The sequence below is a fragment of the Lissotriton helveticus genome, chromosome 10, assembly GCF_964261635.1.
Source record: "Lissotriton helveticus chromosome 10, aLisHel1.1, whole genome shotgun sequence".
Classification (NCBI taxonomy): Eukaryota; Metazoa; Chordata; class Amphibia; order Caudata; family Salamandridae; genus Lissotriton; species Lissotriton helveticus.
In genome coordinates, this window is record NC_136071.1 from 457,165,433 (window position 1) to 457,309,611 (window position 144,179).

Consider the following 144,179-nt stretch of genomic DNA (forward strand, 5'->3'; position numbering starts at 1 on the left):
ACTGAGATTCTGATCTTGGATTGTCGTGATGTGCCGTTTTGGCTGATTTGACCACAGAACTTGGCAGTTGGACTTTGGACGTTTGAAAATATTTGGTAAGCTTTTGAGCGGTGAGGTAGTCTACTGACACTTACTGTGGCTTTTTGAAACTTTGAATTTGAATTTGAAATTTGTTAGCTGACGTTTTGAATCTTTGAATTTGAATTTGAATATGTGAAGTGCACCTCACATAGGCAGGCATGTAGGGATATTTCTCTGATTTATTTGATTTGAACGGTACACCGCGTTAGGTGACATTTTTGTAGTATCACATTTTTTCGTGGTACTTTTTGAAACATGCCTGTTTTTAGCACACTCCGTAGGATGTGCTGTTCTGAAAATGGTACCAATTATCGATTAAGTGAAAAGCAGCCGGCTCCCCCAGAGGGGACTCCAAATCGTGAAATGTATGTCAAATTCGGTATTCCACCTATAATGTATAGTACATTATGGCATAAGTATACTAAGACTGATCGTGAATTACAGTGGCCGCTATATGGGTCGTTTGACCTTCGAAAGGTACAGTATGTAGAGCAGTGTTTGTTTCAGCGAAGGTCTAGACAAGATATGTTTGATTGTGTGCGTATGTGGGAGAAAGAGGTGCGTGAACGAGCGAAGCGTGAGGAAGCCTTGGCGGAGAAAGTGCAGCGGAAGGCTGCACATGACAAAGCTTTACAGCTACAGGAGAAGGAATTACAGGAAAAGAAAGTGAGGGAGAGACGAGAACGCAATTTACAGGTTAATGGTCAATTCCCTATCAGGCGTCCTCTTTATCCAGTCCTTACTAATGAAACAGATGATTTTTCATTACTAGATCGTTGTCCGCCTCCGTACGTCGTACCTACGGCTCCGAACGAGGACTCGGACGAGGATAGTGATCGAACACAGCGTACCAGGTTACATGCGGAACGAGCTGCGGAATTACGTTCATTTGCACGAAAACTAAATATTAATACTGTTACTGTTTCTGACGTTACTGAACAAATGGAACAGTGGCCTGATAAGGAACGACTGTATTTTTTAGATCATTTTGGAGATGAAGTTGTTGAGCGGTATAGAAAATATTCTCTCGAGTTAGAACCAAAGGAGATATCCAAGGGTCGTGAGAATTTTCGTAAAGGTCTTTTTGTTCTTTCAGATGCGGACGACTTCTTCAAGCGTTTGATTGAACTGCGTAATGAGGCGACACGACTACGGGAGTTGGAAAAGTCGAAGAATTCGTCTACGTCCGGAGCGACGGGGATATCCAAAGAATGCCCTATCTTTGAAACAGATAAGATCGCTGCGATTAATGTTAGACCTATGCGAGAAGCTGCGCCTTTATATGTCCCGCATAAAGGGGATGGCACAGATGATGATAAAAGATCCAAAGACGCGAAAGGGTATTTTGTATATAATTGGGTTTATACGCCTTGGAATAGAGCAGATGTCATGGCGCTTAAGAATGCTTTATCTGATCCCCGTAAAAACCCTGCGGCTTTTTATGAAAATGTTGAAAGTGCAATTTCTTCATGTATCATGACGTTAGTTGATATTGATCTATTTTTCGGGTTGATATTGCCCCCTGATATGTGGAGAGCGATTCGTAGGTTTGATGACCTCACGACTCTCGGGGCCACTTGGAAAGATCTTGTTCAGGCTGATTTAGATAGAGAACCAGCATGTAAGCCGTGTCAATTAATATTAGACCTTCCAGGGGCCATACTAACAAAACTAAAGACTCTTGCTCCCGCTAAAAAGATTGATTGGACTATATTAGCCTCTTGTAAGCAGAAAGCGGATGAATCAGTTTCCGATTTTTTCTCTCGCTTCGAGGAAGCGTTCCATGATTACAGTGGTCAATTATTGACAGAAGATACTGGCAGGCATTTATTCGTTGATAAGTATGTGGCTAATCTCCTACCGGAGATTGCGAAACGATTGAAAGCGAGTGAAAGTTCATGGACCACAGCAACCCCTGCTTCTTTATTGACTATGGCTCAATATTATGAAAGACAGGAATTAGAGGCAAAAGAAAGTAGTGAAAAGAAAGCAAAGGATTTGAAGACGAAGGTAATGTTAGCCCAGGTTCAGGCTACGAGAGGAAATAACAGAGGAGGGCGAGGATCATACAGTAATGCTCCTCCCCCTCGTTCTGACATTTCTGTGAATCAATGTGCATACTGCAAACAGTTTGGGCATTGGATTGCAGACTGTCCGGTGTTTCGAGAGCAGCGTAATTTGAGGGGACGAGGAAGTGGAAGGTCTAGGAATTATTATGGAGGGTCAAGAGGAGGTTATGGCACGAATGATCGAGGAGGCTATGGTACGAATGATCGTGGAGGATATGGAGCAAGGGGTCGTGGTCAGTCTGATTATAATACGTTTGATAACCGCAATCAATATCAGATAAATGAGGGTGGTCCTGCTGAACCACGGGATGAGCATTATGCATAGGATTGCGTAGGATGGGGTGTGGAATCGGTTGAGGTACCAGTTGATCAAAGGGGTCCATACATAGAAGCACATGTTCTGGGTTCCACTGATCAATTTCTGGTCGATACAGGAGCTACTCGTAGCGCTTTGTCCAAATACTTGGTTCCAAGGGCTCCCCTGTCTGGCGAGGTAATTACAGCAATAGGGTTCGATGGAACACCTACTTCTAGCCCATTGTCTCAACCAGTTGCATTTCATGTTGATAAATTTGCTGCCCCATGTCCCTTTTTGTTGTCTCCAAATACACCAGATAATATTATTGGACTCGATATGTTAAAACACTTTCGAGCTACTATTCGCTGTGCCCCAGAAGGAGTGCGAGTTGTGTTGAATGAGAATTACCCAGACTTTGAGCGAGTGTGTTTTCTCCATGAATCTGAAGTATTGGCCTCCTTACCAAACACGTTGTGGGCCACTTCTGACACAGATGTGGGGCAGATGTTAATCCCTCCAGTACGTATTACTGTAAAGGAGGGAGTATCTCTACCACGTGTCCCACAATATAAGATTTCCAGAGAAGGAGAACTTGCTTTGATGCACATTGTGAACGATTTGATTTTGGCAGGAGTAGTTGAGGAAGTCCCCTACAATGTTTGCAATAGCCCAATTTTACCGATCCTTAAAAGAGATACAGATGCTAAGGTTTACCGTTTCATTATTGATTTGAGGGAAATAAACAAGATAGTAGTGCCTCAGTACCCGGTGGTGTCTGACATCACCACGTTGCTTACGTTGGTTCCATCGACGGCAACTACTTTTACAGTCATCGATTTGAAGAATGCCTTCTTTTCGATCCCTGTACATCCTGACAGTCGATATCTATTCGGCTTTACATTAAATAATAAATCGTACAGATTCTGTCGAATTCCTCAAGGCTATACTGAAAGTCCTAGCATTTATAGTCAGGCATTAAAAAGACAGCTTGATTCCTTTGACTTACAAGAGGGAGTGGTTCTCATTCAATATGTAGACGATATCTTACTTGCTGCAGACACGCCAGAACTATGTGAGAAGAGTACCTTTTCTTTGCTTTCCTTCCTGGCCAAACATAATCATAAAGTTTCGAAGAAAAAGCTACAATATTGTAGACCAAAGGTGACCTACCTCGGTCATCTTTTGTCTAAGGAGGGCCGTGCATTGACACCAGATCGAATTCAAGCAATCCTAGATACTCCAGTCCCTCGCACTCAGAAGGATGTTCGCGCCTTTATAGGTTTGACGTCTTTTTGTAGGCAATGGATATTGGGTTTTTCACATATCGTTAAACCATTGTTGGCATTGTTGTCTAAAGATACACCGATTCCCATTGAATGGACGGATGAATGTCAGAATGCTTTTTAGCAATTGAGACAAGCTCTTTGTTCTGCACCAGTGTTGGGTACACCTGATTACACGAAGATCTTTACATTATATGTACACGAGAAGGATGGGTGCGCATTGTCAATGTTAGTGCAGACACACGGAGACAAACAGAGGCCTTGTGCATACTTCTCGGCGGTACTCGACCCTGTGGCTCGAGGATTGCCTGGATGTTTTCGAGCAGTTGCAGCAACAGCAGTTGCGATACGACAAAGTGAGGGAATAGTTTTGTCACACAAATTGTTGGTGCTAGTTCCCCATGCGGTAGATGCGTTACTGAATCAAACAAAAACGCAGCATCTAACCAGTGCCCGTTTGACAGGATATGAGCTAACATTGTTGGCGCCGCACATCACACTAAAGCGATGTGCGACACTAAATCCTGCTACTTTACTGCCGGATCCTGTTGCTGAGACCCAGAAGGAAGAACAACATGATTGTGTTTTTCTGACTGAGGAACAGACAAAGGGTCGTATCGATTTACAGGATACGCCATTTCCAGATGTAGATGGGGAACTGTGGGTTGATGGATCGTGTGTGAGGTTACCAGATGGTACGACTTCCGCAGCTTATGCGATCACGACACTTAAGACCGTGGTAGAAGCAGCACGAATACCCCAGAAATCGGCTCAAACAGCTGAATTGATAGCCTTAACGAAAGCATGTGAGTTAAGTGCTGAGCTATGTGTGAACATTTACACGGATAGTCGTTACGCTTTTGGAGTAGTGCATGATTTTGGCCTACTTTGGAAGGAACGAGGATTCCTGACTTCACACGGAGTACACATCATGCATGGAGAGTTGGTACGCGATCTCCTGAATGCACTGTTATGCCCAAAGAAAGTTGCAATAGTCAAGTGCAGTGCACATAAAAAGGTGACGGACAAAATAGGGCAAGGCAATGCTTTTGCAGACCGCATTGCGAGAGAGACCGCTATGCTGCAAAATAATTTCCCCATGTATGTGGTGAAGTCACAAGCTGAGCGGTGGCATGATGCTAGAGAAGAAATACTAGATATACAGAAGTCAGCATCTGAGGCAGAACTTATGAAATGGGCCACTGAAGGAGTATTGGATGATGAGGGTTGCTGGCGTAGTAAAGATATGGAGAGATGGAAACTACCCATGGCCTATTTACAAACAATGGTGCAAATGACACACGGGCTGGCACACATTGGAGCTCTCGCAATTACTAAATTGCTTACACGAGTTTGGGAAAATGCTGACATTGCTAGCACGGCTAAGAGAGTAGTGCAGACCTGTCTGATATGTTTGCAGCACAATCCTGGACAAGGGACTCATACTCCTAAAGGAGGGTTTGTTCCACCTACTGCACCATTCGAAGTACTACAAATGGATTACATCCAGCTGGAACGCTGTAATAATCTCAAGTATGTCCTAGTAGTGGTGTGTGCCTTCAGCAAATGGATTGAGGCTTACCCTACGAAAGACAATACAGCATTGACAACAGCTAAGGTGTTACTCAAGGAGTACTTCCCGCGCTACGGTGTTTGTAAACTTATGTGGAGTGATAATGGCCCTCATTTCATTGGAAAAGTAGTGGAATACGTCCTGAAAGGATTGGGAATCAAGCAACGATTCCATGCTGTCTTTCATCCGCAATCAGCAGGTTTAGTAGAACGATACAATGCAACTCTGAAGCTGAAGCTAGCAAAGATAGTGGCATCTACATCTCTGAAATGGCCGGACGCTTTGCCTCTGGCATTGCTGTCCATTCGATCAGTGCCACATTCTCGATCTGGCCTCACACCCTACGAAGTGGTGTTTGGAAGGCCTATGAATATTTGGGGAGTTCCAAAACCTCGTTTGATACATGATATGCCTTGTATAATGATGAACGATTATCTGGCACGATTAACAAATGATTTGCTTTCTATCCATCAACAGGTTCGAGAGGCGCTCCCTGATAACTCCACTGGTGAGGCTCACGATCTCCGCCCTGGGGACCACGTGATGGTCAAAGTATTTGAACGATCCAGCAGTTTGGAACCGAGATGGCATGGCCCTGAGCAAGTGCTGCTGGCTACGCGAACTGCTGTGAGAGTCACTAACAAGAAGCGGTGGATACATTCAACGCACTGCCGACGTGTCTCTCCGGATCTGGTGAGCCCTGTGGTGCTATCCGACTACAGAAAGATTTTGGATACAGAAAAGAGCCCAGCTGTCACGCCTGATGAATTGGAGGGAGCCTTCCCGGACCACGTTGTTTCTGATAAAGTGAAGTACAATCTACGCCCCAGGAAATAAGATTCCTTTTGTGTTTTTGAAACTGGTTGGTAACCGCTCTGAGGTTTGTGAAACGGAAGCCGGGAATATCAAGGGGGGGGGATCAGTTCTGCCCAGTGTAGCGACACCCGTCTTGAATCCCGGAGAACAAATCAACGGCAGCCTCGGTTCAGAACCATCGTTTTTTTCTTCTCGTTTAGTGTTGCTTGTGAAGAGTATTGTTTTGTGAACTATGGCATCTCCTTCGACACGAAAAGGGAGAATTCTTGGTGTTGTTTTGTTTGTCTTGACCGTAGTGGTGATCGCAGTATTAGCTTGGACTATAGAACTGTTGTTTCCTGTACGAGAACATTTGCTGCCCACCACTCCAAGTCCATCTGAACATTTTCATTTCACTCTGCCTTTTCACGAAGAAAGACATAGGCAGACTTATTTGAATAACAGCTTTATTAAGATTTTGCATCATACTCATAACATGACCAACACGTCCAATTGTTGGGTATGTGGAATGTTGCCCGGACATCAGAAGAAGGGAGGAACACCACTCATTCCTCTCCCGTTTTCTCATAATGGTTCTTGTCATGCTTGGTACACTCTTCTTTTTACTCTGCGATGGCCAACGAAAGGTGGACTACTTTTTCGGTTGAATAAAATATGTTATAACGACAAAGACGGCTATCCACACGCTGAAGGAACTAAGTTTGAATGGGAAGAGTACCGTCCGGACAATGTTTCTACACCTCGTGTATATACGAATCAAAGACTTATAAATGTGACGAGCTCGCATATGATAACAGTCATTGATACAAAAGCAGATTTGTGTATTAGAAATAAAGGTACAATCCCTGTAGGCCGCAGTGAATGTAATATTACACTTACCTTTGATACACCAATTGGAATTGCATTTGTAGCTTCACATAACACATATTTCATTTGTGGAAATAAGGGATACCATCGTCTACCATTGGGATGGTTGGGAACGTGTTATATAGCTTTTGTATTACCACCTGTATTTATTGCTCCTCCCATGTACCACAATGATTACGTTCTGTACCATGATTTCATACTAAACAGGGTCAAACGAACAGTAGATCTTGATGAAATAGACCAGACTGATACCACTTTACAACAATATGTAGATTTCAATTTGGGGTTATTCTCATTCGTAGGAGCTGCACTGATTAGCAGGAAGATAAGGCGGCTTACGCGTGTGGTGGAAGCAGTCGCTAACGAAACTGCCTCCGCTTTAGGGAATATTACTGAGGAATTGCAAATTACCAGAATTGTGGCGCTCCAGAATCGAATGGTTCTAGATGTGATACTAGCTGATAGAGGTGGAGCATGCCGCGTCATCGGAAGTAGTTGTTGCGTGTACGTACCAGATAACTCACCTTCTGTATATGATTCGATTACAAAATTACATAAGATAGCTGCTGAGATCCACCCAGAAAATGGAACATGGACCTTTTCTGGTTGGTTCTGGACCCTGCTTAGTACTTGGGGTTGGAAATTATTAACGATTCTCTGTGTTTTTATTGGAGTACTATTTTTCCTTTGTCTATGTATTCAATGTGGCCCTACATTATGTTCTGTATGTATCACAGCCTGTATTCCGTCCAAACGAGCTATTGTTAAGCAAGAGAAACTGATCAATGATGAAGTATTGAAAATAATGGCTATTAACATTGAGGATGAACATTCTGACTACTTCCACTATGAGGTAGCTTTTGCTAAACGCTAAAAGGGCCGTCTGTCGTGTTTTGGCAGCTCCTGAGTTAGTGTTTAGCACAGCTACACGGTCTTTTCTGTTAACTTGACCAAAACGAACGGGGGCCATTTTGAATCCCTCTGACTTCCGTTTCCTATGAACACGCTGCCTCTTGGTCAGTGTGCCCTTTCGTCCTTTCTCGATACCCATGGTCACTATTCTGCTCGGCAACAGGCTATTTTTAGTACTGGTCAAGCGCACATGCGCACTATGCATCAACTGGTCACTCTTTAGGAATGTTCACACTAACTGACCAGTGCCGTTGAACTCCTCCCACGTGCTGGCTGTGTTCCAAAAATGACCTTATATGTACCTAAAATGTGTAACTTGTAACCGCCTATCTTTTTATTGCTATTAAACTATATAAAAGAGGTCGCGCACCGATGTTCGGTGTGCTACTTCTTACATTGCCGAAGGGTGCTGTAGGAATGTATCACCACCCCATGGGGTCTTAATAAACTTGTCTTTTACCTTTTCCAGTGTCCGTGCCAACTTCTATACTAAGGCGTTCGAGAGTTTAGCAAGTATGTAGGCCTGATTTGAACCCAACACCACACACCTGGAACCCAGATCGGGCCAACAGTATGGCACATTCAGGCACCTCACAGTCTCCACAATATTCAGGTATCACTGACAACAGTGATGATAAGGCTGCCAATGCAGGAGGGACTTCCAGAGTGGGGGGACGCTGGGCAGCAGACCTCGCCCCCTCAAGCAGTGAGGCCCTGTCCCATCCCCGATCTAACAAAGCCAGCGATGAGTCCTCCATCCACAAGCTGCGGCCCTAGTGCAGCCCTGCCCACCTGAGTGCCTGATGTTCAGGGCTCCAAACCCAGCAGGCAAAGCAACAGGCCACCGCCGGCCCAGCAAGTCGGTAGTCAGGCCGCGAGTTTAAACGGTCATCGCCGGCAGATTCCTCTCCAGATTCTGTGGTCCCACCCAAGTATGGCCTCAGGCAGATGGAAGCTGAGAGCAGCAGCAGAGCGAAGGAGGGCACAACAGGGCTCGGTAGCCCAAACCTCAGGGATTGAACTTGAACTTTCGATGAATTGTAATAATGTGAAATAGAGTTGCACCACAATACATTTTTATCATATGAGCAAAAATTCCATTCAAATTACAAACTGTATTCTAGTCTACTTTTTATTTTCTTGTTCATTTTTAAACAATTCACATATTTACATTGAAGACAGACTTATTTCATCCATAAAAATTAACTTCTTCAGGCATGCATAAAATCAGTGCAAACAGTATATAAATACATATACAATGACATCATCCATAACATGAGAAACAAACAGCACATGAAGATAAGTGTAAGAGAAATGTGTGTGATACCTAATTGCACCTAGCAAACAATACCTGTGATGTAATTTCCCAAGGACAGAGACATTCCTACCAATAAGTGACACATGGCAATAAAAACCATAAGACATAAAAAATCAACATACTTTGCTAAAAATATAGCATACAAAAATTACAACTGTATAAAAAACAATCACATGTGGAAATTATCTACTTAAACATGGAGAGATTATTTACATAAGAATGAACATTACTTTCAAAACAAAAGACAAAAAATAGTAGATCAACACTCAGTGAACACAATAGTAATGTTTATTCAAATTATCTTTACATCATGATGGCCATAAATTAGGAAATGGATTTCATATTTCATTACATAATGTTTCAGCATCTCTTAACAAGATGTTTAATGAGAACTAATTTATCTAAAAGGAAACAGGCTGACCCATTCTTAATCCTTATATCAAGATCCACATTGGTATTGCGTTTTAGACAGTGGGTGGACTGCCGATACTACTAAGATATGTGATATAATGAGGAATTTATGTGTTGTTGGCCCCAAAGGGGAGCATATATTAGTCAACACAATCAATACAAGTACATTTTATAGTATACTCCAGAAAGCAATGAGTACATTTTATAGTGTACTACAAAAGACAGTGAGTCATTCGAAATATCTATACATACCAAAATCTCCTTAAAAATCCAATTCTACTGTCTAAATACATAAAAGAACCTCCACTTGTGGTTCCAGTGTAATTGTCAAATGAATGGAAAAGAAGGCAGTCATACAAAGAAAATATTTTTACATTCCAAATTCCATTAAACTGTAGAATCTTCCCCTAAAATCTATCAATCAGTATCCGCTAGCCTCAACGTTGAAATTATGTTTATATGGACTGTATGGACCAATCTGTTCCACAATGGCACCTGTGGATAAAGAGAAGGGATACCCCCCCCTTCAGCACCTTCAGCGCCTTGATACCCTCACAGATGAGAAGCACACTCACAATTCCCTGATTGATTGATTAATTGACATGTAAACCAACACAATGTATAAGTTCACATTATTTATCACATTTCCACTCATGGAGTGCACACTTTGAACAATTCCTCAAAGGAGCTAAATTGTAATAGCAAGAGTTCGAGAAGTAGAGCCTTAAGATAATGTGTTTTACATAGCAATGCATCGATATCCAGTTGTCCTCAAATGGTAATTTGCTAATATTGAAATACGTGAATGGTAGACCCACGGTTGACAGAGCGTGTCAATGTAGAAACGTTGTGGTGTTCGTGGTAATGGTTGGGCCCTGACCGTGATGGGATATGAAGATCCAATGAGCCCTTTTTCCTTATCACTGTGATATTAAACAGGGGGAGAATGCTAACCCAAGGCCCTGTTGTAAATAAAAGAAAAGTGGAACATCATCATACCATGAAAAAATAGAGAAAAGAGTGAGCCATTCATCTGGGACTGGCTAACACATCCATTTTGCCCTTCACCATTCAGTGATTATACAACAGGGGTAACAATTACAAATGGAGTTCAGAAATGTGTACACCAGCAACCCAAATAAATTTACAATGATATCACCAGTTAGCCACATACAGCCACAATGGACAACTTGACCAGGACATGTATTGTGAAATTAGAAAACTATATTTAACACAATTTAACCCCTTCCATGCTGGTGACGAACCCCAGCCGTCACGCTCCACGGTGCTCGTGTGCTGATGATGGCTGGGGTTCGTCACGGCCCCGCCCTGTTCGGGTGGCGGCAGCACACGGGGGAATCGCGGCTGCATGGAAGGGGTTAACTCTGAACCCTTGTGCTATTAGTGCACTTGTACTTACTACAATTAGCTCCATTAGCTGCATAGGTCCGCCCCTTCACATCTGGTGAAGTGGAGATTGTAGAAACTTGAGCATTTATCCACATAACTTTATTAAAAGACTCCCCTCATCACCCCAGAAATATCCCACCTGTTCACCAACAGGTCACCCAGTGTCAGTCAATCAATGACAAAATTGATCAAATACACTACATTGACCAAGTTTGAAATGGTTTAAAATACATGGTAAAGGTGTTGTAATTTGGCAGCGATTGGGTTAGCATTAGCAGAAGCCATCCTGTATTTAGAGGCTATCTTGACCATTTTGTGGAATTCATCTTGTATTTCTGGCAGCCATTTTGTTTGCCATGTACTACCACGTGTATGCCATGTGCTCTGTCCTACCTTGCTGTTGTCTGCTCTTGAAATCTGCCTAGAGACAGTTGATATTTAGCCTCTTTCACTTTGCACATGCTCAGTTGAGCTTGCAGCTGTCCATGCAGCTGCTGTTAGTCTGTAAATGTCAGGATGTGTTCACCAGAATTAGCAACTGTTAGCACCTCCCACTTGTTGACTGTGCATTTTCTGTATGACCTTATATGTGCCTAAAACTTACCGCCTTCTTTTGAGCCCCTGTGTGGGTATAAAAGGACCAAGCTCCTTCCATTCAGTGTCCTACTTCATACATTTCCGAAGGGTGTCGTGTGAATGTAGTTCCACCTCATGAGGTTCATAAACTTTGTATTTTCTATTCCAGTTTCTGTGCCAACTTCTATCCTATTGGTCTGAGGACTTGTGCAGAGAAGGGCGAACCCCTTGCACTTGTAGGCCTTGCTGAGGCTCACGACCACAAAGGTGCCAGGACATACAAATCATTCTTCCCTGATTATCAACTCTCCAATGTATTAAGCAGTGAGTGGCGAGACAAAATGGCCGCTCCTTAGACCTGCCCTGCGAAACCGAGGAATGGCCGCTCCTTAAGGGACCTTTTCTCTGCGGCGGTGCGGTGGCTTGATCATGAGCAAGCATTTAGCAAGTACCTTGGAACGCAGAGGCAAGTTTTTAGACCTGGAAACGGTATATATTGGTGCTGCTTACTTTTATCCCTCTGCCCCCGGGGTGTCCCGCATTACGCCCGCCATTTTGCAAGCTTGGCTCTTGCAATTTCTTTAGCATCAGCACGTCTGAAGTGCTCTTTTGGTCAATTGTTCTTGGCCGTTAGAGCTATTTTCACCACAAAAATATCTATGTTCCTCAAAATTTACAATTTGTAATGGAAAAATTCTTCTTTTTTGCTAAATGCAGTTAACTTCTATTCAAGTGTGATGGATACCATTCATGCAGGAAAATATAGTTATTATCCTCACTTCGAATGAACAGAGCAACTTCTAGTTCTATATCAGTGTTTGTGGATCGTGTCCACTGGAATCTGAGAGGCAAGTTCTTTGCACCTAAATATATCTATTTACCTGCTGGGTACACCATCCTCTTTGCTCTTTCTTCATTTTGAATGCCATTTTGTGAACCTTGCATTTCTTCTTGTCTCAGGAAACAGCGCATATTTTTGTCATTTTGTGTAATACGCCTCACTTCTGTTACACTGAAGTCATTATTTTTATGCCCTTTGGGAAAGACGTATTTACTCCTGTGTACACACTGCTTCTCTTCTGCGTCATCTCTTCATCATAATATTCCTTCTCTGGAATAATAATTCAAAGAATCATCAGTCTGCTATAAACATAGATTCCACACATTCAAACAAGCCTCAAGGGTCTTCAGGCTCTCATACTAATGGTCACAAAGACTCGCCCTCCCCAGCTAAATCACCTCTACCGCTGACCTTAGAGGACATTATGGATGAACTGGGAAATATTCGACGTTTCATGACTGATACCACCGGAATGCTTCAAAGAATCAAAGAGAATTGGTCCGGTCTGGATTCAAGACTTACTTAGAACAAAAAATCAGTGATGCACAAGATGTAGTTGTTAAAGTGAACACTTTATCTAGAGAGGTTGCTCAACTGAAGGAAACAACAGAAGATTTGAAAAATAGGAACAGACGCAACAACCTAGGAGTTTATGTAATTCCAAAAGTTTCCGAAGGTTCTGACATGATCTCTTTCTTGAAGATACAAATTCCACAGATAGTTGGTTAGCCGCAATCTAAAGATCTAAATATTCAAAGGAATTCCAGGATAGGCCCCCTCAATGCAGCAGCCTCAAACAGACCTCGTTGAATTATTGCCTACTTTCTTTTATACTCTGATGTAATGGCAATTTTAATGCTGCTAAACAGTTCAGTTCAGTTCATAAAGCTTTATTCGGAGCATAAAAACATGTCCATAGAAGCACATACAATTTCAAATGCAAACATTTCATTAATTAAAAAGAACGAGAAAACATAATACATTTGTTATCCAGTGCGGGATGGAATAAATAATTAAAATAATTAGAAATACATACTTTTCCTGACACCAATAGCCTTGAGTAGGAAAGTAGCCGTGAAAAAGCAAATGTCCGGATGGTGCAGATTAAAAAGCAGTTTCATAGAGTCAGTAATTGTTCTTACTCCAAATCTTTTCAAGATGGGCTTTAAGAAGATTTTCCGTAATTCGCTATACAATTGGCAAGATAAAAGAAAGTGCATAGTGCTCTGTTCCGTATTGTTATCACAAGCACAGGGTCCAGTAGGGCGTATTTTTACATTAGGGCACGCAACCAGATAATGTACTGTTCCCATCCTCATTCTGGTTAGTACAAACTGGTGTGAAACTCTGGTCACCTGTGTCAGATAAGGATGGAATCCAATAAACTCATTCATGCTATTGTACAGCTTACAGGTAGATAGTTTTGATTCTTCCAAAGCACGCCTCTCTATGCAAAAGTTCAAAAACGTAATTTTCAGATTTGACTTGGAGATATCGGAGGCACAATACCGATCATTGATCACATTAAATCCAAAGACCTTTTGAAAATTATCGATATTATATTTGATCCAGGGGATCTTTAGATGCTGGTCCAAGGAAAGGCAATCCTCAATAATAGCTCTATTCAATGAGGTGCCTTCATTCAGCCAGACAGAGCGCCACAATAATAAGGGTCTTAACATGATTAGATCATTCAAAAAATGAGTCCCTGTTTCCTTATGAACCAAGATGTTGGAGATAGATTTGGGTAAGCACAGGAGCCTTTTCAAAAAATTATTCTCCTCCACCTGTAGGCTCCCGGCAGATGTCACACCCCAAACTCCTGCCCCATAAAGGGCCGCAGAGAGACATCTTGATTGGAAATTTTTTAACATGTCCATAATGCGTCTATTCCCCAGCTTCTTGGCAAATACAAAAACCCCATTAGCACTCCTAATCATCTTAGTTTTTACTGCTTTATGTTCAATATCCCAGCTACCATTTTTAGAAAAATTGATCCCCAGATAGCAGAAGTTGTCAACTTTTACAACCTGTTCGCCTTCTATAAAATAATGAGAATTAACTTTCGTTTTAGCTCGACCTGGCCCACACTCCATCACATAGGTTTTCAACCTATTAATCACTAGTTTCCTATTTTTGATGAACTGCACAAACCTGTCCATCAAGCGTTGGAGACCCAGGGGGGTCCTGGACAGCAGCACAGCGTCGTCCGCATAGAGTAACACAGGGATGTTAATGTTGTTAACTCTAGGTACGTCTGCCGTAACTGTCTGCAGGACAGAATCCACCTCATTTATGAAGAGTGTAAAAAGTAGGGGTGCTAAAACACACCCCTGCCTGATTCCCCTCCCGATCCTAAACTTGCTCGTACATTCCCCATTAGGCCCATACCGAACACTAGTACTAAGTTTTTCATACAGGCGGGCCAAAAAGTAGACTATACCGTCAGGAGCTCCCATTTCGATCAGTTTAGCCCACAATATGGCGTGGTCTACCATATCAAAAGCACTGCTTAGGTCAGCAAAGCATAAATATAGTGACCCTTTTTTAGCCTGGGTATATTTTCCGACCAAAAGTTCTAAATTCAGGCACTGCTCAATAGTGCCACGTCCTTTTCTGAACCCAAACTGACTATTAGTTAAAATCTCATTCGTCTCTGCCCATTCCTCTAATCTGGCTAAAAGGACCCGGCTCATAACTTTAACAGATGAGTCCAGTAGGGATATTGGTCGATAATGTTTTGCATCGCTCCGGTCTCCTTTCTTATAAATAGGGATAATTATTGATTCTGCCCAAGTAGATGGTATTTTAGAGCTAACAGCTGCATTAAAGATCTTGACTAACAATGGGCCCCAGATCTCCGGAGCGGTCTTATAAACATCTATGGGTACCCCATCTGGTCCTTGGGCTTTCCCTCCCTTACTGGCTCTTAAGCTAACCATAACCTCATCTATGGTGATGTTTAAGGCAGCGATAGGCCAGCCTTTTCCATAGGAGGCTGGTCTATTACCAGAGTCAAATATGATGGAAAAGTGTTGAATCCATGACTCCGTGCTCACATTTGATGTGAGCACTGGCACCTTCTCGTCCTTGAGGAATGGGCTATTCACCATGGACCAGAACAAAGTACAATTCCTTAGTTCTGCTGCTTGACTTAGATTGTCCCACGCTTCCTGCTGTAGTTCAGCCTTTCTGCGTTTAAGGACCAGTTTAAAATCCTGCCTAAGTTGGATCACTAGACTCTTATCTCTTGGTTTGGCTGCTAAGGCTTCTTTAAGATCACTCCGGGCATTAGAACAAGCATGGTCAAACCACCCCCTATTTTGTCTATTCTTGTGCCCTACCTCTTTGGTAAATTTCTTACTGATGGTTGAATTAATTCTATCAAAGTGATCAATACTGGCAACCATAGTTTCATCCTGTTCGAGGATTGCCGAAATTTCCATCAAACAGCTATTGATGATAGAATCAGATGTTACATCGGCTTTTTCTCCTTTCCACCTCAACCTGACACCATTTGTTCTGTGGGGTTCGATATTAACGATAGTACCCGTATCGGGTGTGGTGGCAGGTTTCCAGATCTTAGCTGCAGTAATTAAACAGTTATGGTCGCTAAGCATTACGTCAACCACCTTGGGCTCAGAGCACCTGGGGATTAGATTGGAAGACATGCATATAAAATCAATTACAGTATTAGCCCCCCTCCCTTTGAAAGTCGGTATGCTTTCTCCCAGATCGTTTTCTACATTTTCCATGATTTCCATGTCATAATCTATCACAAAGTTATTCAGGGTTTCACCATACAAATGATGAGGAAAATGAACATCGGCATCCCCTGAATGATTATAGACACCACATAACTTCTGAGATGATAAGGGGCAAACTGAGACATTAAAATCCCCCACAAAAAGAAATTCATGAACGCCGTTAAAATTTTTCACAAGATTACACACTGCTTTATCTAAATCATTAATAGCTATGTGCCTATTGCCTTCAAATATATTATTGTAGAAATTAATCAAAAGTATATTTCTACCTGCTACTTGTGCTAGCCATAGGATTTGGGAATGAACCCCCACTTTTACATACTTTTTCACTAAAATAGGTAACTTGACTGAAATCAAAACTAGCAGCCCTCCTTTTGATCTGCCATGAGGGGAAGCCAAGGCAGGAAGCTCATAGGATACAAAGCCATCACTGCCCTTAAAGTTTTTACACCATGTTTCCTGTAGGCAAATGATGTCAAATAAACCAATAAAATCTTTCCATCCCAGCATATCCTCCTTGGCCATCAGGCCTGCAATATTCCAGCTAGCAATATAGCAAGTTACCCTATCCCTATCATGGCTGACAATAGGCGTTCCGTCAATAGATACGGACATGTTATCAACTAAGTTAAAAAGCTCTATGTTATACATTAAATTCTCCTCTTCTCCCCCAACAGACATACAATCCACATTCGCATTATTAACCAGTTCTATTACGGGCATGGTTGACTCTCCAGTATCATCTCTCACCTGAACTGAATTAATCTCATGTCAGTCATTTTGATCCAGGAAACTTAGCGACTGGTACCTATTCTGGGTTGGGACTTGATAAAACATCCCATTAACAGGTGACAAAATACTATCACATGCTGATGGGAAATTGGGGGCTAGTGTTATAAATCTATTCCCACCATGGGCCGAATTCAGCATATGCATCGGCGGGATAGGTGTGCCATCCTGGGGACCAAAACATAAGGTAGATAACCCAGGTCTGTTTACAATAGATTGGTGGTTGTTGTTGTTCTTTGGCCCCTCCCAACTATTTACAGAGGGCAACCTATTAAGATGGTTGTAGAAGTATCCCAATGGCCTTGCAATGACATCTGTCTCGGACTGCGTGAGTGAGGCCGCTCTAAGTAGGACCGTTGCAACGTGTTGCGGGTGTTTAAAGTTGATAATCACGCAGTCGCCCTCACAGGTCTTCCTAGTGTTACCAATCCAATTGACTCTTCTGCTAGAAATGATTTGATCAGAGTAGCCAACTGGATAACCACAGTGTCGATTTAGCCAAGAGATTGCTTTATTTTTTAGGGAGTCCGCCAACTCTTGGATATATGGGGCCTGAGTTAGAGTCGGGACATTAGTTAGGACTACAACATAGGGTAAAAATTCAGGTGGAAGGTCTACGGGGCGCTTACTTATCTTTACAGGTACCCTATTAGTCCCCCCTGTGGCAGCTGGTATAGCTGGCACAGCTGGCACCGGAGCAGTCTTCTCCCTATTTGAAAATGATGATGATGATCTTACATCCTGATTAGGGATAGCCGGCACTACACTGGTTGACCCCGCTCTCTGCAGCTGAAGAGGTCGACCCATGTCCTGAGCTAATGGGCATACAAGTAGCTCTTTGGGCAGTTGTTTCCCAGTAGTTGCAATAGCAGGGGCGCTATTTGTATTTCGTGGTTGAGCCCTTTCCTGTGTTGGTGCTAAAATTGGGCGCGTTGTATCTTTAATAATTGATATGGTTTTATCCAGAGTAACTGAATGCTGGCCCACCACATCCCTTAATCTCAAAACTTCCATGCACAGACCCTCAATTTTAGCTAACAAGGGCTCTACAATCATTTTAAATTTATTATCAATAGTGCTCACTAGCAAGTCTATTTGATCGGACTTGATAGAAACACAACTGTCTTTAAATAGTGCCCCTATGTCCTCAGTGTTCTCCTTGTGAGTAATATCCTTTTTGTTTTTTCTGCCAGAATGATGATTTCCCCGTTTGGGAGCTGTTTTCCTGCATGCTCTCATAAGTCTTGTGGCCCTGATGGACTGTTGAGGAGTACCTACGTCGGTCTCACCCGGATCATCTTCCATTACAGTCACATTATCGGGAGCCTCAGTAGATTCTACATTGATACTAGTATTATCAGTCTCAACTGCTGTAACAATGTCATTGGTCGTATTTATAACAACAGTATTGGAATCCAGTGGCATAACCAAAGGGGAATCTTGCAAGGTACTTTTCCCTAGCGATTTCCTTCTGTCAGTATTAATTCTGTTCACTACTTTCAGTAAATAGTTATCTGGTAAAGTGGATTGGATAGACATGTTGGGCGGTAGTTCAGAAGACACAAACAGCAAATTAAAAAAGAGGAATAAGGCTAAATCCTCAGTTTACCACTTGCCCGTACTCACAGGTGGTGCCTAGGGGGGTGGCCCGTCCCGTCCCTGGTCGTCCCCGGACGGCCACAGACGGCCCGCCCTCTGCCTGGGCTCAGCCCGGCGACGCCCGCGCGCGTCCGCGATGCGGAGAGAGCCTCCGCCTTTTACAGCGCCTCCAGACGCGTGGTGACAGGAAGCGGCTGGGCTGGACTCGCGAAGCCTGCTGGGAGCTGCAGTTCCACCTCGCAGCGTCAGGGACCCAGCGGCTTCAATGGCGGCAGCAGCGGTAGCAGCGGTGACCCCCGTCGTCAGGTAGGTGTTCCAGAAAATGCTGCTACACAACATACACAGATGCTCTGGTCTGGTCAAAAAATGTTCTTCAGTCAAGAAATCTCTAAGCCCATTGCCAACCGCCGAAAAGTATTTCTAGACCTCAGTCCCATGCTGCGTTCCATAAATGCCCGATATAGTCTCATTCATCCTTGCTTTTCCAAAGTAACATACACAGACATAACTTTTATTTTTGAGGATCCTGCAGAGCTCAAGACATGTATTCACATCATCACATGCACAAAGGAGAAGATATGGAACTTAGTAAAACCTAATTGTTCTCTCACATGTTCTCTCTTTTTTATCTAATTTCTTATTCTCTCAAATTCTCTGGTCTATTTTCGTTTCTGTATTTGTCGGTATGCTTTTCTCTCTTGTAAAAGACTTGTATTACTATCCATCATTCTGGTCTTTGCTTATCAATTATTCTACTTTTTTAAAGTTTCATGCATATGTTTGCATAACTTTTAATATGTTTCTTTGATGAGTGGTCTAGGTATTATCTCATGGAATGTCAAGGGTATTCGCAACCCTGTTAAAAAAAAGTATATTATCCCACCTTGCTAAATTGAAATGCCAAGTAGCGTTATTGCAAGAAACGCACCTTAAGGAGCAAGATTCACTCTCCTTACAGAAACTATGGGTTGGAAAAGTTTTTTGTTTTCCAGCAGTTAATATCAAGAATGGTGTAGTAATCTTGTTTCACAAATCGTTCATTGTTCTTTTGCTAAATGAGGTTAAGGATAACAATGGTAGATGGCTGTTATTGAATATTAAAGTAAACAAGACTCAATTTTCTATATGTAATGTCTATGGTCCTAATTGTATGGATTTAGTATTTTGGAATATTTTTTCTACTCCCCTTACTTCTCACGCCTCAGAGAATCTGATAGTGGCAGGTGACTTCAAACAACTTTTGGACCCCTTCTAAGATCAGAAATCCCAAACCAAATTCATCCCAAATAAAATGCAAAAGACTTTCCACAAAGCTATTACTTCTAGAGGGCTGTTAGATGCTTCAAGAATTTATCATCCTGATGTCCTGGAGTTCTGCTTCTTCTCCCCTGTTCATAGGTCTCATTCCCGAATAGACTACATATTTCTCCTTCAATCATCTCTTCAATTCATGACACATTCGGAGATTAGCTCTATTCTTATTTCTGGTCAAGCCCGTCATTTTAGATTTGGATTATCCCAATTCCACACCTAATTCATGCAGATGGCGATTTAACAATGCCCTTTTGTTGAACACTCAATTTACTGAACAATTTCAGGAATAATCTAACCTCAGACTCACAATTTAATTTTATTTGGGATGCTTTTAAAGCCCCCGCCAGGGAATTTATATTAGATTTTGTTTCCTGAAAAAAAGAAGGCACTTAAAGATGCAACACTAATTTTAAAACAAATCAAGGCTTTAGAACATGAATATTTTACCTCAAAATGTTCCGACACTTTGTCTGTCATTAAAGCCAAATTGCAATGTAATAAACAATCCTGGGATAATGCTTGCGGTAGTCTGCTCAAATGTAATGCTGAAATGTACCAGATTGTAATAGAGCTTGCAAATCACTAGCTAACAACCCTAAACTTAAAAAACAGAAAACCAAGATTGTTGCCGTTACAGATAGCACTGGGGTTAGACATATCAGTGAGTTCCAAGATCCATCACTGAATATTACACTTCTCTATATACTCCTAAGTATTCCCCGTCGTCTGATCAAATAGATTTATATTTTCAAACCATTCCCAAGTCCTCCAAAAACCACATTGACCTGACATCCCTAAATAGTCCAATATTAGAACAAGAAATCACCAATGCTATTAATCTACTTCATTTTAAGCAATTACTTGTTCCTCGGCTACTATTTCTCATTAATATTTTTTTAGCTATTGGAAAAACACAAGTTTTCTTCACTCAAGATATGCTCTGCTTGATCCCCAAAAAGGACTGTAAGAATTATAAATCTATGTCCCTAATTAGCAAGGATTGTAAGATCTTTGCCGAGTTATTAGCTCTTCGGATAAATCATATAACTCTGGTTTTAATTAATATATATCAATCCGGGTTAGTAAAGGGCAGATCGATTACAGATAATTCCAGGATCTTCCTCAATACTATTCATTTAGCCACCAATGTTGATTCACCAGTCGTTGCAATTACATTAGAAGTCAAAAGGCTTTTATCAGAGTAAATTGGGAATTCATTTTCAGAGCATTTAAATTGTACGTCTTTAGTCCGCACATCATTCATTATGTCAAGTTGCTGTACTCTGTGCCCTCCACCTACATCTGAGTTAATGGTTGTCAATCCAACTATTTTTCACTTCATAGAGGAACTAGACAAGGGTGCCCTTTATCCCCACTTTTATTTATTCTTGCCCTAGAACCTTTTTTGTAGAAATAATTGTCATTCTCCACAGTTCACAGGCTTCCAAATTAAACATATTTACATTAAGTTTATTGCATATGCGGACAACATCTTATTATATCTCTCTAACTCCACTACTTCTTTGCCAACATTTTTCTCTTTATTAAAAAGAGTACTCCACAGTTTCTGAATATAATCTCAACATCGACAATTCAGAGGTTTTGCCCTTAAACAAACATTGCCTCCCTGATATGTTTAAAGATACGGGGTTCAAATTAAATTCAAGGAGTAATAAATGTTTTGTCATCTTATATACAAATAACATTAAAGAAACTATTAAAATTAAGCTTGTTGATATAGTTAAAAAAACTCTCAGCCCTGATAGACAGCTGGTCCTCATTATTTTTACCATGGTGGGGCAGATTAGCCACAATTAAAATGATGTTGCTTCCAATCATTAATTTGTATCTGTCCATACTACCAATTACTCTTCCACTCTCTTTCTTTAAAACCATTAATCGTTCCTTGATTAAGTTCCGATGGAATAATCGTGAGACCAGGATTTCATTAATTCGACTCCAACAACCCAAAGATTTAGGAGCAGTCAATTTTCCTTATCTTAGATGTTACCATTCCCCATTTACCCTGAAACAAGTATGGACTTTTCTTTCAGACAACCCACACACACTATTAACTGCATGGAGCTTACTAGAACCCAATATACACCATTCTCATTAAACACAGCCATTCATCTATCTCAGCCCCCTAGACGCTTTTTATCTCCTACTCTCACCCATTCTACTGCTGTTGCCACCTCTTTGTTTGCTGTTCATTTCTCTCAATCAGATATCTTTGCACAGTGTAAGAAGTTGGCCTGGCATATTCTGTCCACTATTCTAGTGGGCAACTTGCACCAATCCAAATGACCCTTATTGATAGTAGGTTAAAGACAACCTTTATAGAAAGCTATCCTAGTGGTAGCTGTGGAGAGTCTTGAAGGAATGTTAAGCAGCTTGTTTTACCAGTCTATAATCTCATGAATGACCTAATGAAAGGAAAACCACACCAGGTATATATATAAAATATATGAATTTATTCTAAACACATCCCTCTAGTCTCTTTATGAGGCTAGCTGCAAAAGTACATTCAGTAAACTTAATAACACACTGTAAATTAGCACAATATACGTTGAGACCTAGGGGCGTACCAAACCATATATTAAGAAAGTGGTATAAGAACCCTGACTTGCATAGACACAAGGCCTAGAGCCTGTAGAACCACTGGGGCCACCAGGAACCACCCAAGGTAGTGAGGCAGGGGACTCACGGGTGATGCATGCAGTGTCTAAACACAGCCGCGAATCACCATTAACTTCTATGGGGAAGTGGCGGTTGGAAATTTAAAGATTAAGGACACTTAGGAGAGGACTTTGAGGAAACCTCTTTAGACTTAAGGGGTTTTAGGGCAAACATCCACGGGAGTACTGGAGTACTCGAGTTATCTCACCCAGGGAAGCCAGGTGCATAGGTGTCTTTTGGTGTCAGGTTTTGTCGTTGTTTTCATTGGCGATCTGCTGCAAAGTGCTTCTGCCAAAGAAGTGGAAAGTGTCTGTTGTGATCCAAGCCTGGATCTAAGATGGGAAGAACCTGAAAGCAGAGGGCACAGAGTCTGGGTCACTAGCCAGTGACCAGGGGCATGATAGATAAATGCCCACCGATGTCGGGTGGTTTCAGGTAAAGAAGGTGAAGCTTGACTCTTCAGCCACGAGGACCAGGAGGTGTTGACGATAACAGGAGCGGGAATCTAGCTGTCCCACACACGATGTTGAGTGCTGTGCTGTCAGTGCCCAGATTGGACCCAACAAGCCTTGGCAACAGCAACCCACGTAGGAACCAGCAAGGTCCGAGGGACTCACCACTTGGTAGGGAGTCAGAGCACGTGTGGAGCAACCAGGGAAGCCCAAGGAAAATCAGAGTTGCCTTCACGGGGACCCACCAGTCGACGGACCTGGGAACCCGAAGGAGCCTTGAGCTGAAATGCAAGAAGGGCGCTCACGGAACACTCGTGGAGTGTAGGCCCACATTCTTCAGTGCAAATGGTGCTCGGGGCTTTGGCTACAAGTAACCCAAAGCACAACTTCAGGATTCATCAAGAAGTCAATGCACTAGCAAATGTGTACGGTGTCCAGGAGTTCCGGTTCCACGTCACTCACGAGGGCTGCGGGTCTCAACTTTGCAGGGGACTCGGGCGGCCTTTGAGAAGTCTGGAAATCCTCATCCTGAGTTGCAAATACTTTGGAGTTCGGCGGGAGCTTCAGAAATGCAGTCTGGCAAGATACTTTGTTGCCAGGGTGCCCTTACTTATACTAAGAAAGGGGGTTGGACATACTCTGGGGACCCACCTATGGGAGGGTCTGGAAAAAGGGGTGGCTACACCCATTTTCCTTGTCCAGTTCTGCGCCAGAGCAAGGGCTGGTAGCCCCTGCAACCGGTTTGAACTGGACTATGCACAGGGACCCCAAATGTGCCCCCAGTGCTGACTTCAAAGCACTCTCAGAGTGCACCCACCCAGCTCCAATACACTAAAACCTGTCTGGGAGGTGGTTGCACCTCCCTGTGACAGAAAACCTATTGTCCATGCCACCCCTGCTGGAGTTTCGGTCAGCAGCAGAAGGCCAGACTCGTGTCTGTGGCTGCAGCATCCATTTTGTGATGCCAGGGCTCTTTTAAACTATTACCGGTTAGACCAGTGTGTATATGTCTCTCCCCTAGAAGGGTGGAATTCAAGCCCCGCAGCCAGGACTGGCGGGGGGGGGTAGGATTCCAAAATGTTTGACACCAATCATGACATGTTTTCATGCAGCCATTCCAAAGTTAGCATTTACCACAAGGTTATAATGCACTTAAGAGTATATGGTCTGGCTGCATCACAGAACAGTCTCAGAGAATAGGCCCAAAAGCTGCAGAGGGGCCCAGCTCAAGCATGGGCATCCTCTCACACAAAACCAAGCACTCTGCCTTCAGGGTTGATAAGGCCTGCCATAGGAGTGACTGATAGGTTTATATGTGTCCGTGATTAAAGGTAGATATAGGTAACCTATATCTTAGTAAGGGGTGCATGCACCCCCTTACCCAGGCTGCAGTAGCAGTCCTGTGGTGTCATTTTGGAAGGCTTTCCAGGGGTGGCATAATACATGCTTCAGCCCCTGGTAGGCCTCTGGGGGTACCTATGCCCTAGGTACCTAAGGTACCATATACTAGGGATTCATAGGGGTACCCCAGTAACCAAACTGGAGTGTACCTATTGTACATGGAATCAATTTAGAGAGGAAAGCAGATTGGCTGGGGCCCTGAATAGAAGGTTCCCAGCCAAATTAAGCCAAAAAGCATCAAAACACCAGGAAAAAAATGGGGGCAACCATGTAGTCAGATTCTACCATCCTACACACAGACTCTTATTTGGTATAATGAACACCTAAAACTCAATAACAGAGCCCTGTTTTGGAAAGAATGGATTGACAAAGTCATTATTACTAATGAGTATTTGATGACTGGTGGGTCTCATGGATTTTACTGAGATTCAGGAAAAATATGATATGCTCCACATTACCTTCACCTTAGAACATCTATTCTTCACCTCCTCTCCCAGAACTCTTTATTGGTTCCACATAATCAGACACACACTCTCTCTTTGGTCTTTTCCAATCAGTTTAGAGCACCTGCCATTTACAATATATTGCGTCATCCTACTGATTCAAGAACTAAATCTAGGATAGAAATTTTATGGGAAAAAGAATTGCTACAAGAACTCTATTTTCAGACCTGGGGTTCTATTTGGGCAAATATCAATACCTCCTCACGATCAGCAAGTACAACCCAGACATTGTATTATTTTTATAATAGGCTGGTTCTTACCCCTAAAGACCTCCATAAGGTCAAGTTGATGGATAATTCAAAATGATGGTCTTGTCCTCATGAAAATAGTCATTTATTCCATAGGTTCTTTCTTGGTCCTCTGACTAAAAGTTTTTGGTTGCTCATTTGGAAGAAACTGAATGAAATGTTATTCACAATTTTTTTGTTTGTCATTTTGCACATTTTATTGGGGGGTTCCTCCCCTATATGGAGTGTCCAGGGGAATGTGGGTAAATTCATTGACTTGTTTATAACTATTACCCTTCAGATTATTACCACAAATTGGAAGGATACTACTAAAATCTCTTATACTGCCTGGTGGAACCTTTATGTCATCATCCCAGATGAGATCGTGCAAACTCCACCTCTATACCTATATTGTTCAAAAAAGATTTACTCTGGTCACCACTCTCGACATTCCTTTCTAGGATCATTGTTCACCCTATTTCTTAGGTAATCAGTCATGTTTACCCTTAATGGTTATTATGTTTAGTAAGTTGTTATTGCTATTTTTGATATGCTGTTCTGCTTATTACACACTTCTTATGTACCCCGCACTCTCCCCTTCCTTCCCCTTCTGACCCTTATTTTAAAATGCTAAATTGCATATGCTTATGTATATTGTTTATATTGTTCACATTGGTTTTGATCCTGTACTTATTAATACTGTTCACACCTCTCTGTTTTTCTCTTATTTATTCATTGTACTTAACTAGAAGTTTTCGAAATGTTTGAACAATATATGTTTACCTTGAACTTTTGTTTTACTTTGAATATTATCTCAATAAAGCATTCAAAACTTAAAATCTCCAATGTATTAAAAAAACAACACCCAGGGAAATGTGAACATGCAATGCACCCACCACTAAATGCATGGAAACTTGGACATGTCAGCATGATAAACTCAAATGGAAAAGCAGCAATTCAGTCGAAAAAGTGCCCAAAGCATCTCAGTCATGTCTAAAAGAAATTGTGAATCACTGACAGTCTGTAACCGATCCAAATGCATACAATTGTGTCATCACAGAAAAGAAGATGTCATGTTAGACCGGATTTGTCATTCAGACTAAGGGCCCGATGTAGGTAATCTCGATTTACCTACTCTTAAATACCGAATCATACCGATTCGGTATTTAAGAGTAGGTAAATGGGATGTAGGTAATTTCTCTTTTCAAATTACCGAATCGGTAAGATTCGGTGATTACCGAATCGGTATTTACCGATTCGGTAATTGCCATTCATTCCTATGGGCCTGGAGGCCCATAGGAATGAATGTCAATTACCGAATCGGTAAATACTGATTCGGTAATTGGGGGAAACATTGAAGGGTGGCAGGGTGTCAAAGTGACACCCTGTTGCACCCCTCAATCGTATATGGGTGCACATGTTGCAGACATACATGCCCTAAGGGCATCATGGCAGCGTTTGAAAAGCAAAAAAAAAAGCTTTTTCAAGGCTTTTCTTTATTTACCACCAACTTCTAGTTGGTAGTAAATAACGAATTCTTAAAGCCCTGTAGCACTGATTACAGTGCTACCTACATTTCATAATACAGATTCGGTAATTTTAGAGAATCGGTAATTTTACTGAATCAGTAAAATTAACGAATCTGTATTTTAGGTGGCCCTACATCTCATTTTCCAAATACCGGTCGGTAACGGCCGAAATTACCGAATTTCGGCCGTTACCGACCAGATTTTGCCTACCTACATCGGGCCCTAAGACTGTAGCTGAGGTAACACAAAGAAAATGTACCTGTTACCCATCACACCTACCTGCCATATACTTTTTTCCGATATCATCTTTGTCTAGTGCTTAGCTGCTAGAGTATCATTTCACAAAGGTGATTACTTGTGCAGAAGTTGCACCTCAGAATGTCTGTTTACTCATTCTGAGATCAGAGCAAGGTAAAATAGTGATCTCCCGATCTGAGACACTACCTCTCTGTATTGAGAAGCATGGACTTGGAATATTCAGAAGACATCACATTTGATTAGATATATACTGCAAGAATATTTTATCAAATACATATATAAATAGTCTGTGGAAGGAGAAACACAAGCCAAATGTGCATTTCAGTCACCAGTGCATACCACAAGTGGAACGCTGTTTAACAGAATGTCCGTTGCAAGGGACTCAGCACACTGACAAAGGGAGCTGCCATGTGACGCCCTAGACTCTTTGGTTGTCGCTGGGCAGGCCGTTTGTGCCACCTGGAGTGGGCACCATTGGGTGGGTGGTGGTAGAGGTAGTGGCATGCTCGACCATGTGGTTGAGAGGCCAAGAGGGACGAGAGGGCTTTGGACAAGGTAGTCTGTGGAAGGAGCAACACAAGCCAAATGTGCGTTTCAGTGATCAGTGCATATCACAAGTGGAACGCTGTTTAACAGGATGTCTGTTCACAAGGGACTCAGAACACTGACAAAGGGATCTGCCACGTGACGCCGTAGACTCTTTGGTTGCAGCTGGGCAGGCCTTGGATCAGGCCTTGGTGGGTTTGTGCCACCCGGATTGGGCACCATTGGGTGGGTGGTGTTAGAGGTAGTGGCATGCACAACCATGTGGTTGAGAGGCCAAGAGGGACGAATGGGTTTTGGACAAGGCAGCAGCACACCTCCTTCAGTGGGGAAGATGAGAGGGCAGGGGAGGAGGCACAGGCTCTCTGTGGCAGTTACATGTGCATCGGGCGTGGGGCCTGCACAACGCCCAGTTCAAGAAGAGAGGTTGAGCCAAGTGGGAGTGGCCATGCACTTTTAGGCTTGGAAGGAGAATCCAGCACAGTGGATGCAAAGGCTGCTGGGAGCGATATACTACTGGACCTGACTTGCAGGCATTTGCAGGAGGGGCTAATCCTACTGAAGGGCCTGGGGCCTGCCAGACCTCCAGAAGAAAAAGTGGGGGAGTCCCAAAACAGACAGTTGGATGAGGCAGGATGGGTGGCTCAGGCCAGGCCCAAGCTGCAGATGTATGTGGTGAGGATACACAGAGGCTGGCAGAGCTGTGGGCAGAGCAGTAATCAAGGTGGCAAGGGGTAGATTTGAAGGTGAAGATAGGGAGCAGCTTCAGCTTTTGAGGGATACAGAAGAGAAATGGGAGCACCCATCCATGGAAAAGGAGGTGGCACTAGCATAGGGATACCTGATGAAGAACGTCAAGGCAGTTCACAGGGAAGAGTGGGCTGTGGACAGGCCCAGGAAGTTTGGGGGGGCCATTGGCTATGGGTGCTAGAAGGGAAACAAGTGGTATCAGGGATGGGGGAGCTGGTGTGGCTCAAGTGGGCCTGACAGGTTGGAGCAGAAGCCTGGAAGGCGAGGGACTGGTGATGTCAACAGAAATGATTGGCAGTCAGTTGACATTGCCAATGCAGTGCAAGAAGCCCTTGGACATTGACCTGAAAAGGTGGGGGTCTGCGGCTTCTCTCCCTATGCCGTGGGCTCTGTCACATGGGAGGCACATGGAGCAGCACAGTATGCTTGACCAAGAGAGGTTTAAAAGACGGAGTGGTGAGATTGTGAAATGGGATGTGAGTGATGTGGGCACAGGAGAGGATGAAGTGAAGTTAGATTGCGAAGAAGGCAGTGATGAGTGGAAGAAAGGTGAACTATGAGATGATGAGGAAATGGGAGCACGTGTCACAAAAGAATGGCAGAGGTGAGGCAAAGGATAGTACAGTTTGTTTCTTTTAGAAGCCAAGAGTGGACACGGGAGCACCAGTGGAAAGCAGTATGGGTTTGGGGGCAGAAATCACAAGGACAGACGTGACTGTGGCAGATTGCATACAGGTAATAAAAAAGGTGGCCGGTATGGGAATTAGGGGACAGGTTAAAATGCTTTCAAGTCTGTGGGGGTAGGGGACGAGGTCATTGAAAGAGCAGGGGAGAAAGTGTAGGAGACACGCTGGGTTCAGATTCCAACAAAGGAGGAGGTGGACAGCAAGGAGAAGGAGGGAAAGGGGGACAAGAAGGATGACACAAAGGTTGCATACATCAGGGGGGTAGAAGAGAGTAAAGAGAACAATCTAAATAAAAAGAGGCTTCCATAAATGGGTTTGGCAATGCCCCTACGGTCACACATATCTGAAAAGATGAAGAACAGGATCTGGAAGCAGGAGTATGTGGAAAAGGTATTGCATAGGGACATTCAAGCTAAGGCAGGGTCTAAGGAGGAAGAGTGAGAGCTGGAATGGTGGCCTAGGGTTCTCAGTAACATGGAAAACTGGACAGCTGCCTTTTTAATTTACGAAAATATTTATTTGCGCGAAACATGCAGCCAGAGTAATTGCACTATTCAAATACATAGATATTATTATGAAGGGCAAAATGCATTTTGGGGCTATGCATGGCTTAATTATGATGAGGAGTTTAGGGCTTGAGTCAGTGTTACCTCGGATAAGTAATGGGGGGATGTTGATTCAGAATTATGGCTGCAGTGGATGTCGTCGATATCGCCAACAGCCACTATTCATAGAGATAGTGGCCTTCCAGTCACATACTGGCCCTTTCAGTCAACAGCGGGTGAGTATGTGCCAAAAGTTCAGCACCCAATGTTGGGACATGCTGGAACTTTAATAAAAGGTTTCTGCTCCAGCTCCAGTTAATTTGGGATGAATGCTTGGTGCGAGGTGAAAATGTTTGGGTGAAGAAGGGGTTGATGTATAAAGATGTTTGATGCTTTTACAATGTCTTTTTGACGTTAACTAACTATTTTGCAAACCATGTACTAACAAAATGCTCTGTTTTGCTTCAAGGTGGTTTGGGGTGTGATTATTTCACAATGAATGTCCTTGCTGGAGTGACAGGCGTAACCAGTCTACCCCAAGGGAAATTCATGGGATGGTGTTGACCCGGACATGGTATAGGTAGGGATGGAGGAAGGTACAGGACTTTAGGTATAGATATTTAAGGGTCAGGAAGGGGAAGGACAGCCTCTTCCTTACTCCTTTAGAAAACGGGAAGAAAGGAAGTTAAGTGATGGACCACCCATCAACCCTGCAAATTATGGGGGAGAGGTGGGAAACTCTTGTTCAACAGTGAATGCTATAATAGGACAGGTTGTAGGGACATAAGTGGTAGATGCGGTGGTGGAACATCAAATGCAGACATATCCACCCCTCATTGTAGGGGAAGTGAGAGAGAGACTGGGAAATGGAAGGTGGTCAGTGAGTGAAAGGGGAAAGAATTAGGCAAGTTATGGGGAATTAGGGTGAAAGCTTGGTGCAAGGTGAGAATTGTTGGATGAAGAAGGAGATTATGGATCAAGATGTTTGACACTATGTTAATGTTGTTTTGAGGTTAACTATTTTGTTACCCTGTCCTAACAAAATGGCTTTTTATGCTTCATGGTTATGGTGGTGATTAATTATAGTACATGTAACTTGTACTGACTTATGGTAAGTTGTTTTGTGTAAATAGAATATGTTGTAGTGCAAACTGGTATCCTATAGTGGATAGCCGCCTGGATCAAGGAGACTATCACATGAAATGCTTACAAGTCTGTTGAAATAAAAGTGGTGTTGGTGTAAGAGTGTTCATACTAATTATCCAGAGCAGCAATGCAAAACAGCAGGCCACAACTACATTTGAGTCATCCAGGTAAAACCACCTACGCAATCAAATCAACAGAGAAAGGAGTTTTAGAATTATGTGAGAGTTTGGGGGATTCATACGGGGTACATAAGGTATTTTTTTTAATTCATGATTTGGGAAAAGAATGTCAAGACATTTTAGGTAATTTGTTTGATTTAGTTGAAGCCATATCACATGGTTTGAATTAATATGATGTATCAAAAATGAAATATACATTATTTATCAAGAGTTTCAACAATAATGGGGAGATACGTTTTGAGTAAAACACACAAGGTGAAGGGGAAACAGTGTCACCAGCTGTCACTTTCAAATTTGGTCAGTTAACAGATATTGTGTTGCACTGTAACTGTGAGAGAATTCATGAGAAGTTATTTTTTTAATACAAACCACCACTGAAAGAAGTATTGAGACTTGCAAAAAAGACTGAACAAATGATGAAATATTTGAGATTAAGACAGATGGAACGAAGGATTGAACAGGAAGGTGAGGTAATGGCGGTCAAGCAGGAGAATGTAATGGTGAAACAAATAGATTTCAACGGTCAGTGTTAATGCTATAGGGTAGTTGGCCACATGGCTAGTAGGAAGGAATGTCCTGCTCCTAAGGCAATCCTTAACAGAGGCAGGAAGAACAAGCATTATATAATTGTAACTCCAGTCTATTTTGGAAAAAACAAGAGGTTGGCAAACTTGAGAGGAGATAGTGTTACAACTGGGGGAGAAGAGCAGTGACCATTCATTAGAATGGATGAATGAGAAACAAGTTTAATCCATGATTGATTCTAACTCAAAACACACCATCATTTCTAAGATTCTATTTCAGAGTAGTTTTGTGGATAATTCTTTATTACATTTCATAGGAGACCAGCCAGAAGGCTATGTTGGTCAATTGATTAAGCTACCTTTAAGTTGAAGGGGGGGTTGCAGTTAGTATGATGTATGTGTCATTCCAAAGGGATAACATTCTAAGATAGACTTAGGGAACTGAACTTGGAGTTTTCTTAAACCCTAATGTTTCTTCCAAAATGAAAATGCATCAGGCAGAGGATGGACGCGATAACTTCCAAAAGATGTTTCCCCGGAGTCTTTTGTGGGAAGTTAGGTTTCTTAAAAATGTTCATGCACAAGACCAAATTGAAAGAAGGAGCTTAACCTGTTGTAGCAAAAGTCAAGAAGGTGCATGTGGCTATGAAAAAAGAAGATAAAAAAGTGTTAGGCAGAATTTGTAATTTCAGCATTATTGAGCCTGTAGAGTCCTCAGAGTTGTTGGCCACACTGGTGGTGGCGAGAAAAAATACTGGTGATAGTCGCTGTTGTGGACGTCAGAGCAAGATATTCATGTTTAAATATATAGCGGAGATACTCAATTAGTCCCCAATGCAAGGGGAATTAGTTCCCCCTCTGCAAACGCGCCAGGGGGCTGCGTTGCAGAGAGGTGTAACAAGGGGCATAGCCTCATTACACCTCTGCAATGCAGCCCCCTGGCGCATACTGGAGGTTCAAGGTGGGCTAGTTGGCCCCCAGGGGCCCCCAGTATGCAAGGGGAATTAGTTCCCCCTCTTCAAACATGCATGGGGGCTGCGTTGCAGAGAGGTGTAAAAAGGGGCGTGGCTTCATTACACCTCTCTGCAATGCAGTCCCCTGGCGCATACTGGAGATTCCTGGTGGGCATTTAGGTCTTATATAGTTAGGAATTAGCATTAAAAAAAACTTTGAAATTCACTGAAAAAAACATAGGTTTCAGGCCTTATATAGTAAGCAATTAGCATTTAAAAAACCTTGCAAATTCACTGAAAAAACCATAGGTTTCAGGCCTTATATAGTTAGGAATTAGCATTTAAAAAACCTTTGAAATTCACTGAAAAAAACCCATAGGTTTCAGGCCTTATATAGTTAGGAATTAGCATTTAAAAAACCTTTAAAATTCACTCAAAAAACTATAAGTTTTAGGGGTGTTATAGTTAGCTGGACATTTCACTCATACAAAACCCTTGAAATTGCTCCTATATAGTTAGTTGTAACTATATTTCGCGCACCCGCAATCCACTGCTGATGATGTCACATATTACATCATTCGCGACATGGTCAGTGACATCACTGATGACATCTCAAATGACATCACTGATGACATCACTGATGACATCATCCACGTGACAATCACATACACCTTTTCATACACTAGTAAAATCTTTCATCACTCTTTGTAAAATAAAGAGTATCATATTTGAATCCATTGTTACAGCAATTCAAGTATCTAAAAACCCACTCAGTGAATTTAGATGTATACACACATCTAATCACTTACCTGTAGATTCACTCATACATGCTGTCAATGAACTATAGAACACTATCAAAAATACTTATACACCTAAATCGACATTACACACCAGCACACATCCTATTCACATATAAAGTCATCCTACTCACTTATGCAAACAATGGATCATACTTACATATTTACTTAGCTACACACTTATACAAACACAACTTCATCTATTCATTTAGATAGTAAGTCATACTTAGTGAACTATAAAATCATTATTACAAGTATAAAGTTATCCATACAGTCACTCACACAATCATTGAGTCTTATGTATACTTATTAATATACAACAACTGACACATACACTGCCTTTTATTTTTCTAGTTTGTTGGACAGGTACCATTGAGAAATATATTTGCTCATCACCACACCCATAAAGATATTCACTCACCCAAACAACTGTTAGAACATGTAGTTTTAACTTCATATATCTAGTCAATCAACTTTTCACACATCTTTGGGCAGTCACACCCCCCCCCCCACCGAACCACACACACATTCACTCTCCCATACAAATACTCAGTTAACTAATCAATAACTAAGACAGACTTTCACATAGCTAGTAACCAACTGGAGAACCAGTTTACACAACAACTGACAAAGTGATACAGATATTCAAACAGTTTAGTCACTATCCACTATATTTAGTGAGGCGCTATAAATTGGTCAAGTAAACAGTCAATTACACTGCTACTACATCCTCCATCCAAATATTTATTTTTATATATCCACTCATTCTTCAATGCAAATTGCTATATATATAATGCATATTTAAATAACGAAGCAAACCAAATTCACTGGATGATGTCATCAGTGATGTCATCAGTGATGTCATTTGAGATGTCATCAGTGATGTCACTGACCATGTCATGAATGATGTAATATGTGACAACCTCAGCAGTGGATTGCGGGTGCGCGAAATATAGTTAGTACAACTAGCTATATAGGAGCAATTTCAATGGTTTTGTATGAGTGAAATGTCCAGCTAACTATAACACCCCTAAAACGTATAGTTTTTTGAGTGAATTTTAAAGGTTTTTTAAATGCTAATTCCTAACTATATAAGGCCTGAAACTTATGTTTTTTTCAGTGAATATATATATATATATTCACTGAAAAAACCATAGGTTATAGACCATATATAGTTAGGAATTAGCATTTTCAAAAAACCTTATTTTACTCACACAAAACCATTGAAATTCCATATATAGTTAGTTGTACTAACTATATATCGCGCACCCGCAATCCACTGCTGATGATGTCACATATTACATCATTCATGACATGGTCAGTGACATCACTGATGACATCACTGATGACATCTCAAATGACATCACTGATGATATCACTGATGACAACATCCAGTGACTGTATGTTTCTGTAAAGTTAAAATATGTCTTATATATTGAAGAATGAGTGGATGTATAAGTGTCTGGATGATGTATTTAGTAGGTGCATGACTGACTGTATAAGTGAGTGATTAAATGTGTCTCACTGAGTGCATGGGTTAGTGACTAAACTGTTTTAAATTGTGCACCATTGTGTCTGTTGTTTTGTAATCTGATGCATGTGTTGATCATTAGCTATATGACTAACTATATGGGTTATTGATTAGTTGGCCAAGTATTTGTATGGGAGACTGAGTGTGTGTGTGGGTGGCTGGGAGGTGTAGGAATCTGTGCATAGATGTGTGAGCAGTTGATTCACTAGATGTATGGGTTCAAAAGTGCATGTGGAAACAGCTGTATGGGCGGTTTACTGTGTGCATGAGTGTATTGGTGAGTGAATGGATATCTCAGTGCTACATGTCAAAGTAAGTACATATGTAAAACACAGTACATGTGGTAGTTGACATATATAAATAACTGTGCATAAGAGCCAGTGAATGTGTGAGTGGCTGTATGGATTATTGTGAACTTGTATCAGGGATTGTATAACAGAGTAAATATGTGTTATTATATGTTTCAATAAGTAAGGTGTGTTTAACGATATAGTTGAGCAAATGGAGGTGTGATTGATTCTTTGCAAGACTGATTAGGTGTGTGAGTAACTCCATGGATGAGTGACAGTCTGTGAGTGTCTGTTTACACTGAGTGTATCTACGGTTATATTAGAGTCTGAAGAGGTTCATCGTATCATCACATGAATGATGTCATGAGTAATGTCAAATGAGATGTCATCAGTGATGTCATCAGTGATGTCATTTGAGATGTCATCAGTGATGTCATCAGTGATGTCACTGACCATGTCATGAATGATGTAATATGTGACATCATCAGCAGTGGATTGCGGGTGCGCGATATATAGTTAGTACAACTAACTATATATGGAATTTCAATGGTTTTGTGTGAGTAAAATAAGGTTTTTTAAATGCTAATTCCTAACTATATATGGTCTATAACCTATGGTTTTTTCAGTGAATTTTCAAGGTTTTGTAAATGCTAATTCCTAACTATATATGGTCTATAACCTATGGTTTTTTCAGTGAATTTCATAGGTTTTTTAATAGCAAATCTTTATAAAAATAATACATTTTAAATCTAATTTTATATTTTATAATTTTTTTATTTTTTTTTAATATTATTTTTAGTGCGCTCCCGGGGCGCGGACAGGTGAACGCACGGGTAAGCGCAATCTTGCGGCGCGCCCCGGGGCGCGTACTAATGCGCGTCCCGGAAGCGCTATTGCCGAGAACGAAAACAACATCGTGACGTATCGCGTAGCCGCCACGCCTTGCGTCATAAGACACGTATCGCGTAGCCGCGAGATGCGTCTTATGACGCACCGCGTAAGCGCACCCGGAAGCGCATACGATCGCGCAACGTAAGCGCCCCGATGCGCTTACGATACACGCCCGCGACGCGCCCCGGGGCGCGTAGCGTAAGCGCGTCAAACCATGTGACTTTAAAATAACACTTTTCATTGGTTCAGAACTTTTTTTTTTCCAAATTGTGTGAAACCCACCCATTTCTCTCACTATTACTTTGTACTTGGAGAGAGCAAGAGCTGTTGTGTCTACTCTATCTCCTACTTTTCTGATCTCCAGCAATGGCTGCAAGAGAGTCATCCAGCAGTGATTCAGAGGGATTTTTAGATGAGGACCCTCCTCAGCAAAAGAAAAAAACCCATTTCATCTGGAAATTTTACGAAATCCCAGAAGGACAGAAAAAAGTCAACGCTCCCAAAGTAACATGCAAAATATGTGGAAGTAGTTTATCCAGAGGCAATCCTCTGAAAAAATATAGTTTTGGGAATGCTAATTTGATCCGGCATGTGAAAAGAAGACACCCTAACAACTTTGCCAGGGAGAGTGTCAGAGAGCTGGCACGGAATGTACCCACAGATGGCGGCAGCACCTCCACTGGTGGAGCAACACCTTCGGGACCACCCCGTGGAAGAATGGTCCCTAACATTCAGCCGGTGTTTGCGGGCATCAAATTTTTGTGCACAGAGTGTGACGAACTGCTCTGCTATGGGGAGCAGAGTGTTGAACTGATTGCCCTAAAGAAACAGCAACACCGCTGCTCTTCCAGTCCCTAAATTTTCAATTTTTTTTGCTCCTGTTGAGCAGTTTTGGAATCCTTGTTTTTGTTTTTCCCTTGAAAAAAATCCCAAAAAAATATAAAATTGTTTTAAAAAGTCTAAAAAAATATAAAACAACAAAAACAAAAAAATATATATAAAACAACAAAATCAAAAAAAAGTTCTTTTCAGAACTACCCCCAATTTTTAAAAAGAAGCTTTATTTTTTTAAAAGTCTGTCATTTTTAATCTCCATGGTACGCTCCCCCATACGCTCCCCGGTGCGCGTACCGGGCGCTCACCCCCGCGAAAATCGAATTTTTTTTAAAAAAATTTTTTCACCCGCGGGAGCCTTTTATGGCCCCCACATGAAACCTAGGGGGTCAGGGGGTGTGTACCCTGCCCCCTCTTGCTCATTTCCCCCTTTGATTTTTGCCACCTCTTGTGTCTCAATCCTACCGAGACACAAGATGGCGGCCGCTGCGGACTGTTTCGAATGTTTACAGACACCCGAGAACCAATCAGCTTGCCGTGCGCAAGTCGCGTGGCGCGCCTGGAGCGCTCCCCGGTACGCGTACCGGGGAGCGCTCCAGGCGCGGCTCTTGATATATATCTTTTTTTGAACGTTAATTTCTCAAAATCCACTGTAGCACATATATTGAGACCTACAAAAGGCACATCGGGCTACCAGTCCCTACAATTTTGCCAAGTTTCGTGCAAATCCATTCAGCCGTTCGGGCTAAAAGTGAGGCCAACCGCCCTATGGAAAACTTAATGTTAAAAACACGTTTTGGGACCCCCCTTTTTTCTCGGCCCCCCCTTGACGAAACCCCCCCATATTTTCAGGGGCTGCTCAGAAACAAAATGTTCCATTTTCCTGAAAATTTCAGCCAATTCCGTCTACAAACGCCAAAGTTATTAGACATAGAATTTTCAAAAATCCCATAGGGAAAAAATCCTAACTATATATACCTACTGGCGACCGCGGGCTAAAAGTGAGGCCAACCGCCCTATGGAAAACTCAATGTTAAAAACACATTTTGGGACCCCCCTTTTTTCTCGACCCCCCCTGGACGAACCCCCCCCAATTTTCAGGGGCTGCTCAGAAACAAAATGTGCCATTTTCCTGAAAATTTCAGCCAATTCCGTCTACAAACGCCAAAGTTATTAGACATAGAATTTTCAAAAATCCCATAGGGAAAAAATCCTAACTATATATACCTACTGGCGACCGCCAGTAGGTAATATATATATATATATATATATATATATTACCTACTGGCGGTCGCCAGTAGGTATATATAGTTAGGATTTTTTCTCTATGGGATTTTTGAAAATTCTATGTCTAATAACTTTGGCGTTTGTGGACGGAATTGGCTGAAATTTTCAGGAAAATGGCACATTTTGTTTCTGAGCAGCCCCTGAAAATTGGGGGGGGTTCGTCCAGGGGGGGTCGAGAAAAAAGGGGGGTCCCAAAACGTGTTTTTAACATTGAGTTTTCCATAGGGCGGTTGGCCTCACTTTTAGCCCGAACGGCTGAATGGATTTGCACGAAACTTGGCAAAATTGTAGGGACTGGTAGCCCGATGTGCCTTTTGTAGGTCTCAATATATGTGCTACAGTGGATTTTGAGAAATTAACGTTTAAAAAAAGATATATATCTGTAACAGCGGACCGGGCAGCGCTCCAGTTCGCGTACTTTTCGCGCAACGGAGCTTTGTGAAGCGAAGCTGATTGGTTCTCCGGCGTCTGTAAACATTCCAAACAGTCCGTAGCGGCCGCCATCTTGTCTCTCGGTAGGATCGAGAGACAAGAGGAGGCCAAAGCGAAGGGGCAAATGACCATAAGGGGGCATAGTAGATCCTCCCTGACCTCTTAGGTTTGATGTACCATTTTGCCAAGTTTGGTGTAATTCCGTTCAGCCATTCAGGCTGTAGACGTATCTAAATGTCAATAATCGAACGGCTGAATGGATTTGCACGAAACTTGGCAAAATATTAGGGACTGGTAGCCCGATGTGCCTTTGCTAGGTCTCAATATATGTGCTCCAGTGGATTTTGAGAAATTAACGTTCAAAAAAAGATATATATCTGTAACAGCGCTCCGCTTCGCGTACTTTTCGCGTTACGGAGCTTTGCGAAGCTGATTGGTTCTCCGGCGTCTGTCAACATTACAAACAGTCCGTAGCGGCCGCCATCTTGTCTCTCGGTAGGATCGAGAGACAAGAGGAGGCCAAAGCGAAGGGGCAAATGACCATAAGGGGGCATAGTAGATCCTTCCTGACCTCTTAGGTTTGATGTACCATTTTGCCAAGTTTGGTGTAATTCCGTTCAGCCATTCAGGCTGTAGACGTATGTAAATGTCCTATGGAAAATTGCATGGGGAAAACACATTTGAAAGTGTTGAAATTTAGAACCAATTAAAATGTTACTTTGGTTTTGTATTTGTGTGTGATGAAAGTTAATTGGTTATGTATATATCTCAAATGAGAGGAAACCACAGCCATTTTGTGATACTACTGTCTGAGGTACATTTGTGAGGAATTTTTGGTGGTGAATTTCTGGTGTTTGATTTACACAGTACTAACACTTCTCCTACTTTTAAAAAGGTGAGTTGTTAATTTGTAAGGGGAACTATGTTGTACACTTGAAGATAATTTGAAAAATGTTTTCTGTTATTTATTTGCAGTCCTTCTGTTATACTAAATACTTGATAAAGTTAGTTTTATATTATGTATTACTAAAAACGATAAATGAAAGTGATTATTTTTTTCTGCAATTTACAGCAAGCAATTTCAAAATAAAATGGCTCACAATGAAGAGACCGTGGCAATTTCTTTTGCATTGTCCACTACATTGATTGAAATTGAGAGCACCAATAATGAAATATTGTCACAAGGAGGAGATGACTTGTATGATTTCATTAGATTGATTGAAATTGACAGCACCAATAATGAAATATTGTCACAAGGAGGAGATGACTTGAATGATTCCACTACATTGATTGAAATTGAGAGCACCAATAATGAAATATTGTCACGAGGAGATGACTTGAATGATTCCAATACATTGATTGAAATTGACAGCACCAATAATGAAATATTGTCACAAGGAGGAGATGACTTGAATGATTCCACTACATTGATTGAAATTGACAGCACCAATAATGAAATATTGTCACAAGGAGGAGATGACTTGAATGATTTTTATGATCAATCTGTTGATGGCGAATTTATCGAATGTTTGGAGACCATAGAGTTACAAGAATCATCATTGCAGACTTTTAATGAGGAGATTCCAGATGAGATGATTGAAGAGGAAATTGCTGATGAGGACATGTTACTAGTTCTTTCAAATTTAGAAAATTCTGAAGAATAAATTTATATTTAGAAATCAAAAATTGTTTGAGACATTATTCATTTTTATTTTTAATTTATGAGGTTGTAGCGAAGTGATTGTAGTATAAAATGAGACTTATAGTATAGAGTGCAACATTTTTATGTTACATGGTAAGTTTACTCATATTTACTTCCCTTCTCCCACTATATTATCTCCAATGTGTATTTGACATCTCTTCTTCATCTCCGGCCTCCTTTCTCTCACTGTGTGTCTCTGATGCATCTTATCGCTGCTATTTTGTGTAATTACAGAAGAGAGTAAAATAAAATAGTTCGGAACGTGAAAAGGGGGCAAAGTAGAGTACCCCTCACCCCCTAGGCCTTCTCAGGCGGTCCCAAAAGGATCAGTTTCTGCTTTCCTGAGAGATTATGGTATGAGTTCCATATACCACAATAATTTGCATTACAACATGCAAGATATATATCTCCTATTACCAACTTTTGGAGATATTCGCGCTAAGCGCGAATATCTCCAAAAAGTAACACCTGCCCTGAGCAGTTCTTAGCCATGTTATCCAATGGGAGGTGGATAACATGGCTAAGAGCATTAGCTCGGTAATGCATGAATATCGCGGACTTTTAAGCGATATTCATGCATTGCGGCCGTTTTTTATCGCATTTGCGATAAACCTTGATAATAGCAAGGTTTATCTTCGATAATTTCTGACGATGCTTAGCGGTAAAAAATTCGTTGGTAAGCATCGTTAGCGATAAATATCGCTTAACTTTGGTAATATGCACCAACGTCTGTTAACGTTCGATTCGAAGGAAATGAGGAAGTGTTGAAAAACATTGTTTGCGCCATCTTGCCTTTTTTGAAATGCCACACTTTTGTCGTGCACGGCAGCCATTTTAGATGCCTTGACCAGACCCACTCTCTGCACGCTGTCGATTCGTAGCATGGCTCCCCACCCTCGCAAGCATCTTCCCCAGGCACTGGTCACCCCCGCTCTCTGTCTTATGCATGGGCAATAAACCTCCCCCCATCTGCGCTGCTCTTCCCTGAGAATCACACTCTGTGCCCGCCCGACACCTCCCTTTCGCCCTATTCACTACCGCACCCTCTGACACTCCTCTTCCTCTGTGTCCGATTGTCCAGGCTATCAGCTAGCCCTGCAGATGTAGTTTATGGCTCCAGCTGTAAAGAATCACCCCTCTTCAAAGGAGTTATAGTAGATCAAGGCCCACACCCGATGAGATCCGTCACATCCCACGTGTTCCTACTATCTGAAAACCATCCTGTATTGTGATTGGGGAGGGGAACGAGCCTGAAGCGGAAGATTCTAGGAATGACTCTTTGTACATCAAAGTTTTTACAATTATGTGTCACATTAAAAATATATAGCACTCCAACAAAGTAGTAGGAATATAAAACTTTAATAACATATAAATATATACAACAAAACAAAAACAGTAAAAACATTTAAACAACGAAGAGACCGTGGCAATTTCTTTTGAATTCCTGATGAGGACATGTTACTAGTTCTTTCAAATTATGAAAATTCAGAAGATGTTGCCTGGGGGTGGGTCGTCAGTAGCAGTCTGTTGTGCGAATAGTTCCAAGGCAGCAGAACGCGCTGAAATCTAGATGGCACGAAAGTGATGTCTAGTAAGTTGCCGCCCAGCAAATAACGGCGTGGGGCGCCGCGGGGGTGAGTGAGTCCAGTAGGCACCACAGCTATTCTTACCGGCATTGCAGAATTACTGCTGGGGACAATGCCTGTGCTGTAGCAGGGTCACAGCAGAAACAAAAAGGATTCTGTTGAAGATGTTGTTGGTTTTCAATTTGAAAACAGTTCTGGTGTCAACTGCTATGGTAATGTAGTGGTTAATGTTTTGTTTTCTCTAGAAAATGTAAAAGAGGGGGAGGCAGTCCAAAGTTCCATTAAAAGGGCAAAGGAAAGGATCGGTGGTTTGAACTATCACTTCAAAAGGGGAGGGGGTGCAACAATTTTTCCTACCGGGTCACACTGTGCTTTCACCGGAACTGAGGTCTGCAGGATTCTAGTAATTCAAAGTGAGGCTGGCGCCAGCATGGGAGCGCCGACGTCCCGCGGATACAGTTTCGTCACTCCACAGGCGATCATGGCAGTCATTCCCCATCGGGGGTCGGAGACTCCCGCGGCTCCTGTAGAATCTTCAAGGTCGTGGAGGACTACGGTGGTGGAGTCAACCAGTGACCGGGCCATTTCTTCATGCTGGGCCCGCTCTTGCCAGGTCGATCGCCATTTTGAGAGTTCAGCAGCTACCGGCGATCGCGGGGTCACATGAGCAGACGGGCTCCACCCTGCCGGGCGAGACGTTGCAGCATCGCCACAGTGGACAAACCCTTTTCGGGGCGCCTGGAGCGCTGAGGGTGCAGCTGGGAAGCCTTCACCTGAGGAGGCGGGAGAGGCCTGTTCGCACCGTCTCTCCCTCCCAGTGCACCCCACGGCGCCCCGCTTGACATTTGTTATGGCCGATGGCGATGAGGACGGGGGGGGGGGTCGGATGCATGTGCAAGACATCCCCCCCAGTGTTGTCAAAGCCATTTTTGAAGAAAGAAGTGGCGCCTGGCGTTTTGCCGCTGCTATTACAAAGGAGAAAAGAAAAAATGTCCCGTCCGTCTTTGGGCCGGGCTTCCGGTGGATGTCGGCCGGACGCCCCTGGCTCTGGCCCCATGAACGGGTTCCTTGGTTTATCGGCTGCAGCCGGATCCCGTCGGCCTCGGCCCCCCGACCGTTGGTGGCCGGACCGGAAGAGCATGTGGCGGGACTACCTGAAACTCTCAAGGGCCACCGCGGCCGGACTGGGAGAGAGAGGGGAGGGTCGAGGAGACATTCCCCCCCCTGCAACTCTTCAGCGTTGTAAAGGCAATCCCCTGGCCGGGTCCCGCTGGCCTCGGCCTCTCCTCCGGCTACACCCTACGTTAGGATCTCCTGGCCGAGGCGTGGCAGCAGGACCCGCCTTATATGGGCTGCTCCCGGCTGGGCGTAGCCGCAACCCTGCCCCACCTTGGAAGTTTCCAGAGTGGGGGCGGATGTTCTACTGACTTGCATTTTCCCTAGTCTATCGATTTTTTGGGCGTGGCAGGCGGTGGGACAGCGAGGGGTGATTTGGTTTCTCTTACTGTTTTTCTGGTCTCTCACCACTGGCATATTTCTAACGTTTTCTTGTTTCTAGGACATTAATAGGTTTTATCATTACGTTATGTTATCGTTTCTTTGTTCGTTGTTTAATAAAAGTTCATGTTCATCAGTGGCCTACTGATTTTCGTTTTCCTATTCTTTTCTTTCCAGGTTGTTTCATGCTAAAGTTTCTGTTAACAGGATACAGTGATCACTTCGTTATTATTGCATATGTCCTTTTCACTAGGGGTGCTCTCTGGTCGGGCCAGATGACGTATCTCTAGTAAATGGTCCGGGTGAAACAGGTGCATCAATCAGTGGGGAGTAGATAGGCATGACAGATTACAACGGGGGAGAAAGGTCCGCATTACGTACCCTTTCACTATTTGCAAAGATTTTCCTACGTATATTTGCAAACAGGGAATACCTCCAAAAAGAACCAATTCCCAAACAGTCAATGTTTGGGGAAACAATCAATCAATGAGGAACGAAATAGGCACGACGTGTTAAAGGTTTGCGTTACCTACCCTTCACTATCTGCAAAGGGAGAGAGAATATTCCTATTCTTCCTCGTTTGGAGGCAGAGAAGATTCTTAAGAGAACCAACTTCGAACAATTCAATGGTCGATTCAAACAATCAACAAGGGGTACTGTGAACACAAATGAACACCGCTTATGTACATACACATTGGTATTATCAACAGGTTGTTCCTAATGTTTCTATTTTAGGGAGGTCAAAAAGAGATCCCATTAGTGGCCTACTGATTTTGCTCGATTCCTTTTGTTTTTTTACACGATTTTTCGCTATCTGCAAAGACTAAACAGAGTATTGCGACTCTGTGCTTGTTTGTAAATAGAGAATGAACCAAAGAGAACAATCAATCAAATGGAGAGAGAAGCAGGCACGACGGATTACAACGGGGGCAAAGGCCTGCGTTAACTACCCTTCACTATCTGCAAAGAGAGAGTACTCCTAATAGAAATGAGGGGTGGGGGGCTGCATTCAAAGCAGATCAGTGTGCATAAACACGAAAATGTTTTTACTTACCACGTAACATTCGACAGCTTATGATATTTGCTATTAAAAAACCATTGAAATTCACTGAAAAAACCATAGGTTATAGACCATATATAGTTAGGAATTAGCATTTACAAAACCTTGAAAATTCACTGAAAAAACCATAGGTTATAGACCATATATAGTTAGGAATTAGCATTTAAAAAACCTTATTTTACTCACACAAAACCATTGAAATTCCATATATAGTTAGTTGCACTAACTATATATCGCGCACCCGCAATCCACTGCTGATCATGTCACATATTACATCATTCATGACATGGTCAGTGACATCACTGATGACATCACTGATGACATCTCAAATGACATCACTGATGACATCACTGATGGCGTCTCATTTGACATCATTCTTGTGCTAATACGATAAACCTCTTCAGACTCTAATATAACCTTAGATACACTCAGTGTATACAGACACTCACACACTGCCACTCATCCATGGAGTTACTCACACACCCAGTCAGTCATGCAAAGAAACAATCTCACCTCCATTTCTTCAACTATACAGTTATACACACCTTACTTATTGAAACATATACTAACACATATTTACTCTCTTATACAATCCCTGATACAAGTTCACAATGATCGATACAACCACTCACTCATTCAGTGGCTCTCATGCACAGTTATTTATATATGCCAACTCTCACATGTACTGTGTTTTACATATGTACTTACTATGACATGTAGCATTGAGATATCCATTCACTCATCAATACACTCATGCACACAGTCAACTGCCCATGTAGCTGTTTCCACATGCACTCTTGAACTCATACACCTAGTGAATAAACTGCTCACACATCTATGCACAGAGTCACACACCTTCCAGCCACCCCCACACAAACTCAATCTCCCATAGAAATACTTGGGCAACCAATTAATAACACATATAGCCTCTCGTATAGCTAATGATCAACACATGCAGCAGTTTACATCACAACAGACATAATGATGCACAAATTAAGACAGTTTAGTCACTAACCCATGCATTCAGTGAGACACATTTAATCACTCACTCATACAGTCAGTCACGCACCTACTAAATCCTTCATCCAGACACTTATACATCCACTCATTCTTCAATATGTAAGACATATTTTAACTTTACAGAAACATACAGTCACTGGATGTTGTCATCAGTGATGTCATCAGTGATGTCATTTGAGATGTCATCAGTGATGTCATCAGTGATGTCACTGACCATGTCATGAATGATGTAATATGTGACATGATCAGCAGTGGATTGCGGGTGCGCGATATATAGTTAGTGCAACTAACTATATATGGAATTTCAATGGTTTTGTGTGAGTAAAATAAGGTTTTTTAAATGCTAATTCCTAACTATATATGGTCTATAACCTATGGTTTTTTCAGTGAATTTTCAAGGTTTTGTAAATGCTAATTCTTAACTATATATGGTCTATAACCTATGGTTTTTTCAGTGAATATATATATATATTACCTACTGGCGGTCGCCAGTAGGTATATATAGTTAGGATTTTTTCTCTATGGGTTTTTTGAAAATTCTATGTCTAATAACTTTGGCGTTTGTGGACGGAATTGGCTGAAATTTTCAGGAAAATGGCACATTTTGTTTCTGAGCAGCCCTTGAAAATTTGGGGGGGGTTCGTCCAGTGGGGGCCGAGAAAAAAGGGGGGTCCCAAAACGTGTTTTTAACATTGAGTTTTCCATAGGGCGGTTGGCCTCACTTTTAGCCCGAACGGCTGAATGGATTTGCACGAAACTTGGCAAAATTGTAGGGACTGGTAGCCCGATGTGCCTTTTGTAGGTCTCAATATATGTGCTCCAGTGGATTTTGAGAAATTAACGTTTAAAAAAAGATATATATCTGTAACAGCGGACCGGGCAGCGCTCTGGTTCGCGGACTTTTCGCGCAACGGAGCTTTGTGAAGCGAAGCTGATTGGTTCTCCGGCGTCTGTCAACATTCCAAACAGTCCGTAGCGGCCGCCATCTTGTCTCTCGGTAGGATCGAGAGACAAGAGGAGGTCAAAACAAAGGGGGAAATAACTATAAGGGGGCATAGTAGATCCTCGCTGACCCCCTAGGTTTGATGTGGAGGTTTTAAAAGGGCCCCGCGGGGCAAAAAAAAAAAATAATAATAATAATTGAACGGCTGAATGGATTTGCACGAAACTTGGCAAAATATTAGGGACTGGTAGCCCGATGTGCCTTTGCTAGGTCTCAATATATGTGCTCCAGTGGATTTTGAGAAATTAACGTTCAAAAAAATATATATATCTGTGACAGCGCTCCGCTTCGCGTAACGGAGGTTTGCGAAGCTGATTGGTCATTCTGTCACTGGGCTATAGTTGGGCTACATCTGGCTGATATTTGGGCTACATTTGTTTTTTTGTGTGTCTGGCGGCCATCTTTGGGCTACATTGGGCTACATTGGGCTTCATTGGGCTACATTCGGCTAATTAGCAAATAGCTCATCGCAAACTAGGAATGGTAAAGAATCGCTATTTATTCCTTAAAGTTCGCTATTTAGGAAATGCAAAAAACTTTGATGATATATATGGCGGTTCATCTCTAACAAGATAAGAAGCATAGGGATACATTTATGATGACTGGCGCATCACCAGGGATGTGTTAGTCATTCTGTGCCGCTGTTCCGTCACCTATGGTGTGCTGCATTTACAATGCGGCGCATCATGGGGCAAAAACAGCACAGATGCGTGATGTATCTGTGCCGTAAAGGTGGCGCATTGCTGGAGTTGTATCGCAAGTGTGATGAAGCTCCAGCAAGGGTCGGGGGTGCCCCTGTCGCAGGGTTTCTGTTCTCACACAGAACTGTGGACAGAGGATTGGAACCTCGGCGAATGCATTGCTGGAGTTGTATCGCAAGTGTGATGAAGCTCCAGCAAGGGTCGGGGGTGCCCCTGTCGCAGGGTTTCTGTTGTCACACAGAACTGTGGACAGAGGATTGGAACCTCGGCGAATTAGGGTGTCCCAAAACTCACGTTAGTAATCAAAAACTCCTTAGCAAGCTAGGTACAGTGTCACATTGGATATAACAAACTCTCAATGTTTAGACAATCCAGAATATGAACTTATAGTACCTCAGGATACGTGGAACTCATGAACAGTCGGTCGTTATAGATTTCTTAGAAACCAGAACATGGAGTTAAGAAGAACACATGTGTATTTGAAATGTTTATTTACTAATGCCGTCTTCTCAGGCGTAGTACCTTAGATAATAAAAGTACACATATTATCAGTAGCAAAATTACCAGCATAGTTACTAGTACATAAAAAGTGAATGGTGATAGTATGTTAACATGCTGTAAATGAATAAGAGTTAGCAACACTTATAAGCAGCCGCGGGCCGTGGAGGGAGTTACGGTGGGGCAGGGAGGCGGGGAGGGGGAGAAGCAGGGTGGAGAATACAAGTACACATATTATCAGTAGCAAAATTACCAGCATAGTTACTAGTACATAAAAAGCGAATGGTGACAGTATGTTAACATGCTGTAAATGAATAAGAGTTAGCAACACTTATAAGCAGCCGCGGGCCGTGGAGGGAGTTACGGTGGGGCAGGGAGGCGGGGAGGGGGAGGGGCAAGGTAGAGAGGGCTCCACCCTGCTTCTCCCCCTCCCCGCCTCCCTGCCCCATCGTAACTCCCTCCACGGCCCGCGGCTGCTTATATCTCACCCTCCCTAATACACATATTATATTATTTGCTAAGAAGGTCTCTTTGTGTTGGTTTAGGGCGTGCCCATACTTTAGTGTCTTAGATTTGAAGGAATCACATCAGCATACACCAGCTCTCTCTTCATGTGAACCGCATCAACTGTTGTGTATGTGTGTTCGGCAAAGCAATATAAAACCCGCCTCATGCCCAGAATTGGCAGAAGTTGCACTTATGTTATGAGTATGAAGTCGTGGAGATCAGACCTCATAACAATTCTGTATCGTGTTGTTCTTGAAACTTTAGCACTCGCTGTACAGATATAGTTTAACAAGTAAAGCAGATAGTAGACCAATAACATATTATTCTCATGTAAACCACGATGAACTACTAGGTGGAAAGCTAAAGCAACAACTAAGTGTTGTGTGCAGAAGTTGCAAAAAAGGAAAAATGGCGTTTAAACCGGTAATGAGCCCATGCTAACTTAACACGGTGTAAAGATATCCAGGACCTAGATGACACCTCCTCATGATCCGGAAACGAACTGAATAAGATAATAGAAGTGCCATCTCATGAGAGCAGATTGCAAGTTTATATGTGGACGGTCCGCAAGGTAAAGCATTAAAAACTAGGAAAATTTAATGCTAAAGAAAAATAAAACAGCCAAGTACTTTATCGAGTCTTAAGCCAATAGGCAAGGTAAATAATAAAAACTTGACAAATAAGTCAATGAATTGTCAATGAAATGCTAGTACTCAGCATATCAAACATGAAAAAGGTCTATGACATAACTGTGTATGCAAAATAAGCTGCAACAGCCTCCAATAGGAAGTCACCGTCTTCATCCGAAAACAGTTCAGCCATCCAATTTAAAAGCGGAAAAGAACATACGTGCTCTCCCAGCACCGGATCCTCTATCACCATCAGAGGACAGCTCGGTGGGTTTTCAAGAAAGCTCTCTTCCAAGAAAGACTGTGCTGCCGCCAGTAAATTCCAGGGACCAAGTAGTCCATGCATCAATGCCACAGCCATAATCCTTTCGCCAGGACAAACCAACTCGTGAGTAATGATAGGAGTCATCAGCTGATTAAAGTCGACGTCAGGAGAAACCGGTCCGCAGAGACACAAATCAATGGCCCAATCGAAATCACAGGTCAGGCAGTGAAATACAGGCTGGACACAGGTGAAGTAGGAGAACCGAAAAGATAATCCATATGCCGTGCTTAATATCGCCAACGGCATTGTGCCATAATATTCTAGCATGCGATTGCGGAACAGTGTCAGCAGCTGCAGGGTCGGAGGTTGCATAGGAGGGACATCCATATTTAAAAATGTAAAAAAGCACAAGAGCGTCCGCTGGTAATGCAAGTAAAAATGGCAATCCACGAAGCAGAGTGCAGAAAATACAATGAAAGGAAGCAGGCATGACTCCAAAGATTTTCTCAAATGAAGTCACGAGACCACTGGTAACAACTTTAAAAAAGTGTGTCAGGGACTTTGTGGAGGATGCGTTAAAGATAGTCGGAAACATGTTGCTGAAATTGAAAGGCAAATCTGAATTGAAAAGTGTGTGCACCTCTGTATGGGTGTTCGCTATGTGAAGCACGAAAGTTTCACGGGCCGAACTCAAGGCCACCTCTCTCTGAGACAAAAGAGCTCTTATTCTTGCCATGCCGTTGAAACGTGTCCCAAGGTTGGTATTTGTGGCCAGATTGAAAACTCCCTATGTTCATGTGTGGGAGGAAATAGAACATTTCTGCAGCAAATAACCCGTTCACTTACTGTTACGATAAAAGGAATACTTTTAATTAACTCAGAACAATCTTCATTATTGAGCATCAAATAACTACCATTTTCCAACAACTTGAACGTGGGGATGATAGCAGGAACTGGCGTGCCTTGCAACACGCAAGCCATATTTGGTCGGTGTTTGTTGCATGAACCGTGTAACTGTATGTGCCTACACATTAGTGAATGATCTGGCGTCTCAGTGCATTCCTCTCCATTCAGATAAATTTCTTGATCATCTTTGAAACATCTGTATGTGTATGGAAGCGACCAGACCTCATGAAGAAAAGCACTACCTAAAGGTTCATAACGACCTATTGGTATATATTTCATACAATTTGAAAACTTATATAAAGCAAAAGGCAGCGTTATTAAACCGTGGATAAGGCATGTTGTCAAAAAACCCGCAATCCTCTGCTGATGATGTCACTGAGCATGTCATGAATGATGTAATATGTGACATCATCAGCAGTGGATTACGGGTAATAGTATCTCTAGTTTACTCCCCTATAGCTGTCTTTCTTTTAACATAAGTGTGTGTTTCCCTCCCTTATACTTACTGTTTTTGGTTCGCTTCCAGTTCGCGTACCGGGGAGCGAACTAGGAAGCGAACTAAGAGAAATAGAGGTTGGCACAGTTCCAAATATTGTACCAATTTTTTAATAACGGGGAGGTAGTTCTGAAAAGAACTTTTTTTTTTTTTTTTTCTGAACATTTTTTTACTGTTTTTGAATTTTTCGGAACAGTTTTATATTTTTTTGGGTTTTTCTTGGAGGGGGCAATGAAAACGATTCATTGTAAAGGGCTCAACAGGAGCAACAAAACAAAAAAAAGAAGTATTTATTATTTTGGGCGTTTCGGACAAACTTGCATATGATAGTCAATAGCTCTGTTGATCAGAGTGATGCTTCTTTCTCCGTAGGAAATGAATCCATCGCAAAATACGCAGGTGTGTTTTACTTCACCAAATCTCATTTGTATATTTGGCACCATCTCCCTGCCCTCTGGTCCCGTTACTTCCGGTACAACAGATCTTCTGGCCATAATAGGGAGATTATCTAGGTCGTTCCGAAACTGTGCAGCACTGTAGTTGTTAGGATGCCACCTAGTCATATGGCGATGCATTGTGTAGTTTCCGAAACTGTATTTTTTGTCGGTCCCTCTGGACAGTCTATCTTGACATATAAGGCAAGTTACGTATCTTGCATTTACTTTTTTCTGACCTTTGGGAATTTTAAAAAATTGCCAAATGAAGTTTTCTTTCCGGTGAGACGTCTTGGGCTGCTCAGGCAAAAACTGCCTCTCTTCGTGCTCGTCCTCCTGTTCCTCTTCTTCTTCTTCTTGTTGAATTATAACTTGAGCAGGTGGTCCACTCTTCCTTGGATGTGGTGGAGGTGGTGGGGAAGCACCAGCTGAAGCTACTAAAGAAGCCATTGCTCAGTGATCACAAAGGGTCTTTCTCTCACAATGATGAAAGTCAGAGTGAGGAAAGAAGGAGGGATTTTCATCATTTGGGAAAAACAAGAGTTCTCAACCAATCAAAAGTGTTCATTTTAGATTATATGACCTAGTCTTACATCATTAGGAAACCAAAAGTGAAATGAACCAATGAAAAGTGTTATTACCAAGTCACATGACTTGCTGTGTTTACGTTAAGCGCTTTGCAGGGCCTCCCGGTTTGCTTCCAGAAACCTGCGCTTTGCGACTCGCTTCGCGTACCAGTTCGCTAACGTAGTACGTCATATGACGTATCACGCGACAACGTGAAACGTCATGCGGACGGGAGGCGTCACGATGTTGTTTTGTAACGCGGCACTTGCGGTAAAGAAACGTTTACCGGCTCGCGGTCTATTTCGCGGCATCAAGGTCAGCTAACGGGAAGCTTCCCGATTTGCGAAGCGGGAACGAAGAAAAAAAAATATTTAAAAAAAAAATTATTCATAAACATATAAAATATATTTTTGGATTTAAAGAAGAATACATTTTACAGCTACAGATATTAGCTGTTAAAAAAAACAATGAAATTCACAGAAAAAACCATAGGTTATGGACCATATATAGTTAGGAATTAGCATTTACAAAACCTTGAAAATTCACTGAAAAAACCATAGGTTATAGACCATATATAGTTAGGAATTAGCATTTACAAAACCTTGAAAATTCACTGAAAAAACCATAGGTTATAGACCATATATAGTTAGGAATTAGCATTTAAAAAACCTTATTTTACTCACACAAAACCATTGAAATTCCATATATAGTTAGTTGCATTAACTATATATCGCGCACCCGCAATCCACTGCTGATCATGTCACATATTACATCATTCATGACATGGTCAGTGACATCACTGATGACATCACTGATGACATCTCAAATGACATCACTGATGACATCACTGATGACATCTCATTTGACATCATTCTTGTGCTAATACGATAAACCTCTTCAGACTCTAATATAACCTTAGATACACTCAGTGTATACAGACACTCACACACTGCCACTCATCCATGGAGTTACTCACACACCCAGTCAGTCATGCAAAGAAACAATCTCACCTCCATTTCTTCAACTATACAGTTAAACACACCTTACTTATTGAAACATATACTAACACATATTTACTCTCTTATACAATCCCTGATACAAGTTCACAATGATCGATACAACCACTCACTCATTCAGTGGCTCTCATGCACAGTTATTTATATATGCCAACTCTCACATGTACTGTGTTTTACATATGTACTTACTATGACATGTAGCATTGAGATATCCATTCACTCATCAATACACTCATGCACACAGTCAACTGCCCATGTAGCTGTTTCCACATGCACTCTTGAACTCATACACCTAGTGAATAAACTGCTCACACATCTATGCATAGAGTCTCACACTTTCCAGCCACCCCCACACAAACTCAATCTCCCATAGAAATACTTGGGCAACCAATTAATAACACATATAGCCTCTCGTATAGCTAATGATCAACACATGCAGCAGTTTACAGAACAACAGACATAATGATGCACAAATTAAGACAGTTTAGTCACTAACCCATGCATTCAGTGAGACACATTTAATCACTCACTCATACAGTCAGTCATGCACCTACTAAATCCTTCATCCAGACACTTATACATCCACTCAAGACATATTTTAACTTTACAGAAAAATACAGTCACTGGATGTTGTCATCAGTGATGTCATCAGTGATGTCATTTGAGATGTCATCAGTGATGTCATCAGTGATGTCACTGACCATGTCATGAATGATGTAATATGTGACATGATCAGCAGTGGATTGCGGGTGCGCGATATTTAGTTAATGCAACTAACTATATATGGAATTTCAATGGTTTTGTGTGAGTAAAATAAGCTTTTTTAAATGCTAATTCCTAACTATATATGGTCTATAACCTATGGTTTTTTCAGTGAATTTTCAAGGTTTTGTAAATGCTAATTCCTAACTATATATGGTCTATAACCTATGGTTTTTTCAGTGAATATATATATATATATGAACTACTCTGAAGTTACTGACATTGAGCACAATTTGGATGAAATTAGAACAAAATTCCTGGCAAGGGGTTATCCATTTGAAGTATTTGAAAGTGCCAAAACTAAGGTAACTCAAAGAACAAGACTTGAATTACTGGAAGAACAGGAGGGATCTGAAGAAGAAGACATAACTCCACTAAAGCATGCAAAAAATATCAGGGTAAATACCACATATTATAAAAAGGTGATATAAACACTTAGTCTATTATTAGATTGCAGTCCCTGATAATATACTAGCCTGAGTAAGGAACTGGGTTGTTGTTTATAGAAATACTTGCTTCAGGTTCAATTACTTTCAGAGTGAGGATAAATGCACAGGATTGTTTGTCCAGGCTGTTTAAGGATGTGTGGAAAAAGAAGGATAGTGAAGAGGAGTATTGTGTGTGCAGAGCCCCTGTAATCAACTCATTTTTTATATGTGCATGATGAGTTTGCTGTGGATTATGGGCTTGTTTAAAGAGGTACCCATGTAATCTCTCCTTCAGCTCTGAGGAAGACATTGATTGAATTTAGGCATGAAGGCCATTTCGAAGTGGTGAAATCTAAATAATGAAGGAGAATGGATTTTTAGTTGCCAAGCATGGAAAGTAAAGTAAAGAGGGTTGTAAGAGAATGCTGAGAGAGTCACAGGAGCAATACGATTTTCAGAACTTTGATGCCGCCAATGTGCCTTCACAGCTTACCTGAGTGGTCCTGAGAGAAGGTTGCTTTGGGCACAGTGTGGCATTTAAAAAGTGAGAGATCCATCCCTTATTTGTTGGTTTTAGTCAATGAATTCCCGGAGTACATTTTCTGTATAGAAGGTTTCTCTACCATGATACTGTCTGATAATCCGATTTAAGTTTGCTCACATGAAATAGAAAAGGTTTTTAAGTGACTGTGGAATAGTTCAATAGAAATGTTCACTATACCACCCAGGGACGAAATGGTTGGTTAAACATTTCAACAAAAAATGCAAAATGTTCCTCCAGTTGGTAAACATGAATAGAATTAACTGGAAATGAAGCTGGAAAAATGAGTTGGGGAGATGGGAGTTGGCATTTAGAATGTTACTATTTCAAAGTACAGGAAGAAATTCATTTGAGCTGTTCTTGGGAACGAAAACCTGATGACAAATTGGTGCCTGGTTCTGCGAAGAGGACCAAGGGTGACATTTAGTAAGACAGCAATGAGTCTTGGATAAAAGTAGAAGTGGTTGAGCAAATAAAGAGGAACATATTTGTTGATTTGAAGAAGGGTACTAGAATTGCAAACGTTAGGGTTGGAGATTGGGTGTGATTGAGGGTGCTTATGGATACTTGGAGTGATCTAAGTTTACCCAACTGCTTAAAGTTGAAAAACTGTTTAATGATGCTACTAAAACAGATGAATCAATGATTTGGAACGTGAGCTGAAATTCAAAGGGCACTGTTAATCTTGTCGGACTTACTGGAACTAATTAGAACTGCATGTGCCCATTTGTTTTGATGATAATGGTTGGATTTTGTGCATGATGAGGACGCATTTGAAGAGTTTTTTCTCTAGTTGTTTTCATCCCATTTGTTCTCTTTTAAATCTTGCTTAAGAATATTATTTTTTTTGATCATACATATATTCAAACTTTAATAAGAAGGAAAGATGTTTGATGTTCATAGGATTATGTCTTGTAGGTTTATTCTGAAATGTTTTTGTATGGTCGGATTGCAGTGTTCTTTGGATTGTAAATTGAGCTGGGACTGTATCTGCTGCAGACTACTCCTGGCAGTCCCTTCCCTTTTTTCTGCTGTCTACCCGTGACTAGCAAGTGGATGCTAGAATACAAGTTCACACTGATTAACTTTCTATAGATTAAAAGAAAAATTAGGGGTTACTTTGAGCTATAGGTAACAGGTGCTTCTTCTCAGCTATATCACCATCTGCTGCTCAAAACATTTTATCTGCCTACATATATAATAACCCTGGCATACACCGAACATGTTCAAAGTTGCATCCCAGTCTGACACACCCTCAGTAAAGCCTGGCCTGGCATGCCACTTGCCGACTTTGTTTCTCACGCTGGCCTCATCCTGATCCCACACCCATCAAATAAGGTCTGACTTCCTAATCGCTACACAATTCTGGCTTCCATTCTTGGGTTCCCTTCCTGGCACTGACTGATGTGCCATGAGATGGTGCATCCTACTTGCTTACACTTTCCACTTGACCACATTAGGACTCCTGGACCTGGAAGTGTTATGTTGGCAGGCAGATTGTCATCAAGCTGGAAATGCAGATAGACAGGTAGCACCCTCCATTGAAACACTGATAGACACTGGGAAGAGCATCTGGAACATTTTTAACTCCTCGTTGATTAGTTGCAGGATAATTCTGATGCTCTAGCAACTACCCAAAAGGCTGGAATTCCTCGATTGTCTACAATGATGAATGTGGAATTTAAATTTCACACATTGTAATCATGTTTTTAGTTCCTGGCAAATTGATATTAACACTATCTGGATATGTTTTGATGCCTCACATGTATAGGTAATGTGTGCTAAGAGAGTTTTATGTAATCATGGCAGTGACGACTGGGTTAACACCTGAAAATACTTGCACTAAGCGAATGCTGGCTTGGCCTGTTCATATAGATGTGGTGCGTAGCTTATTGTGGGCTCAGGAAGGTCATTAATGGGACTAGTTTTATTGAGGAAGTTTGAAATACCAATATGGAAAGTTGCTTTTGCCACATCAATGCACTCTGATATGCTTTAACTGAGCAGGCATGTACAACAAATAGATGTGTATCCTCATATTTCAGTCTAACCCTAAAATCATTAAATTATTGCTAGGAATTATTACATTTGTGGAATTGGTATTTTATTAATGTTAACTAAAAGACAACTTTCAACCAAGAGATGACTTCGACTTTCTGCTTTTTTTCCGTTGGACAAAATCCCATTGTTTGCTATCAGGATACTTAAAGTGAACTATTTTTCCAACTCAACAACCTATCCCATAGATGTGCATACACATAAATAATTTACCATTGTTCCTTTGCACTCCGTTTCTTTCCATTTTCATATTAATCATAGTAATACGCAAAAGGCTTCCTCTCAAAACTTACCTACTGGGTGTCTGCATACTTTGTAATGCCCCATTGGATTAGTGGTAATCGTCATTACTCCGAGGCCAAGCCTTTTTCGTTACAGTCATAGCAAAGTGAGGTTGGTCTCATTCCGGGGACAAAATTGACTAACCTAGCCTAATAAACAAAGCATTATTGTCTGCCTATTATCATGCCCCTATTTGTAGTACCTTCCCTTCCTATTTCTATAAAAAGCATCAATGCCACCACTCTCTTCCAGAAAAGAAATCCATTGTAAAGAGAAACCCTTAGATAATAATTACCAGTATCTAATAGGGGCATTAACTCCTCATATGTCTTCCTTGTCTCAATCCTAATAAAGTAGGGATGTACTCAAGCAGAACCAGATGTGACCATAGACCAAAAGAAAGGCAATTTCAATAACAAACATGAACACACCCTGTATATTGAAAAAGAGGCACCTGTGCCTGGGCAGATTGAAAAAAGACAGGACAATGAATGAGAACAGGAGAAAGAAACATGCAGGGAACCTGGACAAAAAGCAGAAGCCCCTCCAGTTTGTCAGAGGAAACCGCACAAGCCGAAAAACAAGAAGACTACAGTCCCACAAACCCTACCAATTGAATAGCAATTTTAGAGCTGATACAGTACAATATTTTATGCCTACGGTTTCCAGTGTAATCATTACATGGAATGTGACATAGGTCATATAGAAATTTAGATATCAGTTGATTGTGTATTCTGAGAGGTAACCTTGGTACAACAAAGTCAAATTACAATGAAACCCATTTAGTTCAACAAGAATGACTGAGAGGGCAGTTTCAAAGCTATAAAGATGTATTAAGAGATTACTCAAAGTTACAGGCTCTACTAATTTAGTAAATCCTATGTCAGATTAAGCTTTCAATTTAGTAAAGTTGATCAATCCAGCATTGTATGATCAGAACATTTGTAGCATTAATCAATTAAAGAGTCTAAATAAAGCTAGAGATGGTAGTGGAAATCCTAAGCAGAAAGATTCAGTCTAAGGTGAAGCAAGTAAACATTCAGGGCAAAGGAAAAAGCAGTTTGAAGGTCTCTATCTCAACAACTAAGAATATAGAGACTCAGCTAAGTGTGGGTGATACATTCCAGTCCACCAGTAGAGTTTTGCCCACTCGATGTTACCCTTGTAATGTGGAGTTCTGTCAAAACAGGGCCAACTGCCACGTGGTGGAGTTTTTGTCTCAAGTGCGGCTCACCAAGACAAAGTCTTAGACACTCATGCACCAACTCACAGACCCTCGAGGACACTCATGCACTCTCTCACTAACCCACTCAGACACTCAGGAACCCACTCAAAGACCCACTCAGACTCACGCACCCACTCACAGACCCACTTAGAGACTCATTCACTCACTCATGGGCCCACTCACAGACTCAGGCACTCACTCACAGATTCACACACACACCCACTCAGAGCCTCAATCATCCACTTACAAACCCTCTCAGATACTCATGTACGCAGTCAAATATTCACTCAGAGATTCCTACACTTACTCACAGACCCACTCAAAGACTCATGCACTGACTCACAGATCCATTTAGAGGCTCATGCACCCACTAACATACCTAATTAAACACTTATACACAGATTTCTTCAATGTTGACAGTCGCAGGCCGTCACAACCGTTCTTGGCGAGAAAGCTGCCGCTCGTGGTGAGAAAGCTGTTGCTCGAGAATAAAATCTACTTGAGCAGCAGCAAAGAAGCAGCGCCCTCTGGTGCACCACTTCATGCAGTTCGCACTGATTTTGCAGCATGTAACAAGCTCCTGTTGCTGAAAATCAATGTGATGTGCTGATTCCACCCACTCTTAGAACTCCATGGAATCTCACTGAGCTTTTATGTAATGCCTCAGAATTCCGTGGACTGAAATTCCACGAGATACGCCCTCTGGGAAAGTTAGGGCCAGTGGTGGCTGGTGCATACAGGCGAAAGGGGCGTTGCCCCACTAGCCTCGGGACGAGGATCGGGGAGGAGACAAGAAGAGACACACCAAGTTGACCACACGCAATGCAGCAGCCTCAAGTGAAATGGAAGTGCTCACGTCCCTGCCCCGTGTGAAATTCTGTTTTGTTAATTTTCTTTTTTTTCTAGAAGGGGGAGGATGGATGAGGTCACAGGTCAGAGACCTCCTACGCATGTCCTGGCTGGGGCGAGAACTATTGCTCGCCCTCGAAGCAGATGCTGAAAAAGTGTTGTCATCTTGAAGGGAGTGGCCCAAGAAAGCGGAAAATGGCTGGTTTGAAATGGGGTGCCTATGCTGCGCCCCAGGTGATTTCAGCACCACGCCACTGAAATAAATGGCTTGGGGCAGGATCGACCCCTTCAAGACAGAGCAGTGGGTGGCACCAGCCGGAGCATTCCCCTTGCCTTCGCGCTAGTCCCAGGCCTAGCTGATTGGACAACGCATGGGAGGCGAAGCTGAGAGAGTGATTTGCGAAAGAGCCCGTCGGCCGCCGCGCAGTTCTGACTCCGGCACCACCAGGACAGATCGACATGCAGCAGCAGCAGGTGCATTGATCAGGACAGACACCGGAACTGGCCGCAGTCATAGGAAAATAGCACTGCAAACTACTGTCAGGCTGGGGTGCGACCGTGCGATAACAGGCAAGTGCAATAACTTCCATTTTCACATTTTGGTGTCTCCGGAATGCTCAGGTGGAGCCCATCTACTTTGTGTCTGGATCCCATCCCCCGGGCCTGGCTGTGTTTGGTCGTTCTGTGGATGGCACACACCCGGCACGTTGAGATGGCTCCCGTAGGATTTAGTTGTGCTGGTGTTACAGCGCCGAATTGAGTGGGTGTCACTATATTCATTGACACTCTTGTCACCGCTGCTTGTTTCCTTGTGTTCCCCGGGTTCGGGTTCCTTGTGTAGCCAGCTCTGCTGCCTAGGATTGCTATTTGCTGTTATGCCGCTTTCTGCCTTTCTGTTTCTCGGTCACACCTTGGCTGTGCAGGGCTTGCAGTTTCCCTGCATCCTCCTTGCAGTCCGCTCCCTCCCACCACCGGGCACTCAACTCGGACCTCCACGCTCCAACATTTTCAAATGTCACCAGCCGGACCTGGTTAGGGCGCGATCTCCTAACAACTATTCTAAGACCCACAATTAAATATATTACATTTCATCAAGCACATTTTCACACAAACTCCCCGGAGTTGTGACCAATCAGGGAGCTCTGTTTTCTTAGAACACTCCCATCAGTCGCATCATCAAACACAGCACACACAGCTGCCTGATCCTGGATGTATCATCATTTTGGTTGGCATGGTGACATTAGGGTGAGTGTCGGAAAAGTTCTAGCACTCTATCCATCATCTCATTATGTTTGTTGTATTCGCCCTAAGTTGGCAAGGCATGCCCAGACATGGGTCCCTTGCTCCTTTTGCTACTGGATTCAAGCTAGCCTGGCTGATGAGGGGTTAAACCCCAAAACTGGTCCCAGGATGCTTGTTCCAAACCATGGAAAAACTGGCTTGGCAGTTTGGGCTGGACTGTTCCCATGAGGAACAAGGTCAAGACAGATTTGCATATGATTGAGTCTGAGCTGGGGTGGCAAAGTGAGCTAAGGAACGATGATGGATTAAACCCAGATCTGTGACTGGGGGTGAGTGTCTGAAAAGTTTCAGCGTTCCTTCCATCATCACCTTATCTTTGCATGGTTCTGGAGGCACCATGCCATCCCCACGCATGGTGTAAATTGCAGGTGTCCAGTAATGTTATCTGCTCTGTCACTAAAAGCAAACAATGAGCTCCTATTCTAACTAAGCTTGTTATCCTGCTCCTGCAATGAGAAGGAAATGTGAAAACACATTTCGAAATCAACACTAAGTTTAGCAGTTAAAGTCTTGAACATTTGCAGGTTCTCACAGTCAGGCCATCTATAAGAAAGCACATTTGGTTAAACATGAGTATACTATAAGCTCATAATTATTCTTCAGCTACACAAAGTATAGCTTTTTTATATGTATAAAGCCACACATTAACACAGGGATTCACATGTTTATATTTTTTAGACCAAATCATAATTTACAAAACTATGCTTGTTCAGTCCCTCCTCTGATGGCTAGAATAACCATCACAAAACGTATTTAAACAGTCCATGACTGTATTAGAACTTTGTTATCCGTTGCTGTTTACACTTCGAGATCTCCATTTCCCCGAACTCAACATAAATCTTACATTGTTCAACCTTGGACTCTATTTCTTCCCTCTTGGTATTAGTACCCTTACTCTATATTGATGTTTTCTTCATATACATCAGTCTAAATCCCTCCACTATAGCAAATAGGCAAATCATGGTTTTTAATATGGTAACATTAAAACTAGACAATGCAAACAGCCTGCATTTATGTTTACCAACATATCTGCTCTACCGCTTGCAGACCATTCAAAATGCAGCAGCCCGGCTGATCCTGAAGTTAGCTGCACATGCCTCTGTCATGGCCTACCTGCGCAGCCTCCTTTGGCTGCCCATTGTTAGCTGCATTAAATTTAAAACACGAACACACGCCTATAGAGCATATGAGCATAAAGGTCTCAGATCTCTGAGAAAAATATGACTTCCCTATCATCAGGTGAGAGCACTCTGCTCCAATGAAGAACATTTGTATATGTCCCGAGGATAAATAAGACAAGAAGAGGGGGAATACTCCTTTTCTCACTTAACCGCCAAACTCTGCAACTCCTTGCCACTAATCCTTCACTTCCCACCCTCAGAATCAGTCTTCTGTAAATTGTGGAAAACATACCTGTTTGATAAGTAGGCTCACTGTAACAGTTTCAGATTAATCCTGCATTGCACCAGAGAGCTACTGGGATGCCTCTTTGGAGGCTTGCTTTATACACTCTATTGTATCGTATTATAATATAGCGCCTAGAAATCCACCACCAATTCTACTAAGCCAACTATATATAGCAGAAAATCCTTTTCCAATTACTTTACAGGCATTTGTTTCTTCCAACTATTTCAAGTCTTTCAACACTCCTATGATCTTCCTCATGTACTTCTTTCTTGTTGGGGGTGTATGTGCAGCACTGTTAGACTTTCTGCATGTTACAGACTTTTTTGTGAGTAAAATAACTAAAGCATGCAAATAGAAATGCGCCCCGTCCCAGCCCTCTTCTATGCCGATGATGTGGTTCTCATGGCTCGCACTCCTCAGACACTACAGTCCATGCTTACTAAAAGTGTTGATTATATGAAGGAACTCGGTCTCCAAGTTAACCAAACAAAAACCTTTATTCTGAAGTGCGGGAAGAATAGCATGACACGCAGAGATATAAAAATAAATGACATAAATAGTAGTTTTACTTACACCATCTCCTACCTGGAGATCTTATTTGATAGGGATGGTTCATAGAATAAGGCCATTGCTGACAGGAAGCTACAATTCAGCGAGGCTTGTATGACCCTCAGAAACTTCGCAAGGCGATTGGGCTGCAATCCACCTGAGATATTGATGATGATCTATAAAGCTAAATGCCTTAGTATAGCACTTACCGGGCGTGTGCACATTGGGATCTCAGAAATGTTCAGATATGCAACTGATAGAAAATTAATTTTTTAGATATCTTTTAGCAACCCCCATAAGTACATCAGTGTATGTGTGCCACTCTGAATTGCATGCTCCATTCCCTACAGATTTAATCAAGTTACAGCCAATCTTACTGTGGCAAAAAATATGGATATCAGAACATACAGACTTTCATCAAGCGATAATAGGGGACTGTCTCAAATTAAGATCATATTTAAGTATCCAATGGTTGGCCTACATACAGCGATTCTTCTGTGGCATGGGCCAATGCATGACATGTAAGGTGTATGTCCCCTGTTGTTTAACTAATATTACATGTCATAACAGTAGTTATTCATGGTTTGTCATAGTTTGTGCATTATCCAATGGGTGTCAGAGAGCTAAAAGCATCAAGTGTTCAGTCAGGAGTTTTAAGCAGGGTAGATGTATCCCTCTGCGCACCCAGGTCTAGTAGCATTTGACACCATGCATGCAGATCATCCTCTAGTTTCTCATCACGTCTAACCTGCTTCATTCTAACTTCCTCTGCCATGGCCCATTCCATCATGCCCCTTAACAATTCCTTGAGATTCGGCAGTCTTGGCTGAAACCAAATGACACCTATTTGTCGTTTCGCTAATACTAATCCTAGATTCAGGGATTTACGGCTAGGTTTCTTTTAAATGGGTGCCAGTATTAGCCCCAACAGTACTTTCTAGGGTCCAGCCTGTCACTCGTGTATGTTTGTCTAATATCTCTTGCCAGAACATCTTATTACACATACACTCCCATTCCACATGTACAAAATTCACTTTAGGATTTCTGCATCGCACACATTCATCCGACCTGGTGGGGTAGATGTTATGTAGTGTTTTAGGAGTACGAAATAGTTGGTGTACAAAATTCAATTGTTTTAATTTAAAGCAGGCATTTGAGCTAATTTCAAGTGTCCCTTTGTGTATTTTTTGCCACTGTTGTTCGGTGATGTCTATACCTAAACTCTCCTCCCATCTAGAGTGTGCTGTTGGGATAATCATAGGGGCATCATGTCTGATGGCTCTATACAAGTGTGTAATGAGTTTATGACCTCCTGTCATGTCCGGGAGTCTGGTTAACGTCTGATATGGTATATGTTCATCCGGGAAAGTCGGTCAGATCTCGTGTGTGGTAGCCAGCATCTTACTGTACTGCAGATATTGCCCTGTACCTATTGCAATAAAATCAATAGCTTCATCTTTAGTTACAAATTGACCATCTAGATAGAGGTCTCCCAGTACCTCACAGCCTCCGGATTTCCATTTGGACATAGACATGGTATTTTGTCTTTCCCAGAAAGGTTTAAGTATCCAGATAGGCAAATCCCGTTCCTACAGGGCCCTACAGAGGACCGTCTCGACCATCCTTTCCCACTTACTGCCCATTAGTCTGATTAAATTTGGATATCTGTTTGGAATCCATGCTCCCATCATAAGGAGGATGTGGAGGGTCATCTGTCCCTCAAGGGTCCCCAGCAACCTTTTCTCCCAATTTTCCTCTTCATCAAACCAGTGCACTGCATGTTGCAAGTTTGCCGCCAAATAATATAATTCTAAATTAGGGAATTCTATTCCCCCCTTGTCCCACGTCTGCTGAAGCATCCCTAAACTTACTTGCTTCCATTTAGTGAAACATAGCAGGTCCACTATGAGCTTATCTAGTTCACAGAAATATCTTTTGGGAATCTCATATACGGAGGTCTTCATAACATACAGACAGCGAGGCAAACTCACCATTGTAATCAGGGCAGATCTACCCAATATTGTCAATGGGAGGTCCTACCAAAACTGAACCAATGCATGTTATCCATTCAGGCCTTACCCAGGTTCATGTGCAGGAATCGTTGTCAGCCTAATGCCAAACTGATGCCCAAACAAGGAGTCCCTTCCTGACAGCATGGGAGGGGAAGTTGTGACAAGGTGGAGGGGGTAGCTTTATTAGCATTCCAAGTGGCATAATTTGTGACTTTTGTGCAAAGGCGACAGTGAACTCCAAAAGGGAATTCTGAAGCACAGGTATTGCCTTCTCTGGCTCCCTTGGGTACAGTAAAATATCTTCCACATAAAGAGAAACCACATGCATAGTACCTCCTACTGAAGGTACCCAAGGATTTTGTCTTTGTCAAATTGATACAGCCAATGGTTCCATCGCCACAGCAAAAAGAAAAAGGGATAGGGGACATCCCTGCCGGGTCCCCCTACAGAGCGAAAAAGATTTTGCCACATGACTGCTTGTCTGGACACGAGTCGATGGGCGGAGTATAAGAGTTTGACCCACTTTATAAATTTGGATCCAAATCCCATTTTCTCCATAACGTGCCGCAAATAGTCCCACCTCAATGAATCGAAGGTCTGTTCTACCTCAAGAAAAACAAGCATATATGGACCCATCTGGACATCAGGAGCCTGCAGAATATGAAAAAGTTTACAAAGATTCAATGTTGTACTTCTTTTGGGTATAAATTCTGACTGGTCTTCATGCACCAACCCAGGTAAAAATTGGAGTAGGTGGTGTGCCAATAGTCCACTAACTATTTTAACATCCACGTTGAGCATGAAAAGGGGCCTGTAGGATTTTACCTCATCAATAGGCTTACTAGGTTTTGGGATTAGCACTACCATTGCTTCTGGCAATGTATCAGGAAGACGTCCTGTCCTATATGCCTCATTGTAAACCTCCAGGAGTTTATCGGTGAGTAGACCTGCGGTTTTATGATAAAGTTCGGCAGGTAGGCAATCACATGCCGGGGTTTTCCCTGGTCTTTGACATTTACTGATTCTAGAATCGCCTCTCCTGTTAATCTGCTTCCAATATCGCACTATCTTCCGCCAATAGGCTTGGGAACTCTAGATTGGCTAGAAAGTCTTGTATTACGAGTGGTGAGGATGGAGGGTTGAACGCATGAACCTCACTAAGATGGTCCCTAATCAGTGTATTTATGGCTACCTGTGGGGTACTAACATTGCCCTTTTCATTGCATAGTACCAGGATAGGGTCTCGTGATTGAGATTGTTTGGTTAATTTTGCTAAAGTGCCACTGTTTTGTCCCCCTCTGTGTGTAGATGCTGTTGGTGTGCTTTGTAAGTGTATTTTTCCAGTTTATGCCAATTGTTGAGTGTCGCGCAGCATAGTTGGTGGCAGTCCTCTAACCTATTAGGTTGTGTTGGAAGTACTTGTTCCAATACCAGAAGTCTGGCCTCATCCCGTCATGGGCTCTTGTCGTGTACGTGCCCCAATTCTCGAGAAAATAATGGGTGAATGTTGTCTGTACTGTGGCCATGAATGTGGGATCTGACAGTGCCTCCGCCCATAGTCGCCACTGTGGTATAGCTGTACCCGGGAGGGAGAATGTCAGTGTCAATAATAATGGGGAGTGGTCCGAAAGATATCTAGCCATGTATGTGGCATCCATGATCATTGCAGCGACAGTAGGGGTAGTACAAATGTAGTCCAATCTGCTATGAGTACCCAATGCCGGTGTATAGCAAGAAAATGATCTAGTATTGGGATGTCTTTCCCTCCATACATCAAATAGGCCAAGGTCCCATAACAGTGTCTCTAGACATGCCGTAATGTGTGGTTTTGTTTTATCGTAGGATCTATCCCACAGTTACAGTTGCCAGCAAGAATGATATCGGCTGTCAGGAGTGGGGTTGCTTCCGTGATGAGGTCCATAAATAATTGGGCATGGTCCAAATTTGGGGCATGGACTGAGATAAAACAGAGCTCACGGGCATCTAGCATTCCGGTAAGTATTACATAACGAGCTTCAGGTCAACTACGTGTGCAGTGTGAAGAAATGAGGTTCCCGGTGGCCACCCAAAGTAGCGTGTCTCTAGCAAAACCTGAATACAATGTTGCATATAGTTCTCCCCTTCAGCTCTTGTGTTAGGCCGGGATGAAATCCCCCCATGCATGTGTTTCTTGGACGAAGGCAATAGCAATACGGTATCTGTTAAGGTATTCTTTGACTTTTTTTTAATTGTGCTAGTCCTCTAACATTCTATGTTATGACCTTAAGGGTCCTATCCATATTCTTTTTCGCTAGTTCATGTTACTAAACACCTCACCTAGGTCAAGTGTAGGTCCTAATTGCCTGTGTAGCCCTCCCACCCAATAACATACAACAATCCCATGTTCAATGTAACCCTGAACTTCCCCCACCCTCAGTGCCACTAATCCGTCTGTGCTCGCAAAAAGCAATGCAACTGACTGCTGGTGCTGCCCAATGCCCATTTAACCCATTATTACTGTGTTAACAACAGGGCTATGGAATTTGTGTCGTGCTGTGCTAGTAGTAGTTCAACACCACCAGTACCAGTGACTTTAAAGAGAGCAAAAGAGATATGTTTCCCTCCCGCCCCCCTGGCCATACCACCCCACAGTTGGTATGAGTGCTGTTATCTCTATAGAGGTGCGTGTGTATGCTTATATGACATTTTCACACCCTTTACTTCTCATGTATATAGCAGAAGCATCCCTGATATTGAGCAATAAAATAGGGCCTAGAAAACCATGCAAGCCAAATCAAGAGGGTATCCTCCTTCCCTCCCCCTCCAGCCCCAAGAGCCACATCTGCTATGCTTAATACAAGAGTAACAAATATCAGGTGGGGGAGATACCTAAATTGACAGTGTTAAACGAGCATGGTAAAATATCTGCATTTTAAGGAACATTATAGTACTTGACAAGAAAGCTTCACAGTTTGCCTCCATTAATGCTATCTGAGAACTCTTCAAGGCCACTGTGTCTAAATGATCTGGAGGATTTGTTGGATAGTGGGTACGCGTAGTGACCCCTTAGAGCAGACCTCTATGCATCCCTGAACCGGCTGTGAGTGTGAGTTTAGGGGTTTCAGAACCCGGTGTCACTGACTCAAAGTTCTGTGTTTCAGTAACATGTTTCCAAAAATCAAGGGAGGGAAAAGGAATTGTAGTTCATTCAGCTTCCTTTGGCTAGAGCAAATAATCAAGTTGGTGAGAATGAACCACTTGTCCTGTGTTTCCAGGGTCTATGATAGCGTGTGGAGGTTCATGACAGTAAAAAACCCTCATATGCGAACACTAGTATCAAGCGGTATAACTTGATTCTCCGCTGTTCAGTGTCGCAGAAGCATTATCATTGGGTCTTTTCCTTTGTCTTGTATGCTGGCCTCCACCTGGAGGAAGACCAACTGGATTGACAATAGTGGTCAGAGATTAAAAATAGAGGGTGAGTTGGTGCTTGTGTGAGTGTAATTTAAAATCCCTTCTACCTAGTCTCTAAAGTTTTTATTCTGTCGAGCTTAGGTATATATGTAAATGTAAATGTCATGGTACTTATAGAGCGCACTGTCACCAGACAGTCACCTTGCGGTGTCGCCTATTCGGCTTCCTGGCGCTGATACTCATACCGCTGTGGAACCCCTCCTGGCTTTCCCTGTGAAGTGTCCACTCCTGGGCACCCCCAGGGTGAAGCCAGGCATCCTTAGCGCTGTTGGGGCCGGTGTGGAGGCTAAGCAAGCTATTGCCCAGAGTTGCAGCGTGGAGCCCGTGATTAGAATAGGCACCGAGGCGAGAATTAACAGGTCCGAGGAAATTGAGCCCGAGACCCCGCCGAGGCGGGAATCGAACCCAATCCAGTCGGTCTTCCTCCAGGTGGAGGCCAGCATACAAGACAAAGGAAAAGACCCAATGATAATGCTGCTGCGACACTGAACAGCGGAGAATCAAGATATACCGCTTGATACTAGTGTTCGCATATGAGGGTTTTTTACTATCATGAACCCCCACACGTTATCATAGACCCTGGAAACACAGGACAAGTGGTTCATTCTGCCCAACTTGATTATTCAGTAACATGTTAGCAGGTGTCTTCAGGGACCCAGATGTGCCGAGAGGGGGCCTTTGCAGCGTATCCACCCAGTCCGAGGCCTCCATTGCCAAGGTAAAGAATAGTGTCTTTCCCTGATAAAACACGCTAAGTTTGGCAGGGAACAACAGACTATAACGCAGGTTATGTTACCACATTCTTGCCTTAACTGCTAGGAAGGTCCGTTGTCAATCCTGAACTTTCAGTGTGTAGTCCAGGAATACCCAAATTGGAAGGCCTTCAAATGTTTAGTGCGCCCTTCACTTGTAAATGTTGTAATATTGTGTCCCTGTTTCTGTAATTGAACATTCAAGCAATGAGGGATCTTGGCAGTTCCCCAGAGTGGGAGATCGCTCCAGAGCCCTGGGGTTCCACCGTAAATAACTTAGAAAATGGCTGCGGGTGCATGATTTTACTAATCCATTCCTCAAGGAACAGCTCTGGGGATTGGCCTTCCGTTTTTTCAGGGAATCAAACAAAGTGGAGGTTGTTCCTTCAAGTCCGACCTTTCTCGTCCTCCACTCATTCTTCCAGGCAAATGGTCAGTTTCTGTAGGGAAGATACTGTTTCATTAAGAGTCCTTACATTCCACTGTAACTATGCCACAACCTTCTCAGGGGTAGTCACTCGGTCAGTAACACTGCACAGATCCACCCTCAATAGTGTTACATCTATGGCTACAGAGTCCATTTTTCGGACTTAGGGCCAGATGTAGGTGGCCAATTACCGGTCGGTAACGGCCGAATTCGGCCGTTACCGACCGGTAATTGGATTTTGAGATGTAGGGCATGCATTTACAGAATCGGTATTTTACCGATTCTGTATTTACCGATTCGGTAAAATTACAGAATCGGTAAATACAGACTCGGTAAAATACCGATTCTGTAAATGCAGATGTAGCTGGCACATGTCAGAGTGCCACAGGGCTTTAAGAATCGGTATTTTACCACCCAATCCAATTGGGTGGTAAAATACCGAATCCAGGTGTGCATGCACATGTGTGCATGCACACCTGTGCCATGTGGCACACAGACATGCCCTTAGGGCATGTCTGTGTGCCACATGGCGCACATGCCTATTTTTGGGGTGCCAGAGGGTGTCAAAGTGACACCCCCTGCACCCTTGCTAAAATCGGTATTTACCGATTCTGTAATTACAGAATCGGTATTGCCCATTGATTCCTAAGGGCTGCAAGGCCCATAGGAATCAATGGGCAATACCGAATCGGTATTTACAGAATCGGTAAATACCGAATCTTAACGATTCGGTATTTACCGAATCTGAAATACCTACATCTCCCCCCCTCTATTTTACCACCTCTTAAATACCGATTCGCTATGAATCGGTATTTAAGAGGTGGTAAATTAAAATTACCTACATCTGGCCCTAGTTCTGTACAAGTGGCCTGAAATGAAATGAAATGAAATAAAGTATTTATAGAGCGCACGGTGGCCAAACGGCTTCCTGGCGCTGAGAGCTCTACTGAACAGAACAGACAGGGCCAAGGAGATTAGCAGGGGTAGGCCTGAGCAAACAAGAATGTTTTAAGCGCTTTGCGGAAGTGTGAAAAAATAGGGATAGAACGCATGGAAAGAGGGAGGGAATTCCAAAACCGGGGGGCAAGGACAGAGAATCTGGTTCCACCAGTGCGGGATTTGCGAAAACGGGGAATAGTGAGGAGGGCAGAGGAAGACGAACGAAGGGTACGGACAGGGGTGTGAGTGGAGATCAAGGAATTGATGAACGCTGGGGCAGAGCGATCAACAGCCCGGAAGACTAGGCATCCTAGTTTGAACAGGGATCTCTGTAAAACGGGGAGCCAGTGGAGAGATTTGAGAACAGGGGTGATATGATGGGATTTGGGAAAGTGAAAAATAAGTCGGGCAGCCTGATTTTGGATTGCTTGGAGGTGGCGGGTTTCGGAGGCAGGAATACCCACGAACAAGCTGTTTCCATAATCGAGGAGGGAGGTAATGAGGGACGAAATAATGATTTTGAGGGAGTCAAGGGATAAAAAGCGGGAGATCTTACGAATCAGACGAAGGGAAAGAAAGCAGGAAGACACTACAGAACTAACCTGGCCGTGCATTGAAAGGTCATGACTGACCCTAATGCCCAGCGTTTTGACAGAGGGAACAGGAGTAGGGGGGGGACCAAAGATAGGGGGCCAAAAGACAGAGGACCAGGGGCTGGATGAGCCACCAGTTCAAAACAAGCTCAGTCTTATCTGGGTTGAGCTTGAGATGATTGGTGCCCATCCACCCGGAAATGAAAACCAGAGTGGAGCGAAAGAAGGATAGGGAGTGAGGGGAGGAGAGATCAAAAACGAGCTGGAGGTCATCGGCGTAATTATACACAGAGACCCCCAGATCGAGAAGAGAAACTATAAGGGGACGGATGTAAAGATTAAAGAGAAGAGGGGAAAGAGAGGAGCCTTGAGGAACCCCACATGACACCGGGAGGGGAGAAGCAGAGAAACCAGAAAGGTGAACAGCTTGTGAGCGGCCAAGAAGAAAGGACGTGATCCAAGAAAGAGCAGGGCCCCGAATGCCCGCTGCGCTGACACGGTCAAGGAGGATGGAATGATCGACCGTGTCAAACGCAGCGGACAGATCCAGAAGAACCAAGGCTTGAAGAGAGTTGGTGTCGGCCTTGGCCTTCAGCTCGTCGAGGACCGCGAGCACCACTGACTCGGTCAAGGGGCCCGAGCGGAAGCCAGCTTGGTGGGAAGCGAGGAGGTTGTTCTGCTCAATATCGGAGGAAAGACAGGAAGTGACATAGCTTTCGAGGATTTTAGCAAGATAGGGAAGAAGAGAAATGGGTCTGAAGTTGGAAGGGAGGGAAGAATCAAGACCAGGTTTTTTGAGGATGGGAAAAACAATCGCAGACTTAAATGAAGAGGGGACCAAGCCAGTTGAAGGGGAAGCATTAAGAAAGAAAGAGGAGTGGTAGGGCAGGAAGTGAAGAGAGTTCTGAGCACACGGGCAGGAGAACAATCGGCAGGGGAGCCAGACTTAACTTTGATGAGTAAAGCCAAGAAAGAATCCAAGGCAATGGGCGGGAAGGAAGCGAAAAAAGAGTTAGGTGCAGGAGGGACAGAATGAAGGGGAGGGGAGGGAGTGAAAGGGATGTTGGATTTAATTATGGCGATCTTCTCGATAAAGAAGTTGTTTAAAGAAGAGCAGAGTGCCTGGGAAGGGATGAGCTTAGGACAGACACGGTCAGAAGAGGCCAGATTCGTGACCAAAGAAAAAATCTCTTTAGATGTATTAGCAGATAGTACTACCTGCTCAGAGAAGTACTTGGTCTTGGACGCAAGGATAGCCTTCTTATAATCCTTAAGGAGGCGTTTATATTTAGCCTTAAGATCGGGGCAATAGCTGCGACGCCACAGACGCTCAGAGCGTCTAAGTTCCAATTTGAGGACCTTGAGTTCAGAATTGAACCACCTGTGGGCCTCATGAGGGCGAACAGATTGAACTATTTTAAGAGGCGCAACTAGATCACACCCAAGAGATAGCCAGTTGCTGACTGCGTCGGCCTGAAGATCAAGAGAAAGGCCGTTAAGGTCAGGAAGGGAAGAGGCCAGGGAAAGAGAAGGGAGGTCCACGTGGTTCCAGCTGCGTGCAAAGATATTCTTGGGGCGAGAAGATTTGTGAAGGGAGCCAAGATTAATAGTAAAGAAAATGAGAAAGTGATCAGACCAAGTGCAAGGAAGGATACTAGGGGGGGAGACGATGTCCTGCGATGACCAGACTTGGTCCAAAGCATGTCCAAGATTATGGGTGGGGGCAGACACATGAGACAGGAGGTTAAGACACGAGAGGGTAGCCGTGAAGTCCCTGGACGCCAAGTCCTCCCTAGGATCGCCAGGCCAATAATTGAAGTCTCCCAGCAGGAGGACCGAGGAGTTGTTAACTCCTAAGGTAGCAAGGAGTTCCTGCAGGGAGGCCACAAACAAGGGCATGCTCGAGGGAGGGCGGTACACCAGGACAACTGTCAGAGGGGCGGGAAGGTTAGTGGAGCGGGCGACCAAAAAATCCACTCCAACTATGGATGATTGAGGGAGAAGCTGGAATTGGAGACTGTCCCGAGCAATCATGGCTACACCCCCTCCGATCTTGCCGTCAGGGCGGTCAGCCCGGAGGACGTAGTAGGAATCGGGGAGGATGGCCAGGATATCAGGGAGTGAAGCCTCTGAAAACCAAGTTTCCGTTAAAAACAGAATGTCAGGGGAATCGGAGGTGAGAAGATTGAATAATTCCAGTGGATGTTTGCCTGCTGAGCGGGTGTTAAGGAGGCAGGCAGAGGCAATGTGGGAAGAGGGAGGTATAGTGGTAGAAAACGTGAGGTCCTGTGAGGGCAAGGAGGGGATAGCACGAGGAGAAGTGACACTATCAGGATAGGGAACATAGATACCTAGGGAAGAGAGATACTGCGTGAGGGAATGGGGAAGGAGCACATCAGCAGAGCAAGAAAGAAGTTGAGCTGAAGTGTATACAAGTAAAGGGACAGGGGCTGTGGCCCCTGGTCCCGGCCCGTCGCGGACGGGAGCAGACGGGCTTAACTTAGGCGCAACTTCGGCGCGCCTTCGTCGCGCCCGCTGCGCCTGTCCGCTGCGCTGCCGGGATAGGAGTGCCATGATAAGGGCCACAGGAAACAGTGGGGGCAGGGCAAGGGGGAGGGGGCAGAGGAGCTGCACCGCCAACCCCAGAGCAGCCCAGAATGGTAGTCACGCCCGTCCCCGCCCCCGTGACCTGCCCGTCAGAGGGAGGGAGAACGCTCGGCGTGGGGCGCTCTGCAGCGGGAGCCCAGGGGGGGCGAAGTGGCGGCAAAAGGGGTGCGCGATGACCAGAGCGCGACCCCAGGACAGGTAAGGTGAGGGCTAAAAGTACAAGTTTTTTAAAAAGTCACGTTGCGCCACAGGAGGTAGCGATGTTGCTCCCGGCGAAGCCTCGGGAGTTCTGTGGAACAGGAGAGCTGGGGCGGGACACGCCAAGCCCGGAAGAGATTAGCCAGGGGGGAGGGGCAGAGGAGCTGCACCGCCAACCCCAGAGCAGCCCAGAATGGTAGTCACGCCCGTCCCCGCCCCCGTGACCTGCCCGTCAGAGGGGGGGAGAACGCTCGGCGTGGGGCGCTCTGCAGCGGGAGCCCAGGGGAGGCGAAGTGGCGGCAAAAGGGGTGCGCGATGACCAGAGCGCGACCCCAGGACAGGTAAGGTGAGGGCTAAAAGTACAAGTTTTTTAAAAAGTCACGTTGCGCCACAGGAGGTAGCGATGTTGCTCCCGGCGAAGCCTCGGGAGTTCTGTGGAACAGGAGAGCCTGAATGGCCATCATGAGATTGGAGAGCGTGGGTTCTTTGGGGTAAGTGATATTTTGCGAGAGCATAGTGGAGTCGAAATGCTGCTCAGTGATCTGTCTAGTTAGAGCCATTACTTCTGTATAATGCTCAATTTTACTTGACTGGGCTGGTTTGGTGCTTTTATTTTTACCCATAATGGCAGCAGTGTTCACCCAGGGAGAAGCCCTCCCTAGAACAGGTGAAATTTGGTATGATTTCAAAAGCCCCTGTCCATTAGTTTCTGTTATGTCCAAGGAGCGAGGAGGACAACAGAGCACCTTTTCATGAGCTTCTGGCGTCTATTTTAACACATATATTAGGTGTCCGAGCTAGCAGCCATCAAGCAGCCATTGGGCTAGCCCCAAATTATTTTGTTCCCCAATATTTTGCAGGATATATGGAGTCCCTCTTGTTCTCTCAGAGCAGGCAGTGGGACCGTCTGGTCAGCTCCTTCTTTCCTACTCTTTTCCTGTCTTCAAGGCTCCCCCCCCCCCAGTTGCCATACTTCTTCATGCTGATTCTACAGACATTTGAATTGGAGGGGAGGCTTAACACCCCCAGCCTCATTAGACCCATGCAATCCACATTGTGCAATCCTGTTGGCTCCCCGCTCCCCCTTGGTCTCCCGGGCTGTTTCCTTCCTCATCTGTGCTAGCCTGCAGGAGCTGCTTCAGTCTGCAGGCCCGCAGCGTCAAGCTCACAGTGCTGCTGGTCACCTCCCTCTCCACCAATCTGCAGACACTGCGGGCACACCAGGAGATTTTAGCAAGGCGGACCCGTGGCACAGCCCCCAGTCAATGGGACTGTGTCACCGTACCCCGGCCTCCGCTCCAGCTGCACTGCAGCAATTCGATCTTCCACAGCTAAGCGATTGCCTTCTGCTCCGCAGTCCCAGAGTCTCTGCCTCCATGGGGGGTGCCACCGGAGACTTATCCTTTAGGTGTGCCGCACACCGCAGCCTCCAGACCTGCGGCTCCAAGGCGGCAGAGAGCCACACCCCGCCTCTCAGATCCTAGATGGTCCTTATCTCACACCCGAAACCTCAGGAAGCAGGCTCCGCTTCACTCCGGTCTCGCCCCCCGAGCTCCAGAACGTTGCAGATGCAGTCAGCATCAGTATCATCCCGATCGGAGCACATCAGGGAAAGTGAACGCTGAGGCCTAGGCAAAACAGGTAGGCCAAGTATTCTGAGTCTCCACAACTTGTTACTTTTTAGTTATTTTACCATCTTTCTTGGGGTTTGGGAGTTACCGCTGTTGCAACCCGATGCAGCACGGGGGTGCACACTTGATGGATGTTTTGTTCACAGCAGGATATGGTCAGATCGATCAAATGGCGTCCGTAATGCTTGTCGTCCCGGCCTCGCCCCCATCATTAGTACAGGTTTTTTCAATTTGGCCCAATTTATAAGTTAAATTCTGTCTCTGGACATGTGTTGTGTCAAGCTAACTGTGGATCTAATGAATTGCTACATAGTATCCATATAACTGGCATTAGAATGGGGTTCAAATGTTTATACATGGGCATTTCAATTTTTTTAATCATAATTTGAGAATATTTTTCAAAATGACCATGATGATATAGCAGACTAAGGATGATACTACATGGAATATTATAGGTAGGAGGTATGTGGTGTTAGCTCATACCTTCCACCACCGATTCAGGTAAGTGGGTACAGACATAACAGTCCTTGGCTTGTATTAAAATAGTTTACTCATGTAAGAGGATAAAAAAGATGGAGGAAACATTTCCTTCTGAAGCATCCCTATGCTAAATCTTCAGATCAAAACTATGCTGCTCCACTGTATGTGAAGCAGTGATGGTAGGCCTGGGTTAGACCTAGTATGACCAGTTTTTGCTGGGGAATGTAAATATATTAGCACACTTATCATGAAAGTGATAATGACAATCAACACTATAGTCACTCAAAAACACTCCCACTCGACCTGAATTGCTTCATGATAGCTAGCTAGAGCTCTATGGGCTGTCCATTGTAGAAATGACTAAATCCAAATCATTTCAAGATTAATAATAATAATACTCTTTATTGATTGGTTTAAAAACCCATTTACAATTTAAAACATGACAAAATTGAACGATAAAAATGACTGTGATAAATGGTAAAAACTATGGATTTTAAAAGTACTTAAAATTAAGGGGGCCATTATGGGATAATAATGTTCTGGTGAAGGACATCGCACTAGATTTTTTGTAGTCTCTGATTTGATTGTTGAGTCTATTAACTCAGCCGCCATGCTATGATGAGGAGGATATGGATGTGGTTGTGGCTTCCAGTAGTTTTGACGCTTTATGGATGAATTTCGTAAGCCCAATGTTTAACTTGGTGTTGTCAGGGTTAAGAGCGGCCATTATTGCTTGGCGGCAAGATCGAACTCCCAACATAATACATTGGCCTCACAGCAGTGACAGTCTGGCCGTGGGCAGTGCAGGACATGCACAGACGATGTTTCAGAATGATAGCCACACAACCTGCATTTGGTGCTACTACCCAGCCGGCGCCATTCGGGAAAATTCTTCAGAAAGGGCCAATCACCCATCCTCAAGGCTAAAAACTTGTGTTTCCAACACCCACTTTAAAATTAGCGATTACAGTCCAAGCAGGTCTCCTCTTTGACAGTATTACCCTGTCTGAGTGAAAGGACCACAATCTAACATTTTCTTTTAATTGCGGTCTTTAACACCGTGTAGGAGGGATTTATTTCCCAGAGGCCTTTAACACCTAGTAGCTGTAAACTGCGATCCAAGAGTTGCCGATGCTTGTGGCTGGCCTGATTTTTCTGTATTTCCTGCCAGAGTCGGACCTCCAAGGAACCAACACAGGCGTGGTGCAGTCTGTGACATAGTTTAATGAATGCACCTGCCTCCACTCCAGTACCAGTACGAGTCTCACTTGGGCTGGCGAGCCAGATTTTGACAAAAGAAAGGCTCTTTAAAAAAAAATATATATTAACTTGATTATTAATATACTGGTTGTGCCCTTAGTGATCTCATATCCATATGTCAGTGAGTTGATTACTTTAGCTTTCATTACTTTCAGCATGGGAGTTAGGCTGTGACCTAGTAGTTGTTTTGACAATTTTGCAGCAGCCACTTCTAATGAGAGGGCTTTAGTTTTCAATGCTTCTTTGTGCTTGATAAAAGTACTTCTTGTGTCAAGAAAGATGCCCAGGTATTTATAACTGGGTGTTGATTCTAGTTTTGCTTTGTTGAAGTACCACCTTTCTATTGACCTTTTTTGCTTCCCGAAATATATAGTTTTGGATTTTGACAGGTTAAGCTCTAGATGGTTTCTTGTCGTGGAAGGTAGCAGTTCATCCAGTAGCCTCTGGAGACCCACTTTTGTGTGACTTAACAGCATTAAGTCATCGGCATAAAGCATATTGGTGATGCGGGTCCCATCTAGTTGAGGAGGGTGGCAGTTTACACTGTCAAGAACCGGAGAATGGGCAGATATAAACAAATTAAAAAGGAGTGGGGCCAATACACAACCTTGTTTGAAGACAGTTTCGGTTTGAATCTTATTGGAGACGTGGCAGCCTTCGCCCAGCTTGATTCTCATCCATGTTTCCGTGTGGTGTTGGATTACTGCTTGAAGAAGAGGCTGGGGTGTGCCCCACGATGTTAGTTTCTGCCATAACAGACTCCTGGGAACACGATCAAAGGCCGCTTTGAAGTTTACAAAGCAACAGTGCAGCTGGATATGTTGGACGGTCGCTTTCTCCATCAGGACTGTTAGCCTTAACAGATTGGTTGTAGTACCGGTGTTAGCCACAAAACCCGTCTGATTCATAGGAAGGTGCGCGGTTGTTTTAGCCCAGGCCTGTAGCTTCTCCAATAGAATATTAGCATAGTACTTGGACTCTACGTCGAGAAGTGCAACCATTCGGTAATTTTTTGGCTCGTTTCTCTTCCCACTTTTGTAAATTGGGTGAATGATTGCACCTCGCCAGGACTCTGGGACCGTGTTATTTAGACTACAATAGAGAAACAAGGGTTTCAGGTATTCTGACCATAGGCTGACATCAGATTTGAACATGGATTGAGGGAGGCCATTCGGGCCTGGGGCTCCTTTGGCTCTGGCTCTCGTTATGAGGCTCGAGATCTTATTTTTTAAGGCATCAGGGGTCACTGTGGGCTCTGGTGAGGTATTGTTCCTTTTCGTTGATTCCTTGTGTGTCGGATCTTCAGATGGAGTGTTTGCAGGGCGAGCTCGCCTCAGGTGTTCCAGTCCCGAGGGGGAGATCATAGGGTTTACAGGGCTGGAGAAATTGGTGCAAGCTTTGTTTATGTTGGTGTCTCCAAAACTAAGAGATAAAAACGTACTCCAAATGGCTTCACTGATGTTTGCACTGCCATACCCACTTGTACTTTGTTTGCTCCTATTTACAAGAGACCAGAATTGCTTCGGGTTAGGATTTTTATTTTCATTGATGAGCTTCAGCCAGAATTGATCCGAGGCCACAAGTTTTTCCTTTTGTGTAGAGATTCTAAAAGCTGCTTGGGCTTGCTTGTAGCTATTGAAGTTGATTTTATTGCTAGGGTTCTTTCTTGATAGACTCAGTGCTCGGTTCCTCTCGGTTCCTAATTTCCTTGTGGCTTTTGAGATGTAAAATTGAGAGATTTGGTTTCTCGGGCCCCTCCTAATTGGCAATTTGTTGAGAAGGAGGTTTGTAAGGGAGGTCCAGCCACTAACGACATGAGTATTTAGGTCTAGGGATTGAGGTAATAGGGCTCTGCTTTTTTCCATCAAGGATGGAGCCATGGAGTCTGACCACTTTATCCACTTTAGGTCCTCTGTGTGGCTGCTTGAGTGAGTATGGGCCAGTTCTTGATGGTGTGGAGTGCTGGTGGATAGTGTTATTATTTGTGCCCGGAGGTCACTTTCTCCTTGTGGTACGATTTGATAACTCTTGATTCAGGGCAGTATTTCTCTACTCCCTAGAGTAAAGTCCAAAAACGAGAAGGATCTGCCATCTGACCGGGTCCATGTGGGCGGGATGTCGGTAGGGAGGCGCCCATTCAATAAAGTAAATTCTATGCTGCTGAACTGCATTGCCACATATTCGCCCAATGTCGAAGATTTGTTTCCAACAGGAATTTATTGGGATGCAAAGTGTATCGGGACTCTTAGAGGGTCCGGTCCTGTGTCGTCGGCAAGATTGCAGTAGAGATTGGTATTAAAATCACCTGAAATGATACTTGGTGTGCTGCCATGCTTGCCAATTAGGTCACAGATGGAATTAATCAAACTGTCGATTTTTTTTTTTTGGTGGTGCAGGGGGAGATATAGACGTTGAGGATGCGCAGCTGAGGGTCCATAAGTGAACTTCCCAGAATTATTCTAGAGAGCCAATCCTCCTCAAATTTAATCTGTTTAATACAGATAATTTTGTTGATACGTAGATTGAGAGACCGCCACTTGGTCTACCGAACTTGGACTGTCTGGTTGGGGGTGTCATAAACTCCAGGAAGACCACTATTGGGATGCTTTCTCCTACCCATGTTTCCTGTAAAAGGAGGATGTTGTATTATTTTAAAAAGTCCAGGATAGCAGCAGATTATTTTTCCTGCCCAAATCCATTGATGTTCCAGGAGCATATTGTTAGACCGTAATTAATGGTGGTTCAATTGGTCTGGTTTCTGGGTAGAACCCCCGGCAGCCATCACCAATCTGCTCAGTCGAGGTTTCGCTGGTCGGTTGCGGGCTCTGGGATTACTGTTGGTGAGCTGCCTCTTGGGGCAGCAGAAAATTGCCTCTTGTGGACCTCAGGACTGAATAGGGGGCTAAGGAGGAGCTGGAAGTACGGTCCTGGTTGTTTTCCAGTATTGAGGGGTAGCAAGGAGCACTTGGTATTATTGTTTTTTTACCCCATTTCAATATTTATATTTGTAATCTTTTTTCATATTTCATATTGGTACAAACAAAGACAAATCTGATAATCCATAGGTAAAACATGTTTGTGAGACCACAAATCATTCATAAATGCTAGTGTACACCTTTTCAATATGACACATCACATTTGTGCCTGTCATACTATGACAGATCTAAAAGGTTGTACATATATAGTAAAACTAAGAGCAGCAGTAGTCTTCAATATGCCCCCTGTAGAATTAATCACACATAGCCATTCTGACTTCATACACAACAGCACACTCACGTGCTCACATCTCACAATAAGAACTGTCCAACAACACAAACATACACCAATGGACATAGCGGATAGAAATCTTCAAAGAGTACCTGCACTTGTGTTGTTGTTAGGGAGTTCAAAAAGGCCAGGTCATCGCGCATTTCGGTGGGACTTTCCACCTTCATCAGGACCACCCATTTATCTATTTTTAGAAGAGTGGGGGGGTATCTGTATCCACAAACTACTGACTGTCAAGATCCTCATGCTTGTTATTTATGGTTAGCCACTGAGGAATCCAACATGTTTGCAGAGGAACAGATTGAAGTACACTTTATGACTGTGTCCAAAAATGGCAAGGACATCTAGAGGTGTGGATGATGATATGCTCACGGCTATCATATCCAGGATATCTTATATTCAGGCTGCATCCTGTTGTACCATAGCACGCTGATCAATGTGGCATGCCCGCACACAATCGGGGCTAACTCCAGACGCATCTTGTATCAGGCGTATCAACACTATAGCAAGCATTACTCTGCGTTAGTTTTTCGAAAGGATCAACATTGTTTCTCTATAGTCAGATCTTAGAAGAAGTGCAGCTGAAAGCAAAAGAATGATTGTACTTTTTGTGTTTAGACAAATATTTTTAAGGACAATTGTCCTCATGAGTTATCTCCAACCCTACTGTATCTTCTTCTAAATTGTCAAAACTACTGTTCCTCAGGCTCCTTTGCCCTTAGACGTTTCAAAATTCAATAAAATTAATTTCAGAGGTATGGTTCACAATCATTCTTCCCCGTGGTGGTGCAGGCCCTGTCCATAGATCACTCAATTCATAAAAGTGTATGTCAGGTTCACTTGCAGAAAAGTACGTCCACTCATGAGCTGATTACCTTTGAATAGGCACCTTTGTCCTCTTTGATCATCTGACTACTAGCTGTTCATCTTCACTGTCATTTTGTTGGCTTGGATTAGTTTCTTCAGCGATAGTCAGTGGAATGTGTTCCTTGTGTACACCTGCTCTCAGTCTCTCACAATTCTTTGACCACCCTATGCTTCTATGGTTTCCACTGATCACTCTGCTCTGTCCAGCTTATAGGATGGAACTGTCACTCACTGCTTCACTGGGTCTTTTTCACTGCGGTTACTTGATTCATTCACCAGACACTCAGCAGTTACCTCTGCTTGACTTTGAGGCACATCTTGCTTTCCGAGGCTCTTGTTGAGACACATGGGTGCACTCATATCCACCATCTGCTCCTTCAAGGCAATCAGAAGCTCAATTTCGCATACCAGTGGTTGTAGTCAACACATCTTCATTACTTTGTCTTACTAGTTGAGTGTGTGAGGCATGCACCCTGTTAGGAAGGCCACCTAATTTGACTGCAGTGTTGGTGACCGGTATAACTTGAAAGGAGACACACCAACGGACTTCCAGGCACACATTTCTTGCATGCTAGTTCTCCAAGACCCAGTCTTCAGGACTAAGTTAATTGATCCTTGTGGGAGATAGAATGCACCCCATCAAGTAGTCCTTTGCAGTAGTGGAGAATCGTATCATCTGAAATATTCACGAGGGCAGTAGCAGGCAGCCTCATGGCTCTCCCTATGAGGATCTAATGACGTGACAATCCCATCCTCCAATTAGGGGTACTTTAGAGACTCATCAACACCAGAAGTAACGCATCTTAAGGGATTTAGACACACAAACTTTAGCAAGGAGACATTTCAGCATGACATTAATCCTTTTCAAAAATCCCTGATACTTCAGGCCGACAACTACAATGCTGTCTCTGCTCCACTTGCAAGGCTATACATACCATTTCCAGGACCTCAGTTCTGAAATGAGTTCCATGGTCTGACACAAAAGAAACAGGGAATTCAAAATCAGAAACTTATTAATTCAGCAATAGTTTGGCTACAGTTAGACTGTCATCCCTTCTAGTCGAATACACTTCCTTCCAATTGGAGAAGATGCATACCACAACTAAAACATACCTAAGCTCAAATACAAGCAGGTATCTAAATGAAATTGAGCTGCAAGCAATTGAAAGGACTTCCTGATCTCCCACTATGAGTTATTGTCACTGTTGTCCTCCCCCCCACATTTAATTGTTGACAAGCCATGCACCTGTGGCAAAGGTTCATTCAACCTGAAATGTGGAGTAAACTAGTTCTCTTTAAACAATCACATTTGCGCCCCCTCCGTATGTGGATGGGACCTTGGCAGTGTCTTACCATAGGTGACATCAAACTATCTGGCAGGACAGGCCTTCCATCTTCAGAAACCCAAATGTCAATTTTATTTTCACACAACCTGCTTTGACCCATCTCTGCTGCTCACTCTCTAGGGCTTCCTCCTGCAACCTATTATTCTCTTCCCATGTATCAGCAACAACCAACAAAATGTGCAGTCTCCCATTCTGATTCTTTTGAATATTACCCACTGAAGGCAATGTACACATGAGCACAATATCGGGGAACTTCATCAGTATACCAATTTTTGGAAGTGACAAAATAATTTACTCTCCTGTGTACAGTGCTCTTTAAACCTGGTATTTCAAGAGGTATTTGCAAGGCCTCAAGTAGTCCTATAAGATTCTACCCATTCCTGATGGGGCACCAAGATGATGACATAATTCCTCTTTGTGACCACAGCTGCCCGAAGTGGTGAACCACACCAAAGCCTATTGACTGTTAGTGTAACTGGTAACTCTCAATTGATCAGAAACACAACAAGCAGCTACCTGGGCAGAGGATGCATCATACAACAGGAGACTACCACTACACACTCTACGGTGCATACAGCATAATCAGCTTTCAAATTCCCATTATCCTTTCTTAAACAAGAGCTGTCGACAAACGTTACACAATTTGGCTCTGCAACAAGTTAATCTTTTATATCAGGCCTTGGCTTGGTGCACAACTTGGTTGCATCAAGACAATCATGGTCAACCTCTTCCTCATCCATTTTACCTTTAAGCAATGGTAGCAATGTTGCAGAGTTAAGACATGAACACCTATTCATTAAAATGTTATTCGCCGCCAGTATGACTTATTCATATCTGGTAAGGTGACTGTTGGTAATGTGCTGCGTCTCAGTACGTCAGTTAGACCTCCGTGGTTCACCAAGAATGACAGAGAGCGTGGTTTCCAAACTATGAAGGTTTATTAACAGATTAATCAAAGTACAGGCTTTATTCATTCAGTGAATCATATGTTAGATTAAGCTTTCAATTAAGTAAGGTTAATCAATCCAACATTGCATGACCAGGAAATTTGTAGCATGAGTCGTTTAAAGAGCACAATATGCTAAGCAGAAAAAGAATCAGTTCCATAAAGAAGCTTCCCTAAGCTAAATAAAGCACCTAAAGAAGGCATGTGGAAATCCTAAGCAGAAGGTGTCCATCTAAAGTGAATCAAGTAAAGGTTCAGGGCAAGGGAAATCTCAGACATTTGAGAAGAACTCAAAATATAGAGTCGGAAGCAGCATAGTTAGGGAAAGGTCTCCCGTCAGCAAAGTCAGGACAGGATCTCTTACTAACTATTCCAAGTGACAATTAAATATATTTCATTTCATAAAGCACTTCGTCTCATTACCTACCTGGAGATGGGACCAATCAGGTAGCGATGACTTCTTGGAATGGGTAGACTCACCTCGTTCCCATCATCAAAAAAGCTCAAACAGCTGCACGACCTTGGATGTATCATAGTACCAGAGAGCTTGGTACAGGATGCACCTTCTCATCCCTGCACACAGTGTAAATAACAAATAACTGTCAATTAATGTTATCTACTCTAACTTTCTCTACAAGTAAACAATGAGCTCCTTTCTTAACCAAGCTTGTTATCTTGCTCCTGCAATGAAAATGAAAACTTGAAAACACATTTCAAAATTAACATTAACTACCATAGGGATGAGAAAACTCAATTCAAACTGAGCGAAACAGTGAAATAAGGAAAGCCACAGCACAGAGCCAGGCCCGAAGTAGTGATGTAACAGAAAATAAAGCCCCATCCTCAGAATGTCGTAGGCTTCATCATTGGGTCCAACTCCTATGCTGGACAGGTGCTGCAGTGCCTAGTGGGCCTTTCTATCCCAACAAAAGGAAGCAGGGCATTTTGAATTTTTGATGGGAGATCTTTTTACTGCCTTGTGTCGTGATCAGCACAACAGTTATGTGGCAGGTGAATAGGAAGATATGAAATATGTGCAAATTTAATTTGGTTCAAGAATCCCTAGTGCACATGCTTTATTTAGGGGGATCCCGGCCAAGATTAAAAAATAAATAGGAGGACCAGTAGACCATAATTCCTTCGGAGGTGCCTCTGTGAGTAGGTCTACATGTTTCATGCCTATATGGGCGACAGGTTTTACGGCGCAGTTATTACATCGCAGTTTCTTTACAATGCGATCATTACAACGACCGCGTTGTTAGAACGCAATGCCTTTACAAAGCAAGTCATTAGGTCGACTAGCTGTAGGGGGCGCTCTAACCTAAAGAATAGTATAATTTACTATTCTAAAAACTTCCCTACTGTGGTGCAGGCTGGAGTTGGAATAGTAAATTATACTATTCCTAAGTCCAGCGCGCCCCTTACTGCAAGTCGATCTAATGACTTGCGTTGTAAAGGTATCGTGTTCTAACAATGCGGTCATTGTAACAACTGTGTTGTAAAGGAACGCGATGTAATAGCATGTGATGTAACATGCTATATTCGCCTATATCTGCCCACTTAGGTCAACTAGTTATTCATGAGGGCTAAATCCTACTGTCACCCTATCCTTTGGTATCAACTATTTCAGTTACCCTAACACACGTAGACACCAGTGAAAATTTGACCAGTATCTGGCCCTCTACCGTACAACTCACATGGAAAAGGCTGATCCACCCACATTCAAGTGGAAGCTGCGCCTTGTAGGAGCCAGGTGTCTAGGTGCATTCTCGTGAACTGTTCTTTTGGAAACACCAGGTCAGTCACATAAGTACGCTCCCCGGTTCTAACTTATTGCTACTAATATAAATTTGTTGGAAAGGGAGGATGATGTTTAAAATGTTCTTACTCATTCTGTGCCAGTAGGTAAAAGTGATAATACATAAAGGCCAAGATTCATATGAGCCAGCCATTTCAACAATCAGCAACATTATTACACACTGTTAAAAGATCAAAAATGATTTTAATATTTCCATATTCTTTACAACATATAAAACATTAGGTCAGTCCTAAAACATGCTTCTAAACCCTCCACTTTTAATCCAAGTACACAAAATTAGGGGAAACATAAAGTCAGACTAGGACCAAAAATAGGTCTGGTTACTAAAATAAAAGTAGTGCTGATTAGCAAACCAAATAAATAAAAAAGTGGGACACATTTGCAATTCAGGCAAGTTTTGAGCCTGTAAAGACATGCTAAATGGGTATTTTCCAAGATATGGGAGACTACGTGCATTTGTTATTGCTGCAGGCAATTTTTATGGCAAAATCGTGGAAATGAACAGTAAAAACCAACCTAGCAGACTATAAAGCACACCAACACACGGCTTAAAAACTAACCCAGACTCGTATCTGTCAGACCAGCCCATCAGGTGGTGCCTGATTGCCGTATAGGCTAGTCTGACCCTGAAATTATAAGGAAGAAAAAACTGTGTTTTTGTGACATCCCTAAACAACAAACCTCAAGTAGACTAATCTTAGACCAGACTTTCTTCTTGCCACCTTGTATAACTAAGTTAATTGTTAATGGCCCCTAAAGAAAGAAAGAAAGAAAAAATATACATTCTCTCTCATTTTGTTTTCTTGAAATGGCATTTTAGTTTGTGATTTTGCAGGTATGTATCAGTGTTTCTAGGTTTGCACAGATGGGAGTTGTTTCCCTTTCGGTGAAGGTTTATCTGTTATTATAGCTTTAAGCCTAAAACTGAATGCACTAGACATGCGCTCACTAGAAAGCAGGTCTTCTATTTTCTAACCTGCCAGCACTATCTTTTTCAGGGTTCTGGAAGGAAGTACAGGTGCTTGGAAAGTAGAGAGGGGAGGTAGAGTGACAGTGGGTCCCAGGGATGGCAGGAAATACTGTTGAAGCAGAACCTGTGTTCGTAAACAGATTAAAGATGGAGAAGGAACCCCTAAACTGGCTAAAGCATAGCTACATGGCAGGCCTGTAAGCCAGAATAACCGACCTGTAGGTATTAGAAAGGAAATGAGGAATCACACATAAGGGTGTTGTAAATGCTAGAGATAAAAGCAGTGTTTTTCGGGTAGGTTAGGAAATGCATTCTGAGGGGTAAGACAAACCTCACTTCGTTTGGATTGGGGTGAGGAAGGATGAGCAGTTATTGCCTAAATGACCACTGGAGGTAATGCTGAGATTGGTTCGGTAGGTTGAATCTTCTGTGTATAACAGATCCTCGTCCATTACCTCTCATGAATAGGTGTTAGTGAGACTAAATGGGGCTGCACTTCAGTGTTTGTTGAATTTATGTCAGTGAAGTTGTGCTAAGCAAGATTCAGTTTGTTGTTTAGTGTTTCGTGTGTATGTATGTTAATGGTGTTTTTTCCTTTCTTGTACAATTATGACTGATAACGCTCACGTTGTGCAGCAATGCAGATTTATGACGAGTTAAATGGGCATACTGTTGCATAATGAAATCTCATGGTTTGTGCTGCTATCTTTATAGAGTAACCGTGAATAAATCACTTCTTTTTGTGAACTCCATCTTGGGACAGCCATAAAGACCTTTGCTTGTTAACACGTCAACTTTAGATCTTTTAGTTTTATCTGGACAATTAACCTTCACGACTACGGATTGTCCTTAGATGCTATTTCATGGTTTGCTCAGTCGGGTCGAATATATTGCATAAGTTCACGGTTTCCCGACACACGCATTGTATATATAATTGGGATTGTCTGATTATAGCCAGAGAGGCATGTTTGTAAATTGACAAAGAAAAAGAAATACAAGCAAAACATTTTCATAGTGTACATTTTTAAAGACTACCTATATAAAATACTAAAATATTAAGTATGTAATATTACAAGTTGGTTCAGCAGACAAATATGACTACACAGTAAAAAAAACGATTCTTTCAGTCTGGGTACATTCAGTCTATTTATGTGTATCGCTGTCAATAGTTCTTTTACGGAATTCATCTCCACATTTTAGAAGTCGACAAATGGATTTGAAACTAATTCACACAGGCATCCAATAGCAGAACAGACAACCCACACAAAGCAGTGTTACGGTTATTAGATGCTTTTACTTCTAGTTGCAAGAGAATAGTCGGTACTGAACGCTTTACTTCTACTTTAGATACTATACACGTTCCCTTTAAAAATGAAAGTGTATTATGAATTACTGTAAGTTCTGTACATTTCCTCTGCATGGGAGAAAGGCTGTTTTCCTGAGAGAGTACATGAAATGCCTCCCTGTCTATGAAGTTCATAGGTGATAAAGAATACGAGGTGATACAGCCAATTCCAGGACTAAATTCAAGAAATAATGAGACAGGATCATGATGGAATTGATTTGTTTCCCATAATTGATAGGAACAAAATTTAATGAGGGTGTTCTGACTCTCAATAGAATATTAAAGATAGTGCTGAACAGTTGACATATATCTAATAGAACAGGCGCCGAGGATTGGAGCCTTACCATCTTTTACAGATATAGTCATGCGGCAAATGGACATAAATGGGCTTATAAATTCTTGTTTTCCGTGATGCCTTGGTATGCCACCATGAAAGATATATACTTGTCTTTTGTTGCAGCCGTTTCACACCCACATTCAGAATATTTTCTAATATAATTGGTCTCAGCTTAGAATCAAACACTTTCGTACCATGGTATCAGTCAATCAATCAATCAATCGATCAGGACACTTGTTAAGCGTGCTACATACCCGTGAGGGTCTCAAGGCGCTGGGGAGGGGGGTGGGGGGTGCTGCTACTGATCGAAGAGCCAGGTCTTGAGTAATCTTCTTAAGGCCAGTGGCTCTTGGGTCTGCCGTAGGTTGGTGGGGAGGGTGTTCCAGGTCTTGGCGGCGAGGTGGGAGAAGGATCTGCTGCCGACGGTTGTTCTTCAGATGCGGGGGACTGTGGTGAGGGAGAGGCCGGCGGAGCGGAGCTTGCAGGTGGGGGTGTGGAAGCTGAGTCGTCTGTTGATGTGTGCTGGGCCGGCGTTGTGGAGGGCCCTGTGTGCGTGGATGAGGAGCTTGCAGGTTATCCTCTTATTGATGGGGAGCCAGTGTAGGTCTCTGAGGTGGGGTGTGATGTGGCTGTGGTGGGGGATGTCAAGGATCAGCCGTGCTGAGGTGTTCTGGATGCAATGCAGCCTTCTTAGGAGCTTGGTCGATGTTCCTGCGTAGAGGGCATTTCCGTAGTCCAGCCTGCTGGTGACGAGGGCCTGGGTGACTGTTCTTCTCATTTCAGTAGGGATCCACTTGAAGATCCTGCGGAGCATACGGAGGGTATTGAAGCAGGATGAGGAGACAGAGTTGACCTGCTTAATCATGGCGAGGGTGGAGTCGAGGATGACCCCTAGGTTGTGTGGGTGGTGCCGAGGATGAGGACCTCAGTTTTGAACGAGTTCAGCTTTAGTCGGCTGTTCTTCACCCATTCAGCAGCGGCCTTCATTCCTTCGTGGATGTTGGTATTGACGGTGTGAGGGTCTTTGGTGAGGGAGATGATCAGCAGGGTATTGTCGGCATAGGAGATGATATTGAGGTTGTGCTGTCGGGAGACGTGGGCGAGGGGTGCCATGTAGATGTTAAACAGTGCCAGGCTGAGGGAGGAGCCCTGGGGTACGCCGCAGATGATTTTGGTGTCAAACATCAGGTATCAAGTGCCAAACATTGAATTGGTGTCCATGGCCATGGTCTGTGCAAAGTCCATAAATGCTCAGTACATGAGTATCTTAGTTTAAATATCCTGAAACTTTCAATATAATGCCCAAATCCTAAGAGGCTACAAGGACCATATGTCAAATTGGACCTAAACTACAGTCCTTGTACAAACTAGAGTTTATACAGCGATCGGGATTTTGAGAAATGCAGTAATTACTGCACAGCTGTTAGTTCACTCTGACAAATTGCTGGAATAGAAGAATTTGGTGCAGAATATATCAATTTTAAGAAACAAATCATTTTTGTGGTGTGTACCTTTTGTCCTGGTCAATCCTGCTCATGTTCCTGATGAATTAGTTCTGCATTTTTGTTACTCACTAATATGCCACTTCAAGGCAAAGCCCTACCTGCCACAGTCATCACTGAAGTGCTCAGGTATGTACAAAAGAATAAACTGGTCATGGTGGCCAGGAGCTTCTTTAGAATTCTGAAAGCTTGTCTCCACCCAACAGCAAAATGCACTCACCGTGATTTTATTTGCTGTATGATGCCCTTATCTAGGGTATAACTAAGTTTGTCATGTGCAACCTAACAAATAAATGGAGTTTGTGTGCCATTAAGACTGCTGTGTGAATTTGAAGCTTTAATGCAGTTGCAGTCTGTATGCAGCTAGATTTGAAGTGGAACATTTTCTGAGAAACCTTGGGCCTCGTTTATGACATTTTGGCATAGAGCAGTGCAGCAATTCACCTTGTTGCCCTACCCCAAAGTGACATAGCATGAATGCACCATATACAAGCAATACAGTGCATTCCTGTCCGTCTTGCCTGCGTTGGGGCCTTTACGGCAGCCTAGTGCCCAACGTAGGCCCCCTTGCACCATGATGCAGGGTTGCATCAGTTGCAGGCAGGATTGTTTTTGTGAAAGAAGAGGCTCATTCCATCGCAAAACAATCCAAAGAGGCCTTTTCCTCTTTCTATGTGTGCTGCGGAGTGCAGCACACATGTAAAGAGGTAACAATGAGGAGAAATAAACATATTTCTCCTTGGGAGGTGCACAGATTTGGTGCTTCCCTAGGTTTACATCACTTTGTAAATCTGGGACAGCATCAAATTCCATTGGTATTGCACGAGAACACCCATGCAACACCCATGGAATGCTTCCCGGGTGCACTGTAAGGCAACGCAGAGTAAAAAACACTCATGATTTATGAGGCCACACGGGGGCTTTGTGTGGCTTCAGGAATTTTTATGAGAGTATGTCATTTATGTCATGTATGTACGTGTAAGTGTTGCAAAAGTGACTCAGGGGTCTCAGACATAAGCCGCCTTGAGTGTCTGCTAGTAAAAGTGATATAGGTCTTGAAATGACAGACAAACTTTTGCCTGTGCAGAGCACTCTCAAATAAAGGAAATAAACATATTGCAGGAGCGAGCATCAGCAAGAATGTATGGGCTGTTCTGGCTTTCATAAACCTACCTTGTTTGGATAGCTGACTCTAGTTCCTTCCTGTTAGAAATGGGGGTCTCTAGTTGTCAATGGTATACACCTTTTTCCAAATAGGGACCCTTGTTTCTAATTAGGGAAAGGGGTATACACTCCTGATTAACCCCTGCTCTCGCCCTTGGTAGCTTGGCACGAGCAGACAGGCTTATCTCAGAGGCAGTGTGTAAAGCATTTGTGAACACATAAAGTAATACAGTGAAAACACTACAAATGGACACCACACCAGTTTAGAAAAATAAGTAATCTTTACTAGACTTAACACAATCAATCAATCAATCAATCAATCAATCATTTAATTTGTAAAGCGCACTACTTACCCATAAGTGTTTCAAGGCGCTGGGGGGGTGCTTCTGCTACTGCTATTGGTCAAAGAGCTAGGTCTTGAGTTGTCTCCTGAAAGTCAGCAGGTCTTTAGTTTGTCGTAGGTAGAGGGGGAGGGTGTTCCAGATCTTGGCAGCGTGGTGGGAAGATGACCTGCCTCCGGAAGTGGTTCTGCAGATGCGCCGGACCGTGGCCAGGGTGTGGTCAGCAGAGCGGAGTTTCCTGTTGGGTATGTAGAAGGAGAGTCGACTGTTGAGATAGGTTGATCCGGTCTTGTGGAGTGCCTTGGAGTTTGAAGGAGATTCTCCTGTTGATGGGGAGGCAGTGTAGGTTCCTCAGGTGGGGGGGTGATGTGGTCGCAGCATGGGACGTCGAGGATCAGGCGTGCAGAGGCGTTCTGGATTCTATACAGTCTGTTGATGAGCTTGGACGAGGCTCCGGCGTAGAGGGCGTTACCGTACTCGAGTCTGCTGTTGACTAGGGCCTGGGTGACTGTTTTCCTCGTGTTTGTCGGGATCCATCTGTAGATCTTGTGGAGCATGCAGAGGGTGTTGAAGCAGGTGGAGGAGACTGCGTTAACTTGTTTGGTCATGGTGAGTTTTGAGTCGAGGATGACTCCCAGGTTGCATGCGTGGTCCGTCTTGTATGAGTTCAGCTTAAGTCAGCTTTCCTTCATCCAGTCAGCGACTGCCTTCATTCCCTGATGGAGGTTGGATATGGCGGTGAGAGGGTCCTTGGTGAGGGAGAGGATCAGCTGCATGTCGTCGGCGTAGGAGATTATGTTGAGGTCGTGCTGTTGGGCGGTGCGTGCTATTGGTGCCATGTAGATGTTAAACAGCGTCGGGCTGAGATAAGATCCTTGTGGGACACCGCAGATGATCTCGGAGGCCTCGGACCGGAACGGGGGGAGGCGGACTCTTGGAGTTCTGCCAGAGAGGAAGGAGATCCTCCAGTCCAAGGCCTTCTCCCGGATGCCTGCGTCTTGAAGTCGTGTGTGTAGTGTGCGGTGGCAGACGGTGTCGAAGGCAGCGGAGAGATCCAGGAGGATGAGGGCAGCCGTCGCTCTATTTTCTAGAAGGTTCCTGATGTCGTCTGTGGCAGCGATGAGGGCGGTCTCGGTGCTTTGGTTGCTGCGGAATCCTGATTGGGAGCGGTCCAGGATGTTGTTGTCTTCGAGGTGATGGGTGAGCTGGGTGTTAATTATCTTCTCGATGACCTTTGCTGGGAACGGAAGCAGGGAGAGGAGTCCAAATTTCTTGAGGTCGCTCAGATCCGCCTTGGGTTTCTTCAGTAGGGCATTGATCTCTGTGTGCTTCCAGTTCTCAGGTAAGGTGGCGGTCTCGAAGGAGAGGTTGATGATTTTATGCAGGTGGGGTGCGATGGAATTACTGGCTTTGTTGAAGATGTGGTGTGGGAGAGGGTCGGGAGTGGATTGTGCCCATGGTCTTGATTGTGTCCTCGAAGCTCACGTTGGCCCAGGTTGTCAGGGTGTCGTGGGCGGTGGGTCCAGTGCAGCAAGGTCTGCAGGGGTGATCCGGGGTTTGAAACTGTCATGGATGTCGGTGATTTTCCGGTGAAAGAAGGTGGTGAGGGAGTCGCACAGGGCTTGCGATGGTGGGATGTCCTTGGTGCTGGAGCTGGGGTTGGAGAGTTCCTTCACGATGGTGAAGAGCTCCTTGATGTTGTGTGCGTTGTTGTCAAGGCGGTCTGTGAAGGAGGTCCTTTTGACTGTCCTGATGCGGTGGTGGTGGTTGCGGCTGTCCGGCGTCTTGTCGCTGTGTCATATGTTCTCCAATTTCCGGCAGGTGTGCTTTGAGTCGAGGAACCCTGGGGTGAACCAGCTAACTCTTTTGCTGGTGTCTCTGTTGGTGTTTTTTTTCAGCGGGGCTACGGTGTTGGCGTAGTCGTTCATCCAGCGTTCGAGGGTGAGTGCACCATCATCGGGGTTGGTGAGGTTGGTCGGAGGGTTGAGTGTGAGGCTTGTCTGTATTTGTTCTTCAGTGACTTTGCCCCAGCAGCGTCAGGGGTCTGTAGTGTGCGGTGGTGTGTGAGGGGTTTTCGGAAGGAGAAGTGGATGCAGTGTTGGTCTGTCCAGGTGAGTTCGGAGGCGTGGCTGAAGGTGACATGGGGGCTTGAGGAGAAGATGGCATCTAGCGTGTGACCGGCGATGTGGGTTGGTTTCGTGATTAGCTGTTTCAGTCCGAGGTTGGTTGGCGAGGTTGTCGATCAGGGTGGAGGAGTTGTTGTCGTTGTTGTTCTCCAGATGATAGTTCAGGTCTCCCAGGAGGATGGAGTTGGTGGAGGTCAGCACGTGCATGCTGATGAGGTCGGCGATAGAGTCGCAGAATTCAGGCCGGGATCCTGGCGGTCTGTAGACAAGGATGCCTCTTAGGGGGTTCTTGGGGTCCATGTGGATCTGGAAGTCCATGTGTTCGGCGGTGCTGAGGGTGTCGTTGGTGTTTGTTAAGACCCTGATGGTGTTTTTGTGGGCGATGGCGATTCCTCCTCCGGCCCTGTTGGTGCGGTCTCTGCGGGTGACCTTGTACCCGTCTGGGGTGGCTATGGTGATGTCTGAAGAGGAGGCTTCCTTTATCCAGGTCTCGGTCAGGAAGGCGACATCTGATGATGCGGTGTAGAGTAGGTCCCAGAGTTCGGCGGCGTGTTTGTGTGCGCAGCGGGTGTTGATCAGGATGCATCTAAGCTGGTTGTGTTCCGTCATGGCGGGCGTCTCAGCGCTTACGGCAGGAGAAGCTGCAGTTCAGACAGGTGAAGGGACCGTTTGTGAGCTTCAGGGCGGCGTTGCAGCAGGTGTGGATCCTTCCTGGGTTGAGAGCGACGAGGGTGTTGGCGTCGTAGTGTCGGCGGTCCTCGTGGCTTTTGCGGGGGGCAGGAGTTCTGGCGCTGGACACGGTCCAGGCGCGGATGGGCACATACGGGCTTGCCATAGGCGCGCCTTTGGTGCGCCAGCGGCGCGACCGCTGCGCGGCCGCCATATATGGGAAGTGGGGAGGGAGGAGCAGCCTGGAGGAGGGAGGCGAGGGTCGGGTTTAGGGAATGGGCATGGAGAAGGCAGGACCGCAGGGGACGCAGCGTCAGGGACGGGTGAAAGGAGACATGCGCGGGGCACGGACTCGGGAAGGGGGCACAGAAGTCAGTACATGGGGTACAAAATCAAGGGGGCACAGAAGGCACAGAAGTCAGTTGGTACAAAATAAAAGGGGGCACAGAGGTTGGCAAGGGGTACAGAATTCAAAAGGGGGCACAGAGGCAAAGCGGGAGCGGGGGGCAGGGGGGCACAGAAGAGGAGCGGGCAGACAGTTACAGGCACACGCAGCAAGGGGCAATGAACCTAAGGCCACCACTGGCCACCAGGGATGAGGCGCAGGTGGATGCCTGCGGGTGGTGGAAGGCCTCGATTTCACCGGCGGCAGGAGAGACAACGGGGTGCAGGCGGAGCTGCAGCGGTGGGGGAGCGACCTACCAGGGAAGGTCAAGGGTCACTCTCCTCTCTGCGCAGCGGCCACCATACATGGGGAGGTGGGGAGGGAGGAGCAGCTGGGAGGCGGAAGGCGAGGGTCGGGTGGAGAGAATGGGCATGGAGGGGGCGGGCCACAGGGGAAGCAGTGGCGGGGATGGGGGAAAGGAGACAGGTGCGGGGCACGGACTCGGGAAGGGGTCACAGAAGTCAGTACAAGGGGTACAAAATCAAGGGGGCACAGAAGGCACAGAAGTCAGTTGGTACAAAATAAAAGGGGGCACAGAGGTTGGCGAGGGGTACAGAATTTAAAAGGTAGCACAGAAGCAAAGCAGCGAGCGGGGGCACAGAAGAGGAGCGGGCAGACAGTTACAGAGACACGCAGCAAGCGGCAACAATCATAAGGCCACCACTGGCCACCAGGGATGAGGCGCAGGTGGATGCCTGCGGGTGGTGGAGGGCCTCATTTTCTCCGGTGGCAGTAGAGACAGTGGGGGTGTAGGCGGAGCTGCAGCGGAGGGGGAGCGACCTACCAGGAAAGGTCAAGACCAACTGATAATAATCCACAATACTGTAATAAAAATATGACTTTAAAATGGTAGAAATAGCTTAGTTCAATGGAGATGGTAAACGCAACACTTTGCTCTCAAAGTACCTTGGATGCGTCACGGCAAACAAACAAAAGGGTCAAAGGAAAGGTGATGTGTCGATTCCTTACTGCAGCGCAGGGGAGGTGATGCGTCCATTCCTTACCGGAGAGGAGGTGATGCGTCAGTTTCTTATTACGATCCGGTGCAATGCAACAAGATGGCGCCTCGATGCGGTGTGACGATCCGGTGCGATGCGACAAAATGGCGTCTTTGATATGATGCAACAACTTGAAGGTGATGCGTGCAAGCCCGACGGCGTGTGGTGAAATCGATGATCTTTGGAGCAGTGACAGGCCCTGCGACACGCTTCTCTGGTGATGCAATTGCGACCTCTGCGGCGGCGGCACGCTTCTCCGGTGATGCAACACACTTTGTCTGCGATGCAACTGTGAACAGCTGCAGCGGCAGCACGCTTCTTCGGAGATGCGACTGCAACTGCTACAGCAGCAACATGCTTCTCCCCGTTGCGTTGCGCTTCCAGCTCCCAGTGCAAACAGTCTCTAGAGGTCCTAAACAGCTGCAGGCACCTCTCTGTAGATTAAAATTCCCAGCAAGGAAATTCAGGGGGGAGCTGGTGGTGAAGTCTTTGTGTCCCCGAGACTTCAGACAGGAGGCAAGCTCAGTTCAAGCCCTTGAAGATCTTACTCAAGATGACAAAGCAAACAGCAAAGTCTTTTTCTCCTTTCGTTGGCAACAAGTAACCACTTCAGGCCAATCCCAGACAGCAAACCGCACAGGGGCACTAATCCTCCTTCAGCTTCTCGGGTTTCTTCTGCTTGGCAAAGGTTCCTCTTGATTTCCCAGAAGTGATCTAAAGTTCTTTGGTCTGGGTCCCCCTTTTCATACACACAAATTCTTTGTCTCTGAAGACAGAGAGTGTCTGTATCTAGTACAAACCAGTTCTGTCCTCCTGGGTGCAGCTTACTGGCAGGGGGTGGAGACAGCATTTGAGAGCAGACCTGGCCCAGGTAGCTGAAAGGAAATCTCCTCCCCTACTCTCTATTCTATAAGGGCTCAGGTCAGTGAAAGGAAATCTCCGCCCCCCACTCCCTATTATCAAGATCATAATTAGCCCAGCCCTGACCAATCAGACTGCTGGAGCCAAGGCCCGCTTCAGCCTCCTGTCACTCACAGCCCGGACATGGAATACACAAACATAGCAGAGGCATGCTGGATGGTTAGGCAAGAAAATACCTGCAAAAATACGACAGAGGGACCCTGTAAACCTAAAGACCATAGGCAAGGGGAGCAAACCACCAAGGAAGAAGTTCTAGATAAACATGTAAGGGAGATACCCCAAAGGATAAGGAACCATACAATGAAAATCAACCAAAAACACCCACAGAACAGCTGAAATATTTTAGAAAATTATGACATTTATTTTCAGTCGATCATTTTTGGTAAAATTATTTAGATCAAGATTAATAAATATACAAAAATATATTGGATTATAAAGTCATAAGAAAAAACATCAGCCCAAGTGCAAATAGGACAATAAAAACATGGCACAGCGTTCATTCATTCTATCAATCATGCACACCCTCTCTATCAAACAAACCCTGTATTCACACTCAATAAAGCATCAAAAGCGGCATACAGTAGGAGAAAAAGGCGCCGACGCATGTTTCAGAAAATTATTTCGAAAAGTCCTTCATCAGGGTGCATGTATTGAATCCATGGGTCTGTGCGGTCTCGTGAGATCCAAATTAATAGCACACAATCAATATAAAAATCGGTTCACAGTCTCAGGTATGGGCTGACAGAGCATATCTGTGGGTGAAAGAGGAAGAAAAGGATAAAAATATATCAATAAACTCAGGACTTTTTTTGGTTGATTTTCATTGTATGGTTCTTTATCCTTTGGGGAAGCTCCCTTTCATGTTTATCTAGGCAAGAAAATACCTACTTTCTAAAAGTGGTATTTTCAAACATAGAATGTAAACATCACCCTCACTAAAAGATGTATTTTAACATTCTGAGTTCAGGCATACTAAACTCGAATCTACCTTGTTCTCTGGGTCAGTTAGGATTATAAGTTGTTATAATCAAACTGACCATTCTTGCCAAATGGGACAGGTAGCCTTGCAATAGTGAAAAACGAAATTGGCTGCAATTCAATATCATGACATGCCACACACATCAGGGCATGTCCTACCTTTTACATACAATGCACCCTGCCCTTGGGCCTACCTTAGGGGTGACTAATATGTAGAAAAAGGAGGGTTTAAGGGCTGGCAAGTGGGTGCACTTGCCAGGTCAACATGGCAGTCCCACACTGTACACAGGCTCTGCAATGGCAGTACTGAGCCACATTTTACAAGCTGCTTCTGTGGGTGGCACAAAATAAGTGCTGCAAGCCCACCAGCAGTATTTGATTTACAGGCCCTAGGCACACATGGTGCACTGTACTAGGGTCTGACAAGTAAATCAAATGACCAATCTTGGAATCACTAATCCATTCCATAATTTTACAATAGGGAGCACTTGCACTTTGGCACTGATCAGCAGTGGCAAAGTGCCCAAAGCATCTAGACCAACAAAAACAGATGAGGCAACAGCAAAAAAGTGGAAGGGAGACTCATGCCAATGGTGCCAATTCTAACATTTCCCTTTCAAAGAGTGGACAGAATGTAAGTGGCCAGTGTGGTATTCTTTAAATGCCTTCATAAGAGCAGTATAACAAAGAAGTTTTTTGGATTGAAAAACAACCTTTCACTATACTAATAAATACATCTCTACACAATTATTTTTTGGATAGCATGCCCATTGCCTCATTGAACCATAATACAAAATGCAATTACCTCCAACCACCCTGAAGAAAGGTAACCCCTCAGCCATGGCAGCTATGATCTAAAGCCAACAATGTCTCTCTTTTTCTGATAAAGGTGGTGTTACACCCTGCATCTTACTATGCTCTGTACTGCTTGCTCTTTATACCATTAAGCCAAGCACCTAGATAGCAAATATATGTAAAAGGAAATAGAATCACATATGTTGAACACCAGATTAGCTTTCTTTACCGATCCTTCAGGGGCCAGACTACATTCCCCAGAAGGATTTCCTTTCCTGCTTACCTGGTGCCATGAAGAGGGGGCGGTCGGGCTGCGCTATTAAAGCTCATGGTGCTTCCCACAGTGCGGGATGCACACAGGACGTGCCCAGGCGAAGACCAGGACACCGGACCCGCCTCAACCTGTCAGCAGCTGGAGGTGGCTGGGATGGGCCACCCCCTTGGTAAATTTTTCAGTGAGTCGTATGCCCTGCTCAGCCATTAGCAAAGATGGGTAAAATAAAGATTGGAGCAGGAGCCCAGGGGTTGGTGATACAATAACCACAATAGATTCCTTCCTAGTGTGTGTGGCAGGACTTATCACATAGAACTGACAGAGTGAAGACTTTTGCTTGAGATTGCAAGGGAGGAATCACTGGCCCCCACTATAAATGACCCTGATCTTGCTAACGTTCTATCAAAGGAGACCCCTAAATGAGAAACTGATCTCTCAGAAGGTTTGACTCCCAGGCAAGATGAAACCTCTCCCTCTGTGGAACCCCTGGTTAAAAAGAAGAGAGGAATAGGGGCAAGAGAGAGGTGTGGAGAGGTAAAGGGACTCTGGGGAACTTGGATGAACAAGTTAGTGCAATGTTGAATGCAGCACTTTTGAAATTTGAAAGTTTACTAAAGGTTTCATTAGCATCACTCTAAACTAGATTAGAAGGGATGGAGGCTAAGTTATCCCTTTAGTTAAATCATAGTTATAGTACAAAAAGAAGTACTGAGAACATTGGATCTATTAACATTGGTCATATGGTAGCTCCCGGGGAACCGACCAAAAAGAGAGAGGTGGCAGTTAAAACAACTGGCTAATACAGCTGGTACCAATCGCTCCTCTAAGGCAGTGGTGGCTGCACTAACTACTCCCAAGGAGAAAGGGGCAAAGGACTCGGGTACATTAGCTGATTGATGGTGGTTCTTAGCAGGAGGAAAACTTATTGAGGGTGAGTATGGAGTGGCTCAGACTGAATTCCAATATGTCACAGGGTTACAGGGAGGGAAACACAACAAAGTTACATGTACCCACAGAGGCAGTTCCCTTTGTAGGGGTTTTTTTCAGAGTACCCTCGATCAATGCAGAGGGGATGAATTGACAGCATACCTTTGGTGTGAGATTAAACACTGGGGCAACCATAATTTAGAGAAGGCACCACTGCTATCACCCCATATAATTATGGTAGAAAGAGCAGAGTGAGTAGGGAATATGGGAAAATGTACATATGGAGATTGTGGGGTAGTTAAATTTAGGCATGCAAGGTTCACTGAGCATTTTATAATTGGCAGATAAATGCAACATCATTCTTCCTCAGAGATAAGAGTGTATCCTCTACAGTACTTTTATCCTACCCCTCCGTCCAACAATTAAGAGAATGAGCCTTTTTTTAGTAAGTTGTCCATGGAGGGCAGGGAATTTGAGCCGGCTCAGGGAAATTACCCTAGAGAACAGATTTGGCCCCTTGTCCAGTTTAGAGGGAAATGACTGACTGAGTTCTCTGGAAGAGGGTGCTATTCCTATGTGTAAATCTCTGTGAGAAGTAGTGAGATGAAGGGTCACCATAGGTTTGAGCCCCAATCTGTTAAAAAGAATAAGCTAAATATTGCGAATTGGAATATTGCAGGGCTGAGGGCAAAAAGGGTGGATACTAGATGCTGCAATGTTCTTGCAGGCAATTGTATAGTTGCCATGCAGGAAATATGGGACTTGGATAACTCGTTTCATCAGGAGGGCTTCACGTCCTTTTTCAAGGCTGCATTTCCCTCACCTGCAGGAAGAGCTAGGGGAAGTCTACTGACTCTTGTCTCAATTAAACTCCTTTACACCACCATTCCTATAGATACAGCCTCCTGAAACTTACTGGTAGTAAAGCTGGTTTAAGAATGTAGCACCATTTGTTGGGGTACATTTCTTTAACTCTTCGTCTGAGAAGAGCAAACAGAACATCCAATTTGTCTAAAGTGCTTCCTGGAAAATTTCAGGGAGAAACAGATTACTCCTTTCCTCCTCTTACTTACAGGGGATTATAATATTCACTGCTGTCAGCAACAGTGTGATGTAGAGGACAAATTGGATGGGATTGGCCCAAATAACACGCATTTTGATCATTCTGCACAGGGGGCTCTTCTGGAAAAGATCATGGCTTACAATATTTTGTTTTGTACTGACCAGACTGAGGGGGGAGATCATGTTCCGTTATTCTCTGATAAGGGATATCACTCCACAACAGATTTTGTTATGGTATCAGCCCCTCTATCATCATGAGTTCAGACCTGCAGGCGGAATGGAATAATTTTAGCGATCATAATCCGATCTTTTTAGAACTAAGGTGGGGTTTGGAAATAGAGAGAACCCAGGAAGTTGGCCCCTCAAATTTGCACATTTTCCCAAAGCATCAAGAACAAGACAAAAATTGGATAGGGTGATTCCAGATACCTTTTTAAATAATTTCTATACAACAAATGTGGCTGATTTAGCTATTTGTCTAGACAAAAATACAAAGGAGTGAGAGATCATGTCATCCATGATTAGGCTGTGTGGGCAGATCTCATTAAACCTTTCCTCTGGAGAAGGAATGGCTAAGCAAGTAGGGGAGAAGTGGTTTGATGCCAATCTTTCTAAAATGCATAAAAACTTACTCTCCACCCTAAAACCTAACCCCACAGGATAGGGAGACAATAAGGGCCTACAGGAAACTGCATAAAGTAGCAATTCAGAGATAAAGGCAGGAAATTAGTGACCAAGCTTGAGATTAAATTTAGCAATCAAGGGCTCTCCATGATAGTCATACATTTTGGGAAATAGTAAATAAATGGGCTGCATATTTTCAAGAGATGTTTGGGAGGGTAAGGGCGGAGGATGAAGAGCTGGAGTGGGAGCCAGATGGTAACGCCCACCCGTTGTCTTTCAGTGAAGAGGAGGTATATGAAGCAGTCATGGCCTCGGCAGGGGGTAATACCCCTGGGGTAGATAACGTTCCAGCAGATCTTTATAAGGCTGATCTGTTAAAATGAACCAAAATATGATCTCAGTTTTTCAATGCAGCATGTAGAAAAAGCTTTCCTGTGGCCTGGTTAAAATTGATCATTGTACCCTTAAAAAGGGGCTAGGGAAAACCCCCATTGTTACCGGCCTATCTCCCTGGTATCGTCTGCAGTTAAAATTATGGGGAGAGGTGTGCTGGCTGGAGAAACTGGTTGGCTTGAAGAAAATAATATAGGCTTGGACCTCCAGTATGGTTTTAGGAAGGGGTTAAGGACATTGAACCAGTACATGAACTAACATCTGATTATTGGCAAGTATACTGTTGCCAAAATACGGGAATCTCTATATAGTTTTTATTGTCCTTACTCCAGCCTTTGATTGAATGGACAGAGTAAAATTGCGGCCCATGTTATTAAAATAGGGGTGGATTATGATTTAGGGCCCTTCCTACACACCATCCATACAAATCTCTTGGCTTTCATTAGGTATGATAAGGATGGCAGTTTATCTGCCTCAGTGGAGATCAAAACGAGAGTTAGGCAGGGGTGCATTCTTGCCGGTCTCCTAGTCACACTGTACATCAACCAATTAGAGCCCACGCTTACTGCTGCCTATAGCAATATGCCCAGGGCTGGCCAAAAAATGATTTCTGCCATGATGTATGCAGATGATTCAGTAATAATAGCAAGGACACCAGCGGGTTTCTAAGACTTTTGCATAACTTTGTGGGCTTCATGAATTCTTAGGACCTAGCGACACATTTTTCAAAATCACACACAATGGCACCTAGCCATCAAAAGAAATTAAAGATAAGAAAAATGTGTAAGGTAGTTGAACTCACAAAAGCAGCCACCTTCCAATACTTGGGTGTTGTGTTTGAAGGTGCTGGGGTCTTGGAACCCTAATAACATCAGGAAAAAGAATACCTTGCTAAGAGCTGTTGCAGCAACACCAGACTTTGCAAAAAGGGTAAGGACCAGGCCATTGCAGGTACCGATCAATGTATATCTAGGAAAATATATTCCTTTGGCATGCTATGGGTATGATATCTGGGGCTACAAAGAGAGTAGGAAGTTGCAATGAATAGAAGATACGTTTTTGAGAAGCATATTGACAGTTCCTGCTACCACCCCTGTTTTTGTGGTTCATGAAAAGTTGGACATAGGATATGTCTTGGACATTATGACCTTGGCTCCACTTTACTTTAGTGAAAACAAAACCTTGAGCAACAGATGCTAGTTAAATGCATTGTTCATCCTTTCCTTCGCATTAAAATAATTTCAGTTTTCTACTTAAAGGCAGTGGAATTTATGGACATTATATCATGTATCACTGACAGTGATGTTGTTACAATTAGGCACTTAGGCTCTCAACTACTGTTATCAATTATTATTCAGGGTATATTTCTTGTCTTTTATTTTTTTTATTCAACACTTCATATTTTAGATTTATTGGCAGCATTTAGCTACCCTGCTGTTGGATTATAACTAAATATCATGTCTCTAATTAATGCCCAAGACAGAAAAAAAGGCTTAAATCTTGTAAAGTGAAATTAGTGGAAAAATGCTGTAGAGCAATGTGGAAATGTGAAAAGGGACACAGTAATTAAAAGTCATAAAGTCCACCTAACTAAATCTTTAGCAGCCCTTCTTACTGTGCCAGGATGAAGCCCTTGTGAGGTTTTTATATTTGGAGAAGGAAGTGGAGAGGCCATTTTAATCTACATATTTTTTATCTGGATTATTGGCTAAAAGCAATGATTCAGACAGAAGGGTTCAGTAAGAGATCTCCATAGATGGAATTCTATTTATCAGTGTAGTTGGGTGTACTCAGTCTGGTTCAGTTTTCCAGAAATAGCTCAGGTTAGAGCATACTAATTTGGTGTGGTGAAGAGACTGTAATCAATCATAAATTGTATTTAGTTTACTAAATTAAAAAAGGATAAAGATAAACTACCAAAGCTTTTTAAGTATTGTTAAGGAATCTAGGACCCAATTTAGGGTTTGATTACAAATCTGGTGGGCGCGGTGATGATTCAATTAGGGTGGTCAGACCACCATTGCCACCCCAGAGCAACCAGAGTATTGCCATTCCCTAGAGGTGGTGTGACAGTGTAGAGGCAATAATATGCTTGGTGGGACCATCAATGTTGTGCCAAGCATGTTACAAGTTTCTTCTCCATCATAGTGATCATTGTGGTTCCTCCACCATGAAAACCGTGGTGGGGAGGAAACAAAGCTGGGCCTTAGGGTCCCTTGATGCCTCATGCCATGTGGATGCACACAGGGGGGGACAGCATGTGCCCCCTGTGTGCATGCACACCAGTTTTGCTCTGCATGGAATTTACAGTCAATGCCTTGCAGGAACTGTTGTTCCCATTGCAGTGCCCATTTTTTGAGGCACCGCCATGCAAACATAAAAAAATGTCCATCTGACACGAGAAATGCTAGTGATCTTTTTGGCGGCCCAACCATGGTTTTATCGGAGCGGCGGCGGGCAGACCCATCACTGCACCGCCAAACTCGTAATCAGGCCCTTAGAGTTTAGCAAATGGAGTAAAGGGAGGCAGGGTGATGGGGGACTTTACATCCGCCATCCTGCCTTTAGTCCACCTGACAGATTTAGAGAGATCTGCCAGCCACACTGATATTTGCAGTAACTACTGTCATGGCAGTTCTGGTCACTGTATGGAAAGTTTGAAACATGAATCCTTCAAACATGATGGCCAATCATGAAACTTTTCCAAAGATTCAATTTTTCAAAAAGTAAACTCACAAAGCAGGAGCTTGTTTTGGGGAAAAAAAGAAGTAATGACACCCATACCATGGGAGTTGTCTTCCATGCTGTGGGGATCACTTTTCATTTTACACTTTCCCTCACCACCAGGATGCAAATGGCAGTGATGGACTGTAAAAAAAAAAGCTATTAGACCACACACACAAACTAAATAGGGTGGATGGTTGGTTGGCGTACCTCTAATGGCCCCGTGTCCCTCAGATAGTAGGAGGAAGATTTATAGAAGCAGAGTAAAGTTTATTCTACTGCTGTAAACCTGGCAAGCCATTCACCACTTAATCGGGTGGGTGAACCAAGAGTTTGTATACCTTCCTCACTACCAGCCAGGCCCGATAAATCCAGCTGCTGGAAATCCTCTAAGAATGGGAGATTCTTAGAGGAAAGCGCGGCCTGTTTGAATTTTGGGGAGGAGACAAGGAAGGAATAAGAGGTTTCATGAGGATGGTGTATTGATGTTTCTTTGGATGTGATTCACGAAGGATATTGATTTATAATATGAGGTAGAGGTTCCTGGCCTGTGGAGTGTTCTTCCTTACAAGGAACTCCATAATTATTTGTGAAGGCGTAACAGATTTAGGCAGATTTTTAGGCACCAGGCACGGAGGAGTATATAACAAAATAATTAATTTGTGAGACTGTGTGCATTATCAAACTCGTCAGAACTAGGATTAGAGCCCTGATGATGTCCCATAAGGGACGAAGCGCGTAGGCTGTGGAGTGTGCATATATTTTTGCATTTTGTGAATATCGTCTTGAAGAATATTGTGTTGAATAATATCAAGATGAAAATAAGATGAAAACGAAAAAAACAATAACCAGCATACATCAATAAAAGACTGGACACAGTACAAAAGAAGCTTGCATTGGTTCTCAATTCTTTATGGACTTCAATACTTGATTGTTAATAGTGTTGCTACTTGAACACTCCTTCTATTAGGTGGTTTATATTGCTATTTTTAGTGGCTTTAACGGTGGGCCATAGGGAGTAGAAAATAAAACCTGTTGTTTAAAAAAAAAAAAAAGATTTCTTTCATAACACTTTTGTTTAATAGAATTAATAATCTATAGGGCTTATTACGATAGAGTTGAAACCGCCACTGGCAGCCCGCTGGTGGCAGTTTCACCTCCATCGTGAAGCACTTCTCCACCTGCCAAATTATGATTGCCTGGTGGACCCACCCTGCATCTACAAAATGGTGGCGCACCATATTACGATGCTGCACGGCTGCCAGCCAGTGTATGGTGGTTCAAACGCCATTCAATGGATAGCAGTGATGTTGTTTGGGGGCCCATTGCAGGCCTCCCTTGTGTTGGGGGAGGTGGGTGTGCACTGTGGGGGTACCCCCTACATTTCCCTGCATCAGGTGGCAGGCACTGCATGATGACTGCCACGTAGTGCAGGGAAATGCAAACAGTGCATTTCGGACATTGCGGCGGGTGCTGCAGCCAGCATCAACCGCCACAATGTCAGAGATACATGATGCGACTGCCACAGTGGCGGTTGGATCGTAATCTCATATGCGGGACTGCCACATTACAGGTGGCCTCTCCAAAGTCCCGGCACGATAGCGAACAGATGGAAGTCCGTCTGCCATCGTAATGAGCCTCTATATTTTTCTTAATATATTCTATTAAACAAAAAGTGTTATTCACGCCATCAACCCGACATGGCCCTACAATTTCTACCATTTTTTGGAATTCATTTTTATGTTAAAACACACAAAAAGTAAAAAAATACTCCTTTCCTATTTCTATCAATCTACCTCCTCTCTGCTTACAATAAACTTTACCACCATTAATCTAATTTTAATAATTAAAAGGTGCCTTACCTGGATGGAGCTTTCCCTTGCATCTGATCCAGTGTGTGAAGATCCTTGCAAATTTTACCTATTGACTTCAATGGGAAACCGTGGGAAAACTTAAAAAGAAATTAAAAAATATATGTTATAATTAAGTGAACATTCTATAATTATTTTTCATAAAATATATTATTAATTAAATACTCTTTGATTTTTTTTTGCTTATTTATTTATAATGTTTTATATTTTCAATAAACACAATAAAATATGTACAATATCATTAACCTGTCTATTGATTGTTTATTAGAATTAATATTCTTTATTTTCAAAAATGTCTTTTGCAAAGTTATTTTGTGTATTTTTACATACCTATGTTGTACTATCATGCTTAAGTTCAAAAATAATTTTATTAGTCAAATGAAAGGTGTCGATACAATAGAAAAAAGTAATACAAGAGAGGAATAATAACAATCAAATAATGCAGTGCATCAATATTAGTAAGTAAAATAAACTCCAGAAAAACAAGTGAATTGTGATAATCTGTACGGAGCACTTATAAACAGTAATATAATATAATAAAAAGCGAAGAAAAAAGAAACGCTAAGGTCAATCAAGGGGGTTTTGGGACTTCTTGTTGAGTCGGGCATAATTGAAATGAACGTTTAGCACATACATCAAGATATAAAGTAATAGGGAGCTATATATCCAAACATTTAGTTGCTAAATGAATAGGAAAAACAAAAGCTGTGTCTAATCTATGATTATGACAAACATTGTACCACCATGCTCTGAAAGAAATATTTGAAAAAAAAATCCAATTAGCTGTAATCTGTTGGAATGCAACAGCTATCAATAAATCAACAATCTTAACATTCAGTTCAACATCATCCCAACATGAAGAGAGACTTCCCAGAAAAATATGAGTAAAAGAAAAAGGGACGTGAGTGTGAAAAATTGCAATAATTTGGGTCCAAATTTGTTTCCAAAAATCATGAACAGCCACACACGAAAATAACATATGAAATAAAGTGGCATGCGGGGAAGAGCAAGACCAGCAAAGATCTGGAACAGTGGAGAACTGTTTACTCAAAGTGTGTGGAGTGAAGAGAAGTCTAATATAAATATAGAAAAGGGTCTGGGTTATATTAGCTGCTCTAGACGATTTACGAAGTTTGGTCCATAATTTATCCCACAAAGATATGGGCCACGAAGTGACAAAATCAGATTTCCATTGTTCTTCCACCTTAGTTTTAGGCCTAGTGGAGTCTGGAGTGTGGAGGTGTTTATAAAAGGAAGATGCGTTGGATGTGGTGCGTAAAAAGGAATGGAGCTGTGAGGTGGGGTTAAGAGAAATAGGGTGAGCTGGGGAGCGTGTGAGATGGGTGTATTGCAGCAGTACCGCCTTTTGAAGTATAAGATACTTGCGGGCAAAAGAGGCAGACAGGTTAAACGATTGGCTCAGAGTCGAGAAGGGCAGGATGGTAGAATTGGAGAAGAGCTGAGAGATCCAAATTAGGCCTTTCTGCCTCCAAGACTTCCAATAGAAGGGTTTATTGTTAATTAACACATTTTTATTATGCCAAATGGTAGAGTTAAGAAAATCAGTGATTGTAGTAGGAGGATTAGGAGTAGAAGATAAGAGCAGCCTAGTAGTAAACCTCTGTATAGGAGTGGATAATGGATGTGGTTTGCGAGAAAAAGAAAGATATTCAGCAATTGGGAAGGGGGAAAAGGAGAACTGTTCAAGCATCACCCATAAAGGACAGGTATCTTCAGGGTCGTGTAACCAGAAAGAGGCCTGTCGCAAGAGGAATGCCTTGTGGTACATTGGAAAGTCTGCAAAAATTGACACCTCCTTCTGATTTGGGGCGTATTAGTCTGAGAAGGGACATACAAGGTCTTTTACCACTCCAAAGAAAAGTGGAAAGAATTGAGTTGATTTTCCTAAAAAACTTCGTGGGAATGAGAACTGGGATGTTTGAAATCGTGTAAAGAATTATGGGAGACCACATCATCTTAATGGTGGCAAGGCGACCACACGAAGAAAGGTATAGAGGATGCCATCTAGTTGTCAAATCTGAGAGTTTCTGAATGCATTTATTAAGGCAAAGCGAGACTGTGTCCGTTATTGTGGGAGTAATATGCAGTCCTAAGTATTTAATGTGAGAAGGACTCCAAGTAAAATTAGAAGCAGTGAAATCAGGTTTAAATGTGAATTTTGTTAAGGGAAGAATTTCGCATTTGTCATTGTTTAATTTATAGCTGGAAATCAGAGAATATTAATGGACCTCTGCAAGGAAAGCAGGTACGGAATCCGTAGGATTGGACAAAAAAAGTAAGATGTCATCTGCATACGCAGCAAGTTTGACATGACAATGCGGCGTCTGAAAACCAGATATGTTAGGATTTTGACGAAGTTTGGAAAGGAAGGGTTCTAAGGCTAAATTAAAGAGAAATGGGGAAAGAGGGCAACCCTGACAAACTTCTCTGCCCAAATTAAAAAAGAAGGAAATTAAAACATTGGCACAAACTGCGGCTTCGAATAAAGGGAGGAAATTAAAGAGATAAATTTAGGGCCAAAACCAAACCATTTGAGGGTATAGAAGAGATATGTCCATTCAACCCTGTCAAATGCTTTTTCAACATCTAATGCAATCGCTGCTAGCGAATGTTGGAGACGAGGAGATTTGGATAAAACTTTAAATAAAAGCCTAGTGTTATCAGAGATAAAACGCCCTTTGACAAAACCAGATTGTTCCGGACCTTACAGTTCTGGTAGAAAGGGATCTAGGCACGCAGCAATTTCCTTAGCAAATCATTTGTAATCTATGTTAACCAATGAAATGGGCCTATAGTTCTTGCAATATCTGGCATCTTTCCCTTCTTTAGGTATGAGACAAATGTAAGCGTCGGAAAAAGTACCTGATGAGCCACCCATAGTGACAAATGAATCTATGAGGGGGTGTAACTTGGGCATGAGAAGTTTAGAAAATTAAAGATAGAATTCAACCGTGAACCCATCTGGTTCGGGGGCCTTGTCTATTTTAAGATGTTGAAGTGCCGTGAATAATTCTTGTTGGGATTTGTCAGATTCCAAAGAGGTGAAATCAAGAGGAAAATTGTGAGGTGTATGTATATCGGAGAAAAAAGTGGATAGCGACTGGACAGTGGGGTGAGTATCTGAAGAATAGGGAGTGGTATAGAAATGAGAAAATTCAGTCAGAATTTCAACATCCTCATGCTTGAGATCAGAGTTATCATCAAAAACAGCTTCAATATTTAACTTATTGTGTTTAACTTTCAAGTAGTTCGCCAAAATTGTCCCCGCTCTATTTTTGCCCCCGTAAAATTTCGCACTGGATTTTAACAAATATAAAGAAGCATCCTCCGTAGATTGTTTGTTGAATTGCATCTTAGCGTCAATGAGAGCTGTCAAACTGTCTTGTGAGTGAGAGGTATAATAGGAGTGTTCCAATCTCTTAATGTTTTGAAGAAGATCCACAGTATATTTTTGAGCATTTTTCCGCTTCTTGGTGACAAAGCCAATTATTAAATCCCTCACCGTCGCATTAAAAGTGTCCCAAATAGTATGTTTAGGGATAGTAGGGGTGTCATTAATCTCAAAAAATTTGTTAAAAAAATTAGTAAAGGAAGCATTAAATGTGGAGTTTAAAAGAAGGGTATTATTAAAGCGCCATCTCCTAGGTCCCACACTTTTTGGTGAAATATCAATATTGATCGAGACAGGAGCATGATCTGATAATAGAAGAGGGCAAATTTCTGCATGAGTGAGAGTTTGGGAAATGTGATGAGAAACAAAAATATATTCAATCCGGGACTGTGAGTGATGAGAAGGGGAATAAAAAGTGAACTCTTGTGAGGCTTGTTGGGGACAAAAGGGACTTTGGATTGTCTATCCTGAAAGGGGTCAAGAGGTAGGTTACAGTCACCTGCCATAATGAAATTGTCATCCATGAATCTAGTGATGTAGGAGGCCATCCTGTGCCAAAAAGGAGGAGAGTGGAACACCTCTTAAAGAGAGTTTGGCATATACCCATCTACCATCGGCATCTGATTCTGTAGCAACTAAAGAATAAGAAAGAGATTTGCGACACAAATTACTACACCATTACGTTTACCATCGCCAGGAGCATAAAAAACCTCACCCACCCAGCCCCTTTTGAGTTTGGCATATGCAACCTCAGACAAATGAGTTTCCTGTAGAAAAGCAAAATCTACATTCAATTTGGCAAGATGGGTTAAAATCCTTCATCTCTTGATGGGAGAATGAAGACCTTTAACGCTCCATGAAACAATTCTTACAGACATCAGACATAATAAAAAATATGACAAGCACAAACAATAAGATCAAATGGGAGAATCAACTGGAGAAGTAATACAAGGAGAAGAAAATAGACAAAAGAGTGCACTGCAATTGAACAAAATATATGAGAAACAACAAGGAAGAGAAAAAGATATCGAAATTATAAAATTGAGAAGAAGAAGACAGAGGCCATACCATCAATACAAACAACAGATGACAAGTTAAAGATAGTAATGAAGAAGAGAAAGGGATGAAACAAAATATGACACCTAATAAGAAGAGGAGATAAAATGAAGGAAAGGAAGAAGGGGTAACAAGTAATGGAAAAAGGATGTAGACCATGGAAAGAGAAAACATACCTACAAATGGGAGAAGGCGAGGGAAAACAACCAGGAACAAAACCAGGAATGGAGGGAGGGAGGGGTGGAGCCGCATCAAGCAGGCAAGACTTCCAGGGTCAGCGAAACGCACAACCGGGGGAACCCACGGAACAAGGTAATGAATCTGCGGAGAACATGAGGAGACAACATAAGTTAGAAATCCAAGATAGGAAAAAAGAGAATCAACAACGACTAAGCTAGTAAGGATTTGCGGAAAAAGCAAGAAAGATTACAATGCTACCGTAGTAAATACAACAGTAGATGAATTAAGAGACAAGCAGAAGGAGAGCAGGGAAGAAAAAAGTTGTAAGAATCAGGAAGTAGGAACAAGAAGTTCAAGGAGGAATGGAGGAAGAAGACTCAGAGAGATCCATAGCAGTTGTTCTGCATGAGTTCAGGAAGCTCCGAAGGCGGACTGGATCATCATAAGTTGTTGTTTTGTTGCTGTATGTGACTTTAAAAGGATACGGGTGGAATAGGCCGTATCTAGCCTCAATGGATCGAAGATCAGCTCTCATATCCAGAAAAGCCTTGCGTCGAGATGCTGTAGCTTTGGCGTAGTCCTGCGCGAAGAATAGAGAAGAACCAGACCAAGTGAGCCGAGGAGAAGCTCTAGCTGCTGAAAGGACCTTCAAAAGGTCCATGTATTCTAAGAAATACATGATGACCCCTCTTGGTCTTGAAGCCGTTGATGACGAAGAAGGAGGTCTACCAAGTCTGTGTGCACACTGAATATTGAGCAGAGTACCCTCTGGCAGATGAAATAGCTTTGGAAGAAAAGACTTGAAGAAGGCGATGGGGTCATTCCCCTCACAACCTTCCACCAGACCGTAAATACGCAGGTTATTGCGTTGATTTCTGTTTTCAAGCTCCTACACTTGCCGCTGAAGGGAAGAAACCTGCGTAGACAAATGTGAGACTTTGGTGGAAGATTCTTGAAGTGAGGAAACACTTTGCTCCACTGAGGCAACCCTTGCCTCCATTTGCGACCAATTATCATTTAGCACTTGTAGTTTAGCGTTGGTTTCCTCCATGAAGGGACGAAGAGCCCTGATTTCTTCCAATAGAAGGTCCACAGATACAGAGGATAAGGGCTTAGAAGTAGCTTTCCCTGAAGTTGGTGTAAATGATTCCATTGTGAAATGCAGGTCCTGCATAGGAGATGAAAGGGATGCCTCAAACTTAGCAAACTCAGAGAATAACTTAGAGTTTTTAAGCAAAATATGTTTCGGAGCAGTAGAAACCAAGTGCTGCCTGTTTTTGCCCATAAAAAGGACCAGTCAGGAAAGTAGAAAAACACAGGGCTATAAGTCAAGGCCGAGGCAAGGACAAGCTGACAAACAAAATAAAGGAGCAAGGTTTCATGCTTTAAACCCACAAAGCTGCTTAAAAATAATAGCACACTGCAGAAGGGGCAGCTGAAACTTCAATAATGAAGAAAATAGAGAGACGCCACCTTCATAATCCAAAGAGCGCATCCCAAAAGTGAACAGGTGAGGTAAAGTGAAGAAAACTGTGAAGAGTCTCAAAATGGCCACAATGCATTGAAGGAAGAAAAGGTCTGTAAACTCATGTGGAGCCGCAAGTGTTACAAATAGCAAAAAGCCATTGAAGGACAGCCCAGAGAGAAACAAGTCATAATGGGGCAAATTAGGCCAGCAGACGTGGAAATGAGGCAGCGGGAGGGATAGAGGAAATGTGTATCCCGTCGGGAAACAAAATTGCGGCCGCGGCCGTTGAAGAGCCGCAATCAGACTTACTCCGTGAAAAGCAAGGTGAATAAAGCCTCAGCAACGTCAGAGGAGAGCTCAAACCATGCTCGCCACCTTCCAAAGGCAAAATCCAGTGTTTGTTGTGCCGAGGGGTGCCACACACTGCGGGTCCCAGCAGCGTCGGCGGAGCGCTTAACCCGAAGCCGCCATATTCATCGGGCACCAAGCCACGCCCCGGTACTATCATGCTTGAATAATTTTTAGATTTAATAAAAATATCTCTTATTTATATGTGTTTTTTAGCATAATATTTACCTAATTTTATTTTAATATATATTATATTTTTCCTTAACATCAACTCACTCCCTCTCTAAAATCAACCTTTCACTATGAGCACATACATGTATTACATTTTTTTTATATTTTTTTTTTCAAGTTTATTAATGTATATACTTAAACATGGTATAATAAATAATACTAGTATTAAAATCAATACATGAGTATTAAAGAACTCCTCCACTCTAAACCCCTGTTTCTCTTGCATGCCATCCCAGTGGATGGATGCAAGTATTTTTTATATATGAAAACGATTATATTTTTAAATATTTCCAAATCATAAAATATAACATTTATTTTAATATTACTATTTATTTTCAATTCCTGTGTTTTAATATACTCCAAATTAAGAGTATTAAAATATTTTCTTCCTTCTTAAAAAAATGTATTTTTAATGTGTTTACTACTTTACATTTGTAATTAATAGTCTTCATTTTTTAAATAAACATGATTTTTATTACTCACCCCTTCTAATAATTAAAACTAATTGTTTTAATTAATACTCTGCATTCTAAAAATATACATGATTATTATTAATCTCACCTCCAATGGTTATTAAGGAAACCTATGTATTTTTGAAATGGGCATAATATATGGAGTATAGGAGTGGTGGTTATTTGTACATCTCTGAATTTGTGGGTACCAGTACTAGCAAATGATGTAGAAAGTATTTTTTAAACTGTCCTCTTTCTAACACACTGGCTTACATTCGGAAGGTGAAAGGGAACCGTCTAAAACACAATATGGACGCATCTTATTTTTCATTGAAATCTGACCCATTTTGTACACTGTAGGTAGATGTGGATTTTGGACCCTTGCTTAGCCAGCAACTAGCAAAACCTAGAAAACATGTACATTTTGTTAAAACTAGACACCGGGGGAAATCCAGGGTAGGGTGCCTTGTGTGGCTCTCATCAGGTATTTTTTGTACCCAGAATCCCCTGCAAGCCTCAAACCTTGAATAGGAAACACATTTTCCACATATTTCTGTGAACAAAAGTTCGGGAAACTGCAGGGAACTACAATACTCATTCCACCCAGCATTCCTGTAAGTCTCATTAAATACAGTGCCGCACTTGTGGTAGGCCTTTTGCCTGCAACAGGAAACTTCCCAAAACGCCACATGGACACATCACATTTTCCAACTCAAAACTTACCCTTTATTTGCAAATTTGGTAGCTGTGGATTTTGTGCCCTAGCTCAGCCTGAATTTTTGAAAGCCTAGCAAACTTGCACATTTCTGAATACTAGACAACTGGGGAAATCCAGAGTGGGGTGACTTTCATGGATCTAACCAGGTTTTGTTACTCAGAATCCCTTGCAAACCTTAAACGTTGACTAAAAAAACACATTTTATTCAGGTTTCTGTGATTGAATGTTCTGGAATGTGTGGAGCCACAAACTTTCTTCCACCAAGCATTCCCCTAAGACTCCCGAAAACAATGACACCACACTTGTGTGGGTATGCCTAGTGCTCACACCAAGAAATGGTTGAAAACGCAAAATGAATAGATCGATTTTCCCACTCAAAACTGGCCCATTTTTCCATTGTCGGTAGCTGTGAATTTTTGACCATTGCTCCGCTGGCACCCAGGGAAACCTAACAAGCCGGTACATTTCTGAAATCTCGACACCTGGGGGAGTCTAGGGTGGGTCGACTTGCATGGCACTCACCAGTTTTTTTACCAAGGATACCTTGCAAACCTCAAAGTAAAAAAAACACATTTTCCTCACATTTCTATGATTTAAAGTTATGGAATGGGCCTGGGCCACAACATACCTCCCACCCAGCATTCCCCTAAGTCTGATGATAAAAATGGTATCTCACTTGTGTAGGTAGGCCTAGTGCCCACAATACAAAATAACGCATCATGGATACATCATATTTTCCCACTGAAAACATTTATAAATTAGATAGCTATGTATTTTGGGCCCTAGCTCTTGGAGCACCTAGTGAAGCCTAGCAAAGTTGCATATTTTTGAAAGCTAGACTCCTGGGGGAGGCTAGGGTGGGGTGGCTTGTGTGGTTCACATCAAGTTTTTGTTACCCAGAATATCTTGTAAACCTCAACTTTTGACCCAAAAACATGTTTTCCTCATATTTCTGAGATGGAAGGTTCTGAAATCTATGGTGAGCCAAAAACTTCCTTCCACCCAGTATTCCCTTCAATCTCCCTATAAAAATGGTACCACGCATGTGGTACCAACCCTAGTGCCCACTACACAAAAATGGCCCAAGACGCAACAGAGAAACATCCCTTTTCCCACCCAAAACTGGCCCTTTTTGGCAAAGTGGGTAGCTATGTATTTTTAGGCCCTCGCCCAACCAGCACCTAGGGGAACCTAGCATACCTGCACATATTTTAACCCTAGACAACTGGAGTAATCAAGGGTGAGGGGACGTGCATAGCTCTCACCACATTTTATTAACCAGATTCCCTTTCAAACCTCAAACTTTGACTAAAACAAAAAACATTTTCCTCACAATTCTGTAATGGAAAGTTCAGGAATCGGGAGGGAGCAAAAAACTTTGCATGGAGCATCTCCCCAAATCCACCAATACAAATGGTATCTGACATGTGTGGGTAGGCCTAGTGCCAATTCAACGAAGCAGCACAAAACGTAACATGGATACATCACAATTTCCCACTCACAACTGACCCTTTTTGTGAAAAGTAGGTGGCTGTGGATTTGGGGCTCTTGCTCAACCAGCACCTAAGGAAACAGCAAATCTGATTTTTTTTTAAACCGAGACACCTGGGGTAATCCTGGTTGGGGTGACTTGAATTGCTCTCACCAAGTTTTTCTTTACCCGGAAGCCTTTGCAAACCTCAAAACGTGACTAAAACAAATTTGTTCACATTTCTGTGATGGAAAGTTGTGCAATATGAAGGGTGCCTCAAAATTCCTAGCACTTATCATTCTTGAAGTCTCCCGATAAAAATTTACCTCATTTGTGCAGGTAGGCCTAGTGCCCACAAAAGACCCCAAAATGCAACACAGATGCATGACTTTTCCCACTCAAAACTGACGCTTTTTTTGCAAGGTGTTTAGCTGTGGATTTTGCACCCTAGATTAACCAGAACCTAGGGAAATCTAGCAAACCTGCATATCTTTGAAACCTAGACACCTGGGGTAATCCAGGGTGAGGTGGCTTGCATGAATTTCCCTTTTTTGCACCTTGAGTCCCTTGGAAACCTCAATCTTTGACAACAAACACATTTTCCTCACATTTCTATAATGGGAAGTTCTGGAGTCTGCAGGGAATCAAAAACTTCCTTCCATCCAGCATTTCTCCTAAAAAGATTGCACCTCAGTTGTGTGTATAAGCCTAGTGCCCGCAACATAAAGCAGGCCAAAATGTAACATGGATACATCACATATCTCCAATCAAAACCAACTCAGTGGGTAGCTGTGGATTTTTTACCTCAGCTCAACCAGCACCTAGGCAAGAATAGCAAACCTGCTCATTTTTTTAAACTTGACAACCAGTGGTGTCCATGGGTGCATTACTTGCATGGCTCTCACTAGTTAAATTTTCCCAGAATCCTTTGCAAACCTTAACATTTGACTAGAAAACACATTTTTCTCACATTTCTGTGATGGATGATTCTGAAATCTGTGGGGAGCCACAAACTTCCTTCCACTCCGCATTCCCCCAAGTCTCCCGATATAAATAGTACCTCGCTTGTATAGATAGGCCTTGTGCCCGCGAGACGACAAGGCCCAAAGTGCGACATGGATACTTCACATTTTTTCACTCAAAACGTACCCTTTTTTGCAAAGTAGGTAGGTTTGGATTTTGGTGCATAATTCAACCAGGACCTAAAGAAACCTAGCAAATCTGCACATTTTTGAAAGCTAGACTCTTGAGGTAATCCGAAGTGGGTTGACTTGCATTGCTCTCACTACGTTGTTACACTTAGGACCCCATGAAAACCTCAACCTTTGACTAAAAAAACAAATTTTCTTCACATATCTGTAATAGAAAGTTCTGGAAGCTGCATAGAGCCACAAACTTCCTTCCACTCAGCATTCCTCCAAGGCTCCCGTTAAAAATGGTGCCTCATTTGTGTGGATAGGCATAGTGACCATCACATGAAATTGCCCAAAAAAAACCACATTAATACATCACATATTTCCACTCAAAACTCACCCTTTTTTTGCAAAATGAGTAGCTGTGGATTTTGGGTCCTAGCTCAAACAGCACCTATGCAAATGTAGCAAACATAAAAAAAAATTAAAGTAGACAACCAGGGAAGTCCAGGGGTGTATGACTTGCGTCATTCTCACAAATTAATTTTACCCAGAATCCATGGCAAACTTCATACTTTGATGAAGAAAACACATTTTCCTCACATTTCTGTTATGGAAAGTTCTGGAATCTGTGGGGAGCCACAAACATCCTTCCACCCAGCACTCCCCCAAGCCTGCCGATAAAAATAGTACCTCACTTGTGTGTGTAGGCCTAGTGCCCATGACACGAAACGGCCCAAAATCTCAACATGGATACATCACAATTTCCTCCTCAAAACATACCTTTTTTTTAGAAAAAGTAGGTAGATGCGGATTTGGAGCCATAGGACATCCAGCACTCAAGGAAACCTAGCACACGTGCACAATATTTAAACATATACACTTGGGGTAAACCAGGACATTGACCAGTTAGGTCACTGGAGATGAAATGCCATGGACAAGTAGATGATGAATGATGATGGGTGGGATGTCTGCCTCACTTAACAAATACAGTATACTTAAGCAAGCAATGAGATTTACCATCACTCGTCCCTGCCACCACTGGGATTCCATTCTCCCAGGCCTCCTCTGTTGCACTAACACTGCCACTGCCGGCCCGGCACTGGTGATCTATGCAGCTAGAAAACAAATTACACATGTTAGATACCAGATTCACCTTTTAAGTATTTATTATTATTTTTCAACAAAGTCCAGCAGCAATACCTCAGTACCGTTTGGTTAGCAATATCTTATATTCAATCTATAACTTTAGGAGTTTTGTTGGTTGAAGTGTTAGAAAAGCAAGGTATTCAGGGCAATCAAAAGCTTTTCATAATGGATGGATGGAGCTATGATGACTCCGGATCATTGAAGTGCAATCAAGGGGTGGAATAACCAAGGAAGGATATATGGTCTTGGGTGGCAAATGCAATGGGATCTCATACTTTACTTCCATGCTGCATTGTCATGGAAACTGCTTGTATACTGCACAAATGAATGATAAAACAAGATATGGGGGGCCCATGACCATGGCCACTCCCTTGTTTTGACTGTTTGGGCATGAGCAAAAAAGACTTCTCAACAAAATTGTGTAAATAATAATAGCTTTCTTAGACCTGCAATCTTCACAGTGCCGACAATCTGTTTACTTAGTCTTACAGCACCACAAGACATATAAGGAGAGAGGGAAAGCTTAATAAAAAAGCAGAAGAAAGCTACAGACAGGAAAAAGTCAGCTACAGAAACATGAGATTATAAAAAAAAGATAAAGCAGGGATAACAAGAATTTGACAAACCTTAGATAGATACGTTGTAAAAAAATGAGCCAGTATAAAAAAAATAAAAAAAGGCAAAATTATTCTACTAGTGGGGAGAGGTAAAAGGGAAATATTAATAACAGGACTTTCTGGGGCCAGCAGACCCATCTGCCATGGTTCCACCCGCTGCTTCAGTGGTGGTGGCAGCTGCTTCACCCTCTTCTGATACCCTCTTGCCCTTTGATGCTGATGTAAAAAACAAAGTAGTATTGTTCTTTTATAAATCAGAAAGCTTATTGCTCTAGTCCTACTTTACTAAACATAAGCCCTATTCCTAATTTGCTACACCTAAAGTAAATTTTGGACTACAAGTGCATTGCAACAAATTATCTTTGCTTCTCCACCCACTTTGATGGGCCAACCCATTCCCCTTTTTAATGCATATTACACAACACTGAGAGAATAGAACTGTAAGTGCTAGATAAACAAGGGCACGGAGAATGCTCACTCCCTTATATATACTACTATCTTAGTGACAGGACAGAGGAGTCTGCATCACTCCTTAAATATTAATCCCAAGCGAGCAACGACGAGTACGCATAGGGAGCACCGAGCGCCTGGCTAACTCTAGCTGGATCAAATATTATTTATTACGTAACCTTGAGCAGCATGCTATGTAAACAAAATGTGTATTTTTAGAGAGCAACAGATAAATATTAACCAAACCCGAGAACCTCAACAGCCAGCAGTTTGCGTTTCTGATTAATTAGGTTTGCCCAACAGTGCATCAGCTGATGTGTGGTGCACTGCACCCCTGTGCTACAATGCACGCACCAGTGCACACTCCCAGGCCTACTGACAGCGTGGAGAGCAGGTGGCACTGGATCCAAAAAAACAATGCGTCTACCTCTGCCTCTGTGAAAATGGAGTGGGCAGCTCCGCTGCGTGGTGCCAGGACCCACAGGGTGTGCAGCTTGTTGCACTGACACCACTGCTTGCTGCCTCTTGTTCTGCCATGGGGTCGGGTGAAAAAAAAGAAGTAGGATACCAAAATAGCAGAAAGTAAGAACTGCAGGAAGTGGAACGCAAGAAAGAAAGGGACAACAAATAAGGTACACAAAGTCACCAAAAAGTTAAAAAAGACAAAAATTGAACATACAAACAGATAGATTCAAGCGTATAAAAAAATAAGTAAATGAGGAGTGGATGAGTGGGTGCGTTGGATGGGAGAGGATTGGATCAGATTAAAGTAGATTAAAAAAGGTACAGCACCATACACAACACAACAGGGAAAACGGTAAAACAATATAAATGTGTATGCCATTCACTCAGAATTCAAGGTAAAATGAGCTACTTGCGTGAAAAAAACAGCATGAATAGTCAAACAAGTATTTTTCTCCTCATTCATGGAGTTCTGTGGAATCTCACAGCGTTCTGTGGAAACTCCATGGAATTTCGTGGACCAAAACTCTGCAGGGTTCTGCCCAGGTCCACTAAAACCACTAATGTTTCTCAATTTTCTATGACAGAAAGTTCTGGAATCTGCAAGGAGGCAGACATTTCAAAACAACCCTGAGTTCCCACATGTCCCCTGATAAGAACAATACCCCACTTGTGTGGGTGGGCCAAGAGACCTCCACACAATTGGCCTTAAAGGTCTTAAAGCATTAGGTTAATAGATATGGGGTAGCTGGAGTATTGGGGACCATGCTGTGGCACCACTGTGCAAATCTACAGACCATAGCCATTTTTAAAACTGGACAACTAGGGAATTCCAGGATGGAGTGCTCTGTGTGTATCCATGACATTTTCTTAGCCACAATGTCCTACAATTATAAACTTTTCCTAAAATCTCACATTTTCCCTACATTGACATGATGGAAACATACAAAATTTACTGGAATCTGTAGTGAGGATATGGGGTCAACTGCAGGCATTGCTAAGTTAGCATAAGTGAAATATATGCCTAGACACCATTGTGCTGCTTTTGCACCTGACAATACATGGCTCTGTTCTCGTAAATACACTGCTTACTCTTCTTTACATGAGAACTGTCTGCTTTTCACATATCTACCTGTAAACTGTGCTCTCTGTCTGCACAGCATGTTCAAGGTCGAATAACAATGTATGCTGTTGATTCACGTTAGTCAGTCCCACGCACATAGACATAACAGGAGGCACAGCTGCCCAACTAAAATTTGGGTGCTTTTTTAATATGGCATTACATGCATGGGAAGGCACTTGGAGAAAACCTTTCCAACTTAGAAGAGCTGTGTTTGTCCTGAGATGTGATTAATTGAATCTGATCTTGAAGGTATGGGGTCTCCCTGACAAAGCCTAGAGGTCTTATATCATTATAATAAACTAGCTCCCAGCACGGGGAGGGTGGTAAAGGCTCTTTAGTCCTGTTTCCACTGTCATTATAATGTAATTTCCCCTGTTGTGCTTTATGGAATTGTAACAATGCTGATTGTATTATTCTTATGCATTTTTCTGCTAGTGTTGGCATCGTCAAGGAGTTCTCCAACCCCAGCACCGGCAACAACGACATCACCCCTTCACAAGATCTCTGTGACTCCCTCGCCTCGTTCTTCCACCGTAAGATTGCCGACATCCACAACAGCTTCGGAGCACCATCCACTCACCCAACCGTCGAACCAACGCACCCCACCGCCACCCTCCGCACCTGGACCACGGTGACCACCGAAGACACAGCCCGCACGATGAACACCATCCACTCCGGTTCTCCAACCGACCCCTGCCCCCACCACGTCTTCAACAAGGCGGACTCCATCGTCCCACCCCAACTCCGGGACGTCATCAACACCTCCTTCAACACCGCCACCTTCCCGGAGTGCTGGAAGCATGCTGAGCTTAGCGCCCTACTGAAGAAACCAACAGCGGACCCCACCGACCTCAAAAACTTCCGCCCCATCTCCCTCCTCCCTTTTCCTGCCAAAGTCATCGAGAAGATCGCCAACAGACAGCTTGCCGCCTTCCTTGAGACAAATGCATCCCTCGACCCCTCGCAGTCCGGTTTCAGAGCCAACCACAGCACCGAGACCGCCCTCATCGCAGCCTACGACGACATCCGATCCCTGCTCGACAACGGGGAAACAGCGGCACTCATCCTCCTGGACCTCTCCGCAGCGTTCGACACTGTCGTCGGCTTACTTGAGTGAGGGACTGAGTCAATCAATCAATCAATCAGGGGGATTGTACGCATGCTACTAACCCGTGAGGGTCTCAAGAAGCTGGGGGTGAAGGGGTATGCCACTCCGTTCAGTCAAAGAGCCAGGTCTTAAGGGTCTTCCTGAAGGTGTTCAGGGAGGGTCTGATGTCTGCCGGTAGCTCAATTATAGGTCTTGGCTGCGATGTGGGAGAACTATCTCCCACCTGATCTGTCTCTGTGGATCCATGGTGTTTCAGCCAGTGCGAGTTTGGATGGTCACAGGTTACTTTTTGGTACGTGGAAGTTTATTCTGTCGTTGAGGTATTTTGGTCCGTTGTTGTGTAGGCACTTGAAGGCTTGGGTGAGGATTTTGAAGGTAACTCTTTTCTCCAAAGGGAGCCAGTGGACTCGCTGCAGGTGTTGGCTGATGTGTTTGTGCCGGGGGATGCCAAGGACGAGTCTGGCCGTGGTGTTCTGTACCATTTGCAGTTTGTGGAGTAGGGTCTTGTTGATGGCGATGTAGAGTGCATTGACACAGTCGAGTTTTCTGGTGATGAGTGCGTGGGTGACTGTTTTCCTTGATTTGGGGGCAGTCCATTTAAAGGTCATTCGAAGATTGCAGAGGGTGTTGAAGCAGCTGGAGGTGACGGCGTTAACCTGTCGGTTCATGGTGAGTGATGAGTATAATGCTGAGGTTCTTGGCATGGTCTGATGGGGTAGTTGGGCTTTTGAGGGCGGTGGGCCACCAGGAGTTGTCCGATGCTGATAGGGGGGTTCCAAAGACAAGGACTTCTGTTTTCTCAGTGTTGAGTTTTAGGCAGCTGGTGGTCATCCAGAGTTCCACTTCTTGCTTTCCTCTGTCGAAGTTGAGTTTAGCAGTGGTGGGGTCTTTGGTGAGGGAGAGGATGAGCTGGGTGTCGTTGGCGTATGATACAATGTTGGGGCAGTGTTGTCAGGTGATGTCTACAAGGGAGGTCATGTAGACATTGAAGAGGGTCGGGCTTAGAGATGACCCCTGTGGTACTCTGCAGGTGATGTCAGTGGGGGTGGAGAGGAAGGGTGGTTGTCTGATCCTTTGTCTTCTTCTGGTGAGGAACGAGCGGATCCAGTTTTGGGCAGTTCCTTGTATGCCGGACTCACGTAATCTGGTGATTAGTTTGCGATGAGAGACAATGTCAAAGGCTGCATACAGGTCGAGGAGGATGAGGGCAGTTCCCTTTTGACAGCTTTTTCTCCACTTTGGCGGCGAAGCGGGATGGGTTGGGAGTTTTTGAGGTGGGTGGGGTCCATCGTGGGTTTCTTGAGCAGGGGCCTGACTTCAACGCGCTTCCAGTCATCTGGGAAGGTGCCTCTTTTGAAGGTGGTGTTGATGGTGTGTTGCAGTTGGTAAACATCGTTTACCACAAAGTTTTCACAACGCAGTACCTTTAGCACACATCCCTTACAACGCAAGTCATTACCACGACTTGCGCTGGAGGGCGCTAAAGGATTACAAATAGTACATTTACTATCCCAACACCTTCCCTAGGGTCCACGGGGACTGGTGTTAGAATAGTAAATTATACTATTCGAAATCCGCACCCCCAACGCAAGTCGTGGTAACGACTTGCGTTGTAAGGGATGCGTGGTAAAGGTATGCGTTGTGACGGTACGCGTTGTACCGTCATACATCCGTTGCAGTTGGGTGTAATGGTGTCCGCAGCTCTGTGGTAGATGTGAGGAGGCAGGGGTTGGTCGGGGCCCCCAAGTGGAGGCCTTTCATGGCCGCGGCAGTGTCCATTGTCGTCATTGGTGTCCAGTTGATGATGGTGGTCTGGCTGGTGTCTTGGCAAGATGAGGGGCTGGCTGAGGTGTCTTGTGGGTGGTCTGTGAAGTTGTCATAGAGTGCTGGGAAGGCGTGATGTCTGTGGTTTCGCTGTGTGGGTTGGTGACTTGTTGGATGACGTTGAAGAGTTCCTTAGAGCTGGTGGAGTTGGCGAGGATTTTGTTGTGGATGAAGTTCCTTTTAGTTGTTCTGATTTGGCTGTGGTAGTCCGTCATGGCATTCTTGTAGGTGGAGTAGCTATTGGCTGTCTCGTTATTCCTCCAGTACCTTTCCAGGCATCTGCATGTGTCTCTGGCTTCATGGAGGGTGGTGGTGAACCAGGCTGCTTTTCTGGGGCATTTCCTGCCGGGGTTGCATAGCGGGGCAAGCTCCTGTGCCAGTTGGCGATCCACGTGTGGAGTTCTCTGGCTGAAGTGTTTGCGTTGGATGCCCAGGTGTGGTTGTCACGGAAGAGGGAGAAGTTCCGTTGCTCGTCGGTGATCTTGCTCCAGTTCCTGCGTGGCAGGCGAGGGACTGGTTTAAGTGCTTTGCATTTCTCTACGGTGAAGTGGACGCAGTGGTGGTCAGTCCAAGGAGGTTGCATTTTGTGGCTGAAATGCAAGCTGTTTCCTGCAGTGAAGATGGGGTCAAGGGTGTGCCCTGTCCTGTGTGTTGGTGTGTTGATGAGTTGGTTGAGTTCGATGTTGGAGAGGTTGTTGCGGAGGATGGTGGAGTTGGGGTCACCGGGGTTGTTGAGGTGGAAGTTGAGGTCTCCAATGCTGTAAGGCACTGCATTATTGCGCGCAGCGCTTGGCTATTTAGGCGCAGTTGATATTTAAAAAACTCCCGTTTTGTGGATTTATTATTTTAATATTACTTTGATCAGTATCCCCTGTTTTTAAATCCTACCTTTCACCTTTCGCTTTTCTTGCACCATAATAGTGCCCTGCACCGCGATTTCAGCGGCTTGTCCATCGCGCTTCTCACGATTGGGAGCGCCATCTTGGGGGTATTCTGGGGACGCTGACGCCACCCACACAGCGCTCTAGCAGTCAGGTGGACTGGTTAGAGGCAAATCGCCATTCCTATTTAAGGCGCGAGAAGAGGTAGGGCTGCCTGTAAGGCACTGCATTATTGTGCGCAGCGCTTGGCTATTTAGGCGCAGTTGATATATTAAAAACTCCCGTTTTGTGGATTTATTATTTTAATATTACTTTGATCAGTATCCCCTGTTTTTAAATCCTACCTTTCACCTTCCGCTTTTCTTGCACCATAATAGTGCCCTGCACCGCGATTTCAGCGGCTTGTCCATCGCGCTTCTCACGATTGGGAGCGCCATCTTGGGGGTATTCCGGGGACGCTGATGCCACCCACACAGCGCTCTAGCAGTCAGGTGGACTAGCTAGAGCCCTATATAGCTTATGTACAATGGCGCGCAGCGTGTGCGCGCTGCGTGTGCGTCGGAGCAGCGCCGGAGTCACGCCAGAGTCCAGCCCGTCTGCGCCCATCCACGCTGAGGACGGGCTGGACGGCTGGTAACTGCCGATTCTGCCTCTACGGCTGTCAGGTATGTCAAACAGGACCTACTAAAACTTAAGCCTTCGGGTCTTTCTTGTCATCATAGTCTTGTCCCCGAGGCTTTTTTAACTTATCCCCATTGTGGCTGCTTTAAGGAGGGCCATGGGGTTCCTAGTCCTACTCTGGTTCTCGGTCAGGTAGAACAGAGCCGTAATGGGGGAGGCTGCATCCGGAGGGAGAATGGCTTCCTCATTAATGCTCGTTCTTTAATTAAGCACAATGTTGCTTTTAAAGATTTTGTTTTATATACGAAACCCACTTGGGTGTTTGTCACAGATACCTGGGCAAAAGACTCCTCGGGTCCAGACCTGGTGGAAGCAGTTCCAGAAGGCTACTTAGGAGGTGGTCTTGGTATCCTATATAGGGATAGTCTCCTATGCCACACCACACCGCTATCTGACCCTAAGGATGATGTTCAAGTCCTACATTTTTCCTTAAAAGGCTCCTTTGAGTTGCCTTTCACTGGTGTCCTAATTTACCGCCCCCCTGGGTCTAGAATGGAATTTGGACAAAATATGCTTAACATTCTTGAACCGTATTTTGGCTGTGAGCATTTTACGGTTCTGGGAGATCTGAACTACCATCTTGAGAATATGGAGTCCAGTGACACCTTCTCCCTGATCGATGTTATGTCTGCCTGCGGGCTTAACCAACTTGTGAGGGGTGCTCCCCACCAGGCGGGCCGTACGCTTGATGGAATTTTTTCTAATGATGAAAGGTTGACAGCTAATACCCCTTTTCCCCTCTCATGGTCCGACCATTATGCGGTGCCAATAGAAATGTCCTGTACTACTCTGGAGAGCATGGAAAGGGTCTCAAGTAAGAGGGTATCTCGGCGAAATTTCAAGAACATCTCTAATAACCTGCTTGCCCCCATGATCCCCAATATAACAATTTCTCAGGAGGCAGACGTATGTCTCTCGGTTTCTCATCTAGATAAGGCTGTTACCTTGGCTCTAGAGGAATTTGCCCCGGCCCGTTTACGATACTCGGCCAGGAAAAAGCCGTTGGCCCCTTGGTTCTCCGAGTCATTAAGACTTCTCAGGCAGGGAGTTAGGAGGCAGGAGCGTCTCTGGCTGGCCAGCTGGGACTTGAAGGAAAAAGAGGCACATAAAATCTTACTAAGGGGCTATAGGGCGGAGGTAATGAGAGCTAAGCAACAATACTTTACTGCTTGTACCACCTCACTCTCCTCCCCGAAAGAGCTTTTTAAAATTGTTGATTCTCTGACCTCCCTTCAGATTCCTGATCCTGTCATCGGCTCTCAGCTGTTGTGTAACAACATTGCCTCTTTCTTTCAGGCAAAGATTGCTGATCTGTATTCAGCCTTGGAGCTTCAGAAGGCTGAAACTGCCGTTGCCTCTGGCTCCGCTGAGTTTGTTCTTACTATGGTGGAGGTTGCTCCTTCGGGACGCCTGGTATCCTTTCCTCCCCTTATATCTCAGGAACTAGAGGACCTTCTCATTAAGACCAGATCAGGCTCCCCTTTAGATCCCTGTCCTCTCATGCTTCTTAAGCAGTGTAAGGTGACCTTTTTACCTCCCCTTCTGGAGATCATGAATGGGGCAATGAGGTTTGGCACCTTCCCTAAGCAATGGAAAAGGGCAGTGGTAAAACCATTACTTAAGAAGCCAACACTGGACCCTGCGGTACTTAAAAACTTTCGCCCCATTTCACTGCTCCCTGCCATGGCGAAGATGCTGGAAACACATCTTAATAAGCATCTCGCGGCCTTTCTGGAGAACTCTGGCCTCTTAGATCATTCGCAGCATGGATTTAGGAGGGAACATAGCACCGAGTCGGCCCTTACCATAGTGCTGGATAATATCCGCACTCGAGTTGATAGGGGCCAGACCACCCTCCTCATCCTGCAGGATCTCACAGCTGGGTTTGATACCCTCTCTCCCTCAGTGTTAACATCTCGTCAGAGGGAGATTGGGGTGGAGGGGTCCGCTCTTAATTTGTTGACTTCCTTCCTAGACCAGAGGGAACAGATAGTGATGCTGGGGGAGTTTCCATCTCCATCCCTGTCTGTGCAATGTGGGGTCCCTCAGGGGTCGGCATTAAGCCCGACCCTTTTTAACATCTATGTGACCCCACTTGCCAGACTGATAAGATCTTTTGGGATGGAGGTAGTCTCCTATGCCGACGATACCCAGATCCTGGTCTCCCTCTCCCAGTCTATTAACGAGGCTGCCTCCAATTTTAGATCTTGTTTAGAGGCAGTTGCACAATGGATGACATACAATTCATTAAAATTGAATGGGGAGAAGACGGATATCTTGTTGTTTGGGGGAAAGGAGGACATCTGGTCGGATAATTGGTGGCCGGCCTCACTGGGAGCATGTCCGGTACCCGCAGCTTTGGCGAAAAATTTAGGAGTGTTGATCTACCCTACCCTCAATATGCGTCAGCAGGTGAATAGAACTGTTTCCACCTGTTGGGGCATAATTCACATCTTGAGGAAGATCAAACACTACTTATCCCAGCAGGCCAGAAAGCAAGTCGTGGTTGCACTCATAGGCTCCCGACTTGACTATTGTAATGCGCTGTATGCAGGACTCAACAGGGGGCTGCTGCAGCGCCTCCAAATGGTCCAAAATGTGGCAGCCAAGTTCGTGATGGATCTACCCAAACGAGCGTCGGCCACCTCCGCGAGGAAGGCGTTGCATTGGCTCCCTATTGAGGACAGGATTTCTTTTAAAATCCTGTGCATGACCTTTGGCGCCTTGGCGAGAAATAGGTCAGTGGGGATTGGGGCTCTGTTGGCCCTCTATAGCCCCTCGAGGAATTTGCGCTCCGCTAACAAATCTCTGCTATCTGTACCACGCATTCGCAGAGTTAAATGGGGTGGCAGAGCTTTTTCCACTATAGCACCAAAAATGTGGAATGCTCTTCCTGCGGAAATTAAGGCCCTTCCCACCCTTTAGTACTTTAGAAAAGCCCTGAAGACACGGCTATTTGCCAAAGCTTACCCGTAGTTTTGCCTCTGCCTTTTTGTGATTAATTTTTTGATAGGCGCCTTGATGCCTTCGGGTTTTAGTTGTGCGCTATAAATTTTCTTTCATTCATTCATTCATTCAACGAGTATGTAGTTCGTTGATGCAATGGCATGTGGTGCGATGAAGTTGGTGATGGTGGTGGCAAAGAGGGTCCGGGGGCTGGGGGTCTGTAGATGAGTGTTCCATGGAGTGTGGTGAGTATCAGGGTGGGTTTGATGCCAATGAAGTTGGGTCCTCTGGTGAAGATGAAGTCATGGAATGTGAATCTGTACTACCTTGACTATCTGCCTTCTACCTATGCGATATCCCTAACAAAGCACATCAAGCCTAAGCTTTTCCTACCTGTTCATGTCTCTTTCCCCTTTCAAGTCCTGACTAATCCTCTATACTTCCCAAGTAAACCTTTACTAACAAACCTTTACTAACACCTTCCGCTGCTAGCTAACTGAAGCTCAAAATAATATGTCTTTCATATACATTTAGCATACTGACTGTGCTAAATCCAACTACTTCTAGTTTGTGGATCCAAGTTAGGAGTGTCTGAGACTGACTTTCAAAGCCCAAATTCCTTCAAGTGCATGAGCATATCTAAAGGAAACATGCAGGGGAGACTGCTTAAGTTCCCTAAAGAGCACTTAAAAAACAACTAAAGAGTTTATGTTTTTGAAACCCAGGGTACTCTGTGACAATGTGACTTATGTTCTGTCCTCTGTTATGTGCAGGGTGGAGACTTTATTGCACTTGACATATAGCAAACAGAGCACCTATTATTTTCTGACGGTGGATAAAGGTGTCCAGTAGGCCATAAGCAAGTTCATTTTTTCATCAATGTTTAAAGGTGACATTTTTGCAAGGGCAGGTAGGTGCCTACTCTTAGGAATAACACCTTATTCACAAATAAGATCAAGTCAGGTTCTGAATAATTAATCCTTCTTCATTCCTGGGTAGCTTGGCTGCATGCAAACAGGCTTAACATAGGAGAAAGGAGTGTAAAGCATTTAAAAACAATAATTACAGTAAATAAGTAAACCACAACACACAATAAAAATCCAACACCCATCTATAACAATAGGAAATATTTTTAGGATTAAAATGACACCAAATTACAACAATCCAATGAAGGGAACCAGAGATATGAATTTTTAAACATGAAAGTAAAACTATCTCTTTGAAGTAAATAGTGCTCAAAGGGTTTTTTAAAAAAATGTTTGTGCTGGACTGGGCCAAAGTCAAGAGTTCAGGCTAAATATGATCTATCACAGTCCTTCTTCTCTCGATATTTCCAGGCAGGCATCTGAGTGCTGGGCGGATCTTTCATATTTGTCCAAGTTTCTGGGCTGCTAAAAAGGATGTACCCCTGACCATTGGGTTGCCTGATACTACCCTCTGTGATGACCACTTCTCCTGAAGTGGGTCATATTTTTGTCCCAGAAAACACTGTTGCACAAAATTCAAAATGGAGAAAGTATTTCCTGGGGCTTCAGGTCTGGCTAAGCCCACCCACGAGTAGAGATAACGTTCCTCTACACTCTCCTTCCAGCCCCTCTCCTATTTCAATTACAGAGGCTCTTATCTGACTGGAGGATCAGGAAGTGGGGGTAGTCCTTGTTCCTGCCCTAACTGCCTTTCTCTCTTTGAAGGCCCATTTGGCTACACTCCGCCCTTCCTCTTCTGGCATCTGCAGGCAACAGATCCCCTCCAACAAGATTTGTCCTTTGCCTTAGCCCAGGCTACTGCACACCTCATTAAGGCAGGTTGGCTCAGCCTGTCGAAGGCTGGCTAATCAGAAAAAGCTGCTTCAGGACTGAATTTGTAACTGTAGGGAAGTAATTCTATACATTCTTTCCTGCCATAGTTATAATAAATCCAACCTTGGCAAGTTGCTGAATTTATTGCAACTATTTCATTTGACTTTTTGAGTTAATATTTCAGCTCACACCTGGCAAAAGACAGACTATTAATGTTAGAAAAAACTTTTTATGTTCACATGGGGAAGAATGAAATTGGAATTTTTCTGTCACCAGGACATACAAAATATCATTTTTTAATGCCTCTGCTAATTTTAACATGAGCCTGTACCCATGGAAAGCCTAGAGAAGACTTTAGGGGTGACTTATATGTACAAATGAGGTAGTTTAAGACTTTGGAAGTACCTTTAATTCAAAGTCAAATGTTTCCATAATTCTATATTAACAGCAGCCTACAGGGCAGGGCTGGCTTTTAAAATTATAGTGGGCAACACAGCAGTGCACAATTCAGTGCCTTACATCTCCTAGGCCTCTAAACATACATGCCCTACCATATACTAGGGACTTACAGATAGGTTGTCAATACCAATTGTAATTGCATCTAATTACTGTATGCACTGGTCCTGGACCTGGTTAGCAGGGCCCAGGACAAAAACAGTCAGTAACCACCAGTCTCAGTCAAAATGGGGGCAAAAAGTAGGAGGATACTGCAAAAAAGCCCCATTTCTCACACTCACACTCACGTAGAGGAAAACAATTTAGACAGCTGCTTGCCTAGTGAAGTAGTGGCACATGGAAGGTATGTATCCCTGCACAGCCAATGAAAGGTATATACTAGGGTAGTTCCAGCTCAGTCAATTACTGTGAGAATTTGGCCTGGTATATGATGTCCACAGTTCTGTGGGCACCTTGTATCAGTCCAAACAATCCCTTATTGTGGTGGTTGTAAGTCAACCTTATAGACAAGCTATCCTAGTGGTAGCATGGACTAAGCAGCCTTAGAGGCTTAACTCAAGTGGCATAGGAAGCAAGCTGTTTTACCATATGCAATCCTGTAATATCAAATGAAAGGACACCACACAAGTTATATATTATAAAAATATATGTATTTATTCTCAGAATAATCCCCACTACTCTTTATGAGCAATGTAGCACAAGCGTTTAAACAAAAGCACAATATTACATATGAAAGTTGCACGTTTATGGATGAGGCCGGTGGCCACTCAAACCATATATCAAAAAAGTGGTATAACAATCACTATTCGATCAGTGGTAAGGCCTAGGGCCTTGGGAATTGCTGGGACTACACTGGACTAACAGCAGTTAGGATGGGAGTAGCCCGCAGGATTCGGGTGCAGTGCAGAAAGCACACGCATGCACCAATGCAAAGTCAATGGTGCGTAAAAGTTACAAAGTTACTGCAAAAAGAGTCTTCCGACTGGACTAGGACTACCAAACTTTATAATTAGGCACTAGAGGTGTGTACCAGTGTAAGAACACCGGCGCTAGTAAGTTACCTCACCCATAGGAAGCGGGTGCATAGGTGCCAAAGTGTGTCGGGTTTCGTCACGCAGTTCGATGGTGCCTGAGGATGAAGATGCTGCAGGCGTCCAGTAGAGAAGTGTCCGGTGTGATCCAAGGGTGGATCAAAGTTGTAGAGTACCTGAAAGCAGAGGGGACAGAGTCTGGGTCACTAGCCAGTGACCAGGAAGGAACCAGGAAGGAACCTGGCAATGTCGGGCACAATCAGGTCGATGTTGTGAAGCTTGTCTCCGCCGTCATGTGGACTCTGGGGCACCGAGGATGTCCTGGAATGGATCACGGGCTGTCCCACAAAGGTTCTCGCTGTCGGCGGTGTTGGTTTCCGGATCGGAGTCAACAAACCTTGGCAAGAGCAACCAACGCAGGATTCGAAGATGGCTTAATACTCGGACCAGCAAGGTCAGAGCGGGTGCTCCTTTTCATGGGAGCGAGGGCCATTCTAGAGCAACCAGACCAGCTGTGTAAATTCAAAGGTTAGTCGGTTCTGGGGCCTCTAGCCAACGGGCAAGCGACCGGACCAACGCGTCAAGCAGGGCGATGAAAAAGGGCCCTATGCAGCACTCGTCAAGTGTGGAGGGGTGAGCTTCAGTGCAAAAGCTGCTCGGGGCTGGAGCTTCTCAAACTCCAATGCACAGCTTCGAGGGAGCCTTGGGTGCTAGACGGTCAGCGCTTCATGGTTTTTCCAAGATGGCCGCTCCCACGCTTCAGGTCGCCTCCACGGGTCTCAGCTCTGCATAGTCTGTGGATCGGGCTGTTGGAAGGCAGGGAAGCTGGCTCCTGTTGATCTCTGTAACTTGAGTTCTGGCGGGAACTGCAACAAAGCAAACACTGAGGTGCTGGATGGTGCCTGTTTGCACAGGGTGGTCACTCCTTAACCACAAGGGAGATTCTTCAGTCTTCCACGTCGAGTGGGATGTCAAAGGGTCCAGAGTTTCATTTCATAAGTTTCAGTCAGGATAATCTGATGTGCATTGGCACTGCTCCCACCTATATTCCAAATCTGGGGGCTGGATTACCTGCTAGGTCCCTCCTATGGGTGGGACCTGGGAAGGGGGTGGTTACACCCCTTTCCCTTTGTCCAGCTTCCCGCCAGGACTGGGGCTTGGGTGCCCCAGAACCGGTTTGGCTGGCATTTGCTTGGGGACACCTTGTGCGCCCCAGGCAGTGTCTAGTTTCTTTCAACCCTCCCTGCTACAATCCACTATCTCCTGTCTGGGGTGGTGTAACACCTCCCTGTGACAGGAGATCCTTTGATCAAGCGTCCTCTGCCGAGTTTCGGTCAGCAGCAGGAGGCCAGACCCGTGACTGTGGCAGCAGCATCCATTTTGTGATGCTGGGGCTCTGGTTAGGATTAACCGCGTTTTAAGTAAACTAACATGTCTTCTCCCTCTAGAATGGTGGAATGCTACCCCCGTCACCAGAACTGGCGAGGGGGTAGTATTCCAAAGTGTATGACACCAAACACGACATGTTTTGATAAAGCCAAACCAAAGTTAGCATTGACCGCGAGGATTATAATGCACTTAAGAGTATATGGTATGGCAGTATCACTGGAACAGCAGTACGGAAATGGTTCCGACCACTGCAGACAGGCTCAGCTCATGCTAGGGCACCATCTCACATAAAACCAAGCACTCTGCCTCCAGGACTGTTAAGGCCTGCCATAGGAGTGGCTGATAGGTATATATGTGTCCAGATATAGGTTTAGATATAGGTATACTATATCTAAGCAAGGGGTGATTACACCACCTTGCCCCAGCTGAGTGATCAGCCAGTTGTGTCAATTTAAGGACCAGCCAGGGGTGGCAAAAGATATGCTGCAGCCCCTGGTAGGCCTTGGATGCACCTATGCCCTGGGCACCTATAGTGCACTGTACAGGGTCTGATAAGGCGTCCAGTACCAAATTGGTGATGTACCTAGGGTACATGGAGTCCATTTAAATAGAGAGCAGATAGCCTGGGACCCTGATTAGCAGGATCCCAGGCCAACTAAGTCGAAAACCAGCTAAACACTAGGCAAAAAATCTGGGGTAAACAAAGTCAGGTATCCACCCTCCTACAATTACCCAATACTTCACTTTTCTATGATCCAACATAAAGCGAGTAGGAAAACATAGAGCTAGCAGGGATGCTCACTGGGGTCAGTAATGACGAGTCTCCTGCAACTTTTCTTTCTTAGAGTAGACTTTGAAAAGATGACATAGTTGAATGTTCCTAGCTTTTCCAGGAATGTGATCAGCAAAGTGCTGATCCTGCAACCTTGCCGTGTCCTGCAAAGTATATGAAGTGGAGGCTGCTTCTTCTGTAGCAGTAAGACTTTCATTGATGGTCAACTGAAAGTCAAGGAAAGTCATGGGTCTTCCCGTACAGGTCTCACAAAAAACATGGAATGCAGGGTATGTTGTTATCTGGATCAGATGGGTAAACAGCTTATTATACCAAGTGCAAGTTTATGACTTGCGTTGTTTGGCTGAATAACCTGGTCGTTCTTATCCTCTTCCCCAATGTACATGTTGTAATCAAGTATACAGGTAGGCTTATGAACTGACCCCAAACCATGACAGGCAGAAGTGCTCTCACGGACTTTAGTGAGGACATACACATCACGCCTGTCATAGTCTGGATGGGCCTTGTGCAAAGCAGCAGAATTATCATTGAAATGTAGCATATGCTGCAATTGCATAAACCTATGCCTGCTCATGTGTGGTGCAAAGAGAGGTGTTACATACACCTTGTCAGTATACCAGTAGTACTGGAAGCTTGGTTTGTGCGCTCATCTCATTTTTAAGATAAAACTCAAAATTTCAACTCCGGTGTGCCCTAGTATGAGGCCCAAGAATGCCTCCATGCTTACTTGTAAATTGTTCTGCACACAAATTTGTTTGATACCCAATTTCCCCACAGAAGTCTAGCTCAAAAAGGAGATGAGCATAGCTAATTATCCAAAAACATTTGCTATATTGACTTATCCAGTGAATGGGGGAATCTGGGGCTGCACTAAATTAGGGGTTTCCAAGATTGCACTTTGTCTGTGCTTGCTGCTGCACATGCCTGCTCTCTGGGTTGGACTGGCCTGTTCTGGTGACTCTACTACAGACTGTGCTTGTGAAGGGGCATCACGACTGCCATGAGCACGTGCCTCAGAATCACTGGAAGATGACTTGTCAGATGGAACTCCACAAGCTGAAAAATACCTTCCAGGTCCTGCTCCCTTTTTCTCTCCCTTGGCTGCTGTCTCAGTATCTGATCCTGCCTCAGAGCTATACTCCATTACTCTAATTAGGCCCTGGGCAACAGTCATCTACTGAGACACAATCTCTGCTAGCTAGCTAAAGCCTTTATGAAACACTGTCCTGTGTAGAGAGAAGAAGTATGGTTTTATATCAGTCAGTGTGTGCAACAGTATATAATAAAAAAATACTATATTTTTTGCTTCAGCTGCAGGTTCTCTCAAGACACTAAAGGAAGACAAAAAAGACATAGTATTACTTCACCTTTCTGCACACACAATACCACAACATACTTTTGTCATGGCGTACGCAAAATTTATTGTAGGGGGAGCTGCTGGGCCATTACTAGTATTATGAGTAATTTCCTGAAGCCAAGAATCTGCCTTGTATCTCAAGAAGCACACATTCAGATAGTCGCCCCTGCAACCTTGTCCACACTGCAGGTATACTACTTATGAAAACTCACAGTGCCATCACCAGGGTCATTGGACTTATGTGCTGGGATAACACCAACATTTGAAAAAAGATTGACTAAATTATGCAGCAAGAAAAGGTAATTTATGTGGCATGATGTTGTACATATTATCTATCTATATATATAAAAACGAAAGTATGTCTGTTTGTCCTTTATGCATTACTACACCATTCATCCGATCTGCATGAAACTTTGGGAAGTTGTTGAGTACACTCCTGCGAAGGTTTCTGGCACAAAAAAAATAAAAAATTGTTAAAAGTTGTTGAGTACACTCCCGCGAAGGTTTCTGGCAAAAAAAGAAGAAAAAAGAAAGGAAAGAAAAATGTGTTAAATATCGGCCCCCAGGGCCCTCATAATCTTTCCAATACTGAACGTTTACAGTTTCCGGTGCGACTCGCTTTTGCAATGACCATCAAAAAAGCACAAGGACAATCGCTCCAAGTGTGTGGACTAGATTTGGAGAATCCGTGCTTCTCACATGGACACCTGTATGTGGCCAGCTCACGCGTCGGAAAACCTTCTGATTTATTCGTGTACGCACCAGCCGGAAAAACAAAAAATACCGTGTATCCACAAGCACTCAAAAAAATAAACAGAATTAAAACAACACTTTAAAATGTTTTACATATTAAAATGAATACGTTTCTATAAAAATGACACAATGTAAATTAAATATTATCATAACAAGTTTCCTTATATTTCCTTTCTTCTGAGATCGCAGCAACGTGCGACGGGTAAGCTAGTCCATATATATAAAAACGAAAGTATGTCTGTTTTTCCTTTATGCATTACTACACTATTCATCAGATCGCCATGAAACTTTGGGAAGTTGTTGAGTACACTCCCGCAAAGGTTTCTGGCAAATAAAAAATAAAAAAATTGTTAAAAGTTGTTGAGTACACTCCCGCGAAGGTTTCTGGCAAAAAATAAATAAATAAATAAAATACCTTTGTTAAATATAGGCCCGCCCGCCCCCCAGGGCCCTCATAATCTTTCCAATACTGAAGGTTTACAGTTTACAGTGCGACTCGCTTTGCAATGACCATAAACAAAGCACAAGGACAATCGCTGCAAGTGTGTGGACTACATTTAGAGAATCCATGCTTCTCACATGGGCAACTGTATGTGGCCAGCTCACTCGTCGGAAAACCTTCTGATTTATTCATGTACACACCAGATGGAAAAACAAAAAATACTGTGTATCCACAAGCACTCGAATAAATAAACAGAATTAAAACAACACTTTAAAATGTTTTCCATATTAAAATGAATACGTTTTAATAAAAATGACACAATATAAATTGAATGTTATCATAACAAGTTTCCTTAAATTTTCTTTCTTCTGAGATCGCAGTAATGCGCGACGGGTAAGCTAGTTAATAATATTACTTAAATATTTTGTGAATTGTAAACATGACAATACTGTCTGGGCAAAGATTCCTCCTCATTAGTACCAGTTTAGTAACCAAGTACAGAAATAAGCAACTGAAAGATGTTCAGTCAACCTTTGTATAGGGCCCTCCTCTGCGTACAAATACGTTGTCCCATTTTTAGTAACTTTTTTTACATGATCTGCAGATTATGCAGTGGATTATGCAGTGGATGATAGAATATGTTACAGATATGGTAATTATTTTTAAAATCGTGAAAAAAAAGATAAAGCAGGGATAACAAGAATTTGACAAACATTAGATAGCTAAGTTGTAAAAAAAATGAGCCAGTATGAAAAAAATAAAAAAGGCAAAATTATTCTACTAGTGGGGAGAGGAAAAAGGGAAATAATAATAACAGGACTTTCTGGGGCCAGCAGACCCATCTGCCATGGTGGTTCCACCGCTGCTTCAGTGGTGGTGGCAGCTGCTTCACCCTCTTCTGATACCCTCTTGCCCTTTGATGCTGATGTAAAAAACAAAGTAGTATTGTTCTTTTATAAATCAGAAAGCTTATTGCTCTAGTCCCACTTTCCTAAACATAAGCCCTATTCCTAATTTGCTACACCTAAAGTAAATTTTGGACTACAAGTGCATTGCAACAAATTATCTTTGCTTCTCCACCCACTTTGATGGGCCAACCCATTCCCCTTTTTAATGCATATTACACAACACTGAGAGAAAAGAACTGTAAGTGCTAGATTAAGAAGGGCACGGAGAATGCTCACTCCCTTATATACTACTATCTTAGTGACAGGACAGAGGAGTCTGCATCACTCCTTAAATATTAATCCCAAGGGAGCAACTACGAGTACGCATAGGGAGCACCGAGCACCTGGCTAACTCTAGGTGGATCAAATATTATTTATTACGTAACCTTGAGCAGCATGCTATGTAAACAAAATGTGTATTTTTAGAGAGCAACAGATAAATATTCACCAAACCTGATAACCTCAACAGCCAGCAGTTTGCGTTTCTGATTAATTAGGTTTGCCCAACAGTGCATCAGCTAATGTGTGGTGCATTGCACACCTGTGCTACAATGCACGCACCAGTGCACACTCCCAGGCCTACTGACAGCGTGGAGAGCAGGTGGCACTGGATCCAAAAAAAAATGCGTCTACCTCTGCCTATGTGAAAATGGAGTGGGCAGCACCCCTGCATGGTGCCAGGACCCTCAGGGTGTGCAGCTTGTTGCACTAACACCACTGCTTGCTGCCTCCTGTTCTGCCATGGGGTCGGGTGAAAAAAAAGAAGTAGGATAACAAAATAGCAGAAAGTAAGAACTGAAGGAAGTGGAACGCAAGAAAGAAAGGGAAAACAAATAAGGTACACAAAGTTACCAAAAAGTTAAAAAAGACAAAAATTGAACATACACACAGATAGATTCAAGCGTATAAAAAAATAAGTAAATGAGGAGTGGATGAGTGGTTGCGTTGGATGGGAGAGGATTGGATCAGATTAAAGTAGATTGAAAAAGGTACAGCCCCATACACAACACAACAGGGAAAACAGGTAAAACAATATAAATGTGTATGCCATTCACTCAGAATTCAAGGTAAAATGAGCTACTTGCGTGAAAAAAACAGCATGAATAGTCAAACAAGTATTTTTCTCCCCATTCATTGAGTTCTGTGGAATCTCACAGCGTTCTTTGGAAACTCCATGGAATTTTGTGGACCAAAACCCTGCAGGGTTCTGCCCACGTCCACTAAAACCACTAATGTTTCTCAATTTTCTATGACAGAGAGTTCTGGAATCTGCAAGGAGGCAGACATTTCAAAACAACCCTGAGTTCCCACATGTCCCCTGATAAGAACAATACGCCACTTGTGTGGGTGGGCCAAGAGACCTCCACACAATTGGCCTTAAAGGTGTTAAAGCATTAGGTTAATAGATATGGGGTAGCTGGAGTATTGGGGGCCATGCTGTGGCACCACTGTGCAAATCTACATACCATAGCCATTTTTAAAACTGGACAACTAGGAAATTCCAGGATGGAGTGCTCTGTGTGTATCCATGACATTTTCTTAGCCACAATGTCCTACAATTATAAACTTTTCCTAAAATCTCACATTTTCCCTACATTGACATGATGGAAACATAAAAGATGTACTGGAATCTGTAGTGAGGATATGGGGTCAACTGCAGGCATTGCTAAGTTAGCATAAGTGAAATATATGCCTAGACACCATTGTGCCGCTTTTGCATCTGACACTACATGGCTCTGTTCTCGTAAATACACTGCTTACGCTTCTTCACATGAGAACTGTCTGCTTTTCACATATCTAGCTGTAAACTGTGCTCTCTGTCTGCACAGCATGTTCAAGGTCGAATAACAATGTATGCTGTTGATTCACGTTAGTCAGTCCCACACACATAGACATAACAGGAGGCACAGCTGCCCAACTAAAACTTGGGTGTTTTTTTAATACGGCATTACATGCATGGGAAGGCACTTGGAGAAAACCTTTCCAACTTAGAAGAGCTGTGTTTGTCCTGGGATGTGATTCATTGCATCTGATCTTGAAGGTATGGGTTCTCCCTGACAAAGCCTAGAGGTCTTATATCATTATAATAAACTAGCTCCAGCACTGGGAGGGTGGTAAAGGCTTTTTAGTCCTGTTTCCACTGTCATTATAATGTAATTTCCCCTGTTGTGTTTATGGAATTGTAACAATGCTGATTGTATTATTCTTATGCATTTTTCTGCTAGTGTTGGCGTGTATACTGCATCTTAGTGCACGTTAGTTAAAGTAAGCATTTTATCTGTATTGTGTCTCTGATTACTCACTTTGTGAACTAGTATGAGTGTTAGAGCGAAAGTGTGTTCTTGTTTCCCACTATTCCTGAGAGTTTACTAAGTCGCATGTCCTAGGTTGTCTAATCATTGGTAGCTTTGCTGTAGTACAGAGAACGAATGAGACAATATTGCTAGTCGGATTGGGGTTGTAGGCACAGAGGTGGAATTTTGGTACACCTCAATACACCGAGGTCCTGGTTTCCTGCGCATAGTTCTGTGTGAACTATGCGCAGGAAACCAGGACCTCGGTGTACAGCTGCCCACATCATGAAAGCAGGGTGGTTTCAGTAGAAAAATTGGGATGTGTCCATGTTGCACATTTTGAACTTTCCAATCATGAGTGCTAGGGCCACCTACAAAAATTGGGTTCTGCTTTGATGTGGAAACGTGGAAATACTGGTTGGTTGTGAAATATTCAGAAAACAGATCTCAGAAGTATCCATTACAAAATGTAAATAAAGGAGTGCACTTAGCCACTTATACAAACTCTCAGTTTTTGCAGGGAACTGTGGGAAGGTGAGGATTATTATCAGAGGAGTGTGGGGAATTCCCACACTAAATCCAGCGGTGCTCCTACGAGGGTATTATCCTCAAGGAGGTTGCATATTTAGTTCAAGGTCATCAAACCAGAAAAAATAGTTCAAGAACAAATTTATTCCAAAGCCATATATTTAAGGCATATAGACTTGAGTGTAGTTCAATTGATGAATCATCACAATGATAGTCGATGAAATAATGATCAAATCCCAATGCATTTCGGGACCAGGTCCCTTCATCAGGGGATAAGGTAATCTGTAAGGGAACCAAACACTGTTTCAGGGGGGGGGGGAGAACCTCTAAAGATAATCATTTCATATACAAGCCTGAAGGTAAAAGTGAACTAAACCAAGAAACGAAAATAAGATCAGATACCAAAAAGAACGTGCAATTAAAAAGGAGTCAGGGGAACCAAAGAGAATAGCGTTATTTTATTGTAAACATGACAATACTGTCTGGGCAAAGATTCCTCCTCATTAGTACCAGTTTAGTAACCAAATACAGAAATAAGCAACTGAAAGATGTTCAGTCAACCTTTGTATAGGGCCTTCCTCTGCGTACAAATACGTTGTCCCATTTTTAGAAACTTTTTTGACATAATCTGCAGATTATGCAATGGATGATAGATTATGTTACAGATGTGGTCATTATTTTTAAAATCGTGATCGGCAGCCCAGGAAAAATGCACACTTAAAAAAGTTGGGATCAACATGGGCAGCATGTTTACAATGAGCTGGCTCCGTTCTATGAGAACATCAGGGAGTGGTGTCGATTTATCGATGATGTTCTTTTCATATGGACGGGATCTACTGAACAATTGGAGGAATTGCTGAGTTGGCTTAACCTGGGAGATGAGAACTTAAGATTTACAGCTCACTATAGCAAGGTCAGCGTTGTCTATTTAGACATCACGATTGGGGCGAGGGGTGGTAAGCTGGAGGTGGAACTGTTCACAAAACCTATGGACAAAAATACTCTGCTCCATTACTCCAGCTTCCACCCTAAGTCCCAAAAAGATAATATCCCTTTCAGCCAGTTTCTCCACTTAAGGAGAAACTGTACATATTTACAAGATGTTTATAAGCATTCAGAGGTTCTCAAAACTAAATTAAGGGATTGAGGCTATCAAAGAAAGTTGGTTTCACACTCCCTTAAAAGAGCACAATTTTATAACAGAGAGGCAATGTTTGAGGGAACTTAGAAGAAAGAACCCATGACTAAGGTAGTGTTTGAAAGTCAATTCTATGAGATTAGCAATAAGATAAAAAATGTGAAAAGCAAACATTGGCATATATTAAATAATGAAGAGATAGTGAAACTTGAAATACCGATTTTTGCCTATAAACGTAACACCAACTTGCAGAATCAGCTGGTTCACACATATAGGGGGGAACCAACCCAAAAGCAGAGAACTATTGATAATGCTAAAGTCACAGGCAATACTAGATGCGGGAACTGCTCATTATGTGCACAATGTATTGTAGCTAAGGAGCTTAAACACAATCGAAGCACATTGGTGGCACACACGTTAAACAATTGCTTCAGTAAAAACATCATATATTTTTTAAAGTGCCCATGTGGCTTAGCATATGTGGGGGAGACCAGTCGTGAGTTAAGGATACACTTACTGGAGCATAGATCTGTCATTCAGATGAGTAAAATCAATGCTCAGGTAGCGGATCATTTTCTGGAACAAGGTCATAAAGAAACAGACTTTTGCTGGTTCTTCTTAGAGAAGGCAACCTTGAACAAAAGAGGTGGGAATGTGGAAGACAAAAGGAAGGCAAGGGAGCAGTGGTATATTAGTATTCTGAACACGATAAGAGAGGGATTTAACACACAAGAGAAATGGGAGAAGCTCCTTAAATGAACTACATTATATGACTTCATACTAGTAGCTGAGTTGCAAAAAGGGAAAAGGATGATTAATAATTTGACTGCAAAATAACATTTTAATCTTAGGGGAAAACTTCTATGTGGATCTGGCAATTAAATTAGGCTATGTCAAAATATAAATATGAAACTACAATAAAAACAGATAACTAGAGGTAAACTTGCTAATCCAAATGGCCTTTAAAAAAGAATGGGACAGACTTTGGTATATATCTTGAAAAACCACCTCTCATTTGCAGGCCATACGTAACAAGGCATGATCATCAGGTATGTTAGGTCTATTGACTCCTGCGAGGGCGGACCATTCTTCTTCATCTTTTTTGATGTATTATTATGATAGTAAGAGACAGTTGCCGATTTAAGGCGGTATAAACATGAAGCCCCCAGCAGAACTAGGAAGATAGTAAGCATCTGTGTCAATAAAGGTTTTTATTTACCATGAAGAAATGTAACGGATAAAAGTCTTCATTGTACTACATTAACGTGCAATATCTATACGATGTTCGATAATGAAATAAAAACCCATTCTAAGATGGCGGCATTCTTTGTGACTAAGTCCGCTTTCTATTATTAGTCATGGAGTAGGAGCAGGCACGGGACGGGTGGATTTAAAAGCCGTTCGGCTGGGCTGCCGGCATTTTAACATTTTCACTTGAAAGCTAACAGGAGCAAGTCAGGAGATGAGAGAGTCCCGGTAAGCGTTGGTAGGGTTGACAGGGGGGACCGGGTGCTCGGGGCGAATCTGTTTCTGATGACATTTATCTATCATCATTACTGGTTGAAAGGCAGTTAGACCTCTGAACCCCAGATGTATTTATAAATACTTAAAATTGTGAATGTGACACTTTTGGCAAACAATGGATGGTTTTGGATAAACCAGGATGCGATATAGTAGCATCAACGGTTTTTAAAACAAACCGACATGCCAGACTATAGCGGCGTTAGAACTAAACATTAAAAGTTGCTGATGCGAATGCGCCAGGGGCAGTAATGTACTACCTAATAAAACGGGGAGGTGCAGGCATGAGTTCTTTTTTTAAGTTTGAAGTTTATTGAAGTATAAAGAAGCAATGACAGAAAATGAAAAAACAATCATATGTTACGAAGAACAAGAAAACTCTCTTACAAAATGGCAGAACTGATGAATATAACTGTATATAAAAAGAGGATACGTAATAATACTCATAAACATAAGGAAATGAAGGAACTAGCTGATTAATAAAAAACGTATAAGTGATATGAAATAAGCATTTAAAGTATCGAAACAAATTGAACGTAAATAAGAAAAAATACAATCACGGTGGTTTTTGAACTTCAACATTACGAATGGAGGAAGTGGGTGGGAGGTTGGTGATTCTGGATAAATATTCAGTAAGGGGGATCCATAAGAGATCACGTTTAATTGCTAAAGAAATAGGGGAAACAAAATTAGTGTCTAGACGATGGTTAAAACAAACTGCGTTCCACCAAGCGTTAAAGGAAACATTGTTAGCCTGTTTCCAATGTGACGTAATATGGTGTAATGCAATGGCAATCAAAAGATCAAACAATTTATGTTTCTGTGGTGAATCAATGAAAACAGGGGAAAGTGAACCTAGGAAAACATGGACAAAGGAAAAGGAAAAACAAAAGTTGAAAATCTTTTGAAGTTGGGACCAAACCAATTGCCAGAAACGTAAAATGGGAGGACATTCGAATAGCATATGTTTCAGATCAGCCAAAGGGCATGGACAGGACCAACAAGTGGAGGGGGTGTCTGAGGAGAAAGATGATAGAAGGAATGGAGTAAATAGAGTGCGATTGTAAATAAAAAATAAGGTTTGGGTAGTGTTAGCAGCTCTGGATGTACTGTGAAGCTTAGACCAAAGCTTATCCCACAACGTGAAGGGCCATGTTTGAGACAAGTCTTTTTCCCAAGCCAACTCAACCTTAGATTTAGTGCGATCAGTAGAAGATTGCATAGACTTATAGAGAAAAGAAGCAGAAAGTGAATGGTCGAGGGCATTAGAAACCGAGAAATGAGTGATAGGGATAGAGTTGGTGGCTGGAAGTGAAGAAATGTATCGAGTAAGGGAGGGAATTAGTGATAAATATTGTTTATGGGAAGAGGAAGGTAACGAAAATTGAGTTTGGAGATGGTAGAAAGGGAGAGGTTGAGTATCAGAAAGAAGTTGAGAGACCCATTTTAAGCCAAGAGAATGCCAGGATTTCCAGTAAATTGAGCGATTACGTATTTTAAGATGTTTATTATGCCATATAGGTTGAGTATGAGTAGAGGAAGTAGAGGGATAAGAAGATAATAAATATGGTTGAAGAAGAGCACGGGAGTGAGAGATAATGGGGGAACGGAGAGATGTAACATTAGAAGAGAAGGAAAGAACTTCACTAAATTCGTAAGGAGAAAGGAAAGAAGATTCTAAAGTTAACCATAAAGGAGGATAAGAAGGAAGATCTGAAGAGAGCCACCGTAGTGCTTGTTTTAAGGAAAAAGCGTTATGATAAAGTTTGAAATTAGGAAATTTGACGCCACCTAGGGATTTATCTTTTTTCAAAGTAGAGAGGGCTATTCGAGACTTCTTTCCCTTCCACAGAAATTTCAGCAGAATTGAGTCTATCGATTTGAAATAGAAGTCTGGGATACGAATGGGAATCATAGAAATGAAGTAAAGGACTAAAGGTGCTAGCATCATTTTGATGGAGTCCAGGCGACCCCACCAAGAAAGAAAAAGAGGGTTCCATCTATTGATAGATACATTAAGCTTATTGGTAAGGGCTTCAAAATTAAACTTAAGAGTGTCAGAGAGGCGAGGAGCGAACCACACACCTAGATATTTAATCTTAGAAGGTTGCCAAGAGAAGCCAGAATCATCAAAGAGATGTTTGTGACAGAGAGGATTTAAAGGCAGGATTTCGCACTTATACGTGTTGAGACGATAGCCAGAGACAGTAGAGAAGGAGGAAACTTGGTTAAGAAAGGAAGGTAAGGTAGTGTGAGGATTTGAACAATAAAATAAAATATCATCAGCATACACCGATAATTTGACTTGTTGGTGAGAACCAAAGTGAAAACCCGAAATATTTTCATCCAGTCTAATCTTAGTTAAAAAGGGTTCTAAAGCTATAATAAACAAAAGAGGAGAAAGGGGGCATCCCTGGCAGACACCTCTCTTAAGGGGAAAATAAGCGGAAGTCACACCATTAGTAAAGATTGAAGCATGGGGGCTCGAATAAAGTAAAGAAATAAGGGAAATGAATTTAGATGAAAAACCGAACCAACGAAGAGCTTGAAACATAAAGTCCCATCCTATTCTGTCAAAAGCCTTCTCGGCATCGAGAGAGATGGCTGCTAGAGGAGTAGAAAGGGAGGGGGCCTTACTCAAGATGTTAAATAAAACACGTGAATTATCGGATGATAAGCGACCTTTAACAAAACCGGATTGCTCCGGGCCTATGAGTTCTGGTAATAGGGGGTCTAATCTAAGAGCTATAATTTTGGCGAAAATTTTATAATCTGTATTTACCAGGGAGATGGGGCGATAGTTTTTACACAAAGTATGATCTTTGTCTGGTTTGGGGATTAAGCAAATTAATGCTTCTTGGAAAGTTCCCTGAGAGGATCCAGAAGTCGCAAAGGATTGAAATAACAGGAGTAGTTTAGGTAGGAGAAGGGAGGAAAAATGATTATAAAACTCAACAGTGAAGCCATCAAGTCCAGGCGCTTTACCTCGACGAAGGATTGAGACAGCATGAGAGATTTCAGAGAGAGAGACATCTAAATCTAGTGAATTAAAGTCTACATGAGAGGATGGAGGGGAGGGGATATCTTGAAAATAGGCATAAAGATCAGTAGGGTCAGGACTAGATTCAGGAGTATATAAAGTTTGGTAAAAGGAAACAAATTGAGATAAGATGTCCTTGTCTTTAAACAGAGAAATACCAGCCGGACCTTGCAAGGATTCAATTTTGGTCCTTTCCTTACGTATCTTGAGATAATTGGCTAAAAGTTTACCCATTTTGTTTTGACCACCATAATAGCGAGAGTTACA